General features: G+C 43.4%; 1 protein-coding gene across 3 annotated transcripts; it reads left to right on the top strand.

Annotated features, from left to right (window-relative positions):
* Positions 1–20,612: 20,612 nt before the first annotated feature.
* Positions 20,613–103,762, top strand: IL16 (interleukin 16). 3 transcript variants are annotated; one of them, XM_006139266.5, is made up of 23 exons: positions 20,613–20,776; positions 30,361–30,412; positions 36,044–36,434; positions 49,005–49,141; positions 53,110–53,242; positions 54,740–54,889; positions 56,221–56,329; positions 60,813–60,955; positions 69,273–69,383; positions 73,203–73,317; positions 75,293–75,366; positions 75,456–75,669; positions 76,592–76,709; positions 78,963–79,095; positions 81,385–81,472; positions 82,821–83,299; positions 87,525–87,660; positions 89,410–90,643; positions 92,334–92,517; positions 93,745–93,846; positions 95,310–95,562; positions 97,476–97,601; positions 101,140–103,762. In XM_006139266.5, the coding sequence occupies exons 3-23, from the start codon at positions 36,087–36,089 to the stop codon at positions 101,343–101,345; spliced, it is 4,593 nt and encodes a 1,530-aa protein (XP_006139328.3). In that variant the 5' UTR covers positions 20,613–20,776; positions 30,361–30,412; positions 36,044–36,086; the 3' UTR covers positions 101,346–103,762. The 3 variants fall into 3 exon arrangements, with proteins under 3 accessions (XP_006139328.3, XP_075753233.2, XP_075753232.2); XM_075897118.2 differs by lacking the exon at positions 30,361–30,412; XM_075897117.2 differs by lacking the exons at positions 20,613–20,776; positions 30,361–30,412 and adding an exon at positions 31,203–31,335.
* The last annotated feature ends 3,106 nt before the right edge of the window (positions 103,763–106,868 follow it).

Here is a 106,868-nt window from a genome sequence, read left to right as displayed (position 1 = left end):
GGGATATTTAAATCCTGGCTTCATTTTCAATTTCGAATGTCTTCATTTGCATCCCTCTCTCAAAAGAGGGTGCAAGTGCAGACATGCCCAACCGTGCATGGAAAAAATTACACTAATGTAGACACCGTTTTGCCAGAAATTCAGTGCTACTGGCCTCTAGGAGGCCTCTTGCAGCTGTCCACTCTGACCAGCACTTCCTCTTCTACTGCTTTCCTGGTGAGCTCAAAAAGCCCCAAGAACAGTAGAATGGCTTGGCCCACATGACCAGCATTGGATGCAAGCAGCACACCACTGCTCACATGGAGAAGAATTCCCCCAACAATCCTTTCAACACCGTGACAACTGCAAGTACTTATGCTCCCATTGGGTTCAGTTCCCAGGGCACAAAAGAGCTTCAGCCTGGAGTGTCCAGGAAAGCTTGGACCTTATCAAGGTGTGGAGAGATGAAGCCATCCTAAATGAGCTCAGAACCATCAAGCAAAATGCCAAGATTTATGGCAGGATCTCAACCTGCCTGGCAGATAAAGGATATTCCAGGAACGCCCAGCAGTGTAGGTTAAAAATCAAGGAGCTGAGTCAGTCAAACCACTAGGCGAAGGAGGAGAGCAAAACTTTGGGGCAGCACCTCACCCATGCTGCTGCTATGAGCAGCTGGATGCCATTCTGGGGTGCTCCCAGCCAGCTTTCCCAGTGTGGTCATCAAGTCCGGACAAGACAAAAGATTCTTTATTGGTTGAACAGCAGGTGTGGGGTGTGGCACGGCATGGGATTAAATGGAAACAGGGAATTCAGGGGGAACTTGTGGAGAGCCATGGGAAAGAGTCTCAAAAGAGACCTTGATTAAAACCCCTTCAAGGCATCTCTGATTTGCACTGCCCCTTGCTGTGCTCTCCTTCTGGCACTAGTGTCCACTGCTCAAACTCACAGGCTAGGCGCTCTGCCTCAGACTCCCACTCAGTCAGAAAAAGTTTCCCCTTTTGTTTTCACATAGGTTATCAAGAACAAAACAGGACAACACTACAAAGGGAATGTTGCATTCACGGAGGCCCAAGCGGGTCGGAAGACTCCTAAAGCTCCCCTTTAAATGTCCGAACACATATCACCATTCTGCATCTGCTCAGCCTATTATTGAACTCCTTTCTGGGGTCCAGGCTGCCCGTGTAGGGCTTCATGAGCTATGGGAGCAAGGGGTAGGCTCACTCACCCAGGATCACTATAGGCATGTCCATCTCTCCACCTCGGATTGTCCAGTTGGGGAAAAGTTCCAGCATACATCTTTCAGAAGAGGCAGGAGTTCTGTAAGATGCAGGCATCATGCTCCTTACCCAACCATCTGACACTAATGTCAGTGAAGCTGCCTTTGTGATCAACAAGCGCCTGCAGCACTATGGAGATGTACCCCTTCTGGTTGATGTACTTCGAGGCATGGTGTTCATGGGCCAACATGGGGATGTGTGTTCCTGTCTATGGTGCAAACACAGTTGGAGAAGCCCATGGCAGCAAAGCTATCCACTATGTTGTCCATGTTTCCGAGTCACAACGCTGTGTAGCAGGATGTTATTGATGGCCCTGACTACTTGTATGAGAACAGCCCCGACCGTAGATTTCCCTACCCCAAACTGATTCCCCACTAACCGGTAGCTGTCTGATGTGGCAAACTTGCATCGGGCAATTGCCATGCACTTCTCTACAGTCAGAGCAGGTCTCATGCAGGTATCCTGGCACCTCAGGGCAGGAGAAAGACACTCGCAGAGTTCCAGGAATGTGACCTTCCACATGCAGAAGTTCTGCAGCCAGTACTGATCATCCGATTTCTGCATCATAATCTGACCCCACCCATGAGAGTTCATCTCATGGCGCCAGAACTGGCATTCCACTGTGTCCAGAGGATTGATGGTGGGTGCTCTAGAATGAGTGCCAAATCTTGCCGAAACAGGGCCTCCATACCACACTGAGCTTTGTACTTGTCCTCTTCCTGGTGGAGCACCATGCATACACAAAATACAGCACCATGAGGAGCACCATGACACTCACGAGCATGGCAATGCTTTCTTGCATACCAGACTCCATGCTTACAGTGCTCTGGCATCTGCACAGGCAACCAGGCACAAAAAAACACCAGCACACCGTACCTTCTTTATCTCACATGACGGGGGAGGGACTAGAAGAGTACCTTATGGGACGCAGCTAACATGAGCCCCTCCAACCAACCACAGCAGAGTTTTGGACCCAGAGGGCACTGGAAGCATAGCCCAGACCACAGAGCTATGTGTGGTGCCCTGCTCTCTGAGTTGATGGTAGGTTCCCTAATGGGGACGCGCTAATTGGAACAACATTCAATTCTTCCCTGTAGTGAGGACACGCACCTTCAACTTCTCAAAATTGGATGCCCAGAAATTGACCACAGTAGAATCGACCTTATCTCACAGTGTAGATGTGCCCTTAGAAAACATTTAGGGGTAAATTAGACCTAAATAACAGCACAGAGCACTGAGAGCCAGGACTGGTGGCTGAAAACAAACTTTATGGGGCCACAGGAAACTCAGCCAAACCCATGATAAATGAACATTGAGCTAATTAAAATCATGCCAGACCACAGATGTTGCCAGACAAGAGTGCTGGACTAGAGAGGTTCAAAGTAGCATAAACTATCTCATTTTTAAAACAGATTTTCTTTTTAAAATTGCATTGCTCTATTTTAGTGTTATACTGTTCTCAACACAGGCCACAAGATGGCACCTTTTTAAAAAAAATAGTGCAAATGTTAGTACTCATCTGAACTACTTTAAACAAATTCATCCCTGATGTATATAACTCTGCAAAGTTAATCAGTTTACAATAATTTTGAATTTAGGCCATCAGGTGTTTCCATTGTGTTATGTCCTGTTTTTAGACCACAAAATTTAATTGTAAGAAATAAAAGTAGGCATAAGGACACACGAAACCACCCATATGAAGTAAATTTCTGAAAGACAGCTATCAGAAATGGAAAACAATTAAGAACCAAAACAAGTTTAGAGAAAGTGCCTTTAGAACTTGTTTCCTTTATTTTCTAAACAGAAGCAAATATTTCTAGTTGCGCTATGTGGTAGGCATCATAAACTTTTAGGGCCACCGTGCCCACCTATTCTGCATATTGCAGTCTTAGTTCTAGAGAGAGTTTAGGAGGTTATGCAGATTTTTACAACAGAATTCTACAATTCTATTTAGATATTTTTATATCTGGTACACTGGGAACTCAGTTTTCAATAACACATTTTTATTTTGACTGGAATGGTGGGCTTTAACACAAAATGTTACATGGTTCAATATTAACTCAAAAGCTGAACAATATTGACTCAGGGTGCGTCTATACTGCAGCATTTTTCTGGAAAAAACAGCCATTTTTCCAGAAAAACAATACTTACGTCCACACTGCTATTGCGTTCTTTCAACAGAAAGTCGAAAGAACAGAAGTGCAGTAAACCTCTATCTACGAGGAAGAAGCCTTTTTCCAAAAAAGCTTTTTCGGAAAAAGGCATGTGTGGACGCAGAAAAGGGAGTTTTTTTCTAAAGAAGAGGTCTCCAGGAAATAACACAGGTGCCCTGGTGGCCACTGCATCCAAACTAATCAGAACTCTACAGTTCTTGTCTCCTGGCAGCTCTTAAAGCTGCAGGCACCCAGGACAAGCCGTGTGGCAGGAAACTGGCCCTGGAAGCTGCACCTCACCACACAGCTCTGACTACCACCCACTTTTGGACCCATGGCTCAGCCACAAGCCCTTCAAGACCCCTCTGGCCCTCACAGGGAGCACTACAGTAGAGGGGGAGGATGAGCAACACACTATATCAGCTGTATATTTTCAACAGATAAATCTTATTTTTTCATAATTTAAATGTTTGAATCTTAAAATAGGGATCAATTTTAACTTGGGTAGAAAAATATTTTTAATTGGAAATAATTATTTTGTTTAATTACTTATTAACTCTGTGCTATTTAATAATCACAGGAGGACAAGACAGTCCATCAAGCTTGGATATCAGCACTTTTGAGCTAGTTGAGACATACAGTCTTCAACTTTATATCCAACACCACGTCTAGTGTTTGGCAATATATTTATTCACCAGCTGATTGGATAATTAAGATGGAACAGAGCTAGAAACACATATTCCAGGTGATCTGTAATAACAAAATGCCTATGGAATAGCCTGGTTGTCTACATGACGTACATTAAAAAAAAAAAAAAAAAGCAGAACATTGATTTGAACGGCCTAGCCATTAAATGGGATTGTCCATAATAGCACAAGCAGCCCCCTCTTTTTATCCTGCCAGTACATAGTAAAAAAAAAAACCCTACCTCCTCAGTCACTATCCATAATCAAATAAATGCTTGCCCAAAAATTACACTCCTTTAACCACAAGTAAATGTTGGCTCTGGCAGACTACCAAAGACACCTTTCAGGTTTTCTTTCAGTGAACATTTTAATGATGATTTTTATGTCTGTGGAAAGGAGATCATCTTGAAATCTCTTTTGATCTTCTCCCAACTGTCAGTCATCCAGTCAGTCAGGGGAACCATTACCATGCGACTTATATAGTCAGTCATACACCACAAATAATGAACAGTCAATGGCATTGAAACAAATGGTTCCTGAGCAACTCGGAAGAATATTGACAAAGTTTTTAAATGACAAACCTATCAGTAAAAATAAATCTGTGGCTAATTCACAAATGGAAATAAAGGCTAAATTCATCAAATAAATCATTTGCTATGAACAGTTTGCAGCTATCATCTTGATGGAAATGTGAGGCCAATGTTGTTTGGGGCCCAGCAAACCATCTCTGACAGTTAGGAAGCCTTGTGAGTAAAGCACTGGAATGGACTCCAGAGATCTCAGTTCTAATTCTAGGATTGGCCTTTTTCCTACTAGGTAATCTTGGACAAGTCACTTTGCCTATATGCCTCAGTTTCCCCACCTATAAAATGGAGACAGTGACATCTCCTTTGTAAAGCAGCTTGAGAGCAATTAATGAAAACAGAACTGCAAAAGGGCTAGATATTATTGTTATTCTGAAAGCTCTTAAGCTCTGCATCAGCAAAGAAAGCCCTTAACCTCCTAACTATCTGCAGGGATGCAAGCTGAAAATCCAACAAGGCTTTTTCTATTTCCATCTGTCTTTTCGCTTTGTCTTTCTGGTCTTTCTCTTTGCTTTCCTAACCCACATTGCCATTCTCTATGTAACTGCCTTTCTCTCCTTGCCCTAAGGCCAGGCCCGGTTGTTTGTAACACTAACATGTCTGTAACTCTGAACAAAGCCTTACGGTTGTTCTTCCAAAAGCTTACAATTGAACATTGACTTAATAGAGCTTTGAAACTGTACTGCAGAAGAAAAATGATGCTTTTAGCTATCTTAATTTAAATGAAACAAGCACATAAAGTGTTTCTTTATTTTGTACAGTCTTTAAATCAGGGGTGACCAGCCCGTGGCTCTTTGCTCAAAGAAATGCGGCTTTTAGGGTTACGGCTTGTTAGGAGCTGCACACCCGGACTGCTCACTGCCGCTCTGTGAACATGTCCCAGTGCCTGGAGGGAGAAGCATGTGGTTGTGGCGGCGGCTCCAGTGAGACCCAGGCATTGGCTTGGGGGTGGGATTCTGGGTGCCTGGCTCTGGGAGAGCGGAGTGGCGGTACATTGGATTAGAGTGGGGTGCCTGGCTCTGGGGGAGGGGAAAAGGATTGGGTTAGAGTGGGGAGTTGGGGGTGCCTGGCTCTGTGTGAGAGGGAGGGCATTGGGTCAGAGGAGGGAGGCTGGGGGTACCTGGCTCTGGGGGAGGGGTGGATGCACTGGGTTAGAGCGAAGGGGCCGAAGCACCTTAAACTCAAAGCCTTCATGATGCAGAATAAGGCAGCCAACACAGATGTCAGATTTAAATTCCAGGGCAAAAAAAAAAGAATCAGCACGCACCTGTTTACACTGTGTTTCTTTAAAGAAAATTCAAAGGCTATATTGTTTGCTAGGCTGAAGCAATTATTCCTAGATATATGAGTCTCTCCCTTATTGTTTTCAAACCTGTCATATTTGCAGTCTGGGACAGACCTGAATTTTTAGAACTATAAAAAAGGCATAATCTTCATAAGAAAAAAAAATGAGGAAACCATACCAGAGATCAACAAGTTGGAGTGAAAAAGGCACTCCAAATTGTGCTAATTTTCTTCCCAGTTCAGTTCAATTTTTAAAAACTCACAGGCAGAAGGTGTGAAGCTAGGGCAGCCAGCCTTCAGTGCCACCCAGAGTGTGCTGTGCCTCCTCTGACCAGCCCTTCAGTATGCGGAATGAGCCACATGAGGCTCCAGAGGCAATTTAAAGGGCCAGGGGCTTCGGCCACCATTGCTTCCATGCTAGCAGTGGTGGTGGTGGCCTGGAGCCCTGGGCCCATTTGAATCACTGGGCTTTAGGACAATTGCCCACTTCCCCAGCCCACCCTGTGAGTATTTTCTTTCTTTTTTCTTCCTTTTTATTTCTGCTGCCAGATTGAATACTTCTGGTTCCTAAGAAGTTGTGCGATTGACTGGTCAGTTCGTAACTCTCAGGTTCTATTGCAGTTAGAGAATGCACATGACAACAGTGCATTTGAGTTTCTTGAGTTTTCCCTTTATGGCTATCACACAAGACCACCTCCTTTTTCAGTCATGAGAACAGAGTTCTCAGTATTAGAAAACATCTGTCAACAATTCTTCACAACACTTCTTTCTCAGTTTCTAAGTTTTCTTGCCAACAGCGAGCTCATAAAAATAAGCACCGGGTAACAGGCATGAACACCAAAAGAGTTTGACAGAACTATCATTGGGATTGTTGACGAAGGATAATTTATGCATGGGCTTCTCTGCTATTTGTTTACATATGCAGCCAGTGGTGGATATAGAGCAGGGCGAGTGGGGCGGCTGCCCTGAGCCCCGCACTTCAATAGGCCCCGCGCCAGCACCAGGGGCGGACTGGCCTGGTGGGATATCGGGAGTTTCCTGGTGGGCCATCCGCCGAAGGGCCGGCTGGCAGCTCCTGAAGGAGGAGGGGGATTGTGACGGGGCGTGCTGCCCCACACTTTAAATTCCCCGGCGCCAGCCAGTATGGGCCATGTGGGGCCAAGGGAGTGCATGCTGAAACGCCGCGCAACAGCTGAGAGGGGAGACGCCTGAGCGTGGCATGACGTCACGGCCCGGGACTTTAAAACCGCGCAGCCCAGCGTTGCACTGCTCGGTTCGGCACACGGTCTGAAGTCTGGGCCGGGGTCGCGGCCGCCCTGCAAACTGGACGGCAGAAGGTGGATGGCAGAGGAAGGGGCTTGTGCTGAGGGGAGAGGGGTAGGTCAGGAGAAGAAAGGAGAAGGCACCAAGGGACAGCGTGGAGGAGAGACAAATACCAGGGGGCCAAGTGGAGACAATGAGGAAAAGGACAGGAAGGGAGGTGTCAGTGGGAGGGGGGACAGGGTGATGCTGGTAGAGGAAAGGGTAAGGGCATTGGGAGCTAAAGGGGGGAAGGGGAGGTCCTGGGAGAAGGCTTGAAAGAAGGGGTGGGCATGAGGAAGGTAGGGATGGAGCAAGTCATGTGTGAGGGCACAGGGGCATGAGGGAAATGGGGGCAGAGGGTGGTGAGGGGGTGGGCATCAGAGAAAAAGAGGGCAAAGGGTGCAGGGGCAGGGAGGGAAGGGGGAGGCAGCAGGAGGGTGCAGGGGTAAGGGAAGGTGCAGGTGCCAGGGGATTCTGGGCGTGAAGCAAAAGGGCAGACACCTGCAGGGGAGGGATCAGCACCAGAGGAGAGAGGCATGGCAGGTGTGTAGAGGGAGGTGTTAGGAGAGAGGATGAGGAGGGGTAGCTCACATGATTACAGTGGGGCTACTGGAGGAGTGGGCACAGGGGGGACGCTTTTTTCTATTTTTGGGGGGGGCACGAAATTATGCTGCCCTGGGCCCCGCAAAACTCTCATCCGCCCCTGTATGTAGCTTAGAATGCTTGGTCTCTGATATCTGCTAAGCACTGCTGCACAAGGTATATCAAAGTAAAGCTCAGCCAACCATCCCATCACAGATCATGTAGGGTACATGGTTCTCAGTGGCATTGTCTGGTTTCAACTGTAAGCTTTGGGAGCAGCTTGCAGCAGCCATCTCCCTCCTCTTCATTGCTCCATACTGGCTTGGATCCAGCTTTGAGACCATATTTTCCTCTGAGTTTGAACACATATACCAATGATGCTCAATAAATAATAGCATAAAGGCACTATCAAAACTTGTAAAAGGATATGTTCAGGTGAGAGACAGCTATAGCTATCAGATAATAATTCATATTTATTATAGATTTCTGTAAGAAAGAAAGAAAGAAAGAAAGAAAGAAAGAAAGAAAGAAAGAAAGAAAGAAAGAAAGAAAGAAAGAAGGCATACAGATAGTGCGGAATGGCATGCTAGTCCGCACTATCTAGCCCGCGCGGCACGGGGTTCGAACGAGCCGGCATTTAAAAATGGCGCCAGCCGGCTTATGCAAATGAAGCCCGGGAAATTCAAATCCCGGGCTTCATTTGCAAGTGCGGTATGCCTGCATTACCCTCCTAGTTCGAACTAGGGTGGTAGTGTAGACATACCCTCAGTGTGGTGTACTGAGATTTGGCTACACAAGTTTCACTGATGTTAATGGGAGTTGCTAGGCTAAAAAACACACCAATTGTCACATTATATATGGGTATATTCATAGGTACAATTTTCAGAACTGTCTAAGTCACTTAGGAACATAAGTCCCATTTTCAGAATGTCTTAGGAACCTAAGCCTCTGACTTTCAGGGACGGTTAGGCTCTTGAATACTTTTAAAAATGATACTTTATGGGTTTTTGAACATTTTCTATGTAGTTCTTATAGGGTCCTTGTTACACATTACAGTTAAAGAGCATTGGTACAAGTCATGGTCAAAGGGCACTCTCCGAGACCTGGGTTTCTTTTAGCTTCCGTCCCTATCACTGTGATTCGTCAGTAACTGGAGATCAGTCGGGGGAGGGGCAGTGGGGGAGGGGAATTTGGGGCCTCCCTCACTCCCGGGTCCCGGCCCAGGGCCCTAAGGCAGGGATAGCCGTGTCCCTTGCCTGACTGATGGGTGAGTTGCCCCTAAACGCTCCAGCCCATGGGCTCCCTGACTGCGCCCTTGGCCACTTCCTACCCACCTCCTCTGCCTACCTACCTGGCTCCTCCGGTACTTTACTCGGTTCTCCTCCCTTCCAGAGTGACGGGCGTCCTTTTTGAATCTCCTGCCCCCCTTTGCGATACTCCCACGCATGGGCGGTGACGTTTCTGCTGTGCCGGTGGGTGATGTCATCCGTTTCTCCCTCCGGCCTCGCGCTTACCGCGCCTGCACTGTTAGTCCCCTCTTCAGCCCCGGTTGGCCGTTCACCTGGGGCCCAAGCCACCTCTCCGGCTGCCGTCCTGAGGCAATCTTGCTCACCCTGTCCCGCTCCGCTTCCCATGGTTCACGGGGCCCTGTTCGCGTACAGGGTTGCTTCACCCCGTCGCACCGGGGTTCACTCTGTCACAGCCCTCTAACACAAACACAACAGAGGCAACATCAAAGTAGCTAAGAAATTCCCTGTATCAAATCTTTAGTGGCTTTTGTTTTCTTGGCAATAGTTGCCAAGCCTTTAACCCTTTAAAGCAGGGATTGTCAACCTTTTCATACCAAAGAGCCAAACTACGTCAAAATTCAGAACAAGTGGTCAACAAAGAGCCATATAAGAATACCCATTTGCATGACTGAAAAAATGCAACATAATATTATTGATAATTGACATGAAGATTAATAATAGCATACATGAAACATTGTACTCACATTTTATTTAATGGGACTTCTGCTGCTGCATCTTTTTGGACATTTCTTTGAAGGTTACATCATAATTGGTCAAATTCAGTTTCATACATGCATTCAGGACGTCTTCTGTCAATCTTGAGCACAAAGTACCCATGATGTGACCTGCCCCCTCTTGCCCTCTTCCTCTCTCTCCACCCTCTGCCTCAGTTCTCCTCACGCTCCTCTGTTCCCTCACACATGACTTGTTCCATCCCCTGCCTTCCTCATGCCCACCCCTCCTTTTAACCCTTCTTCTCCTGGCACCCACTCCTCCTCTCTCCTCTTCATTCCTCTCACCCCCATTGCCCCTCCCCTCTCCCAGCATCACGCTGTCCCCTCCCCTCTCCCTCTGACACCTTCCCATCCCCCCACTCCTCCTGCCTTTTCCCCTCATTGTTTCCTCTTGATCCCTTAGCATTTGTCTCTCCTCCACCCTTAGCGCCTTCACCTTTCTTTTCCTGCTCTGGCCCTCTTCTCAGCACAAGCCCCTTCCTCTCCTCACCCCCACCTACTCCTTAGTTCTCTCCCTGCTCCTTCCCTCACCTTCTGCCTTCCTGATACCTGCACCGCTCAACCTCTTCTTGCTTCCTGGTTCTGGGGCTGGCCCACATGGTGGGTGACTGCTCCACATACCTGGGTTGGAGCCAGGGCCATGGTGCTATTTTTAGTACTCTGGCCCTGACCCAGGAGCAGCTGCACCACTGCCCGGCTCCAGTCCAGGCAGATGAGGCAGCTGAGGGGGTGGATGAGCGTTGGCACATTGACTTCTGGCTGGGGGAACAAAAGGGTGCGCTGGAAGGTCATGGGCTTGCCGGCAGCCCCCTCTATTCCTCTGGGCATGTGGATTCATGGGGCCTGGCGATTCATTCCCCCCCTCAGAACTGGCTCCAGACCAAGCTGTAGCTCCCTAATGAGGGGTGCTGGAGATGGGGCTGAAAGACCGAGGCTGCTATCACTGAGGGAATTAGGGGGGAGGGGGAGAGGGAATGGGATGGCTGGAAGGGGAGGGCAGGATGCAGGGCAGAGACCAGGAGGATAGGAAGGATGGACCGGGAGAAAGGAAGAGAAGGTGGGGCCTCCAGGAGGGGTGAAGAGATGGGCAGGGCCTGGGAGAAAAGGGAAGGTGGGGAGGAGGGTGGTCCCAGCCAATGGGCATGGAGAGGTGGCCCCGGTACACAGCGCAGGACTAGCCCTAGCACCTCCCAGGGAAGAAAGAAATGTGGCTCAGCCGCTAGCTGAAGTCCAAACTCAGCTACCAGTGCATCACTACCTCCTCCCTGTTTCCCTTGGGGCTGAGGCTTGAAGCGGCGGCTGCCCGTCTCCACTCCTTGGGGCAGCTTGCCCCTTTCACCGGGACCCGGAACCAGGAGCGGCCCAAGGCCGGCTGCAGCAGCTGGCGCCCTAGGCAGGGCGGCGCAATTGGTGCCCCTGCCTGCACGGCTGTCAGTGGCCGTGATGTCATCATGAGGCGCCCCGGCACCCTGTGATGTCATCATCGGGCACCCGGACCACCAGCGCCCTAGGCAGCTGCCTAGCTCGCCTAGGCTCACGGGCTGCCCCTGCCTGGAACAGCCATTTTAAAAAACACCTGCCCGCAACCCATCATGTGGCACCTGCCAGAGCTACAGCCAGCCAGTGTGCGGTGGCTGAGGGGGCCGGGGTGTACCCCTGTCATATTACTGGATTTTAAAGTGAGCAGTCAGATCACTGTTGCACCCATGGGTGGTGTTTGCCCCAAATTCTGTACAAAGTGGGCCATGTGAGGTGTCAAATGAAAGCTTATGCTCTGCTGATTCAATGTATGATACTCATGTACTTGTATGATTTTTGTGTGTGAAGTTATGAATATGGGCTCTGTACTTGTATTGTCAATGTTCTTTGTGTGGGAGGGAGCAATGGGCCTTGACTGCCTATTGTGAGGAAGGATAGTTCAGTGAATGGCTGTGTTAATTAGCCCTGCTTCATGGACAGTGGCTCTCAGAGTGGCCAATACACACCTGAGGAATGCATCCGGAAGTCTGCAAACCAGCCAGTGCCTCATGGCTACTTGCATGTGAAACACAAACAGGTCACTAGATCATGTGACCAGCTCCAGTTTGGGAGACACCAGGAATATAAAAATCCCATGAGGCCGTCTCCATCTTGTCTTCAATCTTGCTCCTGATTCCAGATGCATCCTTGCTAGGGACAGAAAGCCAGGAAGGATTTGCTGACCCATCCTGATAAGGATGTACACCAGAGACTTTTAAGCTGGCAGTTTGTAACATCTCTGCTAAAAGCCTGCATCAAGAACTTGGTGATTGATGTATGTAATGTGTTCTCCTTAATCTTATGCTCAACCTTTTCTTTCTTTTATTATTAAACCTTTAGATTTTAGATTCTAAAGGATTGGCTCAGCGTGCTCTTGTGGGTAAGGTCTAAAGTGTAAATTGACCTGGGACTATGGCTGGTTCTTTGGGACTGGGAGGATCTGTTCAGAGTTGGTGAGATCAGGTTTTATAACCTCTTACATCTGTGTAAGTCCCAGGGCTAATTGTGGCACAGGGAAAGCTGCGGTATCTTAGGGGTTTTGCTTGTGAGACTTCCTACTGGCCAGACTGGCAGCTGAAGTGCTCTATGTGACTGGTTTGTGGCCGATTTGGGAAAGGTCTCCAGTCGAGGGCTGTAAGTAGCCCTGGTTTTGAGCAATTCACTCTGAGTGGATGCCCTCAGTGGTGCCTAGACCCGGCCTGGTCCATCACAACCCCAGTCCCGGCCCCCGCACAGACCTTACTGCTGGTTCCCCCCTCACCGCAGGTCCTGGTGTCCACCCAGAACAGCTGTTTTTAAAATGACGGCAGCTGCCGGAGCTACAGACAGCCACTATGTGGTGGCTCAGAGGGCCAGGTATACCCCAGTCCTGGCCCCTGCCCACTTGCCATGCAGTCCTGGTCTCTTCCTCCCGGAAACCCAGTAGCAGGTGTGTATAAGGATGGTGAGTGCTGCTGTTGAGGAGGTGGGTGGAAGTATAGTTCTTTGTGCCCTGCTCCCCAAGTGCGCAACCAGTCAAAGCACCATATTTAGATCACTCAAGAGCTGTACTTGCTTGAGAGCCACAGGCTGCCAACCCCTGCTTTAAAGTAATATTCAGCATGAAAGTTATTACGATAGGGTCTCAAAAAGACTTAAACAAGACAATTTATGAAATCTATAGCACATAGCATTCTCTATCCTTTCCTCCTGATTCCTTGCCACCTTGTCTGGTTAGGTTTTCCATCTTGTCTGGGTCTTCCTCATCTTGCAGCCAAAGCTGCAAGTAGCAGATGAAAGATTAAAAACTCTTATATTCTAGTTCAAGGTTTTCTGTCTCTTCCGGTCTATTTGCTGACAATCTTGGCAGCATCAGCCTTGGCCAGAACACCCAAGATGTACAGTGGCTTGCATGGTGAGTATAATCGACAGCTGAATAACTATTGCAAGTTACTCATAACATGGCTTATTGTTCTCACCTCTACACTGAAACTTGTGAAGCATTCTGAAAGTGTCTGCAGTTACGCACTGTCCTCTTCCCCATACTAATTATTCTAATAAACAGATATTAACTGATAATAATGGGTTAGGCAGCTATGGAATTTGTCCTGAAGTGGTACTGATTTTAAACAGTGTGACACTTTGGGACTAGTGAATGGCTTCTGCGGAGGACTGGAATTTACATAACATATTGAAACACCAACACAAATTCCTTCTTTCTATGAAATTCACTTACAAGGATTTGGGGACCAGCCATTTGCACTGCATAGGGTATGTGTCCAACCTTTCCCTGTAGGCAATTATTTTTTCAGAACAGAACATTCATTCATCACAAAAAGAATTCAGGAAAAGTTGATTTACACTGAACATTAGGTCTCTTACACAACACTACTGTAAGCTGTTTAGTTTCAGCAGTTAAGTATTATAAAGCCAACTAGCAGAGAAGGTTTTGTTTGTTCAGTCCATGTAACCTGCAATGACACTTGGATTTTCTGCAATAGCACAAGGCTCATAACTGTAAATAAAGTCACTACTTCAGAATTAGTATAATGAACAATAGCAAGTTATCTGCAACTACGAGAGACTTCAGAGCTTTCAAAAAGCTGCTATATGAAACAGAGTACATTTATATGCGGGTCAGAGCAATTTTTTTAAATTAATTGAGTAGCTTACTAACAGTAATTTTCATGTATCACTTCCATTAAATGAGTATTCATCAGCTGGGGTTATTTTGCTTGATATGCAAGAGGACGTGTGGCTGGGTAGGATGAAGGACTCCAAAACTAGACAGAGTCATAAGGAGTGGGGAGGAACCATTCTGAAGAAGGCATGACCACAAAATGTGTAAACAACTTAGATGTACAAATTAAAGTCGCTCAGAAGAACTTAAACTTGCAGCCCCATCAGTTACCAGGACATAAAGATGACATGGACTATCAGATCTTAATGGAGTTAAAAGTAGCTTTCCCTATAAAAATGAACTATGATCATTTCTCCAATGTATTAGGTGCACAACCACCTTTCTTCAAAGCCAGCCTTCTTGTTTTAATTCTTTTTCTCCCTTCAACAAAATAAAAACATTCATCTTAATAATTGTATTTCAGGCATAAAAAAGGGAGCAGTATGACAGTTAATGATCGCCTCCCGTCATGGAGCTCTGATCATCTCAAAGAATTCGTAACTTTTTACATCCATATTTAATGACCATACCATGAAATGCCGGCAGACTAAAGGACAATCCAACCTACACCTAACACAATCTGTGGCTTCAGAGGGGCAGAAGAAACAAGTCATTAGCCAGGTAAATCAAAAGATTAAGAGTATTGCCCAATGTTGGCAACCTCTCAGTTCCATTGTCCCAATAACTCAGACTAACAGCTGAAAACAATACCTTGCACTCCTCCCCACCCTCCAAAGCTGCAGGATTTGGAAGGAAGTGAATCTTTTTAGTAGAGAACCAAATTGAAATGTGTTCCAAATGGCGGCAGGAGCTTTAACCGCTGTGCAGTGGAATCATCTACTCTAGCAACACACACATACAGGCACTGTGGCAAGTTGCACGGAGTAGAATAAATATCCAGGCAAGCTCTTTAGGTCTGAGATAGTAATTTATTATATGTTTGTCCAGCGCCTCCTGGGGCTCAGCCTTGCTGCAGCCTTTCAGCACTACCTCAACAGAAATGTTAAATAATAATAGTAGGAGCATCAGCCAGGGATAAACACTGTACTGTTGAGCAAGAGAATCTCCTGGACTGTACGGGGCCCAGGATCAGTTTTTAAAAGGTTTTAGCAGGAAGTAATTTCATCATATTTTGACCCCAAAGTTGTTCCCAAATCTGTGGAGTTTTAACCCTTCAGAACAGAGTAGTTCCTAGAGGTTTCTTGGAGACTACAGGAGTCACCCTTTCAGGGAGGAAACTAAGACTGTAAGAACCTAAGCATTAAAATCAGCTGCTGCATCAGAGGAATGGAGAGGTTTGGGGCTTATATTTACAAGTGCTAGCAGTGAACCTGAGAATTACAGCTCTGTGAGCCTTGCCACAGCACTAAACAGATTAGTTGAAACAGGAATTACAGAGTAGTTCCTAGAGGTTTCTCGGGGACTACAGGAGTCATTACCCCAGTGGCCGGAATTCCAGGCCCTTTAAATCACCCCCGAAGTGCCACACCACATGCTCCCGATAGCTTTGAGGGCGGAGGAAGGGGTGGCAGGCCACGCTCTGGGAGGTGCAGAGGCTTGGCTGCCCCTGGCCCTGCCTCTTCTGCCTGATGCCCAGCCCCTTCTGGGAGTGCAGAGCCACCACCCCCTTCCCCGTTCCCACCATGCCCACCAGAAGAGACAGAAAACCCACCCTGCCCAGGGATCTGTGGAGGCTGTTGGCTCTCCTGTGTAGATATAAAATGCTTACAATAACATGGTAAAAGTAGCACAGTTTCTGTGACCTCATAGCACATAAGTGGACCATTTATGATCATCTAATCTGACTCCTTGCATAACACAGGCCATAGAATTTCACTCAGTAATTGCTGCAACATACCCGCAACTCCTATTCAGGCTCAAGCATATATTTTCTAAAATCAAAACTTAAAAAACAACCGGTAGTCTAGTAGCACTTTAAAGACTAACAAAACATGTAGATGATATCATGAGGTTTCATGGGCAAAACTAGTGCTACTAGACTATTTGTTTTTTAACTTTTTCCTGTTACAGGCTAACTCAGCTACCCCTTCTGAAGTTTCTAAAGTCATTTAGTCTTCATTTCATGATGTCAAGTGATGTAGAATCCACCAAATCCTTACATAAGTTGTTCCAATAGGTAATTGCCTAATTGTTAAAAATTTGGACCACATTTCTAATCTAAATTAGTCAAGATTCAGTTTTAGCCACTGGAACTTTTATTCTTTACTACTAAATTAAAGAGAGCTCTACTATGTAGGTACTTATAGACTGCAATCAAGTCACCTTCAAACCTGCTCTAGTATAAACTAAATATTTCTTTAATCTTTCACCCCAGTCCTTCCCAGAGATCAGATCATTCTGATAGTGCTCTTCTGAACCCTTCCAAATTTCTTAACTTTCTTTTTAAAGTGTGGACATCAGAACTGGATACACCATGGTCCAACTAATGCCTTGTAAAGTGATAATGACACTTCTCTATTTCTAAGCAATATTCTCATGTTTACAATAAACAACCATCCCTCCGCTTACACATGTAAAGTAAAGTTGCACCCCTCTTGTTTACTGGGAGTTCTCTGAGTCAGTAGAATAGTGGAGAAAGAATTCCACCTACTAATTCTTCTAGTTATAATTTAATGAAGTCTCTCACAAGGGGTAATTTAGGAAACGATGCAACTACTGGATGCGAGAATTTACTACTATAGATTAGAAAATGGTTAAGAATTAGAAAACAAAGAGTATGGCTGTAAAGTAATTTATAAAATGGAATGATATTCACAGAGAGATGCTCCAAGGATCCGTACTGGGATTGGGGATATTTACTGTGCTCACCAGTTTTTGGAAAGCATGGGTGTAAGGTCTTGTCTACACTAATCCCTGCTGTCGATCTAATCTATGTGACTTCAGCTATGCAAATAGGGTTGCCAGATGGTTTAAAAAAATACCAACCCCCTCTACCCCAAAAAAACCAGGAAAAAAATCTGTTGAGCTAAAAAAAAAAAAGGCTATGTAAATGTGTTGAGCAAAAAAAAAAAAAAAGGGACTGACCAGGGCTGAAACACAGTCATAGCCCCTTTAATTTCCAGTCTGCTCCACCCTCCTGCCCTGGCCAGCCTGAGCTGACTCAACCACCCTTCCGTCCGATGCCCGAACTGGGAAAAACATGTCTGGTATTTTCTGAAGTTTTTTACCAGACAGAAGGTGCAAATACTAGGCTGTCCGGTTCAATACTGGACACCTGGCAACTCTTTATGCAAACAGTGTAGCTGAAGTCAACATACTTACCACAGCATCTTCTGTGTGATAAGGTCATTGGGAGTTGCTCTTCCATTGACTTCGGCTACTCTACTCATCCTGATGGAGTATCAGAGTTGATGGGAGAACACTCAGATTGATTTATCGCATCTAAGCAGATGTGATAAATCAACGGCCAGTGGATTAATCACTGCAGCGTTGATCCACCACGTCGTAGAGACAAGCCCTAAGCGGAGGAAGTAGGGAGGGAGAAATAGTGAGACGGCAACATCTGATCAACAATTGTTCTGGAAAGGCAAGACTAGAAAATCTTAAAAGGGGAACGGAGCAACAAGATGGCAGTTGAAATTTAGCATAGGTATGCGTGAGGTAATGCATATTGGGAGGAACAATTTGAACTACTTATATACACTGATGGTTTCTAAATTAACCACTCATGAAAAAGACTTTGGCATTACTGTGGACAGCTCAATGGAAACTTCTGCTCAGTGCACAGCAGTGGTCAAAAAAAGCAAATCAGATGTTAGACTGTTTTAAAAACTGGATAGAGAACAATACTGAAAATAGTAGACCACATTAAAATAAATCAATAGGACCTGCTCCTTTTAAAAAAAAGTTAGTTCAATTCTGGTCACATTATCTAGGTATGAAAAATATACAGGCAGTCCCTGGGTTACATGGATCCAACTTACATCGGATCCCTACTTACAAACGGGGTGAGGCAACCCCGCACTAGCTGCTTCCCCCCAGCAGAGCAGGGAGACGCGAAGCTAGCGCCCCCCTCCCAGCAGACCAGGGAGACGCGTAGCGGCTTTTCTCAGCAGACACCTCAGCTTGAGAATAAAGGACTGAGGGAAGTGAGGTGTGGGAGAATAAAACTGAGCTCTGGAGAAATGTTTGGCTAGAGTTTCCCCTACAATATGTACCAGTTCCGACTTACATACAAATTCAACTTAAGAACAAACCTACAGTCCCTATCTTGTACGTAACCCGGGGACTGCCTGTACAGCAGAAATAGGAATGGCCTGGGAAAGGGCAATGAAAATTATTACATGCATGAACAAACTTCTGTAAAGGGCCAGGTTTTTAAAGGATACCAAATCTGAGGCATTCAAAAGTAAGACTGCTTTTGTAAATATGGCCCATAACCTCCTGACACTTCTATTTACCAATTTTTAAAATGGGGTTAGTGATACTTACTTGTTTTTGTGACACACTTTGAGATTTATGGATGAAAAGTTATATAAATTATCATTATTATAAATAACTATTATTAATGACAAGTTAGAAAACCTGAAAGTAAAGACCATTTTGCATGGGAAAAAAATGAAAAGCCTGAGGCTTCAGTTTGTGTCTTAGTACAGAGCCTTATGTTAATTTTAGGTATTAATTCAGGTAGTCAGCTTCTACGTTAATGACCACACATGCCTCGTTGAAAAATTGACCCGTGGCTTCTAGCCAGCAATATCCTCCCACCTCCTTGGTTGCTGTAGTAGATATACTTGCTATAAATAGCTGTCAGATTTGTAAACTGAACAGTGTTTAGTCTAAGTGAGGAAAGCGGGAACTGCATCTGTCCGGCAATGGAGTGGGTGTGGTTTGAGACAGCGTTGTTTTCTGCTGAGGATTTTTGTTTTTATTACCTAACCCTGCTATGCGTGGAGGATGTCACAAAGTCCTTCTGTCCCCCTTCTCCCCAGGCAATGAAACTGGAAGGGGAAAAAATGAATCAACGCAGTTTTATATAACTTACCAATATGTTTAGCATTTTCTGTACAGAGGGGAGCCAGTCAGAATGTGTAATTGTTTCTATAGAGAACTTAATTTTATTAATCCGAGGTTTGCTATGTTCTAGGCTTGTCCAGATCAGGGACAGACTGTGTCCTTGCCACATGACTCATACATCCTAAGCCCAATAAAATGTATAAAAAAATTGAAGTTATTCAGTGAAATGGCATTATTGTCCCCTTATAGAGAAGCATATGGGATAGTGGTTTGAGTATAGGACTGAGAGCCAGGAATGACTTAATTCTCGTTCAGACACACTCAAGCTGTCTGTGGTCTTAAGTCATTCGGGGATAGATTTTGACTAGTTTAATGGGACTGTGTCGGGGAGGAGGGTTGAGAAAAGGCCCTCTCCATGCAGCTGCTTCACGGTTCACTGGATTGTGTCTGGAACACAAGGAGAAGAGGAAAGCGCTATGTCTGAGTCTACCCCAAGCAATTGGGCGGGAAGAGGGAGACATAGTTGGCACAAGAGGGTAGTAAGGTGCACCTTCAAGAAGGGTGAAATATCTTGCTGGCCCATCTACTCAGAGCCAGAAGAGAGTAATACAGGAATTCAGTCCTACATACCTCTCCTTACTCGGGGGTCTGAGCAGACAGGTCCTTTGTCTTGCTTTTCCCTTGGTAGTTATGATGAGGATTGACTGGTTAATAACTGTAAAGTGCTCTGAAAATGAAAAGCCCGAAGTATTATCTCGGGGGGAGAGGGGGATAGATAAGTTTTTCTCACACAAAAGCATGTCTGAATAAAAACTAGCTGACTGCATAACCATTAAAATAGCAGGGGAATTTGCAATCCTCTCAAATCAAGCCACCCTCTCAGTAAGGCTAGGATAACAGTGGCATTTGCACCTCCTTTATAATGATTGGTTCCACACAGAGGGAAGTCTCAGCTCCCTTTATTTGCTTTAGGTTGATGTCCCCCTCCCCTTGAGCCAAACTCTGCTATCAACTATACAGACTTTATTTCCCAAAGAACAGCCCCCTGAAGGCCTTTCAGACCTTATGAAAGGAGTTTTCACTCAAGTTAAAAGAGAACTGTGTGTTCTCTTGCTGTTTCTCTCTCTGTATGTGTGCTTTGTAAAAAGAGTTATAAATTAATCATTTCAACTTTGGGCAAGGAGTCTAGGTGTTGTATTTGTAGCCTGCACTTACATAAACACAGCAAGGGACAGTTAACTAATGAGTGGCTGGAGTGAGAAATGGAAGCTCTAAGACTATCTAAAACATTTAAACATATTTTCCACATAGGAGACCATGCGGTTGTTGCCTTTGCTTTCTTACAACAGAGACAAGTCAGTAAAAGTCCAAAGGAAAGACTGAGGTTTTACATTTCTGTTTGTGGTACAGGAAAAGGGTTACGATCTCAGTGGTTGATTCAGTGAAATAACATCTCCTTTATACACATCTGCCTAGCTAGTAGGGCGGTATTTGGAAATACCCAGGCTATAGCATTAAAGATTTGCTGGCAAATAGCAAAGGGATTTTCTGCCGAGGAAAAATTGTTATATTGAGTAGTCACTTTGCATGCTTAGGAGTTAACAGACAAATACCAAACAGCCTGGACTTACAGGGTATTTTTTATTTTGTAAAGTACTTAACATACTGTGAAGTGGCTCAGCCGCATTTTTTACATCCAAGATGTGACAGCAATGATTCTAAACAAGAAGATACAGTTGTTATTTGACTATGGTAAGTAATATCTTTATACCAAACTTTTTGGATCTCACTAATGTTCATTCTGAAAATGCAAATATGTTTCATTTACAAAGTGTTTTTCTTTGACAATTTAGATGAGAAAAGTAAATAGATAAAATGTAAAACCAGGGCAATTCTTCCTATATGAATTCTGTGCTTTTGCTTTTCCATTCTGTAATGCATATCTCATTTTACAGTGATAAGAGGGAGTTGGAATGAAATAGATGCTTATCTTTGGTTGTTGTTTGATAAATAGTCTCATGATAAAAGGGGAACATGTATATTTAGCCAGTCAGTACCTGGAAATAGGATGTTCTTACTTTGTTGGACAATATTTTCCCAGGAAAGCACATTTAAAAGTGTTACAAGCATGAAGGGACTTTCTGGCAAAGGAATCTTTCCTTAGCTGTAAAGGCCTCTTCAAGCCTATAACACTATGAGAAATACAGTAGAAACTAAACATAAAATACATCATCCACTATGCAAACAGATTTGAAAATCTATAAATTAGCCTTCTAACTAGTAATTAACCTTATTGAGGAGGATTTAGAGGAAAGATTTTTGGGAGCAGTTCTGTTAAGCTTTTGTTAAGACTCAGTGTCTTTTCCTGAGTAATTTCCGAGCCTTATTTCATGTCAACTGAGCTCTCTAGTCTACATTTTAAAATATTTTATTTTCCTTTATAGAAACTGTGCTGAAAAACACAAGCACATTTTAGCTTCTTAGAGAACAGGACAGAATTAGTATCTAATTATATCTAACCAAGCACATATGTGCAACCCCTTTTAAAATTACATTTTAATGTGATTACCTTTCACACTTTCAGAGAATACTTCCAAGCCAGCAGAGTGCAAATACACCAGCTCCCTGAGTCAGAGAGCAACGTTATCTTAGGCAGGAAATCAGTACATTGGTCCAGAAACTCAGCCTCAAATGGAAGGCATATTTGTTTAGCCATATGCTATAAGTATAATCCCTAGAACTGGAATCTTGCCAATATTATTAATGCAGAGTTCACTTGATAGTTCCATTTATTATGAGTCTTATTAGTACCCGCTTTATGCAGCATAACTTTAAAGCATACCAAATAGTATATTAACTATATACTGACAGTGGAGTGTGGCTGTAGAACTGGTATATCCAGTGCCATGATCACTCCAGTGTAAAGCAAACCTTCTGGTAATAGAAACAAAATACAGGACTTCTGGTAATACAAACTCAATGTAAAGGCTCCTCTGATACCTCTCCCTGCTGCTAGTGAAGGGGTGGTGGCTTTTGGAAAAGGGGGAGGGACAAATTATCCGCACCAATCCCTGGCTGGTGCTTTTGCTTTGTGGGGCTGTTAGCACCCAACACAGGTTGGAGCAGCTGCTCTAGTTTATGTGCAGTGCTGACCTCACATACCAGGGTTACTTTACACCAACTTTGCACCTCTAACCTCACCTCTAGCCAGGGATCTGAACCACTTTTTTACCCCTGCAGCATTTTGTATTGTTCTAGCCCATACATACATGATAGTATTAGATGCTCTGCATTTTTTGGAGTGATGACCTGTGAATTTACACCTAACAAGAAGATATTTTTAGAATATGGATGGTAATATTGGGTGGTCACTTAGTATCAAGTTGTCAAAATGGGCCTCTGCTTTGAATGTCCAGCTTAACAGAACATGATTTTTTCAGAGATGCCAAGCATCTAGAACTCCATTTGACTTCCTCTGAAGATGGGGGAGCTCCCTAACTCAGACCCAAGCCATCTCAAAGTAAACGCCCAAAAAATAGGCATCCCAATTTAGAGGACACTTTTTAAAGTTTGGCCTTAAACTCTCTATGCTACCGATCTTGTTGGTAAAATAACCTGAGATCCTCAGATGGAAGATGCAGCAGAAATACATGGTATTATTTCATTTTCAATGTTTAAAATGAAGTCACTATAGCAACACAAAAAGAATAAAATATTTTCCATGTAGCCTCACTCTGTAAAGAAAGCATAATGATACCACTTTCCACTCTCCATGCACAGTGTGATGGGCTCTCTTCTGTGCCCCAAAATTTATGCCCAGGATCTATGGGACCAATGGGGGAAAAAATTCCTATAGTCAAGAATCCTTAACTCAGAACTTCTTGCCAATACCTTTGCTATACTTAACTCTCAGTACTGCTAGCACAGCTGATCTCAAAATGTCATGGTGGGGCAAGGGAGAGAGCCAGTCACTTGGAGGCTGGGACAATTGCATCCCTATAGGAAGCCAATAGAGTCTCAGGAGCACTGTTGTAATGCATCCTCTAGAGCCAACACTACCACTCAGCAGTTGCAACATGACATTCTGCACCTTATTATGCAGTTGCTTATTTGACACCTGTTGATGTTAGAGATTGAATCAGTTAGGTGGTAAGAACATCAGCCACTGAAGTCTTCGACACCACAAATAAAAATCACACACTCTGAGTCGCTTTATGGCTGTCATGGTATTAGAGAGCAAGGAAAGAAATGTAAATGTGAAGAGGTACAGAAAGAGCAGCTGAGTTAAATAATTTTACCTTTGCCAAGTGCACAGAATGTCAGACTCAGAACGTGGCTGCTACTAAATCCTTGCAGCTGAAATAACAACTGCTCCCCCAGATGCAGCAAATTCATCTTACCTAATCACAGACACTTAAGGGACAGGGGATTGCATAATTCCTCACCAAAGGGAGGAAATAATCAACAATGCTAATTAAAAAAAATCCTCCAATCAAAATACAGTAGAATATAGTACCTGTAGTTAGGTCTGACCCAAAGCTCCTTGAAGCTAATGGAAATCTTCCCCTGATATCAGTGAGCTCTGAAGCAGGACGGATTCCAGAACCCTCACTCAAGTGGAATAGTTTTTCACTTCTTCAGTTCTCCCATATGTTCCAGTGGGGTTACCTTAAAAGTAAGGGACTAACTTGACATCTGCAAATGAACTAAAAGCCAGCCCGGAACCTACATTAAATGTAAAAATAGCTCACTTTAAATGCAACTTTTATATGGAAGCCTCAAAAAAGACTGAGGCCATTTTCATGTGATTTTGCAGATAAAGAAAGTTCATTTTTCTTTCACATTATAATTTTTCCTGGTAAATTATATGTGCTGGCAATTGATAATCCCCCTTTCATTCCAACTAAAGGGCCCTTTATTATGGCATGCCATTCAGGGGCGTATAAATCAAAATGAAAGCAAGTCAGATGAAAAAGCAACATTATGGTACTGGAAATGTGCAATAAAGAGGTAAAGTCATTTTAAAAAAATCACCAAACAGGAGAGGCCACATAAATTAGTACCTTTCTGGAGCAGCAGTAATTTATATACTCTCTGATGCTAACCAAACACTTGTAAAACAGCTAGACACAATATTCAGCACCCAATTATTCACTAGTGTCTCGAACTGTGTTATGGAGAGGTCAGACCAGATAATCACAATGGCACTTTTCCGGCTTTGGGACCAATGAATCTGAACGAAATGATCGATTTAGAGTGATTGCAAGCACTAAGCCATGCCAGCATTCTTTAGTCCAGCTCCAGACTATTCCAACTCTTACCCATGATCTAGAAATAAATACAAATAATCCTTTAAAAAACACCTCTTACTGTGTTAAAAGAAGAACATTCCTGCCATGCCCAACATGCCCACAGACATACTGGGGCCCCTGCTCAGTCAATGCTCTGCAAACAGTTACTGTTGTGTTTCTCAGTCACATGCATGGCTAATGCATCATTCATTTTGTTTATAGTTGTCCCCACGTGCTATTTTTACCAACACAATTAACCCATTTGCACAGGGCTGCATAATGGGACTGAGAGGTGAGGCAGAAGTACTCTGAATTGGATTCGCTTTTTTGATAGCAGCAATCTTCTGAAGTGGAAATATTATGCTCCATAAAAAACAGTGTAATATCACTAGCTCACAGACATTTACCTCCCCTCCTCATCCCCCTTCTGTTCTGAAATTTGATTTGTCCTTTTCATATGTGTTCATTTTTTTTATTGTATCCTTTGGTATATATGGTTGTGCCAATTTTCTTCCACTATTTGATCTGAGGAAGTGGGTCTGGCCCACGAAAGCTCATCACCTAATAAACCATCTTGTTAGTCTTTAAAGTGCTACATAGTCCTGTTTTTTGCTTCAGCTACACCAGACTAACACGGCTACATTTCTATCAGTGTTGTAAATAGTCCATCTAAAGCACAAGCAACAATGTCCATCAAAGAAAGACCTCTCTATCAGATAAAGCATTGAAAATGTACCCGGTGTATTGCACCGACACCCCAAAAGACAAGGTCCATACTCTAAGGCAGTGTCTGCATTGGCACCCTTTTCCGGAAAAGGGATGCTAATGAGACCAGTTGGAATTGCAAATGCCGCGGGGGATTTAAATATCCCCCGCGGCATTTGCATGAACATGGCTGCCGCTTTTTTCCAGCTCGGGGCTTTGCCGGAGAAAAGTGCCAGTCTAGATGGGATCTTGCGGAAAATAAACCCTTTTCCGGAAGATCCCTTATTCCTACTTAAAATCAGGCACATCATTGCACGCGCGTTCTTGTGCAAGTAAATGTACAGTATAGCATCAGAAAACAGGGCTTCTTCCAGAAGAGTTATTCCTCTCCCCACGAGGAATAAACCCTCTTGTGCAAGAGCTCTTCCACAAGAGGGCAGTGTAGACAGGCAACATGAATTTCTTCCGCAAGAAGCCCCCATGGTTAAAATGGCCATCAGAGCTTTCTTGTGGAAGAGAGCATCCGTACTTCCATGAATGCTTTTGCGCAAAAGCACATGGCAGTGTGGACGCGCTCTTGTGGAAGATTTTTTGCACAAGAACTCTTCCGCAAAACAGTTCTTGCACAAGAAGCCTGCAGTGTAGACGTAGCTCAAGTTGTCAACACTGAACAACAGTTCAGTGACAAGAAGGCCTGAATGCAACTGATAAGGCTCAAGGTTGATGTTTCCCCTAATCTTTCCCATCTATGTGCAGATTTTTTCCATCCATGTGCAGAATAATTTTTTTCTGTGTGCACAGAGGCATGTGCGCATGTGCAGCACTGTTAGGAACAAAACCATTATGGGCAGTCTGCTAATCAGCTGGGCGGAATTTGAATCTCTCCTGAAAGGTCGCATAAGCACTCAGCTTATCAGGAACACTGCGCAAAGTCATAAGGTTTCACAAAACAAGTGGGCTTCAAAGATGTGAAGAAGAGGGAGGGAGCTTCAACCACACATGATAGCCTGGTAGAAAGCGTGAAGGTCAAAGTAAGAGGAGGCAGAAGGAGAAAAGTAAGGGGCAAGGGTGATGTGAATACCAAGGTAAACAGAAGCAGAATTCCACAAAGGCTTGGAGGTGAAGACAATACCTTTGACAATACAAGAACTGAATGAGCCTGAAAGGCAGAGAATTTAAAATGGTGACAGGGAAATACATTTCTACACAATACATAATTACCTCGTAGAACTCATTGTCACTGGATCTCACTGATGTCACGACCATAGAAGGATTCACAAAAGGGAAAATAATAGCTCTAGTGCACCGGATTGTTTGGAGGAGATAGCACTCCTCACGCTTCACTGCATAAGCAAACCACTGTGACAAGAATTAGGGAGGAATTTACCTGATAGGCAGACTGTACTATAATTGTGCGTTGATGGGGGGTTTGCACTTTTTTCTGACAACAAGAGTATCCATTCAGATTAAAAGTTGAAAGCAAAGAAGAGCTTTGAAAGCCCTTATATTTCAGCCATCCCTTAACTAATGAGGGGCTAGGAAACTTCCTGGAGGCCTGTGACCCTATAATTGCTTAGTGCAGCCTATTTATTCTGAAGCAGCTGATGCTAGTCATGGTCGGAGGCAGGCTATTGGGCTGGTGGTTTTTATATTGATACATTTTGGATGGACTGAGGGGGCAGTAGTGGAATACAGGGAGGCTAGAGCAGAAGAGGCTGCAGTAGTCAAGGCAGGGGTCAGCAACTTTTCAAACCAAAGAGCCAAACTACATCAAAATTCAGAACAAGTGGTCAGCACAGAGCCAGTATAAGAATGCCCATTTGCATGACTGAAAATATACAACTTAATATTATTGATAATTGACATGATGATTAATAAAAAATGAATAAAACATTGAACTCACAGACTTTATTTAATGGGACTTCTGCTGATGCATCTTTTCGCACATTTCTTTGACGTTTACATCATAACCGGTCAAATTCAGGTTCATGCACGCATTCAAGCTACAGGAGTAATTTATGCATTTTAAAAATTTTGAATTTTTCATTTTAATTTAAAAAGTTGCATATATTTTGGGAATGACGAAAGAGTCATATTTGGTTCCAAACTGAGCCATATTTGGCTCAAAAACCATAGGATGCAGACCTCTGAGCCAAAGGAAAGGCAACTAATTCAGGCCTGGACCAGCAGCAATGAAGAAGAAATTGCTCTTTGTCATTTAAAGGTCGACTGAGAGAAAAGACCATGTGCCAGATGCTTCCCAGAAAGGTGGCTAATCTCCTTAATGAGAAAATGATGAAATAACATGTCCAAGGGAAAATGTCTTTCTACCCCAGCAGACAAAGCTTGCTTTTCTCCTGAGGCAAGGGAATTGTTACCCCTTATACATTTTATTTCAGACTAACTGGCTAGTCCTGACCCTATTAACACCTAATTTTAAAAAAAAATCCACTTTAGGGTGTTAGCCTAGCTCCATTGAAATCAATGGCACAACTTCCCTCTGGTTTCTAAGGTCCAAGATTCTCCCTTGATATTGACATCATCTTACAGCAATGAGTTCCACATATGCATTATGCTTCATATAAAACAACCGTTTCCTTTTATTGGCTTTAAAGCTGCTGTGTTTTCATTCCAATGCATGCCCCCCCTTTCCCTTGCATTCCACAAAAGGGTAAATGACATTCATTGACTGACCTTTTTATGCACTTAATTATTCCATATATTGCTATAATGTTACTTCTGATTCATGTCTTCTCTATACTGCAAGATTTTTCATCACTTCCCCTCATTCATGTCTTTGATCATTTTCAGTGCCACTCTTCCACTATAATCTTTTGTATGACAAGGTAATGAGAATCAAGCTTAGGATTCATATTAGGGAAGAAATACCATCAAGATATACAATGGCATCATAACAGCATTGCTATTATTTTCTGTCCTTCTTCTTGAGCATTCTAGCAGTTCACTTTTCCAATCACCACTGTGCACAGGGAAAATTTTATATGAAGAAAAGGACTGCATGAGCAAACAGCCTCTCATGATATTTCTGCTTCTGGCAGCAGTCCAAATTCTGCGGTTCTTAACTGAGCAAAATTCCCATTGGCTTAGGGACCCTAGAATTTGGCCCATGATCAGGAAGTGCAATGGTGTGTGAAAATGAAAAAGGAAGGAAAAAAAGACTGCTGATGGTTTGGAGTCTCAGAAGAGATTCCAGTTTGGTCTGTGTTAAGAGAAAAAAAACCCTTGAGATGGTTCAGATTTTGTATGAATGAGTTTGCCTCCCTATACAACAGCTAATGTGCAATACACTGTGAGAATGTATATGCAACTGCATGTTATTCAAATTGATTTGCCTTCACCACAATGAGGATTTAGGTTTTACACGGCATCATGGCTTTTTGGTCAAACAACAGGAAAGATCAGAGCCCTAATTCTACTTTTTTCCAGAGAGAAATTTGCTAGTCGGCAGTGTTCATACAGCAGTTTAAAACATGGGTCTTCTCCGAAATGAAACTGGAAAGCAGTATCTACACAGCACCCTTATCTCAAAATAAGCTATGCAACTTGCGCTACACAAATTGCGTAGTTTATTTCGAGGTTATTTTGAAATAAAGTGCTATTTTGACAAGTCCCTTAACTTCTGCAGAACAAGGGTTACAGGGACGCTGGTACAGCGCGCCCGTTATTTTGAAATAATGGACACGTGTAGGGTGCATCTACACTGCACCCTTAGCTCAAAATAAGCTTCGCAATTTGCACTACACAAATTGCGTAGCTTATTTTGAGGCAATTTCAAAATAGCTTATTTTGAAATTTGGTGCTGTCTATACAGCACCAAATTTTGAAATAAAGCGCTGTTCTGAAATGCCTCTGAACCCTCGTGAAACAAGGTTTATAGGGATGTTGGAATAGTGAGCCTGTTATATTTCAAAATAATGGGAGCACTCAAAAGATGCGGAATAGCTATTTTGGGATACTTCTGATATCCTGAAGTAGTGCCACAGTGTAGACATAGCCTTAAAGATGTGGAATTGCTATTTTGGGATACTTCCGATATCCTGAAATAGCCCCGCTGTCTAGACATAGCTGGCAATCCATATTTGTTGCCTTTCAGTGACTCCTGATCAAATTTGCTTCTTTTACAAGGGAAAAGATGTTTTATTTAACTAGTGCCCTAAAAACTTACTCTGGTACATGAAAGCAAAACTGGGTGTTTTCTCTTCAGGAACACTTCAGCTATTATTTAATGCCACTATAAAGTTGGTCCATGTTACTGGGAATGTTGCACAGGCAGAAAAGAACTCAGCTTGACTTTCCCATTGCACCGTGTCATCCCAGCCGAGCTGATCTAGAAGTCATTGATTTATGAAGAACATGGTGCCATTTCACTGTAACTTTTCAAACTCGAATCACACTTCTCTTCTGCGAAGGCATTTAAGTGTTAGACTGATTGCAGTGGAGTCCTCTTTAGCATTATCCACAGAGTAAGTCCTGGGAAATGACAGTGTGAGCTGCAGGGACCACACTGATGGATGAGAGGGTGATTCCGGCCTCTGTTTACATTTTATTTGGATCCAATATTATGTACTTTTATAAGGCCAATGAAAAAAATCAGGCCTTTCAATAAGCCTCGCTATTTAAAATCTATATCAAATACATAATTATTTAAAAATCAGTTCTCTCTGCCATTGGGTATTTTTATTAAGATGGCATATACAGGGCAAGGATTTGGCTCCTCCCTCCTATGTTGGCCAATGCATATAAGCCAGCATATAAAAGGGAAAGTGATATGTTAGTGGTATGAACCATTCACTGCTTATAAAGAAGAGGAGAATTAAGAGGAAATCGGGACTCAGACTCATGTTGGCTCCTGTTAATCAATATTTGGAGGGTCTTATATTGCTTTGCTTCTGGAAAGGAAGTGGCCTATAAAATTCCTATTGACTTAACATGTAACATAGCAGTGGAAAATTCCGAGAAGCAAGTTGGCTGAGCTGGCCGGCCGGCAACAGGAAATCTTGCACTCAATTAGCTTGGTTTCCCTCCTCCGCAATAGGTGTAACATGCTCAAAGCCCTTGTATCTCTCCTGTATGTTCAAAAGAAAGGTTAGAGGGAATGACAAAGTCCTGGAAAGCCTGTGTCCATTGAACAGCTGTCAGATAGCCAGAAACAGCCTCCCCAAATGTGTATCGCGTTGGGTTTATTTATCTATCGTTGCTGACATTTTGGTCAATTGGGAAACAATAGTCTTGTTCCAATATACTGAACTGAATTACTAGAAACTAAGTCATGTGACAGCGAGGGTGTGTTTTGAATTATTCACTCTGTTTTTCTGCCAGGCCTATGAAGAAAAACAGCCTTCCGCAGGAGTCAGGTTTTTCTGCCTCTGTTGTAAGTTCCCTTTTTTTAATTTTATAATTATTACAGGCTTTTCAAAGTAAATCCAGGACTCCAAAATGCCTTTGCTTTTTACCAAAACAGACAGTAGTTCTGCCTCGTGGCTGGAAGTCCTAAACTTCTGTGATTGTTCAGTGTTTATGCACAGTAACAAAACTGATGCAGCTCATGGGATTTAAAATGGGATGCAAAAGTTCTTGCTGTTAGTAGTAAGTAACGTAAAGCCATTTTGTTCTTCCTAGTAAAGAATAGAGCTAACTTTTCCACTGTTTCATTAACAACAGAGGATTCCCATTCAGTCTGGGAACTACTCCAAATGATTTACGTTTCTAAATGCTTCATTTAATATCCAACCAAAAATGCGAACCAAATGGATGCTGCTCAGAAATTATGCATATTGTTTACAGAAGACTGACAGAGGGGTTTTTAACATAACCCTGGGGGCAGAGGGGAAACCCTTGAAAAAAGGAGGAACATTTGGTTTGAGTTACCAACCACAGACAGCTTCCATCAGGAGTGCTAGAGGTGCATGAATGGCAAGAGAATATGACAAGCAGCAAGCGCACCAAGGGAAAGACAAATGGTTTGGGGAACTTATTTTGAAATAATTGACCTTCCCCACAATATACTGAATTAAATTTGGTGGGAGATGGTGATGATTCATGAAGATCTTCTGGCACTCGTATTGCTGCTTTCTGTGTAAAACAGAGTTTCTGGAGAGCTTATAGAGTGTATTTTTGGTGCCTCCTACAGTTGTATCACTTATGCAGCACTGAGTCACTAGCTTTACAAACAACATTGCATTGGTAAAAGCTGGGAGCAGGGGCATGATCTAGTGCTTAGAGCAAGGGACTGGAAGTCGTCAGGACTCTGAGTTTTATCCTCAGTTCAGCTGCTGACCTGCTGCGTGATATTGGGTGAGTCTTGCAGGGTTCAATTTGCTCTTCGAGACCTAACAGAGCACCAGGGATGGAGGGGCTTGCAGCTGTACTGTCCATGCAGTGAAGAAGGGAGACATTATCTCTGCAGAAAAAGTAATGGGGGGGGGGGGGGAGAAGGTAGGGCTTATGCAACATGTCCTGCCCCTTTCAGTAAGTGTACTGCACACTTCCCCCAAGTCCCAGCTTTGTAGCTGAATCCGAGAGAGGCCCCTTCCAGGGCATTTCGCATGATCCGTGCTCAGCAGCTCTAGGGAGCAGGGGGATAGATGCTTGCTGTCTGGGTGAGCTGGAGCAAGGAAGGGGATTCTGCAGCCCATTGCATCCTTATTCCTGGTGGGCCCTCCTCCAGTGCACCACAGTTTGGCCATTAATCTTGCTATGCCTCAATGTACCCTCTTGTAGAAAGATGCTGTTTAATGAAATACTTCTGAGGGGAAGGTAAGGGTTAGTAAACATTTTTGAAAACACTGCAATCCTTCTACACTAGATGCTGCTTCCTTCTGAACACTCCTCCCCCACCCCCAGTGCAGAGCTGTTTAGATCTCAGGTCTACCTCCAATATTAGTATTGCTAATATACTGTAGGAATTCCTGGAAGAATTGATTCCATGTTGAAAGGGCAACCAATCTCCTCTGAAAGGCCTTGAATAGCTGGAGGTAAGTTGTGATGTATATTCCATGGATTCATTCTGAAACTGTAGCAGGCTAGAGACACTGCTTCCTAGGCAAAAGTAGCAGGGATGCACTAGGACCAGCTGCATCTGTACTTTAACAGGACCTGAGATTTCCATAGCCCTATCAATTGCACTGCTCATCCAAGCCCATTTTCTGTCATTCACCTGTTCTAAAGGCCCTTTCTTGCATCCATTGATCCATGCATCCAAACACTGTCAAGTATACTGGGAAGATAAGTAGGGTGACCATATTTCCCAATGCCAAATACAGGACATGAGTAGGGTAGGGGGGCGGGAAGGCTGCCAGCACTTATCAGGAGGTTGCTGGCACTTGGACCTTCAGCCCTACAGTGCAGGGAAGGAACCACCGGCACTCAGGGCTCCAGCGGCTGAAGCTCCAAAGGCCAGCGGCTCCCCACCCTCCCTCCTCCTCTGTGGGGAAGAAGTTCAGCCCTGCAGTATGCAGGGTGGGGAGGGGAGGAAAGTCGCTGGTGCTCGGGGCTTCAGCCTTTGAAGCTCTGACCACTGGTCACTTCTCTCCTCCCCCACCCCTGTGCAGAGGAAATATGAAACAATGTGCCCTTTTTTAAAAAAAAGTTGGGGCACCGGGAGGAGGGCTTAAATAAAGGACTGTCCTGGTAAAAACGGGATGGATGGTCACCTTAATCATGAGCTTTTCCAGATTCATTTCTTAACATATTGAGGTCCTAATGGGGATTTGTATGTCAAAAATAGTAACTAGACTGATTCAACACCTGGGTTTGATATAAATTGTAATAGTGATGAAAAAGTCTTATTTAACCAAAATTCAACACAACAAAAACACCTCTCCCCTCACAAAATACATTATGTGATGATATGGATGGGAGTCAGTTAGCATTAATGAATGCAAATTATTCCATGTAAAAAGTGTAATACAAACTGCAGATGTGATACCTAATTAGATCAATTTGCTCAGTTTCTTGTTACTTGACTATGCATTAGGTTGGTAAAGTTATAACTAATGAGTACAAAGCACTTCAAATCTGCATACCTCCAACTGCTTTACAAAAAGAAGAGTCTGGTGAATATCATTAGCCTACTTTTACTGATGGGGAAACTGAGGCACATGGTGGTAACATGACCAACCAATGTCCTCCAGCAACTCTGCATCAGAGCTGAGAAGAGAACACAAGTTACCATTCAACCATGCTGCCTCCCCATGTCTGTTTATGCCTAACTACCCTCTTTTATTCTGACATACATAGACTAACTAAGTTCCACATCTTTTACTGTATGTGGGGGGTTTTAGGCAGGAAAGCATGCCATTAAAAACAAAAGAAAACAATTGCATATGTACTTAACTTTACTAAGTGTTTGGGACTTTTGCACATGCTTAAGTACTTTCCTAAATCAAAGCTTTTTTGTTGTTGTTGTCATATGTTGTAAAAGTCGCTGCTTATCCTGGAGTTTTTTCCTTTTTGCTTAAAACAAAAACAAAAACAAACAAGCACATAAGCAAACAGACACACAAGCAAACATACAAACCAGAACTGTGAATTTTTTCACAGTAAGGATATTTTCAAAATCCATTTTGGCAGAACAGAAATGAAATTTTTCCAAGATTTCAAGGTCCAGCTCTTCAAGCTCCTTGATAGCTCAGCTCCTTCTCTATGAATAACTCTGGTACCTCCCTCTGCCTGGCTTCTAGTTTCCCCAAGCAGATGCGAACTGAAATGATCATAGTTCTTGTCAATTTCATTTAGCTCCTGGCTCTGACTAGCAGCACTGAAACTGACCAGACCCCTCTCAGCTGATTGTTTTTGACAAAACTATGCACAATCAGAAGGAATCAGCACTGGTATTATTCAAGAGAAGGATTCTGTTCAACAAAAAATGGAAACTAGGGGAGGTATAGCATTGCGTGATTACAGAACCAGGAGGTACAGCTGTGCATTATGATTAGATGTTGAAAGATTTCTTTAAAAGTGAAACTGGAGAGCTTGGTCTCTGTGCCATCCCACCAGGAGGACTGGGCAGAAGAGCTGGCAAGAAACCAGGCAGGTTTCCATGTTTCCACAAAACATTTTAATGAGAATTGCCTTTTTTTTTTTAAACAGAAGAATGTTCCTTTGGGGACTCTCTAACTAGCTCTAGCACTAAATTGTGCAAAATAGAAAATAAATTATCCTAAAGTCTTGTAAGAGTATCATGTATCAAAAAGCCTGTGCTTCTTCAAAGTACCATACACATTAGCATACGTCTCAGGGACGGATCAAGGGACCTCTTTGCATCTCATGGAAAGGCTATGCGCACTGTTTGTTTTTCTTCTCCAAAATTAAACAAATTTTGATGCAGACTGGATCTTGTACGCCTCTAGCAGCTCCATATTTCCCATAAGATAGCTGTTTTGCTCATGCCCTCTACTAGACATCATTCATTTTTCCTTCTTTTCCTCAGTGTTTTGTTTGGTTTCTATGGGTATTTGTGTGAAGGATAGAGGAGAGGAATGTGACCCTGAGGCTGTCGTTAGGGTTTTATTATACAGTGGAGCTAATTTGGAGTAAAATCCACAAACCTATATTTTCAAGTATCTGGACTCTTTTTTCTAGCTGAAATTTGCCTGTGCAAAATTTGCACCCACATTTACATCTCCCCAACAGAGTTGTGGATAAAAGTATTAGATGTAACAGATTGGTCCACCTGACTGCAGGGAGGAATCAGAACAAAAGGAAGATAAACAGGAGGGAAAAACCCTGAGTGATTGCATCATTTATTATTAGAACTGGCCAGAAAACCAGATTTCTGTTCTGCAGGAAATTCCAATATTTCAAAATTCACTTTAATTCAGAATTGGAATGAAAAGTCAATTCTTTTTTGTGAAATGGGAAATTCAAAAAAAAATGAGGATCAGCAATATTTTAAGTTAATAATATAAAATCATTTTGTTTGGTAAGGTAAAAACAATTCATTTAGATAATGTCAAAACATTATAATATATAACAATAAATAAATAATTGTAAATATACTATGCTTAAGCTGAAATAAAACATGTCAATTGAAATGAGAAAGTCAGAAGGATTCATTTAGATATTTTTCCTACAAAAATTGACATGCTTCTCAAAAATGTTTTAATTTCAACTAGCCTGAGTTTTCTGATGGAAAACTGTGATGCTGAAAATGTATCGACCATTTTTTTCCTTATTTTTCTAACTTGCTTATTACTTTACTCAATATTCATTTTATAAAGTGCTAATTTTTATGTCTTATTACTACTGTATGGCATTTCTCCTCTGTTTTATTTTGATTTAGAATGCAGAAACAAACAGTGGAACACATAATTGAATTAATGGGTGATTTTTGCATTAATACACTGTAGCTGTGTTCCTTTATGAGGTTCAGTCCTTAATCAAGTATTCACATCTAAATGGCATCGATAGATCTCCCTTTTGCAATTAAACACAGAGTCTTTTAAGTGGGCTTAGCTGTCTAAAGGTTTGTGTTTCACTCCAGCCTGACATTCCTTCCTTATTCATGGCCAAGATCTACTTTTTCTAAACCACTTACAAATCAGATGTGCCAGGCACAGAACTTAAACGCAACAGTTTGATTAATCCTATTTGGAATATAATGCTTTCGTAAACCAGGCCCCAAGCACAGCCTCTTCTCCTGCATGGGCTTGAAGGACAGAATAGTGCTTTTATGTATCTTCTTTTCAATTTGGGATTTCATCCTGCAAATTCAGCAGAAACCAGGAAGAAGCAGCACAATGGAAGCATCAAAACCATTTGTGAAAAGCACTCCTCTGTGCTTGGAGAGCATGGGAAGAGAATGAAAAGGTGAAGGAGATTTTAGTACAGCACTTCACAGAAATAAACGTTGCAAGTCATAAGATATCACATGGTTGTTAGTGAACTGAGAGGCTCTGTTGACTTGGTTTGTTCATTGCAACTTTTCAGTAGGGCAGATTATTGGGAGGGGAAATAGGATGGGGCAAACTATAACTCACTGTTTATATTTCTCTTCCTGAAGGACATTTAGCCATTGAGGAGTAGTGAAAGTTGTTGGCACTGTCATGCCACATAAATGGGAATATGAGAGGAAAAAACTGAAGATGGATCGACAGAGCAGCATTGGGAGCAGGAAATCAAAGAAGTTTCGCTCCATTTCAAGATCACTCCTACTTTGTAATGCCAGGAATACTGATGATGGGTCAAGTCCAGATGAGAAATGCCCTGATCCCTTTGAGATTTCTGCCAACTGGGATCGAAAGGAAATTGACAGTTGCCCTAGACTACAAGCACCATGCACTTCAGAACCAGAAGACAGCACTCCTTATCCTCTTGTGATCAATAAGGTGCTGCAGCCCAAAGCTGATGCGACGGAGAGCTGCAAGAATATGAAAAGAAAGTTCTTCATCAAGGTAGGCAGTTCACTGATTATTGTTTTATTTTATGTTTCAAACGTTTCATAGATGAATCTTTCTCAGGGTACAGAAAACTGATTCTAAAAGGTGCCATGAACCAGCAGCGTTCCAACGCCATATAAATAGCACAGAAAATGTATCACACTCACTCTTGGATTGCAGTGTCTCTCTGCTGAACCCTGCTAACTGACATGCCAGTGAAGTCAGTGGAATATTAAATCCATTCTCAAGCATTCAGCAACACAGCACGGTGCATTCTACCTGGAATATAGCCGACCAGCTGTCACAATAAAAAGCTGTCATTACAGTACAGATCATTTTAAAAATGCTGATCTTGTCAGATCTTATAAGCTAAGCGAGGTGCAGCTGACTTAGTCTGTGGGAAACTCAGGTGATTCAGTAGGCAGATGATCTGTTTAAGTTTGATGGGTGCTGGAGATTGATGGGTGAGTGTAGAGATGCCACATTCTTAACAGATATGAAAGTGAGACGGTAGGAACCTCTGGTCACTAAAAAAATCAATTCTGCAAGGAAGTAACTCCTCCATTATGGCCATTTTCCAGATTGACTGACTACATTCTGAATACCTATGATAAGTTTCGCCAACAATTTCAGCTGGATGCTGCCTATTTCATCACTTTCTGCCCTCCGGTGGTGTATATTGTTGCTCTGTGCTGTTAGGCAGCTACACTGTTTCATCCCAGAGGTGGCTGCCACAGGAGTAAGTGAAGCAGCTGCTAACACACAGTCCATAGTCTGCCCACTCACCTAGTAAAGACTAAAGCATGTTGAGAGCCCTCTTGGTGGCAGGAACTATATCAACATTACCTCGGTAATTTACAGCTTGTCCTCTCCGGGGCATCCTAATGCCTATTATATCATGTGCATTTTAGTGATATAAATATTGACCTGCATGAGGGAACTGATTCCTCTGTATGAGCAATCAGCTCAAATCAAAACTTCACATCCAAACACCAACTAATATTTATGACGTTCAAATGCTGGATCCAAATCTACACCATGCTGTGTAAGTTTCTCTCTAATGCTCTCAGCACATGGCCCAAATTTGAAAGAAAAGGATTCAGGAAAATATAGTGCACAACGTTTCAGTCTCAAAATGAAGCCACGCCCCTCCACCTCCCCCCACCCTCATTCTACTACATTGCAACGGCAAGGAAAAATATGACTTACATCGAGCTAGCCCCAAAAGATACCCAATCACTATGGAGCTCTACAAAACCACACCCTTCCTCGAGCACGGAAACATTCCACATTCTGGCTGGTGAGCTCATTGTGCAAAGGAAAGGAGGCTGCTGGACTCTGCCAGCCACAGAATACTTCTCTATATTCCTTGCACAGTGCACTCCCATGTGCGGCTTGGTAGCGGTTGCAGGCTTGTCCATCCGCAAACCCAAAGCACCTGGAGTTCTAATAACTACCACCAAGTTACCAGCATTTCATTTCTTGCTATTTTACCAAAGACAGTTGAGGCCGGGAGTGGGCAATAAGCCAGAGGTAGTTTGCTACAGTTAGTCCCTGGCACTTTATTTACCTGTGTGTCCACAGTTACAGCCTCTTGCAGCATCCATTGGCCATGGATCACCATTACCAGCCAATGGGAGCTGCAAGTGGCTGTAACCGCGGACATGCTACAGATTAAAACTCTCTAAACAGGGACTCTCTGGTCTGGCAACATCCATGCTTTGGCACGGCATGTATGTTGCAGGACTAGAGAGTCCTGGTGGAGGGCCAGCAGTACGAAGCCCTGCAGAGCTGGCAGGGAAGCGGGCTGCCAGCAGGTCTGCATGGCAGCGGGGCTGAGAGACCCAGCACAGAGCTGCGAGTCACAGCCGTGGCAGTGTGCAGTCGTGGTGATGTCATCAAGTCTTCATTTCTGCTTCTGTGAGGGCAGAGATACTGGCATCATGAACCTTGATGTCCCCTCTCTGAGTCTCTGCAACATGCAATGAAGTGACAGGTACATCCCCTCTGTGTTGCATGGGTCTGACACAACAGGCTCCCTCACGCAGAATGCATTAGAGAGCACTTGAGTCCTCTCTTAAAGCCTCTCCCCTCAAATATCCAGAAGAGAAGAGCCTGTGCCTTTGTTCAGGTTCTAGTGCATCAGGATCTTGGCTCCTCTTTCTAATAGCTGCAGAAACTCACCGGTCGATGCAAGGCCCAGTCTCACTTCAAGGAATCAGAATAGATTTTTCTGTGACGTTTCTGTGGCACACATCTGAGCCAGACAATTGCCTTAGTAGTCTGTTGCTTTTTTGCCTTGCAGTATCTGCAGCCCCGTGTCTGGTGCCCATGATGCTGTCAGGGCGAACACGCGCCACAAAGAGCTACACGGGGAGGGAAGAGAATTTTTAGAAAATGCTAACTGACTTACTGTCCATTGCACACGCATGCACCCGATGCGGATGGGAATCCAGAGCACTGAACTCCCAAAGAGCAGGTCCTCCCAGCAGAGGACGAATTCATTTTTCCTGTGTGAGCCTTGCCCTGCTAACTACATGGCTACATCTAGACTGGCATGATTTTCCGGAAATGCTTTTAACGGAAAAGTTTTCCGTTAAAGGCATTTTCGGAACAGAGCATCTAGATTGGCACGGACACTTTTCCACAAAAGCACTTTTTGCGGAAAAGCGTCCATGGCCAATATAGACGCTTTTGCTCAAAAAAGTCCCAATCGCCATTTTCGCGATCGGGGCTTTTTTGCGGAAAACAAATCTCAGCTGTCTACATTGGCCCTTTTGCGCAAAAGTTTTGCGCAAAAGGGACTTTTGCCTGAACGGGAGCAGCATAGTATTTCCGTAAGAAGCAATGATTTCTTACAGTAGGAAGTCAGTGCTTTTGTGGAAATTCAAGCGGCCAGTGTAGACAGCTGGCAAGTTTTTCCGGAAAAACTGGCCAGTCTAGACACAGCCCATATGATTCATGAGCATTCACACAGTGATTAAATTCATGGTGTTTCCATTGTCACTTTATTTCAAGCAACCAGTGTCAGGTACATATCCTTATTGCAAATATATGGCAAGTTGTGTGTGTTGACACCATCCATATCGTAGGAGATGCTGTGATCGGAGTACAGCGACCATTTATATTACATAGAAATAATTCTCATAACCAGTGACAGTAACAAGAATAATTGAAGTAAAGTTTGTACCTCCCTGGTCCGGCATGAGCAGTCCCAAACAAGGGCATTTGCCAGATCAGGAGACATCAGGCCTGGGGCCTGTGCCTCCCCTGGCTGGCTAGTGGGGCTACAATCCAGGTCCCAAGCCCCACTCTGGCCAGCAGAGCTCCCTGCCCCCAGCTGGTGGATCTCCGCTTCCCATCAGCGGGACTTCCTACCCCTGGCAGCCCTCCCACTGTAGCTGGCGGAGCTCAGTTTCCAGCCAGTGCTGCTCCCTGACACCAGTCCCACTCCAGCCAGTGGAGCTCAGCTCCTGGCCAATAGGCTTTCCTGTCCTCATCCCTGCCCTGGCCGGCGGGGTCACAGCTGGCCCGCTGCAGCCAGTTGGGTTCTACACCCCCAATTCCTGGCCCCTCTTCAGCTGCTGGCCCACTGGCCAGGCTCCGTACCCCCAGGCCACTGGCCCTGCAGGCTGCCTGCTGGCTAAGCTCTCTGCTGCTGGCAACTGCTGTGGCTGGGGCTTTCTGGTCCAACAACATCCATGGTCCTGCCATACCATGGATGTTGCCAGACCACAGAGTCCTGGACCCCAGAGGTTCAACCTGTAGTACAAGGATCTTTGTCATTTGTAAAAACAGAGCGGTTGTACACTGAGGCAACACTTCTGATCCCTGGAAGACCTGGCGGCTGCATCTAGACTGGCAAGTTTTTCCGCAAAAGCAGCTGCTTTTGTGAAAAAACTTGCCAGCTGTCTACACTGGCCACTTGAATTTCCGCAAGAACACTCACGATCTCATGTAAGATTGTCAGTGTTCTTGAGGAAATACTATGCTGCTCCCATTCGGGCAAAAGCCCTCTTGCGCAAATGCTTTTGCACAAGAGGGCCAGTGTAGACAACACGGTATTGTTTTGCGCAAAAAAGCCCCAATGGCGAAAATGGCAATCAGGGCTTTCTTGCGCAAAACCACGTCTAGATTGGCATGGACGCTTTTCTGCAAAAAGTGCTTTTGCGGAAAAGCGTCTGTGCCAATCTAGACGCTCTTTTCCGCAAATGCTTTTAACGGAAAAACTTTTCTGTTAAAAGCATTTGTGGAAAATCATGCCAGTCTAGACATAGCCAGCTTGTTTTGTTTGTTCTGCTCTGGAGGGCAACACTAACAACTTGCTAACACACTAAGGCTATATCTACACTGAACTCTAAACTCGAAATAAGATATGCAATTTGCACTATGCAGATTGCGTACTTATTTCGAGTTTATTTCAAAATAGTCCATTTCTAAATTTGGTGCTGTCTACACAGCACCACATTTTGAAATAAAGTGCTATTTCAAGACATCCCTTAACCTTCGTGGAATGAGGGTTACCGAGATGCCAAACAGAGCACCCGTTACTTCGAAAAATATTTTTAAATAACAGATGGCTTGTGAAGACGTGTGTTAGCTATTTCGGGATACCTCTGGTATCCTGAAATAACGCTGATGTGTAGACATATCCTAAGGCTATGCCTAGACTACAGGGAAGATTCGAAAGAGGATATTTGCATATCTTCTTCCGATCTCACTCTTGAAAGCAGAGCTTTCGAAACTAAAAGTAGATTAGACAAAGCTTTTTCGGCGAACCCCCCCTTTGTTGAAAAGCCATGTAAATCTCATTTTTTGAGGAAAAGTGGCTTTTTGACAAAGGGGGAGGGTTGCAAAAAAAGTCGCGTCTAAACTACTTTCACTTTTGTAAGCGCCACAGAATTTGCATATCCTCTTTCGAATCTTCCCCGTAGTCTAGACGAGCCCTAAGAGTCAGATTCATAGGACTGGAAGGGATCTCGAGAGGTCATCTATCCCAGAGGTGCGCAACCCATGGGTCGCGACCCCCAAGGGGGCTGCAGATGTCTTCCTGGGGTGTTGCGATGCTTAGACCCCGTTGGCAGCTGCACAGTGCAATGCTTAGATCCGGCTGGCCAGGGGCTCGGCACGGCCCTTAAATTCAGCTGGCCAGTGGCTGGGCCTGGCAGTTGGCGGCCCCCGCAGCGCAGAACCTAGATTTGGCCAGCTGGGGGCTGGGCCTGGCAGTTGGCGGCCCCTGCAGCGCCGACGTTGCAGATCAAAAAAGGTTGCACACCACTGATCTAGCCTAATCCCCTGCGCTCATGGCAGGACTAAGCGCTAGCTAAACAGGTGTTTGTCTAACCTTCTCTTAGAAACCTCCAGTGATGGAGATTCTATAAACTCCCAAGGCAATTTATTCCAGTGCTTAACCACCGACAGTTAGGAAGCTTTTCCAAATAGCCAACCTAAACCGCTCTTGCTACAATGTAAGCCCATTGCTTACATTGTCCTGTCCTCAGCGTTTAAGGAGAATAATATTACTATTTGGCTCTTCTAAAGTGCTGTTCATATGAGAATCTTATTTAACAAACAGAATTTGAGCACAATTCAGCTAAAGACTTCTTGTTCCACTGTGGCTATACTGATGTAGCCACACTAGTGCAAACCTCTTGAGCAGACACTGGTGCTAGTGCAACGAGTGAATTGTACCAGTGCTAATTATCACAGCTCTACCTTAGTGATTGGTACTGTTAAAGCAACAATGGTGCAGAAAACACAGCATTTAGGTATGCGGCAGTATACAGTTTTTACCATGCTGATGTGTATTATTATAAAGTAGCAGACACTGCTGTGTATTACATTTGCTTCAAAACTGATTTCTAGGCAAAGTCTCAATGTTTTCTGTCTGATAGCTTGACACTGGGTGGCTGAATTTCAAATGAATCCAGGGGGACTGTAACTTCTATAACGATCTCACTATGGGACATTTATTCAGCTTATGACAATAAATAAATATGTTGATGTAAATTCAAACTGAAAAATCTTGGAAAATTTCTTTTGATATTCTGCTTACATTATGATTCTAAGCTGTTTGCCTTTCCTTTCAAGGAGAAACTTTCAAAGTGCGGTGAATCTCGTGTGTCAGATTCCTAAGAGCATTAATGCTGTGCTGATAGCGGTCTGAATTGCAGCTTGGGGAGACTAGTGATATGGACTATTTTGACCTCTCACACACATTGGAATTCTCTTTCTGTGTGTGAGAAAAATTAAGTATTTTGTTACATAAGTTCTACTGCTGGTATGAGTAGAATCACTGGTTCTACTTCCAGGAGCAGTAACAGGTAATTCAAACTAAGGACTTAGTTCAAATTACCGTTTAACTGCCGCGTGTAGCTGCAGGCAGTTAGTCCGGACAAGTGGCATTTAAAAATGACAACCGGATGGGAACATGCAAATAAAGCCCGGGATATTTAAATCCTGGGCTTCTTTTGCAAGTTCGGATGCCTACATTAGCCTCCCTAGTTCGAACCAGGGGGCTAGTGTAGACATACCCCAACAGAGAAAATGCAATGTCCAGCCAATGACTGGCAGCATGTAACAACTTACCCTATGTAGGATGATCACTGGGAAAGAATGCTTCTATCTGGATGCGTTCACCTGCCACGTGCCGCTCAGAAGTAGCTTTCTGGTCTTGTGTGTGTATTCAGAAAACCATAAGGATACTGGTGTGAAGACTCACTTGACAGCCTCTCTGCTATTGAATAATCCTGCAGTGATTGTGGAAAGTTGTGGAAGAAGGGTCTACGTGATAGGATTGATGGGAAATCAGAGAACGCTGGTTGTGGGGAAGAGTGGATGGGACTAAGAACACCCACCCCAGTTGAATGGTCCTTTGGGCAGCCAGGCAATTTCAAGCAGTAATCCCCATCTAGTTTATTCCTGCTTCTGGCAGCACTACATTGTGATAGGTGGCTTCTCGTCCATATGCCACCCTCACCCATGGTGGGCAGAGGCATCTATCACCCAATCACTGTAACAGCAGCCATGGCAATAAGGTGACCGAGGAAGAGGACATGTGCAACATTGAGGAGCAGGTTGTCTGTGTGAAGGCCCAACTGCCAAAAGACTGGAGTTAGGACTGTCAGTGGATTGTAGTTCCCCGTGTGGTTCCAGAAACCATACCCCTTGGCTTTTCTATGTGGCCCTTGATTCCTCAATATCTGAGAAGAAAAACAGCTCACTTTTTCTGCATCACCACCCCTCTGGAGCTTTTTTTGTTAAGTTCCCATTTTCCAGACAAGGCAGATTTGGCCCATGCTGTGTGACAGGACAGTTTCCATGGCAGCAGACCGTGATGTCTCAGACACAGGGTTATGGCATGATAGCTAGACAAGCTTGGGTAGGAGGGAGGCTGGATTTATTCCTTCATTTCTTCATTTGTTCTCAATCTCTTTCTGTGCTTTCCCTTCTTCCTTTCCCAGAAATGGGACTGTGAGATCAGAGACACGTTATCCCTTAAATGTATTGAGTGTTGGGGTGTGACATGTACAAAGCAGGTGATGCAATAGGCAGGACAGGATCCCAGAAATAATAAAAACATGGCTAAGGATAGTTGATGACTAAACAGATCTATTTATTCTGTGCGATCTGCTTACCCATCTCTCTATCCTTCAGTTAGTCATAGCCAGGTTTTTGTGGCAGCCTGACTCTCATGCCCCACCTGTTGCATTATCTGACCAATTAATGTACCATTGATCTCATAATCCCACTCCTGGAAGGAGGGCGATTGGTGATAAGGTAAAATGGAGAAGGAAGGAGTCAGGAAGCTACCTCCAATGACACTAGCCCATGGATTTTTCAAAGGCACCAGCTAGTACCTTTATTAACTGCAAAGGGAATTTACAGACAGTTGCTATGAAAATAAAATTAATTTTGTCTAAAAGTTTTTCAAATGGTCAGTTCCTCGGTTGGACATAATATATCATGACCTTTTATGGGCAAAAAAAAATCATGAGTTTTTATGGGCAAAACTCACTTTATCAGATTATATGAGCTTGAGTGGAGGAAAAAAGGGGATCTCAGAATAAGAAGGGAGCAGGAGAAAAAAATTAAAAAGTACCTGTCAATTGTAGTCATAGTGCTAATGAGGCTAACCAAGGGGACTTAGCTTTTGATGTCAATTGACTGTTGAATGTAAAGAAAGCAGGTTTTTTAATGGGCCGTCCAGTTCAAGTCTGTTCAAGCCACAGGGGACAGTGTCAAATTTGTATATGAATGTCAATTCTGTACTTTCTCTCTGTAGTTGGCTTGTGAAATTCCTTTGCAGAAGAATGGCTACTTTTAAATCCATTAATGAGTGTCCAGGCAGGTTAAAATGTTCCCCTACAGATTTCTGTGTGTTCCCATTTCTAATATCTGACTTTGGCCATTTATCCTTTGTCATACAGGCAGTCCAGTTAGGCCAATGTACACGGCAGAGGGGCATTGCTGGCACTCGATAGCATAGATCACATTAGAGGATGTGCAGTTGTAGGAGCCTCTGATGTGGTGGCTTGTGTGGTTAGGTCCTATGGCAGTGTCACTTGTATAGATGTGTGGTCAGAGTTGGCAACGGGGTTTATTGCAGGGATAGATTCCTGTGTGAGTGTGTCTAAGTGTGTCTGTAATGTGTGGCTGCTGGAAATAATTTGCTTCAGGTTAGGGCAGGGCTGGGGAAAATATGGTTCATGGGCTGGATCTTGCCCAGAGGAGCCTCAGCCAGCTCCCTGCCTGCTCCACACCTACTCAGCACTCAGAAAAGCCAGCTGTGGGGTCATGTGTGCATCTCGGAATGCAGAGAGCATGGGGGAGACGGCGACAGGCTTCTCACCCTGTCCCTCTCCTCAGAAGCTTCCATTGGCTGGTTTCCAGCCAATAGCAGCTACCTGTGTGCAAAACAGGCAACATGTGAAGTGCCCCTTCCCCCTTCATCCCCTGGGCTCACTGCGTTCAGTTCAGAGCAGCAAACATGGCCCCTGCAGCTGCTGTGAGCAGTACAGGGGTGTGGAAGGCAGGGACTCTGGCTAAGGAACCCGCTGGGTAGCTGGCTGGGAGCCATCCGGGTAAGGTGTCTCAGCCAGAGCCTGTCTCTGAAACCCCAGTCCCTTCCTTCCCCAGCCTCTTGCACTCCTCCTGCACTTCTACTCAATGTAACCCAAACCTTCTGCACCCCTGCTACATCCCCCATACACCTTCCTGGACCCTGCACTTGCTCCTGCACTCCTGCCCCAGTTTACAACCTCCTCTCTGATCCTGCACTCTCCCTCTCCACGCCAGAATCCTCTCCTGCACCCCAAATCCCTGTCCTAGGTCACAACCCAAATCCCTGCACCGTACCACAGGTTATAATCCCCTCCTAAGCCTTGCACCCCCTCCTGCACTCCAGTCCCCTGGCCCAGGTCACAATCCCCTCCTTCACACAAACTCCCTCCCAGATCCCACACCCCAGTCCCTTACCCCAAGCTCCCTTCTGCATCCAACCTCCATCCCAGACTTCACATCTCCTCCATTCATATAATGGAAGAGTAAGGCCCTTGACCACTTACCAAATTCTTGGAGTGCCTCCCCCCATCAAAAATTATTGCCCACCCCAGGTTAGGGGGGTTTCTGAAGGAAAATCAAAGGAGTTCTGCTGATTTACAATTCAGAAAGGCTCTATTTTCTTAATCTGCCATTGACTCAAAAAGCACAGCTCATTAGCATTGAGCAGGATACAGAATCCTAATATTTGCATTCATTATTATATTGGTATTACTGTTTTTTTTTTCAAATAGATTCAAATCAGGTTAGCATCATATGCCTGGTGAGGACCAGACTTTCTTTGAACCACCCATGTGCAGCAATGGATTTCATTTCAGACAATCTAACTATTGTAAGTTCTATTTAGAGTGCACAAAAGTTTTTCAGTTTCCAGTGAAGTCATGGTTACACTAATTTCAAAACAGCATCTGGAACAATATGTTTCAAGACAGGACTCTCAGCTAGCAACAGCTAATGAGAAAATGACAGAAAAGGAAATCTCTTTAAAAGCATCCTTAGATTTGGCCTTTGGCATGACTAGAATAAAGAAAATTGGTAAAGGGTTGCAAAAGGAACTGCACAAAAGATCAGCTAAATCTATACACAAACGTTTCCTAAAGTCTCCTATGATCCTATGATGATTCTTTCTGACTGAGATTTTTTTGCTTAAATGTAATCTTACTAACAGTGCACTACTGAAGCTTTCATTTTATTTGTATGCCCATGGACAATTAAATGTGAACAGATGTGAAATACATGTTTCACCAGCTTCATTAAACTCTGCATGACAAAGCAGCCTATTAGTGAACGTTTTTTTTTATTTATTGGCAACCAACATGCATCAAACATGTGTTCTAGTAATGACCAGGTCTGGTGCCCTAGGAGGGACCCATCTGCCCACCCAACAAACCTGCCAACTTTATTTTAACAAGTTCTCTACATTTGCCAGGCCTGGAGCTATGAGTCACCTAACAAACCAATAGGTCACATTAAAAAAGGGGCAATACTCATAACTGCTCTGTTCTTGGAAGCACCACCAGAACATTTTATATATGAAATAATAATGAGACAGGAAATAAAAGACAGCAAAGGGAAAAGCCCAAACAAATTGGCTGTTGTAACAATTGCCAGTCTAATATTTTAAAAGGTTACTTTTTATGTCATGTTTCTATACCTTGGATGTTAATATAATGATCTGGGACTCAAAGTGCAAATGCTGACAATACATACGTATTACTACACATCCCTCCAACCCCGTGAAAGCTTTTTGTGTAAGTAATTCACAAAAATTAATTTCTAATGTGTTTGACAGATATAGCTAAACCAAAAATTAACCAAGCCTGCTGGGGTTAAAAGGGGTATTTGAAACAAAAATTATAGCTTCTCTCAAGTTATTGTGAGACACACAATAAAACTAACTTCCCTTTCTGCATGCTCATTAATTTAATGCACACAAATGACTGTGCCCAGAAAAATATCCAAATCACCTCTTATTATTATTTGACATTTAAATAACAGTAGTGCCTTGAAATCTGAGACAGAAGAGTGCCTCTGATCGTGCAAAGAAATCATGAGGCCATCTGCACGGAGCCCCACTAACTCAAATGGGAATCAAGCAGTTCTCCTTGCAGGATGGGAGTCCAAGACCTATACACTAGTTGAGGAATGAAGAATGAACACGTGGGTTTCAGCATAGGGAGGTGCCTCTGAATAGAGTGTGTGGCACTTGAGACTGACTGAAAATTTGCCCCAAAGTGTGAAAAAATAAAATCCTTCAAATTTAAGTGCTCAATGCTGCAAGCCGGACTTGCATAGAGAATCACTGCTTATGTGAGCAGTTCCATTCATTTCAAAGGGGCTATTTATGGGAATAAATATAATGTATGTGAGAAAAGGTTTGTAAGATCCAAGCCTGAATTTGGAATATAAAATGAAACACATGTTGTTCAGGCATCTCCTGGACCATCCTGCCACTTACCACAACTAGCCAACTGTGCCGGCACTGGCTTTAACCGTGAACTTAATGCAAGAATCTCACCAGACCCTATAATCCCACATCAATTTTTGAAAGCATGAGTGGCTCTTACTGAATTTCATGTATGCTGCTCTAGGCCAAATTTGGACTTGATACTGGCATCAGTTCCTTAGCTGTGCCTAAAGCCAAGATAACAAAATAAAAATGGTAATTTAACTCTATTGTCACTAGGTGCTAAGTATTTGAATTTAATCTCTCAGGACATGTCTACACAGGAGGGCAAAAGTCGAATTAAGCTACGCAACCTGAGTTACGTCAATTGCGTAGCTGAAGTTGAAATAGCTTAATTCGGCTTTTGGCACTGTTTACACAGCAGGAAGTCGAAGGAAGAAAACTCTTCCTTCGACTTCCCTTACTTCTTGTGAAATGAGGGTTACAGGAGTTGGAGTAAGAAGTACTCCAGCTCGACATTATTTCAAAGTAAAGGCTTGCAGTGTAGAAACATCTTTGTTATTCTGAAATAATGCTGCTATGTAGATGTACCTTCACTCTCTTTTTTTTCCAGGATGGGTGGATACTTAACCATTAACCACTTGTAATGTAGTAAGAAGAAAACACTTAACTATATCATTACAACAGAGAGCAAAATATTCCACTGATATCAAGTTATACATTTGTCCCAGCCTGTTAACTACTATTTTTCTCTCTCCCTAACCTGCCACTTGGCATGGGCAGAAAACTCATACACTCCTATGGTTAAAACCTGTCAACTGCTCTCTTGCCCTTTAATAGCAAAACACTTTGTTTTATAATATTTTCCTAGGGTAATCAGAAGCCGTTCCAGGCCCATGCAGAAGAATAGTTTGAGACGATTATTTCACGCAATAGTATCTCATGCACAGGTGAGCTGCATTCAGCTCCCACTTTTCTTGTGTTTAGAAATAATCTGGATCTAGGCACAAGAAAATTCATACTTTTAAACACATCAAACTAAGTTACTTCAATATTCTCTGGGGGTTAACTTTACTTTGATGCAATAAAGACATTTTGTCTTCATCTTCCTATACCAGGACGGCTGCATCTGGAGGCTTTGCATTGCCACTGGAAATGAGGGCCTGGGGATCCAAATTGCTAGAAGCACTAACTGCACTTCTGTTGGCAAAGGGTTCACAGTCAGCCAAGTGATCAATGGAGGTGCTGCCCACAGGTACTTGCTTTATAATTTATTATTAATTAATTATTATTATTATCGACTTGATGATTTTTGCATGATCCATCTAATGATGCTCTGGAAACACTGAGTGGATGAAATGGATGAACATTAGAAGTAAGACATGCAGCTGTAACTCTTCTTGGTGTTAACAGCAAATAAGGATTATAAAATCATGGAAGTGGAGGACTGGAAGGGCCCTCTAGAGACCATTTAGTCCTGTTCCTTACACTCAAGGCAGGACTACATAATAGCTAGCCCATTCCTTGCAGGTGTTTGTCTATCCTGTCCCCTGTTCTTAAAAAACTCCTATTGACAGAGATGCCACAACCTCCATAGACAATTTGATCCAGTGCTTAATTCCCCTGACAGTTGGGAAATTTTTCTTGATCTCCAACTTAAACCTCCCTTTCTTAAATTTAAACCTATTGCTTCTTGTCTTATCCTCAAAGGTTAATTAGAGCAATTTCTCTTCCTCCTCCTAGTAACAATCTTTTATATATTTGAAAACTGTTATCATGTCTCCTCTCACTCTTCTCTTTTCCAGGCTAAACAAACCCAATTTTTAGAATCTTTCCATATAGGTCATGATTGCTATACCATTAAATCATCTTTTTTTTTGCTGTCCTCGGGACTTTCTCAAGTTTGCTCACATTTATCCTGAAATGAGGCACCCAGAACTGGGCAAATCAGCACTCCAGCTGATGCTGTATCAGGGCTGAGAAGAATGAGAAATTACTTCTTGTGTTTTGCTTGCAACATTACAGAATGAAGTTAGCTCGTTTTACAATGGTGTTAAACTGTTGACTCATATTTAGCTTATGGTCCACTATGACCCCCAGATCACCTCCTGCAGGACTCCTTCCTAGACAGTCATTTCTCATTTTATATGTGAGCAATTGATTGTTCCTTCGTAAGGGTATGTCTACACTACATGCCTCCATCGACGGAGCCATGTAGATGAGCTTTGTAGACATAGCAAAATACCTCGTGGGATGAGGTTTAGTGGGGCAGTCGACAAAGGCTTTTGATGTCGACCACAGAGCGTCCAGACTGCTGCGCTGAGCCGACAAACAGCCGTTTGGCACAGCACGGCAGCCATTTTGATATAAATGAAGCAGCGATTATTTAAATCGCTGCTTCATTTTGCTATGTCTACAAAGCTCATCTACATGTATTTCAGACCATTTCTCCAGTTTGCCCATGTCCATGTCATTTTGAATTTCAATACAACACTAGAACTGGAAGGGACCTCGAGAGCTTATCGAGTACAGTCCCCTGCCCCCATGGCAGGACCCAGTACCGTCTAGACAAGTGTTTTTGAAAGTGTACTATGGAAACACTTTCAGAAACACTTTAACTGACCACCCCAGTTTATGTACCGACGCCATGGCCACGGAGCCTCGTGACTCCCGCTGGCTCCGTTTCATCCTTTGCAGCCAAGGGGAACCGCAGAAAGCGGCATGGGCTGGGCCACCACTTCCTGTGGCTTCCCTTGGCTGCAAAGGACAAAATGGAGCCATGAGGCTCCATGGCCTAGGTGCCGGTACATAAACTGGGGTGGTCAGTTCAAGTGTTTCTGAAAGTGTTTCAGAAACGCTCTCAGAAACACTGGTCTAGACCATCCCTGATCAATGTCTGTCTACTTGTTCTTAAATATCTCCAGTGATGGAGATTCCACAACCTCCCTTAGCAACTTCTTCCAATGTTTAACCACCATGACACTTAGGAAGTTTTTCCTCGTGTCCAACCTAATCCTCCCTTGCTGCAGTTTAAGCTCATTGCTTTTTGTCCTATCCTCAGAGGCCAAGGAGAACAATTTTTCTCTCTCCTCCTTGTGACACCCTTTTAAATACCTTAAGACCGCTATCATGTCTCCTCTCGGTCTTCTTTCCAAACTAAACAAGCCCAATTCTTTCAGTCTTCCTTCATAGGTCATGTTTTCTAGATCTTTAATCATTTTTGTTGCTCTTCTCTGGACCTTCTCCAATTTTTCCACATCTTTTTTGAAATGTGGTGCCCAGAACTAGACACAATACTCCAATTGAGGCCTAATCAGTGCAGAGTAGAGCGGAAGAATGACTGCTCGTGTCCTGTTAATGCATCCCAGAATCAGGTTTCCTTTTTTTGTAACAGCGTCACACTGTTGGCTCATATTTAGCTTATGATCCACTACGTCTCCTAGATCCCTTTCTGCAGTATTCCTTCCTAGACAGTCACTTCCCATTCAGTGTATGAGAAACTGATTGTTCCTTCCTAAGTGGAGTACTTTGCATTTGTCCTTATTACACTTCATCCTGTTTACCTCAGACCTTTCTCCAGTTTGTTCAGATCATTTTGAATTTTGACCCTATCCTCCAAAGCCCGGCAACTTCTCCCAGCTTGGCATTGTCTGCAAACTTTAGGGGTGCATCTAGACTGGCAAGATTTTGTGCAAAAGCAGCTGCTTTTGCGCAAAAACTTGCCAGCTGTCTACACGGGCTGCTTGAATTTGCACAAGAGCACTGACTTTGTAATGTACAAAATCAGTGCTTCTTGCGCAAATACTTTCATGCTCCCGCTCGGGAAAAAGCCCTCTTGCGCAAGAATACTTGCGCAATAGGGCCAGTGTAGACAGGGAAGAACTGTTTTGCGCAAAAAGCCCCGATGGCTAAAATGGCGATCGGGGCTTTCTTGCGCAAAATCGCATCTAGACTGGCCATGGATGCTTTTGCGCAAAAAGTGCTTTTGCGCAAAAGCATCTGTGCCAATCTAGACGCGCTTTTGCGGAAATACTTTTAATGGAAAAACTTTTCCATTAAAAGTATTTCCGCAAAATCATGCCAGTCTAGACGCAGCCTAGAAGTATACTCTACTCTCTATGCCATTATATAAATCATTGTTTAAAAAGATGCTATCTTGTACATCATACAAGGTTTATGATATCTTCGCTTTAATAGCCCATTGTAAAGGGGCACCATGTTACCAGAAACAGTGGAAGGCATTAAGGCCCTGGGTTCTCTTAAGCGAGCACAAGATATATTCTGTTAAGCTCAGACTAGAAGTGAAAGAGGGATTTCTTGTGCACTAAGGAGTAGGGATGTTAGATATAGTGTAACTGAATAGTTGTGTAACTGCACAAAATATTATCAGTTGCATGACTATATGATAGTTCCCTGGGGCAGCTAGAGCACTCCCAGCCCCACTCCCGGGGAACCCTCTGCCACCCAACGCAGAGGCAGCAGAGGCAGCAGCATGGGGTGGCATGTGGAGCCAGTCTGAAAGGGGAGCCAGTTTAAAAACCAGCTCCCCTCACAGATCGGCTGCCTGCTGCCCTGCATTGCTACCTCTGATACAGAGGCAGCAGCCCCTGTCTGTGTCTGTGGGGGGGTCTGAGCTCTTCATGGACTGAGGCAGTAGCACAGGTCCGCCCCCCCTAGCCTGGACAGAGGCTGCTGCCACAAAACAGCCTGTGCCCATGGGAGCCCCAGGCTTGCTGTAGACACAGGCTGCTTCATGGCCTCCTCCCCACACTGCTGTCGTGCTTATCGGTCCCCCTCACTCTCCAGACTGCTTCCTCTCTATCAGAGGCAGCAGCCTGAGAGTGGGGGGCAAGTGGATTCAGTGCTCATGGGAAGCCAGCTTAAAGTCAGCTCCTCACAGGCACCAGATCATTCCCCTCCTCCCCCCCGCTTCTCATACAGAGGCAGCAAGGCGGGGGAGGGAATGCATGTAGTTGACAAGATTAACCGATAAGCCTAGGCTTATCAGTTAATCGTATAGTTGACTACACATTGACATCCCTATTAAGGAGTGCTAGCAGGAAGCCATCTGTGATTGTAGTTAACCCCTGCAGAAGGCATTCAAGTGGCAGGGGAAAGGAGGGATTTTATGTGGCTGCTTGTAGACAAGACATCAAGAACAATCTCAATTATACTGTATTGTTCTTGGGTCTGCAATACTGTGTGTGTGTTTGATTTTTAAAGGGATGGTCGTCTAAGCGCAGGGGATGAACTGTTAACACTGAATGGACAATCACTTAAAGAGCTCACCAGTAAAGAGGCTGAATCTCTCATTCAGTCAGCAACAGGCCTGGTGAATTTGGTGATTGCTAACAAGGTAAGTGCGAGGGCTGTGGCACACCCCACATCTCCGCAACATTTCAACAGCCTCGATGTAAAAGACAAGAGGAATCTGTGCACCGAACATCTGGAACTTTTGTTTTTTCTCTTCTTGACAAACCCCCAAACCTCGTGTGGTCTAAGTGTGCTAACCTTCCAGCAGCTCTTCCAGGACAAACAGAGGCTATGGGAAGCCCTCAGCCCTTTGAAATTTTATCTGGGACTATACAATCACTCCTTTCATAAGCACATGCCCTACCACTGTGTGTTTCCAATGTACAAATTGACCAAACCCAGGGTGGATGAAGGGAAGATCCTAGAATCCAGACCTGAGCTCAGAGAGGGCCAGGGACCCACCAGGTTTGGGTCCAAGGCTCTATAGCTGAGGGTCTCACTATTAGAGAGTGCTCAGGTTTGCCATGGGGATCAGAGAGCAGGAGGTAGCATTAACAGGACAGTGAGGCAGGACTATTAAAAACAAATTCATTTTCAGTTGAAACCCTTTGATTTTTTTTTTGTGGATGGGCCATTTGGATCCAGATCTCATGATTTTAATCTATCCTCAAGCACACATATGAATGGTACCAGTTGTATTTCCCTAATTTAGTCCTTCCTGTTCTTCCAGTATTTTGTCATATAGCAAAAGCATGCAAAATAAAAAGGAAACCAGAGATTTTCTTACATTTTATATATGCATTCATTTAAATTAAAATCCTACTTCCATAATTTGTAAGAGAGACTCAGAATAAATGATTGGATCGGGCATTCACTTTGATAGAAGTCAAGAGCATGTTGGCCAAAAATTACATGAAGACAGCTGGACCTGGACACAATCTAGTGCACGTTAAGGTAGTACTGTTTGAAACAGAACTATATTAATGCACACTAACAAATTTTTAATGTGTATCAACAGAGTCCACCAAAGCCAATGAGTGAGCAACATATTAGTGCACGCTAGAATTTACACCTCATTAGCTCAGCCTAAAGCGCTTTCCTGCAGTAAGTTCCATGGAGGTACTTCTCTGCTTTGCATCTGCATGGAACCCCCTGAAAGTCAGTGGTGTTCACGCAGAGTTCACTGCAGGACTGATACCTAAATATTAATGAAAACTATGTTCAGATCTCTAGAACCCAGGAACCACACATAGTCAGTACAGTTTCATCAGTGAAAAGAGAACTGAGGTCTGCAGTCCTGCCCAGAGCATGCCTCTTTATACCATCTTCATAATTGACACTGTCTCTCAGGGTTGTTTCTTTTTCCTTTCAAAATCAAAGAGGACTTATAAGGCAGGCTATATCTAACGTTTATGTTGTGGTAGTACCCAACCCAGGTTTAGGCCCCATTGACAGTTTACATTGTACACTATGTTGGCTGAAAAAAACCCCCTAAAAGTTAACAGAAAACGGTTTTGAAATGAGATTCTGGATCCAGCTGTTCAGCCAGAAAATCAGTTTCACAATGCACCCATCAGACTCTGTGTTTCTTGTTCTAAAGAATTCACTAGGGGAAGCAGGCCAGAATGAGGACGTGTTTTTTTATGATTTGGCAATGGCGCCACCTGCTGCTGAAGAGGAAAGTTATCATTCATTACCTCACTCTGATAGGCTACCTCCAAACAGCTCCACTAAAACAAGGCTTCAGGAAGTAAGTTGCATCTTTCTGTTGGCTCTCAACATCTTGTGACACATATACAGGCAGTCCCCGGGTTACGTACAAGATAGGGACTGTAGGTTTGTTCTTAAGTTGAATTTGTATGTAAGTCGGAACTGGTACATATTGTAGGGGAAACACTAGCCAAACATTTCTCCAGAGCTCAGTTTTATTCTCCCACACCTCACTTCCCTCAGTCCTTTATTCTCAAGCTGAGGTGTCTGCTGAGAAAAGCCGCTCTGTGTCTCCCTGGTCTGCTGGGGGGGAGCTAGCTTCGCGTCTCCCTGGTCTGCTGGAGGGAAGCAGCTAGTGCGGGGTTGCCTCACCCCGTTTGTAAGTAGGGATCCAATGTAAGTCGGATCCACGTAACCCGGGAACTGCCTGTAGTCCTGCTCCTATGGCATTCTGTGGCCTTCCCAACCTCTGCAAGATTCCCTTGTGTAAAATGAGCTGGGATTTTTATGCAAAGTGATAGTTTGTCACATCTGTGCAATTTTATCCTAGTCAGCTATTTTCCCAATGATTTAAGTGGGGAGGGGGGAGGGGAAGGGTCCAAGAGGACAGGGGTGGGGAGGGACGGTGCAGACTCTGGAAGCAGTGGAGTGCACCAAGGGGTAGGGGTGGTGGGTGGGGAGGTGTCACACTTACCTGGGGACATCCCCCTCTGGCAGTGGCCTCTAGGGTTGGGGGGTGCCCAGCTGTTGCTTCCCCCCAGTTGACCTCATGAGCCCCCTCTTCCTATGTGTCCCCTTGCCCCGGCTGCCACCCCTGGACAATTAAAAACATCCCAAGGGCCTTGCCGCCGCCACCAGCAATGCAGCTTCTGGCCACTCATGCTAGCATATGCGTCCTTGTGGCCGGAGGTGGCTCCATGTGCTGCTCCCAGCAGCTAGAGCAGTTGATGCTAGGGAGACATTCCCCCAGTACCCTCAGGCCACAGGGAGGCACATGTCTGCAACCATGGGGAGCGAGCAGCAGGAAGCTACTCTCGCCCCGTGGTGGTGCCAGGGATCCACAGCACATTTTCCATTGCCCAAGAGTGGCAGGGAGTGCAGGGGTGAGTTTTGGTGGAGCCCAGCCCCAGGCCAGGAATATTCCTGGTGCCAGAGCACTATAGGCCCATTTAACTCACTGCCTCTGATTTCATATAAGCCAGATAAAATGATTTTCTCCCCACATTCTCGGATAAAAGTTAAATTCCAGGCTGAAGTTTCTGCAAACTAAATTGGGAAATTTTTTAAAAAAATGCAGAGTAGCTTCTGTGTTTTTGTCCTTGCACACAGCTAGTCATATTTGTCTTTTAAATATTCTGGGTCTCTTTTCAGGAATCCTCAACAGGTGCCTATAATGAAAGGCCTATTAAATTGGAAATACAAACTAATTGTTTTGTGCACTCTAAAGCCATCTGCCAAAGGACTCGCAGTAATTCAACCAGTAAGTTTCTAAGAGGAAATATTTTCATTTGGGAAATTTAAATGCATGAAACTTTCTCAGGTTATGGTATCATGATGTTGAAAGAAACAGTTTTTGCCACGCTTTACTCTGGGGCGTTTTAGCTAAAGTTTCTTTTGGAAGATTCAGGGTGCATGAAAAGCTAATATTAAAGAATGGATTCAGATATCCATGCATATTGATCAGTCATGATCCCTGTTTATAAACATTATGTATACATACACACGCACACTGTTTTGCTTATTGTAAAGGTGCACTGAACTGCTTCGGACTATTGGGGTAAGAAGGGGAAATTTTGACTAATTTTTCACTAAAATTAATATTTAACAAAAATAAATTTGTAATTAAAACCATTTTAAATTTAAACATTCCCATAAATGTTATGATTCCCAATGGCAATATACAGAAATACGTAAGAAACCAGAAGTGCAACAGACTACAAAAGAAGTCTTGAAGAAGAGAGACTTCCAAATGTGCCTCTCAGATCTGGATTCACAAATAGGGGCATACAGTACAGACCTACATGCACAGTGTGTGTCTTATATTTTGATTTATGATAGTAAACATCAATGAAATCCTAGATTGAAGTGAATACCAAAATTCCTATTAACTTCAGTTGGATTGTCATTTTCCTTTATGTGTTTGTGTGCAAGGATGCACATGGCCTTGATTTGTAGATTCAATTTTGAAGGTCCCTTGGAAAGATTGAGTGAAAATGCAAAAAGGAAACAAGCAGCATCAATTCTGAGAAGGAAATTAGATCTTAAAAATTATTTAATTTCTATACTCGCCAGTGTGGTTAGTAATAGGGGCAGTGGCATTTTTAAATGCATCAGTTTTATGTTGGGAATGTCACTTTAAATCAGGGTTAATATCTGTGCTGAAGTTTTAATGCTGGCTGTGTTAAATGTTTATGTTAAATGAGACATCTGAACACGGAGTTAATGATGTTCTCTCCCTTTCTTTGTCTATCCTCAGACAACATCACACAAGTTTACTACTCTGACAGTGTATTCTGAGTTTATCATTTCCCACAACGTTTTAAAACTGCATTTTAATATCTTTTAGGAGAAGTGAGAGAGCTGTCTTCTGTTCTACAATAACCGTGTACAAGTTCTGGTTGTAATTCCTTGACACAAAAGTGATAGTGATCCGGGTTACTCAAGTGGGCTCAGTACAGGATCTGTTCTCTAATCAAATGCACAGAAAAGTGATAAATGTCCCCTTTCAGCTTATTTTGTGCTTCATTGGTAAAATATTTGTCATATGGAAATGATTATTCGCAATTCTGTTGTCTGTTTTCCATTGAGTATAATGAACCTGGCTTTTTGAGTGAAATACTTAAAAACTAACAACTTAGCGGCGTCTCCAGTAAACTTTTCACTTTTGTCAGGTACTGTGGCAATAGGCACCCTGGAAATGCATTAGACAGATACAAACAGCCAGAAAAGAAAGGAATGACACCAGCCTTTGACCAGGGAATTGAGATTAGCTTTAACTTTCTGAGGAGGTGCAGTAGCTGAAATAGATGTGAATGTACATAGCATACATTCTGTGAAAGCAGGGCTACTCAACACACGGCTCATGGGCCGCATGCGGCCTACGGCCTGTTTTTTTTGTGGCTCGTGGTGCGGTTTGGGTTTACATGGGGCTCCACATGCGGCCCATGGGTGGGAGCCAAAACAAAAAGTAGTCAGTATAATGGTCTTCTGCTGCTATGTGTTTTAGTAGTTAAATTCCTGCACTGTCATTGCTCATTAAAAGTGCTGTCATATGGGTGGAAATCGGGTAAATATTGCATTTTATTAGCAACAGCAGAACTGACTTAAATGGGGCCTGCATGTTGTGTAGCCTTGCCCGTCAATGTGAAATAAGCTATTTGCATATATTTGCATATATAGTTGCATGTATATGCAACCACACTTAAGTTGTGGCCCTTGGCACGTGCTGTGAGTATCATTGTGGCCCCCGAGGCTTCCAAAGTTGAGTAGCCCTGGGTGAAAGTGAAAAATAATATAGCAAGGATAGCAATAGTGACATCTACAGGACAAAGCCAGAAAACCTAACTCTATACTCTATATAAGTGACGAGGAGTCCTGTGGCACCTTACGGTACGTCTACACTTGCTCCCTAGTTTGAACTACGGATGCAACTGTAGGAGACTGAAATTGCTAATGAAACGGGGATTTAAATATCCCGTACTTCATTAGCATGATCTCGCCAGCGCGTTACTTCGCTGAACAGTTGTTTCAAAAGTGAAAGTGTGCGCCGGGATGCATTAGTTCGAATCAAACCCCTTGGTTCGAACTAACGTTACTCTTCATTTTTTGTAACGTTAGTTCGAACCAAGGGGTTTGGTTCGAACTAATGCGTCCTGGCGCGCACTTCACTTTTGGTTGCCTAGTTCGATCTAGGGAGCAAGCGCAGATGTACCCTTATAGACTAAGGGTATGTCTACACTGCCACCCTAGTTCAAACTAGGGTGGCTAATGTAGGCATTCGAACTTTCAAGGAGGTTTAACGGTAGCTCGAATTAGGAGCTTTAATTTGAACTACCTAGTCCGTGCTGCGTGTAGCTGCGGGCAGGTAGTTCGAACTATGGGCATTTAAAAATGGCACCCACCCGAGAACATGCAAATGAAGCCGGGATATTTAAATCCCGGGCTTCATTTGTAAGTTCGAATGCCTACATTAGCCACCCTAGTTCGAACTAGGGTGGCAGTGTAGACATACCCTAACAGATTTATTGGAGCATAAGCTTTTGTGGGCAAAGACCCACTTCGTCAGATGCATGTAGTAGAAATTCCAGAGGCAGGTATAAATATACAGGCATAAGAAAAGAGTACCAGTCAATAGTAAGGCTAGAGATAACAAGGAGTGGAAATCCATCAACCCCATGAAGAAACCTGCACAAGTATAGACATGGGGTTGATGGATTTCCACTCCTTGTTATCTCTAAGTTTATTCTTGACTGGTACTCTTTTCTTATGCCTGTATATTTATACCTGCCTATGGAATTTCCACTACATGCATCTAATGAAGTGGGTCTTTGCCCACGAAAGCTTATGCTCCAATAAATCTGTTAGTCTATAAGGTGCCACAGGACTCCTCATCGCTTTTGCAGATTCAGACTAACATGGCTACCCCTCTGATACCTATACCTCTGTATATCAGTGTGCTAAAGTTTTAAACAGGTGAATTACCTGCCCTGTCCCCCAGCTGTGCATATTCCTTCTACTATACAGAAAATAGGCAGTGATGCAGGAAAATAACCAAACTGCAAGTCGGTAGCAGACAGAAATACCAGGGTTATCCAGTTAAAAATCTCAAAGGGGTAGCCGTGTTAGTCTGTAACTTTAAAAACAATGAGTGGTCCTGTGGACTTTAGAGACTAAGGTGCGCCAAGGACCACTTGTTTTTATGGTAATCCAGGTACAAGTTGCCTGATCTTTCTCCTCATAACTCATACCAACAGAACCCGTTTGTGAAAACACAGTCTAGCATTACGTGGAAAGGCTTGATTACCTCCTCCTGAGAGAATTGGGATGCCTGTGTCCTAGAGGGTCTCATCCCTGTGTAGATAGTATCTGCACCACTGTCCTTCTCAGCTGCTTCTCCCAAGGATGCAGCTTCAGTTAACAGTGAGGCCTTCATAGGGTCCCACATTGGCAGATGCTGCCCTGAGATATGCTGAGTCAGCACCCTGCTTCCCCTTCTCTTTCTCCCCACAACTTGGTCAGCAGCATTGTGGTAGGACAGGTGGATGCAAGTCTCTTGGTGGAGCAGAGGGGTGCCATCACTGTGCTCTAATATAAGGCACAGGGGCAGATTTTCCACAATCAGCTGTCTTGCACACAGGGTTTAACTGTGGGAAAAAATAGACATCCAGCCGACTATCATTTGAAAACCTGCATCTACTACTAAATCTGCTCAACTGTGGAATAGTCATTCAAGGAAAGTGGTGAAATACCTATAAGAGTCTGATCCTGCACTGGCAGAAGCAGGGATTGGCTGAGTTAACAAGTCTTTTCCTCTCTCGCTTTTGATTTGGTGACAGATGTCTCTCTGTCTTCTTTACTTCGGGGTCATGTGATTTTGCTCTCAGTGCATCCGGTGATGCAATTAAAATGCTCCCTTGTAAGGAGCCATCTGGTGGAGAAAGAGAGAGGGAAGGACGCAGAAGCTTGTGCATAAAAGTGAATGGAACATGTGTGCACCCAACAGTCTTTGAACAAGGCCCTGGCATGCAGAACCTGTTGCTAGCTGTGTGCGCCCAGCAGCTGGTCATGTGAAGTCACTGCGTGCAACTGCAGCTTGGGGGAGGTGTGGTGCTTCATGGTGGCCTGGGACAGTTAAGATTTACAACCTGAAAAATCTTTCTAAATGGAGTTGATTGTGAGCCCGGTGAAATGTTTGATGCTGATGCTCCTGAAAAATACTGTTTCATGCCTTTTGTCTCCTGTAGGTGTAAATCCATATTGGATAGGGGAAATTGACTATCCAGTGTCAAGGAAATCAGCAGCATACAGAGACAGACAGCCCCATTCTCTCTACAGTAACCGGAAGTCACTCTCTCAGCAGCTAGACTGTGCAGTAGGAAGAGGTCCGGTAAGTGAAACAAGAAACCACAAACCACTAGAAAGTTACATTCAACAGGGTTCAGCCAGGACACTCCAACAGGGAGGTTGCACTTAGTTCTTTTTGCCAAAGTTCTCCCATCTTTGGGTCCTGCCACTGGAGACTACACTAGGGATACAACACGTCAGTGCACCTCTTAAGCCACTCCAGCCATGTTCCCTGTCAGCAGGCCTCCAAGTGAAGGGGCTTGTGGCTTCTTCCACCTATCCATGGTATATTTTCTCCCAGACCCTCATCTACCCTAAGGATACATCTACACTGATTGCTTATTTCGAAATAAGCTATTCCGGAATAGTTATTCTAAAAGAGATAATTTTGCAATAACACGTCTACACTGCAGGGAAGCCTCAAAATTAGTCCAAGGCAGGCTTCTCGAATATAGATGTGCTTATCTTGATTTAAAGCCCCAGGAGGCACTAGGGAGGAATAACTTAGAATGGCCCTGGTGAGGGGCTATTTCGAAATAGCAGCAGAGGAGTGTCCTCTTTTCTTGTTCACCCTTGTAGCCTTCTCACCTATTTGTAGCTAGCAGCAAGCACAGCCACTGTGACCACAGAAGCTGAATGGCCAATCACCTTGCTAGCCACATATGGAAACTGCAGTGCTGCTGAACTTGAAGAACTTTACACAGGCCCTTCTGCAGAGGCATGAATTTCAACACAATGTGTATAAACTTGCATACACATATCATAGAATACTAGAACTGGAAGGGACCTTGAGAGATCAAGTCCAGTCCCCTGCCCTCACAGCAGGACCAAGCACTGTCTAGATCATCCCTGACAGATGTCTACCTAATATGCTCTTAAATATCTCCAGTGATGGAGATTCCACAGCCTCCCTAGGCAATTTATTCCACTGTTTAACAACCCTGCCAGTTAGGAAGTTTTTCCTGATGTCCAACCTAAACCTCCCTTGCTGCAATTTAAGCCCATTGCTTCTTGTCCTATCATCAGAGGCCAAGGAGAACAATTTTTCACCCTCCTCTTTATAACACCCTTTTAGATACTTGAAAACCACTATCACGTCTCCTCTCAGTCTTCTCTTTTTTAAACTAAACAAGCCCAGTTCTTTCAGTCTTCCCTCTAAGCTCATGTTTTCTAGGCCTTTAATAATTTTTGTTGCTCTTCTCTGGACCATCTCCAATTTACCACATCTTTTTTGAAATGTGGTGCCCAGAACTGAACACAATATTCTAGCTGAGGCCTAATCAGCACAGGGTAGAGCAGACGAATGACTTCTTATGTCTTGCTCACAACACTCCTGTTAATGGATCCCAAAGTCACGTTTGCTTTTTTTGCAACAGTGTCAGACTGTTGACTCATATTTAGCTTGTGGTCCACTATAACCTGTAGATCCCTTTCTGCCATACTCCTTCCTAGACAGTCACTTCCCATTCTGTATGTGTGAAACTGATTGTTCCTTCCTAAGTGGAGCACTTTGCATTTGTCCTTATGAAACTTCATCCTGTTTACCTGAGACCGTTTCTCTAATTTGTCCAGATCATTTTGAATTATGACCCTATCCTCCAGAGCAGTTGCAACCCCTCCCAGTTTGGTATCATCTGCAAACTTAATAAGCGTACTTTCTATGCCAATATCTAAATCGTTGATGAACATATTGAAGAGAGCCGATCCCAAAACAGACTCCTGTGGAACTCCACTTGTTATACCTTTCCAGCAGGATAGAAAACCATTAATAACTACTTTCTGAGTACAGTTATCCAGCCAGTTATGCACTCACCTTATAGCAGCCCCATTTAAGTTGTATTTGCCTGGTTTATTGATAAGGATATCGTGCGAGACCATATCAAATGCCTTACTAAAGTCTAAGTATACCACATCCACCGCTTCTCCCTTATCCACAAGACTTGTTATCCTATCAAAGAAAGCTATTAGATTGGTTTGACATGATTCGTTCTTTACAAATTCATGCTGGCTGTTCCCTATCACCTAACCACCTTTCAAATGTTTGCAGATGATTTCCTTAATTACTTGCTCCATTATCTTCCCTGGTACAGAAGTTAAACTAACTGGTCTGTAGTTTCCTGGGTTGTTCTTAGTTCCCTTTTTATAGATGGGCACTATATTTGCCTTTTTCCAGTCTTCTGGAATCTCTCCTGTCTCCAATGATTTTCCAAAGATGATAGCTAGAGGCTCAGATACCTCCTCTATCAGCTCCTCGATTATTCTAGGATGCATTTCATCAGGCCCTGGTGACTTGCAGGCATCTAACTTTTCTAGGTAATTTTTGACTTATTCTTTTTTTATTTTACCTTCTAAAACTACCCCCTTCCCACTAGCATTCACTATGTTAGGCATTCCTACAGATTTCTCGGTGAAGACCGAAACAAAGAAGTCATTAAGCATCTCTGCCATTTCCAAGTTTCCTGTTACTGTTTCTCCCTCCTCACTGAGCAGTGGGCCTACCCTGTCCTTGGTCTTCCTCTTGCTTCTAATATATTTATGAAAAGTCTTTTTGTTTCCCTTTATTCCTTTAGCTAGTTTGAGCTCATTTTGTGCCTTTGCCTTTCTAATCTTGCCCCTGCATTCCTGTGTTGTTTGCCTATATTCGTCCTTTGTAATTTGTCCTAGTTTCCATTTTTTATATGACTCCTTTTTTATTTTTAGATCATGCAAGATCTTGTGGTTAAGCCAAGGTAGTCTTTTACCATATTTTCTATCTTTCCTACACAGTGGAATAGCTTGCTTTTGGGCCCTTAACAATGTCCCTTTGAAAAACTGCCAACTTTCCTCAGTTGTTTTTCCACTTAGTCTTGATTCCCATGGGATCTTACCTATCAGCTCTCTGAGCTTCCCAAAATCCATCTTCCTGAAATCCATTGTCTCTATTTTGCTGTTCTCACTTCTACCTTTCCTTAGACTTGTGAACTCTATGATTTCAAGGATCAGTGCCTTCCACTTTCAAATTCTCACCAGTTCCTCCCCATTTGTTAAAATCAAATCTAGAACAGCTTCCCCCCAGTAGCTTTTTCAACCTTCTGAAATAAAAAGTTGTCACCAATGCAATCCAAAAACTTATTGGATAGTCTGTGCCCCACTGTGTTATTTCCGCAACATATATCTGAATAGTTGAAGTCCCCCATCACCACCAAATCTTGGGCTTTGGATGATTTTGTTAGTTGTTTAAAAAAAGCCTCATCCACCTGGGTAGGTGGCCTGTAGTAGACTCCTAGCATGACATCACTCTTGTTTTTTACTCCTTTTAGCCTAGCCCAGAGACTCTCAACACTTCTGTCTCCCATGTCTGTCTCCACCTCGGTCCAAGTGTGTACATTTTTAATATATAAGGCAATTCTTCATCCCTTTTTTCCCTGTCTAGCCTGCCTGAGCAAGCTGTACCTTTCCATCCCAACATTCCAATCATGTGTATTATCGCACCAAGTTTCTGTGATGCCAACAATGTCATAGTTGTATTTATTTATTAGCACTTCCAGTTCTTCCTGCTTATTACCCATACTTCTCGCATTTGTATATAGGCATATAAGATACTGATTTGATCTTGCCTCCCATTTTGCCCTGACCCTCCTCTCTCTCTGCCATTATAACCAATGCTCCCTCCCATTTCTGACCCATCTCCCAGGTCTCCATGGTTTTCACTTACCCATGGACTTTGCTCGCCTGTCCCTGTTGAACCTAGTTGAAAGCCCTCCTCACTAGGTTAGCCAGTCTGTGTCCAAATAGGGTCATCCCCCTCCTTGAAAGGTGAACACCATCTCTGCCTAGCAGTCCTTCCTGGAATAGCATCCCATGGTCGAGGAAGCCAAAGCCCTCTTGGCGACACCATCTTCACAGCCAGGCATTCACCTCCAGGATACACCTGTCTCTGCCCGGGCCCCTACCTGCGACAGGAAGGATCGAAGAGAATACCACCTGCACTCCAAACTCCTTCATCCGTACTCTCAGAGCCCTGTAGACACTTTTGATCTGCTCAGTGTCACATCTTGCAGTATCATTAGTGCCCACATGGATGAGTAGCATGGGGTAGTAGTCAGAGGGCCGGATAATCCTTGACGGGCCCCTGGCAGGCAGCATATCTCCTGAGATTAAATGTCAGGGCGACATATGGGCACCTCCGTCCCCCTCAGAAGAGAGTCTCCGACCACCACTACCCTACGTTTCCTATTCGCAGTGGTGGCAGCAGACCTCCCAGCCTTGGGGGTACGAAGCTTCTCCTCCTCTGTTATAGGGGGTGATTCCTTATCTCCTGTATCAAGAAGAGCATAACGGTTTCCTAGTACCATGTTGGGAGGGCTCAGAGCAGGAGTGGAGCAGTGTCTGCTGCCAGAAGTAACCAGCTGCCAGTGTCCACCCTGAGCCATCTCCTTCTCCACCAGTGATGTGTCAGCAATCTTGTGTACTGGGATAGTTACCTCAGCTGCCTCCACATGAGCACTGTCCAGGAATTGCTCGTGGATTCAGAATCATCTAAATCGTTGATGAGGATATTGAACAAAACCGGTCCCACAACAGACCCCTGCAGAACCCACTTGTTATTCCCTTCCAGCATGATTATGAACTGTTAATAACTACTCTCTGAGGGTATGTCTACACTGCCACCCTAGTTCGAACTAGAGTGGCTAATGTAGGCAATCGAAGTTGCAAATGAAGCCCGGGATTTAAATATCCTGGGCTTCATTTGCATCTTGCCGGGCGCCGCCATTTTTAAATCCCCGTTAGTGCGGACTCCGTGCCCGTGGCTACACACGACACGGAGTAGGTAGTTCGAATTAGGCTCTCTAATCTGAACTACCGTTACTCCTTGTGGAATGAGGTGTAATGGTAGTTCGAATTAGAAAGCCTAATTCGAACTACCTACTCCATGCTGCGTGTAGCCGCGGGCACGAAGTCCGCACTAATGGGGATTTAAAAATGGCGGCGCCCGGCAAGATGCAAATGAAGCCCGGGATATTTAAATCCCGGGCTTCATTTGCAACTTCGATTGCCTACATTAGCCACCCTAGTTCGAACTAGGGTGGCAGCGTAGACATACCCTGAGAATGGTTATCCAGCCAGTTATGCAACTACCTTATAGGAGCCCCATCTAGGTTGTATTTCCCTACTTTATTGATAAGAAGGTCATGCGAGACCGTGTCAAATGCCCTTCTCCTGCAGATCCCTAAGGGAAGATGGACTACAGCATAGGTATAACCCATTTTACTGAGATGTATCTTTTATTGAGTATATTTTGGCATTGCACAGCTATTTCTCTGATAGTCACATTCTTAATGCTCTATGGTGCTGCACGAATAAGCTTATTCTCCTTTTCTAATCAACCCTCATTTCCTGACCTATGTGGAAGTTGAATTCTTGATGTCTGTTCCATACATTAAAGCCTCGTGCAGCTGCTAGTTTCACAATACTGCATAAACAAATTTGTAGAATTTCCCTGCACGTGTTTCTGGCCCCGCTGAACTTCATGCATGCTTAACATTAGATAAGAAGTTGATTCAGAACTTAAATGAACTTTGTGCTAATGTTCAGATAGGAAGTCTTCATAATGCTTGTAATCCTTCTGCCAGCTGGAATCGACAACAACAAGATCCCCCTGAACAATCCAAAATAGAAGTGGCTTGAGTCTCCACCCAGAAATCTGGGAAAACTAAACACCATCCCCAGACTCCTCTAAGAGGCAATATCTCCCCACTGCCAAGCACTGAGTCTGTGTCTAACAAAAGAAAGCTTGTATTAAAATGAAAGAGAACCAAGCATTAATTGGGGAAAACTCTACAACCGCAACCACATAGCCATAAACAAACATCCTTTTTCCATATATTGGAGTCAAGTATCAGAGGGGTAGCCGTGTTAGTCTGAATCTGCAAAGGCGACGAGGAGTCCTGTGGCTCCTTATAGACTAACTGAAGTGTAGGAGCATAAGCTACATGCATCTGACGAAGTGGGTCTTTGCCCACGAAAGCTTATGCTCCTACACTTCAGTTAGTCTATAAGGTGCCACAGGACTCCTCGTCGCTTTTCCATATATTGGACAATGTCTTTTGCCTCAATTTCTCATTGTGTGGTGTGAAATTTAAATGAACTACCGTCCGTACAACATATAACTCTCTCCACTCACAGTTGTTTGTCCTTAGCAAAGCTATGGAGTTCAGAGGTACATTCTCATGGGTCCATCTACCACCTCTGAAAGGGGAAGGGCATCAAGGCAGCAAGCAATGCCCAACCTGCTGCTGCTGCCTCTTCAGCTGGCTCCCTACTGCTACTCCTGCTATCTTTGCCACCGCTCACTGTTTGCTGTTGCCATTATCTCCGCCCGCTCACTCTTGCCAAATATCTTTGCCATTGCTGCTTACCATGTTCTGGGGTTCTCCAACGTAATTGGGCTCTTAGTGACTTCATGGGGTAGGGAGCCTCTGGGCCGCTGCCTCTTTGTTGTCTTTCACTGCAACGCTGTTCCCACACCACGTCCAAAGTTTAACTCTTAGTTCTGCTCCTCGGTGGTTTCATCTCTAGAAATCACTGAACAGAAACAAGGCCTCTCAGTTGAGTCCAATCAGCTCTGTCTGTAAGCATTGGATGGGTGAGGCTCAAATGATGTCTAGGACTCTTAAGGCAGAGTATTCACCATTGGGTAGGAATCCCTATTCCTACCCCCTCATCTTCAGTGGGATGTGGCATCCTTACCCCCTGCTTAGCAAGTGAGGTTCCGTTTAGGGTGACATCCTCACTCAAGGCATGCCAAGTACAGTTCTGCTGCCCTTCACTCATACAGTGTTCAGGCTGGGGACCGAATGGCTAAGTAGCAGTTCAGAAGAAAAGGACCTGGGGATTACAGTGGATGAGAATCACTGTAGTGCATTTCATTCCTCCTGCACTCAAAGTGAGTTGCAAGCCAAAACCAGCCAAAGCATCTCTGTCTTCTGAACATCTAGGGAAAGTAGGTGTGTCTATGAAAATATGTTTGTTGCTCTCTGCTGGACCCAGAATTAGATGCTGTACTACAGATAAGGCCTCAAGATCTGCTGGAAATGCTCCTCCTAATGCACCCTAATATGCCATTAGCCTTCTTGCCTACAAGGGCACACTGTTGACTCATATCCAGCTTCTCATCTCCTGTAATCCCCAGGTCTTTTTTCTGCTGAACTGCTTCTTAGCCAATTGGTCCCCAGCCTGTAAAATGCTTGGGATTCTTCTGTCCCGAGTGCAGGACTCTGCACTTGTCCTTGTTGAACCTCATAAGTTTTCTTTTTGCCCAATCCTCCAATTTGTCTAGGTCACTCTGCACCCTATCCCCACCCTCCAACATATCTACCTCTCCCCCTAGCTTAGTGTCATCCGCAAACTTGCTGAACATGTAATCCATCCCCTCATCCAGAACATTAATAAAGATGTTGGATAAAACCAGCCCTAGAACCAATCTTTGGGGCACTCCACTTGAAACTGACCTCCTACCAGACATTGAGCCATTGATCACTACCCATTGGGCCCAACAAATTAGCCCGCTTTCTATCCACCCTACAGTCCATTTATCCAATCCATACTTCCTTAACTTGCTGGCAAGAATATTGTGGGAAACTGTATCAAAAGCTTTGCTAAAATTAAGGTATATCACATCCACCGACTTCCCCATGTCCACAGAGCAAGATACCTCATCACAGAAGCAATCAGGTTGGTCAGGAATGACTTGTCCTTGGTGAATCCATGTTGACTATTCCTGATCACTGTCCCCTCTTCCAAGTGCTTCAAAATGGATTCTTTGGGGATCCCCTCCATGATTTTTCTGGGGACTGTGGTGAGTCTGACCAGTCTGTAGTTCCCTGGATTGTCCTTCTTGACAGTGTTATACTCTGGCCCTCACACAACAGTACTTGCAATGACCCAAATATACAAACACATAATTTTCTCATGGGAATATTAACTGCCAACACAAATAATATGATTCAAATAATTGATACTGCCAGGGAGAACTTTTAGAGTCCAGATTCTGATCTCCCCATGTAAATCAGGAGTAAATCTGGTTGAATCATTGATGTGTTCTGCATTCAGAATCAACCCCAGAGTCTATAAGGACTTGAGAGTTTTAGCTGAATATGCTATGCACCTGAAAAAAAAAGGCTATGATTCAGCCAATTCTGTAAGCTACAGGTTCTGAAATTCAAGAACTATCTGAAATCATTCAGACATTTAAAAACCCAGCACTTGTGGGATCTCTGTTGTTCCAGTTTGACTGTACTCCCCCAGACCAGTTTTACACATTCATCTGTTCTGCACAACAAGTGCCTGGCATTGCATTACAACTATTTTTCTCTTTGCAGGCTGTTTCAAAACCTTCTAGATCGCTGAGCACTGCTCAGTTAACACATGCGTCTTGTGGCTCACCAGCTTCCGTAATATCAAACATTGTTTTGATGAAAGGCCAAGGGAAGGTGAGAGATTCATGAATGTTTATGGTAACAGAATACTAGCCATCTTCCAAGGTGTAAACATACACATCACTGCACGGTGCAAGGAGGTGGGATGTGGGACAGCAAGCCTTGCATTTCTGGGTAGCTGGTACCAATTCAGACCTGGCCAGCAAGTGATTAAAAATCACCATCTTCTGCCACCTCTTTGGTGGTACGTATGGTATGTTGATGGTCAAAGGCAAGTTCCTAGTAGACACATGTCCTTATCATACAATCACTGCTATAGCTGACATTCACCGGTATCCTTCTGAACAAACATGGGGCACTGACTGAATGGGGTCTGGAGACTGGAGACTTCCTGCTAGAGGTGCTCCCTCCAAGTCAGAGCTGAGACACAGTGGTGGACTGGCAGTGTGGGAAGAATGCACTGCCTGTGCTGTGTCTAACCTGGAGGTAAATAAAGGACTGCAACCTCCAGAAGCTTTAGATTAGTCACCTTTCACAAGCAGCAAACAGTCACATAGCCAGACTAAAGCTGAACTCTATCCTATTAGGGGCTGATTGCTCTCTACTCCCAGCTGACTTAACAGGAAATGAGGGAATTCATTACTGTGCAGGATTGTATCGTTAGCACAATTTGTCATCAGCTCGATTCGGATTTTGCAGGATTTCATAGCACACTGACTGTACTCTAAGTGAGGGCTCACTTTCCGTGCACGTGCATATCTGCCTAATGGTAATTGCATGTGTGCACAGTAGCTGGAACTTGTTCTCCATGGCAATATCTCCCCAGATTGTTTATATCATCCGGTTTAACTGGGCCTTGCAGCATGGATCATTCTGATAATTTGTTAAGCCAGGAAATGCCACAAGATGCAGCTGGTGGTAAAGCATAGTTATATAAACGTAACCTTCAGTAAAATGATGTACACATGCATAAAAATAAAACTTAGATTTACAAAGGCCATATTTAGTGATACAGAGAGAAGGCAATTGCTCTCAGACTTATAAATAAAAACACCAAAATGGGTGTTCTTGTTAGGGATGTTAGATATAGTGTAATTGAATAGTCGTCTAAAATATTATCAGTTGCATGACTATTTAATAGTCCCTGGGGATGGGGCCAGCAGCCAATACATTCCCGACCCCACTCCTAGGGAGCCACCTGCCACCCCACACTACTGCCTCTGTATCGCCCCTTGAAGAGCCGAAGTGCAAGGGAAGCTAGTATAAAAACCAGCTTCCCTTGTGGGCCAGCTGCCTGCCACCCTGCACTGCTGCCTCTGTCTCAGAGGCAGCAGTGCAGAATGGCAGCAGCCCCTATCCACAGGAAGCCGAGCTTCTCATGGACAGAGGCAGCAGCGTGGGATGCGGAGCAGCCTCTGTCTGTGGGGAGCTCCAACCCCCCACAGACAGGGGCTGCTTCGTGATAGCTTCCCCTGCTCCCTGCCCCTCTTGCCCCCACTGCTGCAGGGGGTGGGCAGGAGGCACCACGGAGCCGGTGATGGGGGGAAACAGCTTTTAAGCCAGCTCCCCCCAGCACCAGCTTCTGCTTATCCCCTCCACCCCACCTCAGTAGGAGCCAGCAAGGGGAGAACAGGCAGCAGGTCTGTGGATCTGAAATGCGTGGGTAGCTGCCTTGAAAATTGGTTCCCTGTGCACATCAGTTCCAGCCTGCCCCCTCACCCTCTGTGCTTCTGCCTTTCTATCAGAGGTAGCAGTGCGGGGTTAGGGAGTGGGGGGCAAGTGGATCCAGTGCTCATGGGGAGCCTGTTTAAAGCCAGTTCCCCATGGGCACCGGCTCCTGCTCTCACCCCCCCCCCCCCCCAATGCCTCTGATACAGAGGCAGCAATGAGGAGGGAAAATGTGTGTAGTCGACAAGATTAACTGATAAGCCCAGGTTAGTCATTTAATCATATAGTCGACCACACGTTGACATCCCTAGTTCTTGCTCTCTGTCTGGCCACATATTTGTATTCGCATTTGTGATTATGTTTGACTTTCATTTGCAACTTGGGATGCATAAAATAGGGAAGCTAGACATTAAACACAGTCCTTCCAGGTTTGTAAATTCTCTAATAAAGATCTCTTTCTCAAATAACAATGTCTATTTCAGATGTAGGGACAACTATTAGAAAATCCTTCCCTGGAGATCAATAAAATAAATTATCATCATCATCTGTATTATAGTGGTAATTTGCACTTCTATAGCACTTTTTATCCAAGGATTTCTACTTGATTTACAAATAATAATTTTGGTTCACAAATACTAATTAAGTAAGGTCTCTACTCCAGGGGGAGGTGGAGAAATTCTGCATAAAAAAGTTAAAGATTCTGTGCACAGAATTTTAGAATTCTGTAAAATGCTGCATATTTTATTTATCCAAACATACAATATAATCATACCAATTGCCATTTATTTAAAAAAATACCCATCAGCAAGTGTGTCTGTAACAATTCAGCCAACAAAAAAGATTCCAGGAATGTTTTTCTTGACAAATCATTTTCTTACTAGGCATATTAATACAGAATGTAGATTAATAAGTCATTTAAACTACAATATGGAAATGTATTGCCCACCTTCCCTTAGAAACGGTGCAAAGGCAGAGGAGAGTCAGAGGCCAAAGGAGAGGGATGTAATTGCTGGGAAGGAGCCTAGGATTGAAACTTGAGAGTTGTTGGATATGAGTGGGAGAAGCATGGAACAGTTTTTTGAGGTGTGTGTGTGATGGGCTTGTTAGAGAGTTAAGGTGCCAACTCCATGCAGATCCTATCTGACCTCTAGCTTCTCCTATCTAGTCAGGCACATCTGCCCCCATCCCCATGTGGCCCTGTATCTTCCTCCTCCTGTCCCCATGTGTCTCTGTACTCCCACTTAGCAATTCTCTGCCCTGCACCCTCACACATCTCCCATCTCCATTGTCTTTGCACCCCCACTCAGCCATGCCCATTTTTTGGGCTCTGCACCCCCTTCCCAGTCAGCCCCTGCTCCAGATTGTCCTCCCAACTAGCCCATCAGAATCCTCATCTATATGGCCCCCCAGCATTCCCATCTGCCCTGCTCTGTCCCTCCTCACTGGGCCCCACAGATAGGGTGCTATGAGAAAGACAGCCTTTTGTCTTCCCTATTGGCTGCTGATCATTATGGCTGAATGCCCTCTGTTCTTGTGCCACAGCAGCCACTGGTGGGGAAAAAAGGCATAACTTCAGTGCCTCTCTGGCAATTCTGGGGGACACAAATTCTGCATGTGGGCTGGGGTGCAGAATTCCCCCAGAGGTAAGTCTTAGAATGTCTGGTGTTCAATTTAGCAGGTCTAGTAAAAAATGCTGAGGGTGTCCTGGTCGGCGCTGGTACTCCTCACTGTTGCGAAGAGTAAGGGAAATCAACGGGAGCGTTTCTCCCCTTTGACCTCCCGCTGCGGGAATGGCGCTGAAGTTCGGTTTACGGTACATCAACTCTGCCTACATTATTTACATAGCTGGAATTGCGTACCGTAAGCTGACCATTCCCAGTAGTATAGACCTAATAAATAACTCACCCAAGGCCACACATTATGTCAGTGTCAGAAGTATGGCACTTAATCCTGTGTTCTAATCATTACATGTTACTATTACAGCACATATATAGTATCAAACTAATTGCTTGTGACTTTTATAAAGAAGAATGTAGGTGTTTAACTGAAAATTTAAATTGGGGATTGTTATATCCACCTTTGTTTTAAATATTGTAATGAAAATGTTAATGTCCATCAAACAATTCTGCTAACTGTTATTGCCCATGTGGAAAACAATGTAACCATTATGAGAAATAAACATTCTCTCTCTCTCTAATAATTTAGGGGTTGGGCTTCAGTATTGTTGGAGGGAAGGACAGCATTTATGGGCCCATTGGTATCTACGTTAAGACCATCTTTCCAGGTGGAGCTGCTGCGGCTGATGGAAGGTTACAAGAAGGTAGGAGGTTACTAAGAAAAAATATTTAGAGTGCTTGATCGGGTGTTTTAAAAGTTACTAGCACACAAACAATATCAAACGTTTAAAATATATAACAAAAGAGGATCAGATTGCTTGTGAGGTTGGTTGGTGACAAGGGGTCAATTCTAGCTCAGGTTGCCTATGAATGAAAGTTATTTTTCCCTAAACATTGTTCGGTGACCACTAAGAAATGAGATGGCAGTTTAATTTCATTGCCTGAATGACAAATGTCTATATTCTCATTGGCATTGCTCCTTTGTTTATCTCAGGAGAAAGGCTAGTGACTCAGCTACTCTTTTAGACATTATAAATAGAGCAAGGCAGGAAATTGGAGTGGGAAATCAAATACATTTGCTGTTTCCCTTCAACCCCCATTTTCAGTGAATTTTCAACATTCACCTGTCAAATTCAGTATTGCTGCCATCAAGAGAGCAGAAATCATCAGACAGACACTCCCAATGGCAGGAGGGTGTTTTTTTTTTTAAAAACAGATCATCTTGTTTAGTGTATCTTGACTTTTTAAACTCTCATTGACTCCTTTTCCCCTGTGATAATTTCAGGCTGAAAGGTAACCTTTAGTGACCACTGAGCTAGGAGAACAGCCAGCTGTTTCCTCTTATTGCTCTGACCCCAGAGCAACACTTCTTCACCTAGGAACTACTAGCACCACTTCCCCAACTCCTGCTCCCCTAGGCCACACACACTACTCTAGGTTACACTAGGGATGTAAAAGAGTAGTCAAATAGTCGACTACCCAATAATCCTAAGCTTATCAAAGACAGCAAGAGTGGGGGGAGGGGAGAAGGAAGCAGTAGCCTGTGCTGGGGGGAGCCGGCTTTGCCTTTTAAATGTGGTAAGAGCCAGGTGGCTGGGTCCCAGACCTACTCCTGTTGCAGCTCTGTAGTTCAAATGTAGTAGTAGCCAGGCTACTTGCATGCCCAGCTTCTACTACATTTAAACTGCAGAGCTGCAGCGGACCCTTATTGACTAATCATGTAGTCAATACAAATTGTATCGCGTACACGATTAGTCATTTACTCGCTACTTAACATCCTAAGGCTACACATGAAGGGAGGGCTCAGTGACAGGGCAGGTCTGTGTCCTCAGCTCCAAGGCCGTTGCACAGATCAGTTCATCAGAGTTGGCAACACTGTGACCTTGCCTTCCCCTGGCTGCACAGAGGTGACTCCCATCATTACCTCAAGCTGGGGGAGCTGCCATTCAGTCCCTCCATCTCCCACCCTGTCACTGTCCTCTGCACCCCCACATCCTCCTGGCCACCTAAATCTGCCTCCTGCTATTGCCAATGGCCTGCTCCCTGCCCCCCCCCCATCCACTTTTCACAGTGTCTCTGCTGCCCTCTGCAGTCCATATGTCCAGTCTAGCTCCCTGAGCCATAAATTGGTAGCCATTTTGCCTGTTGGAATGGCCTTACTCTCATTTAAAACAGGAGAAGGCAGCCAACTGCATTAAGGGCAGCTTTATTGCCACGTTTAGCTAGATAGAGCCTATCTTGTTGGCTTTGGCCCTGTCAGTAATAGTAGATAGTAGCCATTTTGGCAAAGGGAAAATTTGAGAGATGGAAACCTTTCATTCTCTTCTCATGAAGTGGGGGGTGGGGAGGAATGAATCTAAAACAACTAGTTAGGATAAAACCGCAAAGGCTGGTAAAACCAAAAGTGTAAAATTGGAATAATTTCCGGTATTGGGGAGGAGTCTAACCTTAAATGCAATCTATAAATATTAAGTTAGAGTACATAACATTTATAGCAGCTTTCTAATGTCGCGAAAGGGCCCTGTCTGGTCCCACTGAAGGCAGTGCTGTATGTGGTATATTTTCATCTCCATGTGTTACTGCATTTGCACAAGGCATGATCATTCTTAAATATTTGTGTCTTACACTTTTGGCTAATAGCAATTAGTAATGCAGTTTGTTTATTCCTTTTTAAAACAGGGGATGAAATTCTGGAACTGAACGGAGAATCAATGCATGGATTAACGCATTATGATGCTTTACAAAAATTCAAGGTTACGCACCCTCCTCACAGCACAATTTCTGCCTTTACACACAAGGTGCATGTGATATCAGTCCACTCATCATTTTTTCTTTCTAGCAGGCCAAAAAGGGTCTCCTCACCCTGACAGTCAGGACAAGTCTTAACACCCCTTATTCTGCCTCTAACTACCTATCGTCTCACTTATGCCCGTCTCTGAGCTCCAGCACTAAGATAACCAAGGAAAACAGCTCTTTCAGTTCAGCTGGTGCTGCTCTCTTATTAAACACCTCCAAGCCCAATGACAGAGTTATAATGGAAGTTTCCCTGACCAAAGGTAAGTGCTAAAATAACCTGAACAAGGAATACATGGAACAAACTGATGGCTTGTTTACTTTTTGCATGTTTTTCTTCTCTTTATCCAAATTCCTCGCCTGCTTGCAGGTTTTTTCCAACTCACTGATTTAGAATCAGTGCTGATGCCTGTCAAGAGATCCAGCCAAGCTCTCTATCCATTTTTGGCTTTCACAATCCATATTTCTACCTGTTGTTCCACTGAAGCATGAGATTGACAACTCGGGCCATTGTAACGCGGGGGTTTCCTGTATAGAATAGCTGACTAACCAATTAGAATTCATGAGGTTACTTGACTATTCAGTTAATCAATATTTAACATCCTTACCCCACAACTGCTGGCTTTTTCCCCATACTCAAAACTCAACCACATACACTGAAAGAATGACTAAGTTAAGAATACTGGATGCACCAAAACAAAGAACAAAAGTAATTAAGTGTAACTGGTCTCTTGAATAGTTTGCATCAACTCTATATCAACTCAATGGCTGCTGTCTCTGCAAAGAGGAAGAGTTCTTACAAATCTAAAGGTTTGCACGACAGAGCCTTTGCAAAACCAATTTTCATTGAACCGTATCTACAACATGCCAACTCTAAATGTGGGAATTACAGTTTTAAAGGGGCAAAATGCAGGACAATGTAGCACTTTAAAGACTAACAAGATGGTTTATTAGATGATGAGCTTTCGTGGGCCAGACCCACTTCCTCAGATCAAATAGTGGAAGAAAGTAGTTGGGGGCATCCCCCTTATACATGCAAAACACCTGCATTTGCACGTGGAAAGTGCATAGCTGCCAAGAGCTCTGTTTTTCACATGCATGTTTGAGGACACGGTTTAGAAACTATATTCTCAGATTATTTTGGTGCTCGCATTTCTTATGCATCTTTTTGATGAACCTTTTCAGAAGCTGGTGTTGGCCTCGGAATTGGCTTGTGCAGTGTCCCATACTCCCAGTGCATTTCAGGGATATTTATTCATACCCTCTCACCAGGCTCCGTGGCTCATATGGATGGGAGGCTCAGGTATGTTGAATGTTTTTTATGAGGGATACTTTCAGAATGAAAGTTTCTCATTCCCCTGTCAGATACACAGTTATCTCAGATGGAGCTCTCATCTCTCCAAGTAGGAGGCTAAGGTTCACAACATACAGGAATGGGTATCAGCTGGCAGGAAATGGGATTATAATCTAGGAAAACAGGAACTGAGAACAAAGGGAGATGCATGAAAAAATTGAGGATCAAACTAAGAGTGGCTTAAATATGAACAATGTCTGTCATGGGGCCAACTGTTGCCCTCGCCCACATAAAGTTCAAGTAAATGGGCTTTGCAGTACATAGGCCCTTAGATGGAATTGACAGAAGGAAACATTTCTGGGGACAGTTTATTCCCTTTGCTTCGACACCTTTCTCCAGGAGAAATGATTAGAGGAGCTGCATAGCCACTGGCCCTGCTCCATTCTTCCCCGGACACAAAAAGCAACCACATACACTGAAAGAATGACCTTGTTTAGAATACTCCCCTGTACCTATGTGCACCCAGAGTGTGCCCAGGTGTGGGTGGCACTGTAGCGCTCTTGCATACGTTCTACTGTATAACAGAAATATGGCTTTGCTGCATATGGACCATCTTCAACAACAGGAATTTATCCCATAGGATTTGAGAGCAGCATCACCAGATGACAACACTAGGAGCACCTGATACAATGTGTGTTTGTGCAGAACTCAAACAGTTTTTGTTTTAACACCCGTTTTGCACCCTGAATGTACCTGAAAACTCAGCTGAAAATGCCACAAGTTCTGCAACACTTGGACTGAAACTTTGAAACCCTTAGCTCCTATGTACATGTTTGGGAAGGAGGAGAGAAAGGGCACAAGAGTTCCCCTCTACTTGGTGTTTGAATGTCATTAGGAAAGACTCGTTCAACAGAGGACTGAGTTTACAATAATTAGTATCTAAGTGCCCATTATTAATAAATTACTCTTCTGCATTTAAAATAAAGGACAGACACTATTATGCAGCAGTATTGTTGGTCCGAGAATATTAGACAAGTGGGTGAGGTAATATCTTTACTGGGCCTACTTCCAGGGCCTCTCGGGCCACTTCCAACTTTTGAGGCCCCTTAATTATAATAAAAATTAAAAATGACAACACATGAAAACAAAATAAGGCACCAAAAAAAAAAAGAGAGAATTTGAATGTTTTTTTATGTAACAAAAGCTTTTCTAGCTTGAGAGAGTTTGTCACATTTTGGTCCGATAGGGATATGCCTAAAAATAAGTTGTGAAACTTATCAAATGCCAAAAACTTAACAAGTGTCTAAATTTGAGTCCCAGTTTGAGTATGAGGCCCAGGCCAAATGGGCCTCCTGCCCCCTCCCTCTGATTGGCCCTGCCTACTTCACCCACTTTGTATCTCAGGCACTGTTCCTGTCCTTTCTGCTCTTTCAGTAGTAAGCTTTTCACAGACCCAAAGTTATGCTAAGTTATAGGCAGGAAGGAACTCGTGGGTGTAAGCGATACTCAATAAGGCAGCCTTCTGTGTCATTTTCTGTCCTACCTTTATAATACAAAATGTGCACTACGGAATGTGCAACTGTTTGCTAGTGCCCTATAAAAACGCTAAATATTAAAAGGAACTTTCAAATACATATAGATAATGGAGGTCCATTAGAAAAGCGTGTCTTTTTTCCCAGTGCCAAATTTCCCTCAAGGCAGCATATCTGGCACTGGAAGATTCCCCCTGTGAAGGAAAGTCATCCAAAATCACTCACTCAATGTAGTAGTGAAACCAGGAACTAAAAGGCATGGCTAGGGAATCCTTACATGCCAGTAGCTTTTCCTGGCTGTCAGGACAGTTCCTGAGGACCACTGCAAACAACAGTAAGTTAGACACCAGCTTTCAGACTGCTGTTGTCTACACTGAGGACTGGACCAACAATAAACCCACCCCTGAAGTGAGTTTGCAGGATGAGAACAGAAAATAGGTCCTTTGCACTCTCTTCTCCACTTACCAGCTGCATTCAGCAGAAAATTCAGGTTCATGGAGACTGCAAACAATGAGGAAACTTCACATCCCAGTGCTGATTCCCTTTCCAGTGGTGGGCCCTAGGGGCTCAGTGAAACAAACTAATGTAAATTTGTGACCATAATAAATCTCAACCTCATGCATGTTTTTTTTTTTTGCATGGTCACAGTTATGATGGAACAATGCACTGGAAATAACAATGGAAAGTCTACAGCCACCCATGCTGGATTTTTCTTTTTATCCCTTTGTAGGTATGGAGATGAAATCATAGAAATTAATGAAGCGCCAGTCCAAAATATGACACTTAATGAAGTTTATGCTCTTCTAAGTCACTGCAGTCCTGGTGCTGTGCAGATTATTATTAGCAGACACCCTGATCCACAGGTAGCATTCCACATTATTCTGATTCCGAATAAAGCAAATATTAAGAAACTACTAACACTAACACTGGTAGCAGAATCTGGTATAAATTACAGCTGTCAATTAATCTTGACTATTCGCATTGTTAAACAATAGAATATCAATTGTAATGTATTGGATATTTTGGAGGGTTTTTCTACAATTTCAAATATATTGATTTCTATTAGAACACGGAATATGATGTGTAGAGTGCTCACTTCATAGTTTTGATTATCAATATTTGCACTGTAAAAATGATAAAAAATAGTATCTTTCAGTTCACTTCATAAAATGACTGTAGTGAATCCTCTCTATAGTGGAAGTGCAAATTACAAATGTAGACTTTTTTTTGTTACATAACTGCACTCAAAACCAAAACAATGTAAAACTTTTAGTTCCTTTAAGTCCACTTGATCCTACTTCTTGTTCAGCCAATAACTAAGGACAAACAAGTTTGTTTACATTTACAGGGGATAATGCTGCCTACTTCTTATTTACAGTCTCACCTGATAGTGAGAACAGGTGTTCAGATGGTACTTTAGTAGCCGGTGTTGCAAGGTATTTGCGTTGCTAAATGTTCATTTGTCAACGTTCATGTTTCAGCCACCATTTCAGAGGACATGCTGCCATGTTGATGCTTTTTAAAAGAATAATGTGTTAATTAAATTTGTAACTGAACTCCTTGGGGGAGAATTGTACATCTCCTGTTCTGTTTTACCTGCATGCTGTCCTATATTTCATGTGACAGCAGATGATGACTCAGAACATGTTCATTTTAAAACTTTCACAGCAGATTTGACAAAATAAAAAGAAGGTACCAATGTGAGATTTCTAAAAATAGCTACAGTACTAAACCCAAGGTTTAAGAATTTGAAGTGCCATCCAAAACCTGAGAGGGATGACATGTGGAGCGTGATACCGGTTTTTTTTACAATGCAAAAATGTATAATAAAAAATAAATATAAAGTGAGTACTGTGCACTTTGTATTCAGTGTTCTGATTGAAATTAATATATTTGAAAAGGTAGAAAATATCCAAAGTATTTAAATAAGTGGTATTCTATTGTTTAACAGCATGGTTCATTACAATTAATTTTTTTATTGCTTTACAGCCCTAGTATAAATCAGTCTGAGAAATAACAACTTGCTGATACACATGCAGTAACTCTTACTGTACCTAAGATATAGGATAAAGTACAAACCAAAGCTATATAAATGCAAAATAGTGAGCTGTCTTATGTATGGAGAAATATGAGGTGCGAGATCAGCAGGGACACTATTTGAATAAAAAAAGTAAGAAACAAGTTTTCAGGAACAATTACATGCAACATATGCTTCTTAGAAAACAAGAGTATCTGAAACTCATTCAAGAGAAACTTCTCATTGAGGAGTATGAGCAGGGAAAGATGAAATGCACATAAAGAACAGAATGTGAAACTCAATAGTATTGATTTTAAGCTGCTCTCCTTGAATGTAATTACAAGGCAGCATAATATTACCCAGCCAATTCTTGCTATTAGATTGAGTGATATGAAAGAAATATTTTATCCTTATGGTATTTTCTTTTAAAAATGCTTTCTAGTAGTCTATTAACTATTAACACGGTTAATTTGAGCAACAAAAAGCACACCCTCCAGATACAGGTTGAATCTCTCTAGTCCGGCACTCTGATCTGGCAACATCGATGGTCCAGCATGATTTTAGTTATCAGATGTCCACTTATCATTGTTGTGGCCAAGTTTTCCATGGTCCAGAAAAGTGTGTTTATAGCCACTAGCCCTGGCTCTCAGTGTCCTTTGCTGCCATTTAGCTCTAATTAATCCCTACATGTCTTCTAAGAGTCCATAAGTAATGGAAGTGTTGATAATGCTGCTAGACATTATTGACCTCCAAGAGTGCAACAAATTCTCTAGTTCAGTACCAGTCAGGTCCTGGGAGTGCTGCACTAGAGAGGTTCAGCCTGTACCCTATAATGGCAAACCCAGATTTATGTATCTTGTACAATGGCTAAGCTTCCGTTTATTCTTGAAAAATGTTCCATTTATCTAGATTGTCAATACTGAGGCTTCAGTCGCACTGAACATATATTACTAATTAAACCCTACCTCATGCATGCAATCCTTGCTCACAAGCTTATGCCTATTAATTTCATTGAGACTACTTGCCTGCATAAGGGCTATTTTTGGGAGAAAGCGTTTGCAAGAATGGGGAGTTGTGTGATGAGCCAATCTTTTGCTGAGCTTTGCAAGACCCAGAATGACACAACATTTTGTAGGTATCCGAACAGCAGCTAAAGGAAGCTGTGGCACAAGCTGTGGAAAACAACAAATTTGGAAAGGAGAGGCACCTATGGAATACCGAAGGTAAGGGGACTTCATTCAGCTAGCTGAGACATTATAACTTAGCATTGACTCAGATACCAAACGAGTCAAGTAACCTGGAGCAGAAGGGAAAGGAGGAGGAAAGAGTGTAGAGCTATACGACTGAAATCCATTCTCAGACACACTGCCAGAGAATGGTGTAAAAAGTGCAAGACATCTGGCTGACCTCCAACAGTATGTCTACACCCCAGTTCAGATAGACAAATGTGTGTTAGGAGGGCTTGAGCTTGCACACTAAAGCCAGAGCTGTGGACAGTGCAGCTTGGGCAAAGATTCGGCTGGGTGTAGTGGTGATGAGCTTGGATTGTTAGTCGGAGTCTCTGTCTGAGCCACAATGTCCACACTGCTATTTTTAGCATCCTAGCGTGAGCCCTGTTAACACGAGTTTGTCTTCTCAGACTGGGAGGCTTGTTCCCAGGTGCAGCGTAGCCCAGCAACTGGCAACTTAGGCTAGTGAGTGGGCTGCATGAGTAGCCCCCCATCTTAATAAGCCATGAGATTGTGGTAACCAAGATAGCAAAACTACCCTCTCCCAGAGACTAACCGTGCTGCGTACTTACAATTTGCAGGCTGTGCCATAGCAGCACCTTGATTGGATTCCGAGGGAGCGCATGACTCTCAGTCCATGTTGGGTGCAATCAGCATGCATCTCACTTCACTTTACATGCATGTCACTTTAGTAATACCTGTAGGAAAAAAGTAACTCAGACAGAAACCAGTGGAATCTGGCAACCTTCCACATTAGCAACAACAAACAAAATGTCTCGTAGGCCCACGTAGAACCCTGATGCCTTTTTGGCAACAACACATTAGCTTACGCTTTGGGCTACTTGCCAAGTTCCAGACTATAGTGCTTATGATCAGGGCCAGTTTTAGGCTGATTCCCCCAAATTGGGTCCCGCACCTCAGAGAGAGGCCCCAAGCCTAAGAGGGCCCCGCTCCCAGGTGCGTGGTGCATGCACAGCCCTGCCCCCCACAAATCGGGCCCTGCACTTCCTAAAGCCGGCCCTGCTTATTATGACAGTGCATTATTATATGAGCGTCATTTTGCCTCTCCTTTCTTTCTCAAATGGGGTGAGGGTAATAGATTGAACCACCAATAAACTATAGAGGAGAACAGTGTATACTGGTAGTTCTGTTTGTGCCTAACAAATAAGGATTCCTTGATCTACAAATGCTTTCCCCCCCTTTCGCTGTGGTACACTGATCAGAGCGCTTAGTTCTATAGTGGATCTAATTGAACAACCATAGAAGTAAATGCTTTGAATAGATCTATTTCCATTAAGGTATATGCTGCATTTTATATATTTTAGTCATGTTGCTGATACAGGTTTTAAAAGACTGGAAACTAGCTGGCATGGCAGATACCAGCATGAAAAACACATTGAGAAGACAACTGCTTCTTGCAACCACAGAGCTCAGAAATTAATGACCCGTTCCAGCAGCGACAGCAGTTACAACACCAGGTCATCGTGCAATAATGGCACCACATACCAGCTTGCTGACTTGAAGGCAAAAGTACACAGTGTCGACGTACCAATTAGCAGAAAGCCTGGCTTGCTGGATTCATTGCCTGGAACCAGTTTGGAGAACCATTCCTCTCCCACTGGCCACGAAGCAGACCATCCCTCTCAGAATGTAAAAAGATCTTCAGAGATTCTTGTTAGAAAACCTAAATCATCAAAGCCCAAACCTCCACCCAGGAAGTATTTTAAACAAGACTGCACAGACACTGACCAGTGTAACACAGACATGAAAGAGAAGTCTATGCTACAGGATGATGGGAGCCCATCTTCTGCCAATGTTCAGGTAAGACAAACCCTGCATAGTCCTCAAAGGTTTTAGGAAAACCAGTGAGGCTTTTTCACCTTTTAAAATGTTCTGATATTCAGAAGGTAAACTGATATGTTATCTGTTTAGTGAAATTTGAATCTGAGTCCTAAACTGAACCCTCTCCCTCCCAAACGAGGGTTGTTTGGCAGAGGAGTGCTGAAATGTATGTTTTCCAGAAGTAAAGGACAAATGCATAACAGGCAGGGACAAATGCAGACAGGAGTGAGAATGAATGAGATAGTCCCCACGTGAACATATGTCATCGGTACAAAACAATTCAGAGTATTTGGCAGTCTCTGGTCAAATGGGACTGGAACAGCAGTGGGCTGCTGGCCAGAAAAGGCAGAGCATGCAACCTTTCCATTCTCAATCTCCCTGACTCTACAACAGCAAATTCACAGAGCCAAGCCATTCAATGAACAGTGACCTCAATAAACAAGAACAATACTATGAAACAGCCCTAGCATGCTCACTGGAGGAAATGCACTGGTATTAGTAGCAATGGGAACAGTTTGCCCCAAATCCCTAATGACCTAGATAAGGCCTTAATGCTTTAAATACATAGTTAAAAGGACCATGGACTCTCTCGAGTGCTCTCTCTCTCTCTCTTACTTGTTGATTAGCTTAGCTCTTTTGTAGTCTTAAAATTAAGTGAATTATTTTATACAATCAGATGTCCATCTCGCCTTCCCCCAAAAGAATTAACCAGAAACAGAGAAGTACATTTGCATAAGTGTGTATGGTTCTGTGTTGTGTGTGAGGAAACTGAGTTGTGGTTTGTTTAAAAAAAGGAACCCAGAGTTTAGTAATAGGCTAGTAGAAATTAACAGAATTTAGTGCCAGGTGAAACAAATAAAACTGAACAACCATCAGCTCGAGGCTTAACAATGAAAATAAACCTACACAACAGTAAAGGCCTTGATTAATGTATAGCATAAAGCAAGTAATATAACAACTCCTAACCTCCTCTGTGGAGTGCAATAGAAATATATGCATTCACATAAACAGCTATTATAAAATCAGCCTTGTTAGGGAAAACAAGACAAGAAAAAACTGCTTATTGGGGTCCCATTTAAAACAAGTAATTTTCCAAGCACAGAAATAATGCAATTCTTGCTTATTAAGCTGCAACTATGATTCTGCAGTAATAAGGGAAACAAAAGAAATCCTGACATAAATACGCACTCAGGGAAGTTTAGTGCAGTTAAAGAAAGCTTCCTTTGAAAGACTTCATGTCTCTTAGGCTGGTGGCTTTAAGGAAGAGAAAATTTCTACTTTTCAGAATGTATTTAAGATAATTGAGTCAAGGATTTATTAGTGTCCTTCTATTTTCCTTCATCCCTCAAACAAGTCATATTACTCAATTTGAAAAGTACTGGCCATAGTTTTCGGTATCATTTTTGGAGATTTGTAAACTTGCTTTTTTCAAGCCAAAAATTACTTAATTGAAATTTATGACTGTGCTTTAAACTGTAATATTTTACAGATTACAACTGCTAGTCTAGGTCTACACTGCAATGTTAAATTGGAAAAAAAAAGCAATTTGCAGTACGCAAAATGCAAATCTTTTTCCAATTTACTTTCGAAAGAGGCTTCATGCAATAATTTGCAATTTGTAAATTGGTCATCTTTCTATTTTAAATATCCTGCACTTCATTAGCATAAAAGTGGCCACCACTTTTTTTCGGCACGGAGCTTACAATGAGATTTACAGGATCTTTCAAAAAAGGCTATATTTTTTGAAAGATCAGCCTCTAGACTGCTGCTTTTTTCTTAGCAAAGCTCCATGCCAAAAAACACGGTTGCCATTTTTATGCTAATGAAGCATGGGATATTTAAATCCCCACTTCATTAGCAATTTTGATGTGTCTAATTTACACCTCTCTGCCGATAGAGAGATGTAGTTTAGACACACCCTTAGAGTATACTTATGGGTAAATTAGAGTTATATTACAGCACAGAACACTGAGAGATAGGTCCCAAACTTTATGGGACCTTGGGAAACTTGGCCACACTCATGAAAAGTGGACATCTGGCTAACTAAAATTATTCTGGATGACGGATGATTCTGGACCAGAAAGTTCTAGACTAAAGAGGTTCAATCTGCAGTCCCTTTCCTGACACTTCTCATTTTCCAGGCACAACCAAACCCTGACCTCGGTTTAAGTTAGAGTAAGAGGCAAATGCATAACAAATTTGGTGGTCATAGCTCTTACGGGTTAGGCAGAGTTTTTCAACAAATGGACTCTCAGACACAGACAGACACAGGTTACAATATATATATATATATATATATATATATAGTCTAGCAGTGTACACAGCTCTATGTCAGTACGCAAATTGGTACAGTCCCTATCAGTCAGGAGCACACAGTTGGATCTGATCATGTGTTCCTTGCACATCCAAAATTCCTATTTCATTTCAACTGAGATCAGGCTCCTAACTGGAAGAAAGATGCAAAGCTAGTTGCATTGTAATGCTTAAAATGAATTTGAATCAGGATAAAATTTACTTTCTGCCCCTATGAAAATAATTCATTATTACTCTAACTATTTGCACGATTATCGTGTGGTCTCAAGTGATGGCTAAGCTCTTGATGACATGCGGGTCTGGGTAACACCATATTAAAAAGACAGAAGTCATTCTTGATGACTGAACACAAACTGCTGCCATCCAGAAGGTGATTAGAAAATCAGCCCAGATTGAGACGACCATGGCCAGCGATGATCAGGAACTTGACAGAGGTAAACTCTTTACTGCAGGGGTGGGGAACCCTTTTTGGATCGGGGGCCATAGCGCCACGGAAAAAATCAGTTGGGGGCCACATACAAGTGAGAAGACAAAAAACCCCTCATTGACATGGTCCCCAACGGAGGAGAAAGACACTTCCCACATTCCCCTTGCACACCAGAGCCTAGGGGGGCCTACGCTAGTAAATTGTGTGTGCTCCAACCCCGTGGTAGGTGGCAGGGGATGGGGGTGGGCTAGAGTGCGAGCGCAGGCTCCCCAGTGCTAGGGGGAAGCCCTAAGCCTCAGGGGCCAGATCAAAGCAATCTGGGGGCTGCATCTGGCCCTCAGGCCTGAGGCTCCCCTCCCCCACTTTACTGGAATAGTGAGGAGTAAGTGCAAACCCCACTACTGTCAGAATGCTCAAGTTGCCAAATACAGCAGACTGCCAATAATCCGGAACCTTTGGGACCTATTATCGGATATGCTGGACTATCAGGAGGTACTATAAGCTGGTTATATATATACACACACAGTATATACTGTATATAAAGAGTTTTTAACCCTTTTTTTTTGTAGCACAAGCACAGTCCAGCGTGGCACAATGCCAGTGGCAGACTCACTCGGTCCCGTCTGGTTTCGCTCGGTTCAGCTGCTGCCTTGTGACTCATTTTTTGCCGAGGCTCACTCACTAGGCTCTTGCCATTTTGATGCCGAACTATCGGGAGTACTGTACAATTGGATGCCGGACTATTGGAGTTTTACTGTAGTCGGATTTTTATAGGATACCTTCACTTTTGTTTCAAAATTTCTCCCATTTATGGTTCCCGTAACACTGGAACTCAGCAGTTTGCAGTTCAGTTTTTACTCTGGAGGAGCTCCCAGCAGAACAGATGGTAACTTTGTGCCATTAGTTACAGAGTAATCTAGTAATTGTAGAGCATCTGCTAATGACTGCCTCCAATAGTATCTACTGTGGCCTCAAACAAAACTTCTCATTCTGCATTTCCAACTAAAAATAAAGGGGGGAAATTTTGGTCTTGAAGTTCCAGCCATCATAATTTTGTGTTTTGGGGTAAAGGAGCCACAAAGAAAAGCACTGTGTAAAATAAAAGCACTAGCTAGATAGTTCATTTTCTGGTTTTACTTAACTGATTTGCAAAAGTTTATTGTGTGGTTGGTTTTAGAAGTGTCAAATTGTAGCAGCCAATATCTTGCTTTGTTGTGGTACCCAGCATACACAGTCCATCAAAATTTGAGATGTTAACATTTTTTTCTGATGTATTTACATACATACATAAAATATCTTGCCCCCCTTCCTGAAGCAGAGAACAAATCACGTTTTATTGCTGATTAATATTTTTAGTCTCTGATTAAAAACAAGAAAATGAAGAGCATTTTTCTACATGCTCATATATAATGTGGTTTGTGCAATTTCGTTTTGACATGGTTCTATTTCCTGTTTATTCCACAGGAAGGAGACCTGCTGCTACAGGGAAATAAAACAGTTATAACCCACAGTCTCTCTGCAACTTCTATAACATCAAGAGGTACTGAACACTCAGTTGTAGTGGCAGCAAACAGAGACCAAGAAAGGAAAGCAAATCCAGGTATGTGCTTCATTCCGTTTGTTTCAAAAGCAACTGTGATGACTAAAATATTTAGCAGGGTTAATAAGTTTTGCATTCATTCCAATTCCATCTTAAAAAAAAACAGACTGCAGCAAAATGATAAATTACTGGCTGAACACACTTCTACATTAACTTCCTCTGAGTCACAGTGTGAACTACACAAAAAAGCTGAATGGATTGTCTGTTATTAAACAGAATAAGTGGTAACAGGCATACATAGAATCACTACTTGTTTTCAGAAGATACTTTATTTATTTGCTTATATTAAAACTAAGTGTAAGTGAATTTTATTTTTAGTATGTACCACAGGACATTTTTTATTTATAGTTTCAAAACTGAACAGCGTGTAATGTAGACAGTTGACACAAAGTGGATAAAATGTTGATTCTGTGAGTGAAATTAAATGAAATGCCAGCTAGTAGTATTTAAAATGGCAACATTTCCTGTGTAGCTATTTGTTTCATTATACTGAAGGAAATTATTAAAAACAACCCAAATCTTGTGTCACCACAGTCCTGTCTGCACATAAAGTCAGGAAGAGATTTAACAAGTCCATGAGACACAAAACACCCTACATCACAGAAAAAATTGTATGCACTAGAGAAGTGCACAGACATTTGGAGAGACATGTTTGTAGACCCATCAATTAAACAGAGGTCTCTATGAGTGATAATATTTAAAGAACATGCTTTCAAAGGCAGAAAGGGAACAATTACTTTTTGTATTTGCTGTGATACCCGCTACTTCAATCTGCTTTAATTGAGTCAACATAAATTTAGTCATATTTTCACATGACAGTGCTGTAGCTTGCACGATTTCAGTGGCCCAGTATATTGGGGGGAGGGTTACCTATAGAGCAGGGGTGGGGAGTGTTTTTGGGGCCGGGGGCCACTGACCCACAAAAAAAAAAAATCAGTCAGGGGTCACACATGTCAGACACACACACACACACACACACACAAAATCCACACACATCAAAAGGCCCCAAGAAAGAGAGGAAAAAACCTTCATAGACAAGACTCCCAACTGAGAAGCAGAAGAAAAAAAGAGAGACAGACACTCAACTTCTTCACCTTGGGTTAAGGAGGGGGGCAAGGCTTAGGGCTTGGGTTTACCTTGAGGACTGGATCAACTCTTTTGGGGGCCCTGGGCTAGTAGATTTTGTGGGGGCCCCCATCTCTGGGGTAGAGCCAAAAATGAGTGAGGGGTATGGGCGGGAGCAAGGGTGCAGGAGTGGGCTGGATGTAGCATATGGGTCTAGGCAGGAGGTAAGGTGCAGGAATGGGCTGGGATGCGGGGTCTGAGTGGGAGGGGACAGCGAATTGGGGCAACTAGCTAGTGCAGCTCCCAGGTGGACACAGGTGACTCTGCACTGCCCTGTGTCTGCAGGCATCTCCCCCTGTCACTTTTGTCCAGTGGGACTGAGGGGCAGAGCCTGCAAGCAAACATAGTGGCAGATCTTCTCTGTGTTAGTTTCCCTGCATTGCTGGTCCCCCAGCCAGGGGGAGGAAGAACGGCAGTGTGCAGAGCCACTTCCCTCTGCCCTACCAGGCAAAGTCCCGCTGGCCTGATGTGGCACGCAACATGCCTTGATCCAGCCTGCGAGGATTGTTGCAGGCTTGAATGTAGAGAAGCCCCCAGGCAGTGAAGCATCAGTGATGCATACAAAGGAATATATGGAGAGAATGAAAAGAAAGCTTATGTACAATAATTGTTTCCACAACACAGGGAATCCTCTCTCATCAGTACAAAGGCCTGTTCTTAGAAGACAAGCACGGGTAGATTACAGTCTTGATACTCCAGCAGAAGACCCCTGGGTGAGAATTTCTGATTGCATCAAAAGCTTGTTTAATCCTACGATGAGTGGAGAAAGCAGTCACTTAGAGTTGGACCCCAACATCAACGCAAACGAAGAAAATGGAGGTCCCAGCTGTCCGGAAGTGGTGCTGCAGACATCAGAAGCAGAAACAGATGCTTCAAAAGCACACAAATCAGATGAAAGTGACATGGGGAAAAAGGGCCCTCCAGTAGCACCTAAACCAGCCTGGTTCCGCCAAAGCCTCAAAGGTTTGAAGAAAGGAAATTCACTTATCAGCACACGGGCAGATCAAAGTTCCACTGACCCCCCGAGTCCTTCTGGCAAAGAATGGGGCTCCAGTTTATCACGGGCCTCACCCAGAGGATCATCAATAAAGCAGAGAATAAACTCATTTGAAACTTTCAGTGCTCCTCAGTCTCCTGAAAAAGGAAACAGAAAAACTAGCCCAAAGCCATCATTCCAGAAAGAAAATTCTCCCAGCCCACAGTCCTCATTCTGGAAGGAAAGCTCTCCCAGCCCAAAGCCATCATTCCGGAAAGAAAATTCTCCCAACCCACAGTCCTCATTCTGGAAGGAAAGCTCTCCCAGCCCACAGTCATCATTCCGGAAGGAAAGCTCTCCCAGCCCAAAAGAGCCAGAATCACCTGCAGTTAATTCAAACCAAGCCGCTTATAATCAAGGTTCTGATAACAGACAACTACAATCAACTCCAGCTGTGGTTTCAAAGACACAGAGCCTGGACAGATCCTGCTCTCCCACAGAGGCACTTGCTCCTAATCCAAAGAGAAGCAACAGCACAAGTACTGAAATTTCCTTGGACTTATTACCTTCGCAAGCCACAGAACTTCACTGCCCAGTAGCAAAAGCTCAGAGCCAAAGAACACGAAGCTTCCCCCTTACTGCTAGCCAGTCTTGTGAAATGAAGACACATGATGAAAAATACAGCAAAATCTATTCCATCAGCAGTCAAGTGTCCTCTGCTTTAATGAAATCTTTGCTTTGCCTTCCTCAGTCACCGATCATTTCTGGGAACAATCCATGGAGCACTGTGGAAGCATCACCTCAGTCCTCCACGGAAGAGAATGGAGCTCCTCACTCACCTGCGAGTGAGAGTCATCATTCAGACACTGGATTTTCTCTTAAGTAAGATACCTTATTAAAGTTCATTTTTGAAAAGCCGTGCTGGTAAATAGACTAGCTCCTCCCTCTCCCCACCCACTGCACAAAGCAATTCATCCGTACCTCAGGCAATTTAGATAGGAGTATAGTTGCTTGAAGTGTCGACGGAGTTAGCAACTCCTCAGAGGAATGGAAAGGATCAGTCAAATGCACACTGCCATTGATCAAACAGATTTGTAGGCTTTTATACTGCCAGCTCCTTCAAGCCACAGTATCCCTGGGTTCTTCATGGCTTGGAGCCAGAAGAATCCCAATATTGGGGTAGTTTGGAGAGTAAGTCCATCTCCTTTTTCAGGGTCACCCATTTCCCAACATTTTAGGCCAAATTCTGCTGTTATGTTAGTGCAGTGCTACACTGATGGTCTTTTAGGGTCGGTGAAGGAGAAGGTCTAATTTCTGCTATACCAGATAACACAGCCAACATGGCATGCCAACTTCCTCAAGACAATTCCCTGCACCTCCCCAGAGGGTCTTTCTTCTTATAAGGGTTTGCCCTGCTCAGGTTATCAACGTTAGATTTTTTTTTAATAATCATTTTTTCCACAGTATTTTATAAATGTCAAACCACTTGAAGAATCTGGAAAAAAAGTTAAATAACTAGAAGTTAAAATTTTGGGGAAGTTATTTTAAAAGCAGGACATGAACCTACAACCTTGCCCCAGAGCATTCTCTAAGGGTATTCCAACTATGTACTTCAAAATATTTTATGGAAAAAAATTAGTCTCATCTCTGGTTTGCAGACATGCCCTCTGTGCTACTAGTTTGATATGACAGTGTTATTAAGAGAAGAGGGGGAGGCTATGTGCTTAACAGCTTTTGCAAAGGTTGTTTGTAATTAATTAATTTCATGGGCTTTAGGCTTATGGTTTGGATAAGCACCTGCACTTTCAGATACTTTATCTGAATCTCTTGTAACTGCAAAATTGGGATGGGCAGGAGGGCCGACAGATTTGCTAGGACCCAAGGCAAGGGGGGACAGTTCCACACTCCTGGAAATGGGGGGGGGGACCTCAAGCAGAACGGGTGGGGAAGTCAGTCTTCAGTGTCACTTGGAGCATGCTACACTAGACCCCCCGGTCCCCTGCCAGCTCTGAGAGCCACCCAAGCGCATCATGCAATGCTCAGGCAGCAATTTAAAAGGCCCCCTTGGCCCCCTCCAAGTCCCATTAGCAGGCCTGGGGATGAGTATTTCATAGTTCAGATTTGAAACAGTGAAAACAATCTCTCTCACAAGAGTCTAGTCTATTTACAAAAGCATGGCACTTTTGCTATCTGTTCCCAATCCTAGGTTTATTTGGGAAGTCCAGAATCACATTTAAAAAAGAAAAAAAAAGTTTCTAAACCCTTTCCAATGCTCAGGCATCAATTTGAGTTGGAGCAAAGTTTCAAGATGGTTCTTATTCTTTGATATGCCTGCTCACACAAGAGTGTTATCATAGAGGCAGCAGCCCTGCCACCTCCTGGTATGTTGCACCGTACATTGTAGGCACTACTGGGAACAAATCAATAGAGAACTGAACCTCATGGCCCATTGACATTTACACTCTAGTATGGTCCAAAAGCTGAAGATTCCAGAATGGTCTGCACTGTGCAATGGTGTGGAAGCTGCTATTACTAATTAATGTTTCCCTTTTCCCTTTTTAAACTGGGAAAGCCTCTCTGAACTGAGAGACTATACAGCGAGTTTAACAGACAGCGGGAAAGAGGAAGAGAAACTGGAACCCTGCTCATCTCAAGCATCTGGTGTATCTGGGCAGTCAGTCATCTCTCTGCTTTCCCCTGAAGAATTGAAGAAGCTTATAGAAGAAGTAAAATCACTAGATGAGGCTACCTTGAAGGTACGTCCACATTTCCATACACACTATTCTCCAAATAGTCTGAGAACCTGTGATTTATACTGGAATCCTTAAGAACACTGTTGTATGTTAAAAAAAAGAGAGAGAGAGAGAGAATCTCCCCTCCTCATAACTGTAATCTAAAAGGGTAACACAGACTGATACAGCTCATTCCAAGCTATTGTTATCATTAAAACTTTAACAAAATAGACACTAAAAATAACCAGGTTTAGAAGGAATTTTGGAATCTTTCATTGAGTAGTTAAGATGAGTTGTAGATAACAGAAGTTTTTCCCTCTCACAGTTAGAAGACTCTCCACATAATTTTCACTGTTGAATCAATAATATTGTCTCTCTCTATTTCAGTAGTGATCAGTGGTCTCTCATATACTGTAATTTACAGCACATTCACTGAAGCAGTGGAACTTTTAGACAGTAACTCATTTATAAGACACTAGAAGATTTACCTAACATTACTTGGGTCCTTAATTCAAGTAATATTTGGCTTTTGGAAAATAAAATGAAAATATATGTGCTTCATTTGAATCATTGCTCTGAGGTGGGGTTGGGATGAGGAGTTCATCTTGGGCCTAGGTGAGAAGCCCCTCTCCATGGCCACTGCTGCTTCAGAGGGCACAGCTGGGAGACTGGTTCATCTGGCCCCAAAATTCCCATCAGAGTGAGAAATGCAGCAAACTGTGCACTTTCCCCTCACTTCTTGATTAAGAGGAACAGCCAGCAATGTTCCCATATAAATCCAGGGTGGAGGAGCTCTGGCCACCCCACCCTCCTTAACGGGCCCCTGTGGGGTGGGAGAGTCAGGGCTGAGGCAGTCCCGGATGGGCAGGCATGCCTCCAGCCAGACTGGTGATTCTTTCTCTTTTTTGTATGGTTTTATGAGAAGAAATCCCATTCTAGAAACATCCTGTTTTCCTGGCACACCCAAACACTCACCTGGATTTAAGTTATGATAAGAGGAAGCTGCATACCAAATTTTGCGTTCCTAGCCCTTACCGTTTAGTAATTCTTGAACAGACACACAAACTCTCTCAGATAGTAGATGTTAACAAGGTGAACTCAGCCCATTGAATAAAAACAAATACAGAGTTTGTCTTAGCCGTCTACGTGCCATGACAGAATACACAGTAGTTACAGGAAAAAATATACAGTTATTTTAGTAATCTTGAATTATAATGGGATATATGTGAATTATTTTTTTTGTGTGTTTAGCAATTTGATGATATTCAAGTTACAATTTTACATAAAGAAGAAGATGCTGGTCTTGGATTCAGCTTGGCAGGAGGAATCGATCTAGAAAACAAAGTTGTTACTGTAAGTAACATTATTCTCATAAAATGCTACCAAAAAAAGCACTCAGTCTAAAAAAGAGGTGGCAAAAAAATGGAATGAGTTGAGAAGAGCACTTCAAAAAAATGGAAAAGGTATAAAAATGAAGGCCTATGAGGATAGGTTAAAACCACTTGACAAGTTCAAGGCTAGAGAACATAATAATATGGTGAGAATGATAATTTTCTATACATAAGAAAATATTAGAAAATTAGAGCTGGCCAATGTAGTTTCAGCTGATAAATGTTCTTTACAGAAAATGGGGTTTCATCAAAAATGAATATTTTCTACAGGAAAAAAAATGAAAATTGAAACAAAATTCATTTCATTTTTGTTTTCATTCCCCTCCCCCCAGATTTTTGGGTTTTCTTTTTTTGGCACTAGCCAACCAATATCTAGGTTTCCCCAATCCCCCCATGTTTTCCTTTTCCTACTGTGTAACTTTTTGAATGTTGAAAAAGTTTAAGTGACAACAAGAAAAATGGAATTCATTTTGCCACTTCAATTTTTCAGAAATTCCTTTTTTTTTTAAAAAATGTAGCACTTTAAGGGTATGTCTACTCAGCAAAATTATTTTGGGATACCAGAAGTATCCCAAAATAGCTACCCAAGTTTGTTGAACGTGTCCGCTATTTTGAAATATAGCAGACATGCTATTTCACCATATCTGTAAACCTCACTGTATAAGGAGTAAGAGATGGCTCAAAATAGTGCTGTATTTTGAAATTTGGCGCTGTGTAAAGAGTGCCAAATGATGAAAAAAGTTATTTCGAAATAAGCTACTCAATTTGCATAGCGCAAACTGTATCTTATTTTGATTTTCGAGAGCAGTGTAGATGCATCCTAGCAGTACCCAGGAATCTTACAAAACAGCATAGGGCAGGGAATGGAAAAGAATATTGATATCTAAATGGGAAACGGTGGAAGGAGATAATTAGAAAATTGGAATGGAATGTTGTCAGAACCCTGTGATTCACATGCTGATTTGAAGTGCAATGGAATGATTATTGTCAATAGTGATCAGGGCCTCCGTTTTTTTGTATCTCATCTAAAAGATAGCACATTCAGGAACACAATACCTACTCCAGCATGGATTGAGTCTGGATTCAGAGGAAGATGGTAGTTTACTAAATAACCAAATTCCTCTTTTCAAACTTCTGATTCTCTCCCACCGTCCATCTCTCTATTTTTTTTTTTAAGTCAGTGGTGCAAATTCAGGACAAGAAGACTGACCTGGTTACACTCTCTGGAATCTGATACTGATAGCAAAAGTTGGTACCAGCTACAAGCTATCCAGTTTTTCCTTATTTTAATAAGCTTCTGATACAATAATTACAATTCATGATGCTTAAATATAAGCTTGCTTGCTTGCTAAGAAATTAAAAATTCTCACTAACTGTAAAATTTAGTAACGTCTTCTCTTTTTGTGGTGGTTGGGGCTCTACTAGGTTCACAGAGTATTTCCTAATGGACTAGCATCTCAGGAAGGAACCATCCAGAAAGGAGATGAAGTTTTATCCATTAATGGAAAGTCTCTTAAAGGTGCCACTCACAACGATGCCTTGGTGATCATGCGCCAAGCCCGACAGCCAAGACAAGCTGTCGTAGTGACTAAAAAAGCTACAGAGGAAGAAAAAAGTTTTAATGTTTCACTTGACTCCACTACTTATTCTACAGAAAGTGAAACCTCCACAGAAGCCTGTAAGTATTTTACAGCTGCATTAAACCACATCCGCTATCAATGTAGGTATTTATATATCTCCCTGTTCTCACCACTGTAGAATCCTTGCCCTTTACAAAGGGTTGCATGCGACTTAACTAGATACATCTTGGAGTTGTGATGAGAAGTTGTACAATTATTTTAAAATCCAGGAAGTAGGCTTTAAATGACCTGTTATCTCATTGATAGTGCTCTCTGCTGTCTGGAACCCCAGTCCTGCAAAATGTATCTGCAGGATCAAGATTCTGAGTGTATGTATAACTAGAAGACTTACCCCAACATTACTTGGGTCCACTCCAGGGGTGGGCCACAGACGCCTCTTGCAGCACTCCCTGGGCCCAGCCTCATGTGGCTCTTGCAACAAGGACAAGGGCTGTGCTACCCAGCCCCAGCAAAGCTCCTGGTGGGGCCACAGAAGTGGGGCTGGCAGGGTTTTCCCCTTTTCCCTGGTCCAGCACAGGGGCCCACTGCAGGGGGGCTGAGTTTTGGGGAAGGAGGGCCGCTTACCTGGGCCAGTGGCAGGTAAGATGGTGAGCCCCGTTCCCAGCTGGCTGTTCCCTTGGTGGTACATATGTCCTCAGTGGTCACTCTGCAATATAGTGTCCTGTGCACTGGCTGCCCCCCTGTGGTGACTATGAGTATAGTGTCCCTCTGCTCAGCCTCAAAATGGAACTCTGAAAACATCAAGATAACGTCAAGAAAACTCTGAAGATAATGTCAAGCATATTTAGCCGGACTACCTACATATATAATGACTACTCATGAGTTGTAATGAACTTTTATTTCAAACCCCCCCATCAAGTTTCTGTGTTATGAAAAATATTTATTTGAAAGGATATTTTCTCCAGATTACCGAAATCATACTTTGGCCTCCAGAAACCAGCTGGCTACATTCAAGGCCCAGGGAGGAGACACAGATTTGAAGAATCATCTTCATTCTTAGAAGTATTTTCAGAAGTCAGAGCTTTGTAATCATATTTTCATATCCCAAATGAACATTACTGGCTGTTTAGTTAATATTAGTTTTAATATTACCATCAGGTCACTTGTACTGATCTCTTAATTTTGGAATATATATCGTAGCCAGGAATATATATGTGTCTAGCATTTTATGTTAGTCAAGCAAATGCCGTTTATATTAAATCCAACCTTTTCATTCAGCTCAGAGTTCAATACACTAAAATTATATTTCCCCTCTACTCCCAGTAACTTTCTGTAGTAGAATCAACAACTTTATAGTGAGCAAAAAAATGGTCATTTTCTGCCTTATTTTGCCTCCACCTGCCAACACAAAACTAAACAAAGAAAAACTCATTCTTTGTACAGATGTTTTCACTTTTCAGAATACCCCATACCAGGGCTACTCAACATGTGACCCGTGGGAGGGAGCCAAAACAAAAAAGTAGTCAATATAATGATCTTCTGTTGATATACATTTTAGTAGTTAAATTCCTGGACTGTCATTGCTCATTAAAAGTGCTGTCATATGGGTGGAAATTGGGTAAATATTGCATTTTATTAGTATCAGCGGAACTGACTTAAATGGGGCCTGTGTGTTGTGTAGTCTTGCCTTAATCTTTCTATTCATGCCCGTTAGTATGAAAGAATCTATTTGCATATAGAGGGCTCGCTGAGCCATGGCGAGCCCCACTCGCCAGCCGCGCTGTCCGGCATTCTGCGCATGTGCAGATCGCCTGAACCCGGCTCTTCCGGGATGTAATCTACTCGCCACATAGATTGTCAAGCCCTGTGCATATATATTTGCATGTATTTGCTACCACAATTAAGTTGCGGCCCTCGGCATGTGCAGTAAGTATCACTGTGGCCCCCGGGGCTTCCAAAGCTGAGTAGCCTTGCTCTGTTCCCCTCCTGATACCATTCGATTCCTTTCCAGCAACTGAAGACACAGTCCTCACGGTAACTCTGGAAAAGACACCGGCTGGCTTAGGATTCAGTCTGGAAGGCGGGAAAGGCTCCATCCATGGAGATAAACCCATCACCATCAACAGGATTTTTAAAGGTAGGCTATTTGAACTCTGTATTTACACATACACACCCTGCAGATAAGGATCCAGCCCACGGTCATTGCTATTTTAAACTGTAGCATTATATTTCATTGTGCACTTGCTCTGTAATTAGACCACACTGCATACCATTTATACAGAAATGTGCTGCTACTTTTGCATGGAAACAGCAGCATTTACAAGTTAGCAGAAAGATTGAGAATCCTTTTGAGGGATTCAGAAGATGAAGAGAGCACTTTTGCTATAGCTCCTGGAATGAGAGGGGGCTAAGGTTCACAATGTGTTGGAGGTCTCTGCATTTGCACTGTGGCAAATTCTTGACTTTCATGCACCTATCCCATGGAACATACAACTATCCATAAGAACATAAGAACGGCCGTACTGGGTCAGACCAAAGGTCCATCTAGCCCAGTATCCTGTCTACTGACAGTGGCCAGCACCAGGTGCCCCAGAGAGGGTGGACCAAAGACAACGATCAAGCGATTTGTCTCCTGCCATCCCTCTCCAGCCTCTGACAGACAGAGGCCAAGGACACCATTTTATCCCCTGGCTAATAGCCTTTTATGGACCTAACCTCCATGAAATTATCTAGCTTCTCTTTAAACTCCATTATAGTCCTAGCCTTCACAGCCTCCTCTGGCAAGGAGTTCCACAGGTTGACTTTCAGGGATTTGGCTCTAGTCACTGTGCCTTTTAATTTCTGTTTAAGGGTACGTCTAGACTACATGCCTCTGGGGACAGAGGCATGTAGATTAGACTACCGGACATAGTAAAATGAAGCGACGATTTAAATAATCGCCGCTTCATTTAAATTTACATGGGTGCTGCGCTGAGCCGACAAACAGCTGATCAGCTGTTTGTCGGCTCAGCGCGATAGTCTGGACGCTCCCCTGCCGACATCAAAGATATTTGTCGACCACCCAGGTATGCCTCCTGGGATGAGGTTTATCTGGGTGGTTGACAAATACCTTTGATGTTGGCAGGGGAGCGTCCAGACTATCGCGCTGAGCCGACAAACAGCTGACCAGCTGTTTGTCGGCTCAGCGCGGCAGCCATGTAAATTTAAATGAAGCGGCGATTATTTAAATCGTCGCTTCATTTTACTATGTCCGGTAGCCTAATCTACATGCCTCTGTCGCCAGAGGCATGTAGTCTAGACGTACCCTAACAAACCTCCTCATTTTTGTGTAATTCCCCTTTTTGAAATTAAATGCCAGGGTGCTGGACTGCTGAGGTGTTCTTCCCACCACAGGAATGTTGAATGTTATTATATTATGGTCACTATTCCCAAGCGGTCCTGTAACGGTTATATCCTGGACCTGATCCTGCGCTCCACTCAGGACTAAATCGAGAATTGCCTCTCCCCTTGTGGGTTCCTGCACCAGCTACTCCAAGAAGCAGTCATTTAAGCTATTGAGAAATTTTCTCTCTGCTTCTCTTCCTGAGGTGACATGTATCCAGTCAATATGGGGGTAATTAAAATCCCCCATTGTTACAGAGTTCTTTATTTTGGTAGCCTCTCTAATCTCCCTTAGCATTTCAATGTCAATATCACTGTCCTGGTCAGGTGGTTGGTAATATATCCCTACTGCTAATTTCTTATTATTGGAGCATGGAATTACTATCCATAGCGATTCTATTGAACATGTTGATTCGCTTACTATTTTTATTTCATTTGATTCTACATTATCTTTCACATACAGTGCCACTCCGCCACCCACCCAGCCTGCTCTATCCTTTCTATATATTTTATATCCCGGTATGATTATGTCCCACAGATTTTCCTCATTCCACCAGGTTTCAGTGATGCTTATTATGTCAATCTCCTCATTTAATACGAGGTACTCTAGTTCATCCATCTTATTAGTCAGACTCCTAGCATTTGCGTACAAGCACTTTAAAAATTTGCCACTGCTTATTTGTCTGCCCTTCCCTGATGCATTGGATTCCTTTGTATGCGGTTGTTTGTCTGCTCTGGCCCATGGTTTGCCCTCTCCCCTCCTCTCTTTCTGACTACAGCTTAGAGAATCTCTATCAATGGATTCTCCTCTAAGAGAAGTCTCCTTCCGATTTACGTGCATCTTCGCACCAATCGGCTTTCCCCCATCTCTTAGTTTAAAAACTGCTCTACGGCCTTTTAAATGTTTAGTGCCAGCAGTCTGGTTCCACCCTGGTTTAGGTGGAGCCCATCCTTCCTGTATAGGTTCCCCCTCTCCCAAAAGTGTCTCCAGTTCCTAATAAATCTAAACCCCTCTTCCCTACACCATCGTCTCATCCACGCATTGAGACTCTGAAGCTCTCCCTGCCTACCTGGCCCTGCACATGGAACTGGAAGCATTTCCGAGAATGCCACCATAGAGGTCCTGGATTTCAGTCTCTTTCCTAGCAGCCTAAATTTGGCCTCCAGGACCTCTCTCCTACCCTTCCCTATGTCATTGGTACCTACATGTACCACGACCACCGGCTCCTCCCCAGCACTACACATAAGTCTGTCTAGATGCCTCGAGAGATCCGCATCCTTCGCACCAGGCAGGCAAGTGACCATACGGTTCTCCCGGTCATCACAAACCCAACTATCTATGTTTCTAACGATCGAATCACCCACTACTAACACCTGCCTCTTCCTAACTGGCATTCCCTCCCCCTCAGAGGTATCCTCAGTGCGAGAGGATACCGCAACATCCTCTGGGAGGAGGGTCCCATTGAATGCTCTGTTCCCTTGAGACTTTCATCCTCCTTAAGAACACTGGGGCTCTCAGACTGGAGGTGGGACAGTACTACAGTGTCCCGGAAAGTCTCATCAACATAGCTCTCTACCTCCCTTAGCTCCTCCAGTTCAGCCACCCTGGCCTCCAAAGCCCGAACTCGGTCTCTGAGGGTCAGGAGCTCCTTGCAACGGGTGCACACATATGCCACCCTCCCACAGGGCAGGTAATCATACATGTTACATTCGACACAATAAACAGGATAGCCCCCACTCTGCTGCTGGGCTTCTGTCTCCATTTTTCTAATGAATAAGTTTAAGTATAAACTGGGATTCTTTTTAAACCTCTGGAATATGGATTATTCTAAGAGTTATGTTTTAAAGAAGGTCAGAAGTCACTAGTGCCCTCTAAACTCCCTCTCCAAACTCTCCTGTTAGCTGTTCCTGGTCGCGCTCTCCCTGGTCGCTGAGTCACAGGCTTATATAGCTCTGGTAGCCCCTCCCCCTGACTGAGGCTTAGCCAATTAACAGAGGCTTCTAGATTTCAAACCTTTTAGAAGCTCCTTCAAACAAACAAAACAAACAAACAAACAAAGCAAACAGACAAACACAAGCTCAGCACACTGCAAATAACTCCCCCACACACAAACACACACTCCAGACAGCCACTTACCACAAGGGTCCCGTTTTTACTCCTCTTTTACCTGGAAATCTCCCTCTCCAAACTCTCCTGTTAGCTGTTCCTGGTCACGCTCTCCCTGGTCGCTGAGTCACAGCAACAAAGATTCTTCACACAAAAGAACTGAAGTCAATACATTTTCTCCCCACAGGAGCAGCATCAGAACAAAGCAGTCCTGTTCAGCCTGGTGATGAGCTATTGCAGCTGCACACAACTGTACTGCAAGGACTCACCCGTTTTGAAGCTTGGAATATCATCAAGGCATTACCCGACGGGCCCATCACTGCCATCCTCAAGAGGAAAAATCCAAGTTCTGTTCCCGCCAAATCATCTGAAACTTTGCCAGGAGAAGAATGAAATGGCTGCCAATTTTAAAACAAACTCAAAACATTCATTACTCAAAGCCATATGCCAACATGCCACAGATATTGTGAAAGTACTGACGATCATATTGCAAGTTGTCTTTGCAACCTCAAAGCAAGCTGTCCAGAATAAAAGGATATAAAGTGCTCACAATTCCTTTCACAATATTCATAATCGGCCGTTGCCAGTTGTAGAATGCTAAAAAGGTCTTAATCTAATGGGTGAAATAAAACGTATGACAATTGCAGTGCTCTCTAGCCTATGTAAATCAACGCGATAGTATCACAGACTAGCTTGTAAAGTGAATTTAAAACCAAATTTAAGGAAAATTCAAAACAGGCCAAAACCCTGAGGCAGATTCTCAGTCCTGCTCCAGAGACTGACTGCAAACCCCTAGCTAAGGACTTGGTAACACAGAATAACTCTCAGTGAGTGCACAAGAGAAATGGTTAGGTCCTAATTTTCACTCCCCACAGCTCCCAGCCGATGGGGAAGAGAGGAAGGGAGGGCAAGCAGGGTGAGTGACCAAACAGGAGAGACTCTGTCAAACCCGTTAGCCTGTCCAACACAAAGGAGCCAGGGCAGTGCAGAGGAGAATACCCCCTGTAAAGTATTCTTTTCTGGCATTAAGCTGGGCAGAGGCACCTCAGCTGCCTCCTACATCAGATGTCTTCCATCTCCACTGAAAGGGGAAAAAGAGGATTTGGGGGGTGTGCTAGGGTTATGAACAACGTTCCCTCTATTTTTTCCATCCATGCATGGAAAAAAATTTGTATATGCACCAAAGCATGTGCAGATGTGCACCACCAATAGAAACATGTGATGCTAGCTGTGAATGCTGTGGGCACTCTGCTAGTCAGCTGGGCGGCACCTGAATCTCTGCTGGGCAGCTGCCCAAGTGCTCAACTTCCAGGGAATACTGGTACAAGAGGAAAAGGAGAGGATAGTACAGGACATCACAGAGCTCCATCTGATCACCTACTGGTGTAACGCCCCTAACACACACCAGGATCGCACCAGACAGCAGTCTCTTACTCGGTGGCCAAGCAGCCCTGAATCAAGAAGTTGTGTTCCCCCGTTGCATCCTTAAATCAGATGGATTAGAGAATCAATAGATGCAAATCTCATTTGTCTTAGTGCAAAGTTAGCACATGCATCTGAATGACATTGTACCACAGCACAGTATTTACTGTGCAACAAGAATCTGAAAAGGCTTGTGACACCAGGCAGCATTAAATGAATTCAGTAGTGAATTAAAAAGATCTTAAGTACAGAGTTGACAATTTTGAAGGACATTCTGGGACTGTGCTGCTCAGCGCTGCAATGTCTACATGATTTAGGAGCCTAAGTCACCATAAGTCATTTAGCAGCCTACATTGCATTGGAAGTCAGCGTATCCCTAAGTGTCAAAGTCACCTTTGAAAATGAGACTTCAGCCTTGCATCACTGAGCAAAGCAATACCTAAATACTTTGTAACATTTGGGCCAGAGTAACAAGGACATTTAGAACTCAACCTGATTATCTGAATAGATAGTTTGTGTAATTTTTAACACCACTACACTAGTGTTTAAAAAGAAAATAGCAAAGATCGATTAAGGGAGTTTGGTCTTGTGGAGCCAGTTAGGCTATGTCTACACCACAGAGTTTTTTCGGAAAAACAGCTGTTTTTCTGATAAAAACTTCACTGACATCCACACTGCAATCATGTTTTCGAAAAAAAATCGAAAGAACAGAAAGAGTTTTCCGACATGGGTTAACCTCTTTCTATGAGGAAGAAGCCTTTTTCCAAAAGAGCTCTTTCGGAAAATGGCGTGTGGGGATGGTGAAGAGGGAATTAGTTTGAAAGAAGAGGAAAGAGGAAAAAACACAGGTTCTCTGGTGGCCACTCCATCTATAGTAATCACAGCTTAAATGCGAGATAACGTCCATTCAGTGTGGAAGCTATCTTTTGAGAAAGCAGATCACTTTTTCAATGAGCTTTTGCAGTGTGGACGCCCCCTTTCGGAAGAAGTTTTTTCGGAAAATGTCTTCCGGAGAATCTTCTTCCAAAAGAAGCCTGCAGTCTAGACATAGCCTTAGTGACTAAAAATACTGAATACCTTTGGGGCATTTCTGGCATTGATGATTACCTAACACATGCCATTGCTTCAAATGGAGAGTTCTGTGTAAACATTGATAATGTACTATAGTATAGCATCTTTTCCAGGCTGGTAAGTACATCCAAGATCTGACCAGTCTCCAGTACATAGCAGTACAGTACCTGGGAAAATATTACGTCCTTGATCCCCTCCATGTATTGCTATCACTTATGACAAAATTAAAATTAACAAAAAGTAAATGCAATTGTAACTCATTTGTTTAATTTATTATTGAGCTAAAACTAAAAGACAACAGGGGAACACATTTTCTGTGGTTCATGCAAGTTCATATACAGCAAGTGAATGGATAATCACAAGGCCCTAAGAGCATCAGAATCTTTGGTTTAACATTCTGATCTCCCCCCTCTTTGTTTAAAACAGCGTTCTTTAAAGGGAGCCACAGGCCCACTTTGGGAAAGCTGCTAGCAGGCCCGCGCCACTTTTTTATCTAAGGGTCCAAAGGCATGGAGCCTCACAACTCCCATTGGCTCCAGTTTGCCGTTTCCAGCCAAGGAGAGCCATGGGAAGCAGTGTGGGTGCTTGCGGCCCACTTTGAGAAACACTCATTTAAAGAGATTGGCCTGTGGGTGGGGAGAGGGGAGGGGAGGGGAAGGGAAGTTCTTGGGGGCACTTCAAAGTGCCGAACGCTTACGCGAGGTGGGAGCAGGGCAAGGGAAGCTGCTTCCCTCCCTGTGAGCAGTACGCAATGCTTTGAAGTGCCGTGCACTGCTCGCAGGGTGGAAGGAGACGTCATGCGCTCCCCCACTCGTAAACCCTGATTGGCCTGGGGGCAGGGGATCTGGCCCATGGAGGCCCTATTGCCCACCCCTGGTCAAGATGGACACATGACCATTAGTGAAAGGTGTCCCCTCCCACCCCAAACCCACAGTTAATGCAATGCAAATTGGGTTAATGCAATTCCAGGATAGTTGCATGGGAAGGCCTGTGGGGGCCAAACCCATCCCTATTGGGTGGTTAAACATTGGAATAAATTCCCTGACAGGAAGTTTTTCCTGATGTTCAACCTAAACACTCCCTTGCTGTACTTTAAGCCCATTGCTTCTTGTCCTATATGCTTGTCTTATTCCTAGTACTGCATAGGGCCCCATAAAACCTAAGGATGGCCATGGAATTGAGTGTGTTCAGTCTTTCACAGGACTGATCTTTTAAATTATTCAGATAAGTGTCTGATCCTGACCCCCAGAGTAATATTTACGCCACTGACATAAAAAGGACAACTGGTATGAGTGAAGGTTGTTGGATCAAGCTTAAGGTTTAGCTAAGGTTTAACAGCCCAAGTCCCGCATCCTGTGAAGACTTACACACATGCTTAATTTTACACGCTAAAAGTTGTCCTACTGACCATTCACCATGGCTACGTCTAGACTGGCCTCTAATTCCGGAAAAGTCATGCAAAGCAGGTAAGTCAGAATAGGGAAATCCGCGGGGGATTTAAATATCCCCCGTGGGATTTAAATAAACATGTCCGCCGCTTTTTTTCCGGCTTGGGGAAAAGCCGGAAAAAAGCATCTAGACTGGCGCAATCCTCCGGAATAAAGCCCTTTTCCGGAGGATCTCTTATTCCTACTTGAAAGTAGGAATAAGAGATCCTCCGGAAAAGGGCTTTATTCCGCAGGATCGCGCCAGTCTAGACGCTTTTTTCCGGCTTTTCCCCAAGCCGGAAAAAAAGCGGCGGACATGTTTATTTAAATCCCCCTGTGGATTTCCCTATTCCGACTTACCTGCTTTGCATGACTTTTCCGGAATTAGGGGCCAGTCTAGACGTAGCCCCATGTGTAAAGTTAAGCAAAAACATAACTCTGCAGGATAGGAACCCAAACTCTCTTTTACAGAAGTTCTTATTCTTCATAGCAGCATAGCTGAAGTACACAGCAGTCTAAAACAAAACTAAAAAACTAGGATCAGACAGCAGATGAAGGGCTCAATTGTGCAAGATGCTGGGCTCCCTCACTAAAATATCTACCAAAGTACAGGAAAAGCTGTGTTATCTGACACATTATCAGCCAGAAAGCTCTATTAACCAGCATTTCTGATATCTCCCAATACAAATCTTCAATCTAGTAACTGGGACTAATATACTGCCCAGCACATTCTGCACTCTACTTTTTTGCATAAGAGTCAGAAGACAAATAAGGAAGCTGATATCAGGGATTTATTCAAATTAGCAGCTTCCAGAGTATGTCATAGGATCATTACATGTTCAGTCCAATCTCCTACACCTTCTACAACTACAATGATAATTGACGTTAATAATGACAGCCCCAAGGTGCTGCAAGATCTTGATGTACTTTCTGAATCAAAGATTAAATTAAGTTCAGTATAGTTTTAGTGGCTGTGTACTTTTAGTGACCTCAGTGTGTGTCATGTGCTGCCCATAGTGATATGTAGTGTCACAGCATAACCTATTGTATAGAAAACTTTACCTGTATAAACCTAAGTGTTTCAAGAAACCAACCACTCAGCCATGCAGCACTATGACTGGATTGGTGAGTACCTGCGTACTATTTTGAACATTCATTTGATCACATTCTTATTCTTTGAAAATTGGTATTCCATTGAGAAGTATAATTCTGTTAATCGGAATGTTTGTTTAACCGGCACCCCCCATTCTCCGTACCTGCTGGACAACAAAGCTTTTACTGTAGCCATCCATAGTTGACTGAACAACTAAGGGTATTCCCAACCTCACAGACTTGGCCTTAAGACCCAGGACAACTGGAGTACTCTTGAAAAATGCAAACTTCCTTTAAGTCTCATTGGCAACAGAAGTTGAGAGGACACCATGACACAATTAAAAGATAATTAAGCAGAACAAAAATGTGAAACAGAAAATATTGTATTTATTTTGCAACACACAACGGCAAGCCTTAAAAACCAGATACAAAATAGATTAAATTTAATCCCCTTCCTGAAAATTTCATTATATGTATTTAAAAACGACAGTGGAGATATTTGTACATAAACATGCCACAAACCAAACATGTAGCAACCACAAGAACAGAAATTTAAATATATTAACATATTTAAATACATAATAAAGACACAGAATTAAAATTACAACCCGATTTACATGTTTCCAGCTCAATTATAATCAATCATAATTTTTCATTTATAAAAGGATAAATGAATAGTATGCTGTTTCTAATAACTTCTGACATTACTTAAGTAACTGGCCATATCCATATTTGTGTGGGCTGCATGCATCACTGTATATTACATCAATAGCTGATTCCTAGGATATGCCATGAAGAGAGTCATAAATATGTTTATGAACAAGCAAGTCCACAACACTTTACAGAAAGGACTATCCCCATGCTCTCAATATTTTCAACATGTTGGAAAATTATTCAAATCATG

The sequence above is a fragment of the Pelodiscus sinensis genome, chromosome 14 (genome assembly GCF_052426305.1).
Source record: "Pelodiscus sinensis isolate ZL-2025 chromosome 14, ASM5242630v1, whole genome shotgun sequence".
Classification (NCBI taxonomy): domain Eukaryota; kingdom Metazoa; phylum Chordata; order Testudines; family Trionychidae; genus Pelodiscus; species Pelodiscus sinensis.
The sequence above is the reverse complement of the archived record's forward strand: the minus strand, read 5'-3'. Positions and strand labels throughout refer to the sequence as shown.

Excerpts from the sequence above, each read along its gene's own strand:
- IL16 (XM_075897118.2), top strand. The coding sequence starts at position 36,087 with ATGCCACATAAATGGGAATATGAGAGGAAAAAACTGAAGATGGATCGA. Across the intron at positions 75,367-75,455 it reads ATGCTTTACAAAAATTCAAG|GCCAAAAAGGGTCTCCTCAC; the intron begins GTTACGCACCCT and ends TCTTTCTAGCAG. Across the intron at positions 93,847-95,309 it reads TAGAAAACAAAGTTGTTACT|GTTCACAGAGTATTTCCTAA; the intron begins GTAAGTAACATT and ends GGGCTCTACTAG.